Source organism: Arachis hypogaea, chromosome 6, assembly GCF_003086295.3.
Source record: "Arachis hypogaea cultivar Tifrunner chromosome 6, arahy.Tifrunner.gnm2.J5K5, whole genome shotgun sequence".
NCBI classification, from domain to species: Eukaryota; Viridiplantae; Streptophyta; class Magnoliopsida; order Fabales; family Fabaceae; genus Arachis; species Arachis hypogaea.
The window spans coordinates 84,271,857-84,380,751 of NC_092041.1; the positions used below are offsets into that span (position 1 = coordinate 84,271,857).

General features: G+C 39.3%; 3 non-coding genes across 3 annotated transcripts; 2 read left to right on the forward strand and 1 right to left on the reverse strand.

Annotated features, from left to right (window-relative positions):
• Positions 1-43,060: 43,060 nt before the first annotated feature.
• Positions 43,061-43,164, forward strand: LOC112700393 (small nucleolar RNA R71). The gene has a single exon (XR_003153300.1). It is a non-coding gene; the product is annotated as a small nucleolar RNA R71 (small nucleolar RNA).
• A 20,029-nt stretch (positions 43,165-63,193) lies between these two features.
• On the reverse strand, positions 63,194-63,297 carry LOC112700488 (small nucleolar RNA R71). The gene has a single exon (XR_003153397.1). It is a non-coding gene; the product is annotated as a small nucleolar RNA R71 (small nucleolar RNA).
• A 37,685-nt stretch (positions 63,298-100,982) lies between these two features.
• LOC112699659 (small nucleolar RNA R71) lies at positions 100,983-101,086 on the forward strand. The gene has a single exon (XR_003152605.1). It is a non-coding gene; the product is annotated as a small nucleolar RNA R71 (small nucleolar RNA).
• The last annotated feature ends 7,809 nt before the right edge of the window (positions 101,087-108,895 follow it).

Here is a 108,895-nt window from a genome sequence, read left to right on the forward strand (position 1 = left end):
ATATACGTGGCCGTTACGAATAATACTTGGAGGAAGGAGATAAAAATTAAGAGATAGATAGGTCTTACAGGTCAAAACGTAACATCTCATGTAAACATCTCATGTTTATTATCCCTAGTATCCGGATAGTTATTCTGAATAGTATGGGTGAGATGATCTCATGTCATAAAATTAATCATCCCAAAAAATTAAGTTGATTTTGGAGTTCACCAAGGATCGAATCCTTGACCTTTTGAATCTAGAACTCTAATACCATGTCATAAACCCACTCATCTCAAAAGCACAACTTGATAGGACAATGTAACACTAATGGTCATATCTCTAATACTTCCTAAATCTCCATTATACACATTATGCGCTTAGGTCATTGGCTCCCTATACTTTCTCTTTCAGTAATTTAACCTGCACAACCACAACAATATATAACACCAAACCTAAGCAATCAATAACATTAAACATAAGCATGATAAATGTATGGACAAAATATTATGCATAATCAGAATTACATCTAGTCAAAACATAAGAGCAATGCTAGGGGGTCAGTAATTTTTGTGATTGTTAGCCATCAACTAGCCATCAATGATAATTTGATGGTGTAAGATTGATGTAAGATTTCATCCAATAGCTCATCTTTCTCTGTTGGTTACATGCTGGCCAAAATTTATTAAAATTGCTTGTCTCTAGACTTTTTCAAAACATAAGCATAATCACAATACACACTCAAATTATTTTAAACATAAGCATGATTACAAGCTCACTCAGTCAATCAGTTACATGATTGATGATAACATCTAAACTAGGCATAATAACTAACACATACTTTCAAGTTATAATTGCACCTAAGCACAAGCTGACAATCACAATGACTCACACTCATAACACCTAATCTAAGCTTAATAACCTACACAATCTTCAAAATTACACCTAAACTAAACCAGATAACCAACGTCACATCTAAGTTCAAATCAAATAACAAGAAAAGGGAGACACCCGTGACATAGCCTCTTCCAAAAATTATCGAAGACCAAGTGCGAAACTGCTTTGAGTATTTAAGCTCTTCGCAAACAAGGTAGTTATTAGAAAGCAGATCCTTTTGGATTGCTTTTATGATGAGGAGGATGAGGTCGTGGTCATCAGAGAAGAAAAGCGTGATGACAAAATAACTTGTGCATATGAGAGGTAAGGCGTGGGGTGAGTCATCTTAACGGTGTGAATGTAATCGAAGGAGGCGTCGTCATCAGAATTCTTTTGCCTTGGATCAGGCTTCTTCGATAGATTTTACCAGATTCAAGAACGCCTTTGAATGATCGAATCCACCTTATGAACTCATTGCTAGCTCGCAATCAATTGTTTTCAGCTTCTCCATTTGAGTATGGAATCATCTGAAGGGAGAGAGAGAAGAGTGATAGAGAGTGAGGAGTGACAAAGTGAAAAAGGTGGCGTTAGTGCTGTGTGGTGGTGGAAATTGGAAGGAAGAAAGATATGGTTAACAAACAATCAGGGCTCTCTCAAACGACACCGTTTTAAGTTAGGGACCCTCTTGACTTTTATCTCCTTTTATAACAGTCACGTATACATAACTCCTTCCATGTCACTAAATTTTGTTGCATTTTATAGACTTAGATGAACGGAAAGATCTAAATGTCCTACATTTAAAGAAGTGAAGGACTATAATGTATTTTTAATTTGTTAAGGACTTAGATGTCTACAAGATAAAAAGTTTAAGATTTTTTTTTGTTGACTAAATATCTATTTATCTTTTATTCTATATATTAATACAATTAAGTATCTTTTAATTAGTCTTTTATTATATTAATTTAAAAAATTAAAACAAACACTTTTAAATAAATTTAGTGTTTTTTTTAAATTTAAAATACAAATTCAAAAAACAATTTAAATAAGATTAAAATTCAAAAAGGAGGGGGTGAAGATTCAAATTATTCTTTCAAGTCAGTTCTTTATTGCTGCCGGAATTAAAGATTCAGGTAATAATAAAGTTTGAAGAGTTATAGGGATGTATTTAAGTACATCAGATCAGACACGGACCACTCAATTTGAAGAATTATCATCACTTTTTCAGCAACTGCAGAATCATTTTCTTGTCCTTTAAAATTTTAATGTTATTATAAGTCTCCAAGTGAATGATGGCAGGGGAGTTAAATCTACTGCTTCCATGGCTGTCTTTTCTGGATTCATTAATGAGCATGGCTTGGTAGACATGGGTATGGTTGGGAGACCATTTACTTGGTCTAATAAGAGAAAAGGGCAAGAGTTAATCAAAGAACGTTTAGATCGCATCATGGCTGATGATGTGTGGATCAATTTTTATCCGACAACAGTAGTCACTAGATTGTCTGAAAATAGATATGATCATGCTCCATTATTGATGTACTCAAATCCCCTACTGAAAAAATCTAAAAGGTTCAAGTTTTAGAAACATTGGTGTGGTATGGAGGGAGTTAGACAGCTGATAGCAGAAATTTGGAAGTTACGGGTTCACCAATGTTTAGATTGGCTAAAAAATTGAAGCTTTGTTGACACTATTTGGTTCAATGGCAGCAGGAAAATCGCAAGCTGAATGCTAGTATTGAGGAGTTGAACATCCGTTTTCAAGAAAGAATTGAAGTTGAACATCTGTTTCCAAAACGGCATATTGATGTAGGCCTAGAAATTTCGTTGGAGAGCTCTTCACCCACTCAATTCTATTGAGCACAATTGCCTTCATCTCTTGGCAGTTGAAATCTTTCTCAACCTCTTTTGAATCTTCCTCATCATTACTCAAGTCAAAATTTGGAGGTTGTATGAAATCCACATCAGCATCTCCTTCTAAATCTACTAGTGGAGACTCATGAAGGTTATCGAAGGAATTACCCAAGTTGGACAAAAAATCTTGGATGATGGAATCCTCTTGATCAATTTCTACCAACTCTTCATTTGACCTCTTTTTCACTTCATCTTGTAACTTGACATATTCTTCTTGGCTTTGTCACTTGGTTCCATACATTCATCCACTTGAGTTTCTTACTTGTGACATGAACGCAATGAAGCTAAATGATCCAAAGCCTTTGTTAAGGTGGACATGGCGAGCTCTTGCTTCTTCCGAAACTCTTATTGTCCTTGAATGAGCATGAGAAGTACGTCTTGTGTGGCTTGATCCGTATACGCAGATGAAGATTGAGATGATGAAGGTTGACAATCAAACTTGTGAGGGTGGCGGTTTTGGCTTTATATGTAGTGGGGTGATGGTGTGTAAGATTGGTGACTATAAAGGTAAGTGTTTGGGTTCTATTGGGGTGCATTGTGGTGATGGTGTGAAAAAGTCATCAAGAAAACATAAACAAAAACCTACTAACAAAATCAAACAAACAACCAAAAAGTGCTATTTACACTATCAACATATTCACAACAACCAAAAGATTTAACACCAATTGCAAGGTTCCCCAGCAACGGCGCCAAGTGCTATAAATTCAATAAAGAGCCTTGACTTGGGAATGAGGATCCAAGGAATCCTATTATCGCCTTAACCACAACTATGGTAATTATCATGAGTCAGTCTCGCCTAGTTAACCCCAACCATCGAGAAGTAAGTCTGATGATTGGATTTTTGATGGTTTAGAATTTCACAAATGAAATCTCGTTGTAAAGTATAGTTTCTAAACCAAGCAATAATCCTTTCATACAAAAGATTGTTTGTCACTAAAACAAACCCCTAAATTTATAAATCGAAGTATTGAACCTCGGGTCATTCTCCCTAGGAATTGTATTGAAGTGTCTTGTTATTGGTTATGAGTTATTTTGGGGTTTTTGAGGTTTTAGACAAGAAATATAAATGGCAAAGAAAATAAACTAACAACTAACAAAGCTCTTGGCAAGATATGAGAACTAGAAGTCCTATCCTAGTTATCCTCCAAAAATTGTGATAAAAAATTGTTCATTGCTACCACTTAGTTAACCTCTAACCATGGAGGAAAGTCAAGTGGATGAATCAATTTGATTTCTCAAGTCCTAATCAACTCCTAAAGGAAAGACTAGCTTTAGAGGCATTCAAATCAATTAGCAACTTCTAATTATCAATCAACAAAGGAATTAGATAACTCAAAAGTCACTAATTACTCTACCTAGGCCAAGAGGAACAAAATCTATACTAAAATCCAACCAAGCATTTCATCAAATACTTGGAAGGTACAAAAGAAAAGCAAAGCAAATTGACAACTAGAATGAAATCTAAAAACAATTATTGAAAGGAATTAACAACAACAATCAAAAGAAACACAATTATTATGAATTACCTTGAATTGAATGGAAAGAAAATGGAAGGAACAAGAGTAGATCTACAACAAAATATAGAAGCAACATAAAGGAGATTACAACAAAAGAATGGAAGAAGAATGAATGTAACAAAAAGGAATTGAAAGGTAGAAGTAGAAGAAAGCATAAATCTAAATCTAGATCTAAGAACTAAACCTAATCCTAATCCTAATCCTAGAGAGAAATGAGAGCTTCTCTCTCTAAAACTAACTCTAAACTAATCCTAATGAGTGTGAATGATTAAAAGTTCCTTTGCTCTTCAATCTTTGGTTTTAAATAGCAGTTTAGGTGCCAAAGTTTGTTGAGATTGGGCCCCACAACACTTGAGAATTTGTTGGGTGCGAATTCACTTAAAAATCAAGTATCAGCATCGACGCGTACACGCACAGCACGCGTACGTGTCCATGGGGTAATTCGCAAGGTGCGCGTAAGCGCCTGGTGCGCGCGCGCGTCCATGGGCGAGTTCAACTCTTTGGCTTTTCATGATTTCTCCACTTTGCATGCTTTCCTCTTCACTTCTTTGATCCATTCCTAGCCTTTTCAATCTGAAATCACTAACAAACACATCAAGGCATCTAGTGGAATCAAAGGGAGATTAAAATCATCAAGTTAAAGGCTTAAAAAACATGTTTTCACATCTAAGCACAAATGAGGAGACAATCACAAAATTATTCTAATTCATTGAATAAATGTGGGTAAAAGGTATTAAAATCTCCTAAAATCAATACAAGATAAACCCTACAAATGGGGTTTATCAACCTCCCCACACTTAAACCAAGCATGTCCTCATACTTAAACCAAGAATGAAGTAAGGGTATGGCATTTATTCAATGGAAACTAGACTATGTGCAACCTATCTAAATGCAACTATCTAAATGAATGCAATTGCTTGGTCAAAATAAATCAATTCCCAAGAAGCATATATGCACAAGGGCTAAAGACTAGCAAGTCTAATCCACAATTGGATTGAGTTATTAAATATTTTTACAAACTTGTATGAAAGTTGATTGTAGGTGGAAACATGTAATTGAGCATCGAACCCTTACCGGATGTGTTTGCACTCTATTCGCTCAAGTGTTTAGGGTTGATTCTCTCAATTCTCCTCTATTTCATGCTTTCTAAGATTTGTTCTTCTTCTAACAATCAACATATATTTCATGCATGCATACAATTATCATGAGGTCTTTTCATTGGTTGTAATGGGGTTAGGGTCAAGGTAGGATGCATATATGGTTAAGTGAGCTTGGAATTTGAATCTTTGATAAGATTAAACTTCCCACCTAACCTAGGACATCCTACACAATTAAGTTCTAACCTAACTACCCATTTTTCACTTTTTCACATACTCATGCATTTCCTTTTCATTTCACAACTCTTATACGTTGACTCTTATTGGACTTCACTTTGGGGCATTTTGTCTCTTTTTATTGTTTTTCTTCTTTTTCTTTATTTTTCTATTATTTTTCTTTTTTTCTTTTCTCTTCTTTTTTCACATTTATTTTTTTTCTTTTTCTCATTTTTTTTCTTTCTTTTAAGCTATATACAAGAATATCAATGCATAAGGTCTATACATTTAATCAATACATGAGTATGCACCCAATTCTCAACATTTTTAATAACAATACAAAACTACCTTTTTATTCATCCAATGTCCCAAGATTCCCACAATTGAATGATACACACACTCTAGCCTAAGCTAATCGAAGATCCAAATAAGGACATTTATTGTTTTCCACTTCAAGGCTTGTAATGTGCTAAAATAAGAACAAGTGGGTTAAGCGTAGGCTCAAAGTTGGCTAACAATGGAAGATAAAAGGTAGGCTATTTGGGCAAGTGAGCTAAATGAAATGATGGCCTCAATCATATAAATGCATGAATACACAAAATAATGGACATAAAGAATCAAACAAATCAAAGATTACAATCATAGAAAGAGAATAATGCACACAAGAAGGAAAATAAGTGGTTATAAGATGTAACCACACCATTAGGCTCAAAACTCACTTGCTTATGTTCTTAGCTCAAAAACATGGTCCACAATATATATAATTCAAGCAAGTTTAATGAAAAGTTTCACTCAAATCAATTGGTGCCCTATAGATAAAAATCCTTGAAAATTTTCATTATTTTGACTAAAATAAAAATCCTAAAAACCTAAAATGAAATGCAAAAGTGTTGAGACTAGAAATTTGTCATCCAAAATCGCCAAACGGTCGGACGACCTCCCCATACATAAAAGTTTGCACCGTCCTCGGTGCACTCAAAGATGAGCAAGTGGGTACGACGAATCTTCGGATTGCTACCTTCAGCTGGTAGGTCAACCGGTGCTGCGTGTTCTTTGTCTTGCTTCCATTATTTTGCTTACGGTGCATCATTGGTGGGCGAAATTGTGACCTCTAATAATGGCTTCAACTTGGTATGCGCGTTTATAACTTAGCACTTTCTTCACAGCCTCGCACAAGTAACCAGCAAGTGCATTGGATCGTCCAAGTAATAAACCTTACGTGAGTAAGGGTCGATCCCACGGCGATTGTTGGTATGAAGCAAGCTATGGTCATCTTGTAAATCTTAGTTAGGCGGATAATAAATGGTTATGGAGTTTTTGAATAATAATAATAAATAAACAGAAAATAAAATAGAGATACTTATGTAATTCAATAGTGAGAATTTCAGATAGGCGTATGAAGATGCTATGCTCCTTTTGAATCTCTGCTTTCCTACTGCCTTATTCCAATCCTTCTTACTCCTTTCCATGGCAAGCTGTATGTAGGGCATCACCGTTGTCAATGGCTACATCCCATCCTCTCAGTGAAAATGGTCCAAATGCTCTGTCACAGCACGGCTAATCATCTGTTGGTTCTCGATCATGTCGGAATAGAATCCATTGATTCTTTTGCGCTTGTCATCACGCCCAACAATCGCGAGTTTGAAGCTCGTCACAGTCATTCAATCCCTGAATCTTACTCAGAATACCACAGAAAAGGTTTAGACTTTTCGAATTCTCATGAATGCCGCCAACAATTCTAGCTTATACCACGAAGATTCTGATTAAGGAATCCAAGAGATATGCGCCCGGTCTAAGGTAGAACGGAAGTGGTTGTCAGTCACGCGTTCATAGGTGAGAATGATTATGAGTGTCACGGATCATCACATTCATCATGTTGAAGTGCAACGAATATATTAGAATAAGAATAAGCGGAATTGAATAAAAAATAGTAGTAATTGCATTAAAACTCGAGGTACAGCAGAGCTCCACACCCTTAATCTATGGTGTGTAGAAACTCCACCGTTGAGAATACATAAGTGATGGTGGTCCAGGCATGGCCGAATGGCCAGTCCCCATGAATGATCAATAGTCTCCTAAGATGAATAATGGAATAAAACTGAGACCAAAGATGTCTAATACAATAGTAAAATATCCTATTTATACTAGACTAGCTACTAGGGTTTACAGAAGTAAGTAATTGATGCAGAAATCCACTTCCGGGGCCCACTTGGTGTGTGCTTGGGCTGAGCTTGAGCTTTACACGTGCAGAGGCTTCTTTTGGAGTTGAATGCCAAGTTGTAATGTGTTTTTGGCGTTCAACTCTGGTTCGTGATGTGTTTCTGGCGTTTGACTCCAGAATGCAGCATGGAACTGGCGTTGAGCGCCAGTTTACATCATCTAATCTCGAATAAAGTATGGACTATTATATATTGCTGGAAAGATCTGGATGTCTACTTTCCAACTCCGTTGAGAGCGCGCAATTTAGAGTTCTGTAGCTCCAAAAAATCCATTTTGAGTGCAGGGAGTTCAGAATCCAACAGCATCAGCAGTCCTTTGTCAGCCTTTTATCAGAGTTTTGCTCAGGTCCCTCAATTTCAGCCAGAAATTACCTGAAATCACAGAAAAATAAAAAAAAACTCATAGTAGAGTCCAGAAATGTGAATTTAGCATAAAAGCTAATGAAAACATCCCTAAAAGTAGCTAGATCCTACTAAAAACTACCTAAAAACAATGCCAAAAAGCGTATAAATTATCCGCTCATCACAACACCAAACTTAAATTGTTGCTTGTCCCCAAGCAACTGAAAATCAATTAGAATAAAAAGAAGAGAATATACTATAAATCTCAAACTATCAATGAATATTAGTTCTAATTAGATGAGCGGGACTAGTAGCTTTTTGCTTCTGAACAGTTTTGGCATCTCACTTTATCCTTTAAAGTTTAGAATGATTGGCATCTATAGGAACTTAGAATTTCAGATAGTTTTATTGATTCTCCTAGTTAATTATGTTGATTCTTGAACACAGCTACTTTTATGAGTCTTGGCCGTGGCCCTAAGCACTTTGTCTTCCAATATTACCACCAGATATATAAATGCCACAGACACATAACTGGGTGAACCTTTTCAGATTGTGACTCAGCTTTGCTAAAGTCCCCAGTTAGAGGTGTTCAGGGTTCTTAAGCACACTCTTTTTGCTTTGGATCACGACTTTAACCACTCAGTCTCAAGCTTTTCACTTGGACCTGCATGCCACAAGCACATGGTTAGGGACAGCTTGATTTAGCCGCTTAGGCCTGGATTTTAGCTCCTTGGGCCCTCCTCTCCATTGATGCTCAAAGCCTTGGATCCTTTTTACCCTTGCCTTTTGGTTTTAAGGGCTATTGGCTTTTTCTTCTTGCTTTTTCTTTTTCTTTCTATTTTTTTTCACAAGCTTTTGCTATTTACTGCTTTTTTTTTGCTTCAAGAATCAATTTCATGATTTTTCAGATTATAAATAGCATTTCTCTTTGTTCATCATTCTTTCAAGAGCCAACAATTTTAACATTCATAAACAACAAGATCAAAAATATGCACTGTTCAAACATTCATTCAGAAAACAAAAAGTATTGTCACCACATCAATATAATTAAACTAAATTCAAGGATAAATTCGAAATTCATGTACTTCTTGTTCTTTTGAATTAAAACATTTTTCATTTAAGAGAGGTGAAGGATTTATGGAATTATTCATAGCCTTAAGATATAGTTACTAAATACTAATGATCATGTAGGAAAGACACAAACATAAATAACATAAAGCTTAGAAATCGAAAAAAAGAGAAATAAAACAAGGAATGAGTCCACCTTAGTGGCATCTTCTTCTTGAAGGACCAATAATGTCCTTGAACTCATCTATGTCTCTTCCTTGCCTTTGTTGCTCCTCCCTCATTGCTCTTTGATCTTCTCTAATTTCATGGAGAATGATGGAGTGCTCTTGATGTTCCACCCTTAATTGATCCATATTATAACTCAAGTCTTCTAGAGAAGTGTTGAGTTGTTCCCAATAATTGTTGGGAGGAAAGTGCATCCCTTGAGGCATTTCCAGGATTTCTTGGTGATGAGCTTCCTCATGCGTCTCTTGGGATCCATGAGTGGGATCTCTTGTTTGCTCCATCCTCTTCTTAGTGATGGGCTTATCCTCCTCAATAGGGATGTCTCCTTCTATGATAACTCCAGCTGAGTAACATAGATGGCAAATAAGATGAGGAAAAGCTAGCCTTGCCATGGTGGTGGACTTTTCGGCTATTATGTAGAATTCAAGAGAGATGACTTCATGAACTTCTACTTCCTCGCCAATCATGATGCTATGGATCATGATGGCCCGATCAATAGTAACTTCAGATCGGTTGCTAGTGGGGATGATGAAGCGTTGGATGAACTCCAACCATTCTCTAGCCACAGGCTTGAGGTCCAGTATTCTTAATTGAACCGGCTTGCCTTTGGAGTCTCTTTTCCATTGAGCTCCTTCAACACATATGTCCATAAGGACTTGGTCCAACCTTTGATCAAAGTTGACCCTTCTAGTGTAGGGGCGTGCATCTCCTTGCATCATAGGCAAGTTAAACGCCAACCTTACATTTTTCGGACTAAAATCTAAGTATTTCCCCCGAACCATTGTAAGATAATTCTTTGGATTTGGGTTCACACTTTGATCATGGTTCCTAGTGATCCATGTATTGGCATAGAACTCTTGAACCATTAAGATTCTGACTTGTTGAATGGCGTTGGTCAGAACTTCCCAACTTCTTCTTTGGATCTCATGTCGGATCTCCGGATACTCATTTTTCTTGAGTTTGAAAGGGATTTCAGGGATCACCTTCTTCTTGGCCACAACATCATAGAAGTGGTCTTGATGTGCTTTAGAGATGAATCTCTCCATCTTCCAAGACTCGGAGGTGGAAGCTTTTGTCTTCCCTTTCCCTTTTCTAGAGGTTTCTCCGGTCTTAGGTGCCATAGGTGGTTATGGAAAAACAAAAAGTTATGCTTTTACCACACCAAACTTAGAATGTTGCTCGCCCTCGAGCAAGAGAAGAAAGAAAAGAAGAAGAAGAGAAAATATAGAGGAGAGTGGGGGGGAGGTGTATTCGGCCAAGGTATAGAAGAGGGGGTTGTATTGTGTGAAAATGAGTAAGGATGGAGGGGTTTATATAGTGAGGGGAGAGGGAGTAGGTTCGGCTATTTAGGGTGGGTTTGGGTGGGAAAGAAATTTTGAATTTTGAAGGTAGGTGGGGTTTATGGGAAAGAGTGGATGGATGTGAGTGGTGAAGGGGGGTAATTGGGAAGAGAGATTGAGGTGATTGGTGAAGGGTTTTTGGAGAAGAGTGTTTATAGGGAAGAGAGTTTATGGGGAAGAGAGGATGAATGTGAAGAAGAGAAGATAAGGTGAGTTGAGGTAGGTAGGGATCCTGTGGGATCCACAGACCTTGGGATGATCCTGTGGGGTCTATAGATCTTGAGGTGTCAAGGATTTACATCCTTGCACCAATTAGGCATGTAAAACACCTTTGCATACAATTCTGGCGTTTAAACGCCGAAGTGATGCTTATTTTGGGTGTTCAATGCCCAATTGCAGCATGTTTCTGGCGTTGAACGCCAGTTCCATGCTTGTTTCTGTCGTTCAGCGCCAGCTCTCCTCAGGGTATATTTCTGGCGTTCAAACACCAGGATGCTGCTTGTTTCTGGCGTTCAACGCCAGATCCATACTCTGTTCTGGCATTGAACACCAGCCAGATGCTCCTTATTGGTGTTTAAACGCCAGTAAGTCCTTCCTCCAGGGTGTGCTTTTTCGTCTGCTGGTTTTGATTCTGTTTTTAATTTTAGTATTTATTTTGTGACTCCACATGATCATGAACCTAATAAAACATAAAAGAACAGTAAAAATAAAAATAAAATTAGATAAATAAAAATTGGGTTGCCTCCCAATAAGCGCTTCTTTAATGTCACTAGCTTGACAGTGGGCTCTCATGGAGCATCACAGGTGATCAGGTCAATGTTGTAAACTCCCAACACCAAACTTAGAGTTTGGATGTGGGGATTCAACACCAAACTTAGAGTTTGGCTGTGGCCTCTCAATACCAAACTTAGAGTTTGATTGTTGGGGCTTTGTTTGACTCTGTATTGAGAGAAGCTTTTCATGCTTCCTCTCTATTGTTACAGAAGAACACCCATGGGTTTTAAACACAAGGTAGTCCCCATTCAATTGAAGGACTAATTCTCCTCTATTAACATCTATCACAGCTCCTGCTGTGGCTAGGAAAGGTCTTCCAAGGATGATGTATTCATCTTCCTCCTTCTTAGTGTCTAAGATTATGAAATCAGCAGGGATGTAAAGGCCATTAACCTTTACTAACACGTCCTCTACCAATCCATACGCCTGTCTTACTGACTTATCTGCCATTTGTAATGAAAATATGGCAGGCTGTACCTCAATGATCCTCAGCTTCTCCATTACATATAGTGGCATAAGATTTATGCTTGACCCCAGGTCACACAGAGCCTTTTCAAAGGTCATGGTGCCTATGGTACAGGGTATTAAGAATTTGTCAGGATCTTGTCTCTTTTGAGGTAAGGTTTGCTGAACTCATGTATCCAGTTCACTGATGAGCAAGGGAGGTTCACCTTCCCAAGTTTCACTACCAAATAATTTGGCAATCAGCTTCATGATGGCTCCTAGATATTGAGCAACTTGCTCTCCAGTTACATTTTCATTCTCTTCAGAGGAAGAATAGTCTTCAGAGCTCATGAATGGTAGAAGGAGGTTTAATGGAATCTCTAAGGTCTCTATATGAGCCTCGGATTCCTTTAGGTCCTCAATAGGAGACTCCTTCTTGACTGAGAGATGTCCTATGAGGTCTTCTCATTGGGATTCATGTCCTCTCTTTCCTTCCTAGGTTCGGCCATGTTGATTATGTCTATGGCCTTGCACTCTCTTTTTGGATTCTCTTCAGTATTGCTTCGGAGAGTATTAGGAGGAGTTTCAGTTACTTTCTTACTCAGCTGGCCCACTTGTGCCTCTGAATTTCTGATGGAGGACCTTGTCTCACTCATGAAACTTAAAGTGGCCTTAGACAGATCAGAGACAAAATTTGCTAAATTAGAGGTGCTCTGCTCAAAATTCTCTGTCTGTTGTTGAGAAGATGATGGATAAGGCTTGATATTGCTGAGCCTATTTCTTCCACCATTATTAAAGCCTTGTTGAGGCTTTTGTTGATCCTTCCATGAGAAATTTGGATGATTTCTCCATGATGAATTATAGATGTTTCCATAAAGTTCACCCATGTAATTTACCTCTACTATTGCAGGGTTCTCAGGATCATAAGCTTATTCTTCAGAAGATGCCTCTTTAGTACTGTTGGATGCATTTTGCCATTCAGACTTTGAGAAATCATGTTGACTTGCTGAGTCAACATTTTGTTCTGAGCCAAAATGGCATTCAGAGCATCAATTTCAAGAACGCCCTTCCTCTGAGGCATCCCATTATTCACGAAATTCCTCTCAGAAGTATACATGAACTGGTTATTTGCAACCATGTCAATAAGTTCTTAAGCCTCTGCAGGCATTTTCTTTAGGTGAATGGATCCACCTGCAGAATGGTCCAATGACATCTTAGAGAACTCAGATAGACCATAATAGAATATATCTATCATGGTCCATTCTGAAAATATGTCAGCAGGATATCTTTTAGTCATCTGCTTGTATCTTTCCCAAGCTTCATAGAGGGATTCACCATCTTTTTGCTTGAAGGTCTGAACATCCACTCTAAGCTTGCTTAGCTTTTAAGGAGGAAAGAACTTAGCCAAGAAGGCCGTGACCAACTTATCCCAGGAGTCCAGGCTATCTTTAGGTTGAGAGTCCAACCATGTTCTAGCTCTGTCTCTTACATCAAAAGGGAAAAGCATGAGCCTGTAGACTTCAGGATCTACTCCATTAGTCTTAACAGTCTCACAGATCTGCAAGAACTCAGTTAAAAACTGGTAGGGATCTTCTGATGGAAGTCCATGAAACTTGCAGTTCTGTTGCATTAAAGCAACTAATTGAGGTTTCAGCTCAAAATTGTTTGCTCCAATGACAGGAATTGAGATGCTTCTTCCATCAAACTTGGACGTAGGTGTAGTATAATCACCAAGCATCCTCCTTGCATTATTGTTGTTGGGTTCGGCTGCCATCTCCTTTTCTTGTTCGAAAATTTCAGCAAGGTTGTCTCTGGATTGTTGTAATTTAGCTTCTCTTAGTTTCCTCTTCAGAGTCCTTTCAGGTTTCGGATCAGCTTCAACAAGAATGCCTTTTTCCTTGTTCCTGCTCATATGAGAAAGAAGAGAACAGAAAAGGAAGAGGAATCTTCTATGTCACAGTATAGAGATTCCTTTATGTTAGTAGAAGAAGAAAGGGAATAAGAGTGAAGAAGAATGAATAATCCAAACACAAGGGTGAGGATAGGGGCAGAGATTTGAGATGAAGAGAAGTGTTAGTAAATGAATAAATAAATAGAATAAGATGAGAGAGAGAAGTTTTCGAAAATAATTTTTGAAAAGGAGTTAATGATTTTCGAAAATTAAAGGTGAAATAAATTTAAAATTAAAATTTAAAATAATTAATTAATTAAAAGAATTTTGAGAAGGAAGGAGAAATTTTCGAAAATTAGAGAGGAAAAAGTAGTTAGGTGGTTTTGAAAAAGATAAGAGACAAACAAAAAGTCAATTAGTTAGTTGAAAAAGATTTGAAAATCAAATTTGAAAAGATAAGAAGATAAGAAGATATTTTGAAATCAAATTTTTGAAAAAGATATGATAAAAAGATATGATTAAAAAGATATGGTTGGAAAAGATTTTATTTTTAAAATTAAAATTAATTACTTGACTAACAAGAAACTAATAGATAAGATTCTAGAATTTAAAGATTGAACCTTTCTTAACAAGAAAGTAACAAACTTCAAATTTTTGAATCAATCATATTAATTGTTAGTATAGTTTTCGAAAATAAAGATAAAATTAGAAAAAGATTTTGAAAAATTAAATTAAAATTTTCAAAGAATAGTAAGAAAAAATGAAAAAGAATTGATTTTTGAAAAAGTTTTGAAAAGATAAGATTTTTAAAATTGAAAATTTGACTTGACTTATAAGAAATAGCTAAGTTTTAAAAATTTTTGACTAAGTCAACTCAAATTTTCGAAATTTTAGAAAAATAAGGAAAAGATATTTTTTGATTTTTGAATTTTTAATGATGAGAGAGAAGAACAACAAAAATGACTCACAACATGAAAATTATGAATCAAAACACATGATGCATGCAAGAATACTATGAATGTCAAGATGAACACCAAGAACACCTTGAAGATCAAGATGAACATCAAGACTTATTTTTGAAAAATTTTCAAGAAAGAAAACATGCAAGACACCAAACTTAGAAATTTTTTAATGCTTAGACACTATGAATGCAAAAATGCACATGAAAAACAACAAAAGACACAAAACAAGAAAACATCAAGATCAAACAAGAAGACTTACCAAGAACAACTTGAAGATCATGAAGAACACTATGAATGCATGAATTTTCAAAAAATGCAAGAACAAGATGAATATGCAATTGACACCAAACTTAAAACATGGCACAAGACTCAAACAAGAAATACAAAATATTTTTGGTTTTTATGATTTTATGATTTTTTGTATTTTCTTTATATTTTTTTCGAAAAACATATAGGAAAAAGAAAATAAGAAATTCAAAATTTCTAATAAGAATTCCAGGAATCTTTCAATGTTAGCCTAAAACTCCAATCCAAGGGTTGGACATGGCTTAATAGCCAGCCAGCTTTAGGATATAAATCAGACAACAACAGCTGATATTTCAATTAACTTGCCTCTATGCTGATGATTGGAAGCCTAAGTCCAAAAGAATTAAACATGGCTTTACAGCCAGCTAGGCTTCAACATGTTAGCATGAAACTCTAGAATTCATTCTTAAAAATTCTGAAGCCAAGGGATGATTTATTTTTAATTAATTTTTTTTTTTGAAAATAGGGATGAATTCTTTTTTGAAAATTTTTTGAAAACAAAACAAAAAGAAAATTACCTAATCTGAGCAACAAGATGAACCGTCAGTTGTCCAAACTCGAACAATCCCCGGCAACAGCGCCAAAACTTGGTGTTATTGCCGGATCAGAAAAACTTGGCGCTGTTGTTGCACGTAATTGTGATTCGAACAATCCCCGGCAACGGTGCCAAAAACTTGGTGGGCGAAATTGTGATCTCTAATAATGGCTTCAACTTGGTATGTGCGTGTATAACTTAGCACTTTCTTCACAGCCTCGCACAAGTAACCAGCAAGTGCACTGGGTCGTCCAAGCAATAAACCTTACGTGAGTAAGGGTCGATCCCACGGAGATTGTTGGTATGAAGCAAGCTATGGTCATCTTGTAAATCTCAGTTAGGCGGATAATAAATGGTTATGGAATTTTCGAATAATAATAATAAATAAACAAAAAATAAAATAGAGATACTTATGTAATTCAATAGTGGGAATTTCAAATAGGCGTATAAAGATGCTATGCTTCTTTTGAATCTCTGCTTTCCTACTGCCTTCTTCCAATCCTTCTTACTCCTTTCCATGGCAAGCTGTATGTAGGGCATCACCGTTGTCAATGGCTACATCCCATCCTCTTAGTGAAAATGGTCCAAATGCTCTGTCACAGCACAACTAATCATCTGTCGGTTCTCGATCATGTCGGAATAGAATCCATTGATTCTTTTGCGCTTGTCATCACGCCCAACAATCGCGAGTTTGAAGCTCGTCACAGTCATTCAATCCCTGAATCCTACTCGGAATGCCATAGACAAGGTTTAGACTTTTCGGATTCTCATGAATGCCGCCAACAATTCTAGCTTATACCACGAAGATTCTGATTAAGGAATCCAAGAGATATGCGCCCGGTCTAAAGTAGAACGGAAGTGGTTGTCAGTCACGCGTTCATAGGTGAGAATGATGATGAGTGTCACGGATCATCAGATTCATCATGTTGAAGTGCAACGAAAATCTTAGAATAAGAATAAGCGGAATTGAATAAAAAATAGTAGTAATTGCATTAAAACTCGAGGTACAGCAGAGCTCCACACCCTTAATCTATGGTGTGTAGAAACTCCACCGTTGAGAATACATAAGTGATGGTGGTCCAGGCATGGCCGAATGGCCAGCCCCCATGAATGATCAATAGTCTCCTAAGATGAATAATGGAATAAAATTGAGACCAAAGATGTCTAATACAATAGTAAAATGTCCTATTTATACTAGACTAGCTACTAGGGTTTACAGAAGTAAGTAATTGATGTAGAAATCCACTTCCGGGGCCCACTTGGTGTGTGCTTGGGCTGAGCTTGAGCTTTACACGTGCAGAGGCTTCTTTTGGAGTTGAATGCCAAGTTGTAACGTGTTTTTGGCGTTCAACTCTGGTTCGTGACGTGTTTCTGGCGTTTGACTCCAGAATGCAGCATGGAACTGGCGTTGAGCGCCAGTTTACGTCATCTAATCTCGAATAAAGTATGGACTATTATATATTGCTGGAAAGCTCTGGATGTCTACTTTCCAACTCCGTTGAGAGCGCGCCATTTAAAGTTTTGTAGCTCAAAAATATCCATTTTGAGTGTAGGGAGTTCAGAATCCAACAGCATCAGCAGTCCTTTGTCAGCATTTTATCAAAGTTTTGCTCAGGTCCCTCAGTTTCAGCCAGAAATTACCTGAAATCACAGAAAAATACACAAACTCATAGTAAAGTCCAAAAATGTGAATTTAGCATAAAAGCTAATGAAAACATCCCTAAAAGTAGCTAGATCCTACTAAAAACTACCTAAAAACAATGCCAAAAAGCGTATAAATTATCCGCTCATCACAACACCAAACTTAAATTGTTGCTTGTCCCCAAGCAACTGAAAATCAATTAGAATAAAAAGAAGAGAATATACTATAAATCTCAAAGTATCAATGAATATTAGTTCTAATTAGATGAGCGGGACTAGTAGCTTTTTGCTTCTGAACAGTTTTGGCATCTCACTTTATCCTTTGAAGTGTAGAATGATTGGCATCTATAGGAACTTAGAATTTCAGATAGTGTTATTAATTCTCCTAATTAAGTATGTTGATTCTTGAACACAGCTACTTTTATGAGTCTTGGTCGTGGCCGTAAGCACTTTGTCTTCCAGTATTACCACCAGATACATAAATGCCACAGACACATAACTGGGTGAACCTTTTTAGATTGTGACTCAGCTTTGCTAAAGTCCCCAGTTAGAGGTGTCCAGGGTTCTTAAGCACACTCCTTTTGCTTTGGATCACGATTTTAACCACTCAGTCTCATGCTTTTTACTTGGACCTGCATGCCACAAGCACATGGTTAGGGATAGCTTGATTTAGCCGCTTACGCCTGGATTTTAGCTCCTTGGGTCCTCCTCTCCATTGATGCTCAAAGCCTTGGATCATTTTTACCCTTGCCTTTTGGTTTTAAGGGCTATTGGATTTTTCTGCTTGCTTTTTCTTTTTCTTTCTATTTTTTTTTCACAAGCTTTTGCTATTCACGGCTTTTTTTTTTGCTTCAAGAATCAATTTCATGATTTTTCAAATTATTAATAGTGTTTCTCTTTGTTCATCATTCTTTCAAGAGCCTACAATTTTAACATTCATAAACAACAAGATCAAAAATATGCATTGTTCAAACATTCATTCAGAAAACAAAAAGTATTGTCACCACATCAATATAATTAAACTAAATTCAAGGATAAATTCGAAATTCATGTACTTCTTGTTCTTTTGAATTAAAACATTTTTATTTAAGAGAGGTGAAGGATTCATGGAATTATTCATAGCCTTAAGACATAGTTACTAAATACTAATGATCATGTAGGAAAGACACAAACATAAATAACATAAAGCTTAGAAATCGAAAAAAAGTGAAATAGAACAAGGAATGAGTCCACCTTAGTGGCATCTTCTTCTTGAAGGACCAATAATGTCCTTGAACTCATCTATGTCTCTTCCTTGCCTTTGTTGCTCCTCCCTCATTGCTCTTTGATCTTCTCTAATTTCATGGAGAATGATGGAGTGCTCTTGATGTTCCACCCTTAATTGATCCATATTATAACTCAAGTCTTCTAGAAAAGTGTTGAGTTGTTCCAAATAATTGTTGGGAGGAAAGTGCATCCCTTGAGGCATTTTCAGGATTTCTTGGTGATGAGCTTCCTCATGCGACTCTTGGGATCCATGAGTGGGCTCTCTTGTTTGCTCCATCCTCTTCTTAGTGATGGGCTTATCCTCCTGATAAACCCATATTTTATGATATATTTTATGCTTAATCTGAGTGATTTATTCAATCCTTCATCCACTTATTCATATTAATTGTATGGTTTTACTTCTCCTTCCTTATTATGTGATGTATGTAAAAAATATATTTCCTATGCTTTAAAATTAATTATTTTAATTACCTTTATTTCCATTTGATGCCGTGATTAGTGTGTTGAGTAGTTTCAGATCTTCTAAGGCAGAATGACTTAAAGGATGGAAAATGAAACGTACAAAATGGAAGGAAAGTGCAAAACGGAGTTTTGAAGAAACTGGCATCCACGCGATCGCATGAACGACGTGATCGCGTGCCGGACAACGAAGAGGCAACGACGCGGCCGCATGACTGACACGACCGCGCGACTTGAGCAAATCGCATACGACGCGGAAGCAAGAACGACGCGACCGCGTGACATGGAGAACTCTAAATGACGCGACCGCGTGACCCACGCAGACGCGTGACAGAGGCCATGCACTAGAAATTGCAGAAAACGCTCATAGCGGATTCTGAAGCCTTTTTGGCCCAAATCCAAGTCCAAAAGTCATAGACCAGAAGTTATGAAGTGGAAGAAGGCATCCATTGAGAGACGGCGAATTTTCTGTTACTTTCCATGATTTAGATTTAGTTTGGAGAGAGGTTGTCTCTCTCTTAGGATTAGGATTTAGGACTTCTCTTAGTTTTAGGAGTGACTCTCAATTCCAGGTTCTTTATTTTTATTTATCCCAATTTAATTTATGAATTGTTCCATGTTATAGATTACTCTTTTAAATTAATGTTATTTAAGATATTTCAGTTTAATATTGCTTCCTTTTATTTATGTTATTGTTGTTCTCAATCTGAAGACATTCTTATTCCAGTAGATACAATTTTCTTTCCTTTTGGCTTTGGTTAAATAATTGGTGACTCTAGAGTTATCAAACTCATTATTGATTGAAAATTGGATTTCTTCATTTCATTAATTCATATTCCAATAACTCTAACCTTTCCCAAGGAAAGATTAGGACTTGAGGATTCGAATTAATTCATCCACTTAACTTACCTTCATAGTTAGAGGTTAACAAAGTGGGAGAAAAATCTAATTCTCATCATAATTGATAAAGATAACTAGGATAGGACTTCCAGTTCTTATACCTTGCCAAGAGATTTTATTAGTATTATTTTATTTTACTTGTCATATAACATATTCCCACCTTACTTCCAAAATCCCAATTTTACCTTTTTCATAGCCAATAATAAGAACATACCTCCCTGCAATTCATTGAGAAGACGACCCGAGGTTTAAATACTCGGTTATCAATTTTAAAGGGGTTTGTTACGTGTGACAACCAAAACGTTTGTACGAAGGGATTTCTGTCGGTTTAGAGACTATATCTACAATGCGAATATTTTTAATAATTCTTTACTGGCAAAAATCCCAACGTCAAAATGGCACCGTTGCCAGGAAATTGCAAACGTGTGCCTTATTATTGGTTATTGTAAATATTTTTCTTAAAAAAATATTTTTCTTTCACTTGTTTATTTGTTTTCTCTTTTTCCCCCTTATTTCTGATAACTATTATGAATTCTCACCCTTTTCACTTTGAGTTTAGTTCTAACTTTGTTGAAGGAAACAGAAACCACAGCAGGAATATGCATCAAGGTCAGACCAATCAAGGATGGATGGAGTCAAGAGGATCTAATCAACCCTTTAGGCAATAACACCCTTCAAGATATCATGGACAACGACCATTCTATAATGCATACCCAGCTGAGAGATATGGTGGACAACCTTGTAACTACCAACAAGCCCCACCCCGTGCCTATAGACTATCCTCTCAACATGACCTCGAACCACCACACTCACAAGCTTCTTTTCGCCATTCGCCACCATACGATCCTTATCCGCCCCAATACCAATCCCATTACTCCCAAGAACCACCACTCCCCCATACACATTACCCATATCCATCAAAGTCAGAATCACGGGTTAGCCTCGAACAATCAATGAAACAATGTACCGCACCCCTTCATCAACTGGAGCAAGCAATGGTGGAGAAGTTAAAACAATTATCTTCCAGACACTCAACCCCTCAACAGACCCCCATGGCCTTATGTGGAGAATCTAATGAAGAACGTGTTGTGAAGAAGACACAAGAAACTCCAGTGAACAGCATAGAGCATAACCTCGTACCAGAACAAGTAGAGAAAGCTGTCATTGCAGAAGAAGAAGAGTCGGTTGTTGTGGAGAACTCCATCAAGGATGTTACAATTGACGCTGAGGAGGATTTTGCACCGCCTCCACTGCAAATATCTTATGATGATCACGAGTCCTATTCTCTTAGCGGCAAACTTGCATTCACAAGTGATTTCTTTGAGACAGAAGAATCTTCCCCGAGTGAATATGAAGATGATGCTAAGGTAGATCTTTCTCAACCTCCAATATATGACTTGAGCGATGATGAGGGAGAAATTAAAGACTCTGATCAAGAGATGGTTGAAGTAGAAGAATTCACAGAAGATTATTGATGAGCAGATAATTATACGCTTTTTGGCATTGTTTTTAGTATGTTTTTAGTATGTTTTAGTTAGTTTTTAGTATATTTTTATTAGTTTTTAGTTAAAATTAACTTTTCTGGACTTTACTATGAGTTTGTGTGTTTTTTTGTGATTTCAGATATTTTCTGGCTGAAATTGAGGGACCTGAGCAAAAATCTGATTCAGAGGCTGAAAAGGACTGCAGATGCTGTTGGATTCTGACCTCCCTGCACTCGAAGTGGATTCTCTGGAGCTATAGAAGCCCAATTGGCGCGCTCTCAACAGCGTTGGAAAGTAGACATCCTGGGCTTTCCAGAAATATATAATAGTTCATACTTTGCCCGAGATTTGATGGCCCAAACTGGCATTTCAAATCAGCTCAAAACTGCCCGACGTTAAACGCCGGAACTGGCACAAGAATGGGAGTTAAACGCCCAAACTGGCACAAAAGCTGGCGTTTAACTCCAAGAGAAGTCTCTACACGAAAATGCTTCAATGCTCAGCCCAAGCACACACCAAGTGGGCCCGAAAGTGGATTTTTATGTCATTTACTCATCTCTGTAAACCCTAGGCTACTAGTTCTCTACAAATAGGACCTTTTGCTATTGTATTTTCATCTTTTGATCACTTTTTAGATCTTAGATCAGATCTTGGTTCTTCTGGTTCCCTCTCTGGGGCCGAAGCCAATGATCACTTTTGTTCTTATGTATTTTCAACGGTGGAGTTTCTACACACCATAGATTAAGGTGTGGAGCTCTGCTGTACCTCGAGTATCAATGCAATTACTATTGTTCTTCTATTCAATTCAGCTTATTCTTGTTCTAAGATATTCATTTGCACCCAAGAACATGATGAATGTGATGATTATGTGACACTCATCATCATTCTCACTTATGAACGAGTGCCTGACAACCACTTCTGTTCCACAAGCAAACAAGGCTTGAATGTTTATCTCTTGGATCCCTTGATCGGAATCTTCGTGGTATAAGCTAGAATTGATGGCGGCATTCAAGAGAATCCGGAAGGTCTAAACCTTGTCTGTGGTATTCTGAGTAGGATTCAATGATTGAATGACTGTGACGAGCTTCAAACTCCTGAAGGCTGGGCGTTAGTGACAGACGCAAAAGAATCAATAGATTCTATTCCAACCTGATTGAGAACTGACAGATGATTAGCCGTGCCGTGACAGGGTGCGTTGAACATTTTCACTGAGAGGATGGGAGGTAGCCACTGACAACGGTGAAACCCTACATACAGCTTGCCATGGAAAGGAGTAAGAAGGATTGGATGAAGACAGTAGGAAAGTAGAGAGACAGAAGGGACAAAGCATCTCCATACGCTTATCTGAAATTCTTACCAATGAATTACATAGGTATCTCTATCTTTATCTTTATGTTTTATTCACCATCCATAACCATTTGAATCTGCCTGACTGAGATTTACAAGGTGACCATAGCTTGCTTCATACCAACAATCTCCGTGGGATCGACCCTTACTCGCGTAAGGTTTATTACTTGGACGACCCAGTACACTTGCTGGTTAGTTGTGCGAAGTTGTGATAAAGAGTTGGGATTACAATTGTGCGTACCATGTTGATGGCGCCATTGATGATCACAATTTCGTGCACCAATTATACGGGAGTAGAACTTACAGAACCACTGGAAACACCTATCCCAAGGCCGTTACCGCCCACCACAAACTACAAGTGGGTAAAATCCTTGACTTTTATCTTCAATATTCCACTTGAATATGGTTTTCTTGAAACAGATGGCCAGCTTAGAGCTTTATGCGGCTTTAAGAGTAAAAGGGAAATGGCTCATACTCAGAGCCGGTGCACACGGTTCAATAAGATTCCACGCTTCAACACGAAGTGCAAGGATTGATATCATGCTCAATTGAGTGGATCACGGAGAACGTTTGGTCATCGTGGTGAGAATCTAATTTCCAAACCGCCCAAATGGAAAAGTATAGATCAAAACGAAAGCGGATTTGGAACCAAAGTTTGGGATCCTGGAAAATATTCTGACATTCATCACCCCGGGAGCATTAAAATCTGTTTGAAGCTGGTCAGAAGCTTCACATGCCTAGTTTGGGACCCCGGAGGCTATTGGCATTCCAAGCATTGGTGGAGATTTCTGAATGAATTTAAACACAAACCGCCATAACAGAAGCTCAACCAACGTCCAACTTAAGGACTTTAACCAAAAGTGCTAGGTGGGAGACAACCCACCATGGTATGATCGTTTCTTTTTCATTTTTATTTAGTTTTAGTTGTTTTCAAGTTTTATTTTATTTTTCATTGAACCTGGAATTACTCATAACATTCATATCATTTTGTATTCTACATACTGCATAATTACATATCTGCAAAAAAAAGTGGCGTACGACGCGACCGCATCAATCATGCGATCGCGTCAATTGCGATAAAACACCCCTATGCGTCCGCGTCCATCACGCGGTCGCGTGCCCTGGAGATCGGCGTATAATACCAACGCCCAGAAAGTTGGGCTGGAATCGTGCCGCCCTTATGCTTTTCGCGCAAGGACGCGATCGCGTCACATGTGCCTAACCAATTCCACGCGACCGCGTGAGCGACGCGACCGCGTGAGCGACGCGACCGCGTCGCGTGGACTGCACAACACCCTTGAAGGAGACAGAAAGTTGCACTGAAACGACGCTGGAATCGTGTGTCTAGCACAAATTCTAGCGACGCGATCGCGTGACCCACGCGATCGCATCCACCCCTTTCCTACCCCTTCCATGTGATCGCGCGATCCACGCGATCGCGCCCACCCATTTTTCACCCCTACCACGCGACCGCGTGCCCGCCGCGGCCGCGTGGATTTCAACATATAACCCCCCCAGCCACGCGAACCCTATCAGTCGCGCGCCCAAACCCCCACCCTCTTCCCCCTCTCTCCTCTCTCCTTCCTCTCTCCGCCGCCGCAACCTCCCAGCCACCACCGACACCACCCAGATGCCGCCGACCACCCAGACGCCGCCGCCACCTTCAACCAGCAACACCACCCCCATCCCTCCCTTTTCCCCTAACCGAACTTCCCCTCTACGCCGCCGCGCCCTCCACCGCGCCGGACGCCGCCACCGCCACCACCCAGCCATTTTCTACCCGTTCTACTTCTTTCGCCCTTTCAGGTTCCGCAACACGCAGCCCCTTTTATCCGTTCGTAGTTTTTCTTAATTTTTCCGTTTTATATTCATGTTTAGGCTAGTTAGATATGCATGTTGTAGTGAATTTTAGGTTGTTAGGTAGCCTAGGATTTGGTTAGTGGATTTAGGTCTGTTTACTTGCACTGTTCATGTTTTTGTTTTATCATATCTACAATTCTGCTGTTGTTGTGCCCTTATTCATATGCTGTGATTTCCTACATTTACTGCTTATTACTCTGAATTTTCATGTTTATATTCATTATCTGTAACTGCAGCTTAATTTTTAATTCATATGCACTGCTTTGATTGCTGTTTAATTTCTGGGATACTCCATATTTAGCCGGAATGCTGCCCAAATTTCTATAAAATATTTTCATTCATGTTTTGGTTTGGCATTTTGAACTCTGTTTTACTCTGCTTTACCCAAACCATTTCATGAATGCCAGGGCATGCTTTATTATCCTCTTTGATTTCCTAGTTTATAAACTGCATCTGTGATGCTTTGATTCCAATTCTTCTTTATATCTCTTTGAATCAGCATCCAATTGTTTTCCTTGTTTGGTTATGAGTTACTTCTGTTCCTACCTGTGAATCCTTGTTACATGGAATATTTCCTTTATGCCACTTACTTTACCCACATTTTACTGACTCCCTAACTTTACTTTACTAACTCTTTTTCAAATTCTAACCATCCTAACTTTTTATAATCTCTTTTTTGACTTTTCACTTTCCTCTAACTTTTTAACCATGGCATAATGACAATTTTTCTATTTAACTTGAATTCTACTACATTTTGGATTGTAAATTATTCCTTTCAAACTTTTAAACTGCTATACAATCCTTAATGCTCATTTACCTAACTCATTTGCCTCATTCTCATTCTCCTTTGCCGCTTTGAGTTTTCTTTGTTTAATTGCCTATCTATTTTCCTATTTTTATATTTCCTGGTTTTCTGTTTTTCAGGATGTCTACCTCACAGAGAAAAGGAAAAGGCAAGACTACTGGCAAGAACAAAAGAGGAGACCCCTCCCAGTCCATCATAGATCTAATGCATGATTCCTCATGGCGGGAGAAGAACTTTACCCAGCAGGAAAAAGCTGACCAGCTGCTCCCTGCAAATGATTCCATCAAATTTGCAAACCGGTACTGTGAGCTGAAGTATCCGACATTTGCAGACTCTAGAAACCTATACTTGGAGAGGACTCTGAGGATCCCAGGAGAACTCCAGCAATACACCACTGAGCAAATCAAACAAAGAGGCTGGTTCTCTCTGGAAAGAGCACTGACAGAGGTCAATGCATCTTGGGTTAGGGAATTCTACTGCAACTTCTATATCATTACCCTAGATGCAGTGTACCTGCGAGGCAAGTAGATTCTGGTCACTGAAGAGGCCATAGAGGACATCCTACAACTCCTACCTAAGTCCGATCAGCCTGATGATTACAAAAAGGCTGAGGAGGACATGCGTTTCTTGAGGTTTGATTGGGATGCTGTCAAAGCAAGGATAGCTCTGGACCTGACTATTACTTGGGAGATGGGTCAGGACACCACCTTGCCCAAGGGTATTAAGCGGGCGTACCTAAATGATGAGGCTCAGTTATGGCATCAGATCCTGAGTAATTATGTGATGTCGAGTACTCATGAGACAGAGATTCCAACTGCCATGATCACCCTCCTATGGTGTGTGATGGAGGGTAAGGACCTGTACTTGCCACGCTTTATCCGGCATTATATGGCCAGGGTCCACGTCCGAGGCACTCTTCCCTTTCCTTATCTGGTTACACAGCTAGGCCGTCGAGCTGACGTGCCATGGGAGGATGCCGATGAGAGACCACCAGCTGTAGACTGCAGGAAGATCATTCCTCACAGTAGGAACTTCCTTGCTTTGGGCTACAGACCACCACCTTTCACTGCTACTGATGAGACAGCCCCACCGTCTGCCGGACCCTCTTCTTCCACAGCTGCCCCTGCTGCCACCACTGTACCTCCACCTACCTCAGAGCCAGTCTATCACCTCGTTCACCGCTTATTTTGCCAGCTTGATCAGATGGAGCGCCGTAACCGGCGCCGGTATGAGCATCTGAAGCTGATGATCTGACAGGGCAGTGACATCCCCTCCGAGCCTGACTCACCATCCGAGCCATCAGAGGAGGAGGCGGATGACGACCAGGAGGAGACCCATTCGCAGGCAGGCACAGAGCAGGCTGCTCCCCAAGCAGAGGTTCCACATCAGATTGAGGCCGCAGATCTTGAGATCCCGATCCAGTCAGCACCTCCTCTACAGCAGCCAATCTCAAAATCTTAAGGTGATTTCGTACCACTAACCAGCAAGTGCACTACGTCGTCCAAGTAATACCTTACGTGAGTAAGGGTCGATCCCACGGAGATTATTGATTTGAAGCAAGCTATGTTTATATTATTATTCTTAGTCAGGATTCCAATTAAAATGATCAGTTGGAATTATTAGAAAAATAAAAGAGCGTGAAATAAATAACTGTTACTTTAATAATGGAGAATATGTTGGAGTTTTGGAGATGCTTTGTCTTCTGAATTCCTGTAATGTAATATTCAACTCAATTCCAAAGTGCAAAGTTCCTTCCATGGCAAGCTGTATGTAGGGTGTCACTATTGTCATTGGCTACCTCCCATCTTCTTAGTGAAAACAGTCCAGATGCTCTGTCACAGCACGGCTAATCAGCTGTTGGTTCTCGATCATGTTGGAATAGGATCCATTGATCCTTTTGCGTTTGTCATCACGCCCAGCAATCACGAGTTTGAAGCTCGTCACAACCATTCAATTCTTCAATCCTACTCGGAATACCACAGACAAGGTTTAGACTTTCCGGATCCTCAAGAGTGGGCGCCATCAATTCTAGCTTATACCATGAAGATTCTGATTAAGGAATCTAAGAGAAGCTCATTCAATCTGATGTAGAACGGAGGTGGTTGTCAGGCACACGTTCATGGATTGAGAAAGGTGATGAGTGTCACTGATCATCACCTTCTTCATAATTAAGCGCGAATGAACATCTTAGATAGGAACACACACGTTTGAATGGAGTAATAGAAACAATTGCATTAATTCATCGAGACGCTACAGAGCTCCTCACCCCCAACAATGGAGTTTAGAGACTCATGCTGTCAAAGTGTATAAAATTCAGATCTGAAAATGTCATGAGGTACAAAATAATTCTCTAAAAGTTGTTTAAATAGTAAACTAGTAACCTAGGTTTACAGAATATGAGTAAACTAAGATAATTGGTGCAGAAATCCACTTCTGGGGCCCACTTGGTGTGTGCTGGGGCTGAGACTTAAGCCTCTCACGTGCTTGGGCTGTTTCTGGAGTTGAACGCCAGGTTGTAACGTGTTTTGGGCGTTGAACTCCAACTTGTAACCTGTTTCTGGCGCTGGACGCCAGACAGCAGCATGGAACTGGCGTTAAACGACAGTTTACGTCATCTATCTTCGCGCAAAGTATGGACTATTATATATTACTGGAAAGCCCTGGATGTCTACTTTCCATCCCAATTCAGAGTGCGCCAATTGGACTCCTGTAGCTCCAAAAAATTTATTCCGAGTGCAAGGAGGTCAGGATCCAACAGCATCAGCAGTCCTTTTTCAGCCTAACTCAGATTTTTGCTCAGCTCCCTCAATTTCAGCCAGAAAATACCTGAAATCACAGAAAATTACACAAACTCCTAGAAAAGTCTAGAAATATGATTTTTGCCTAAAAACTAATAAAATTCTGTTAAGAACTAATTAAAACATACTAAAATCTACATGAAATTACCTCCAAAAAGCGTATAAAATATCCGCTCATCACAACACCAAACTTAAACCGTTGCTTGTCCCCAAGCAACTAGATAAATAAAAGAGGATAAAAAGAAGTCAAGAAGCAATAATATCTCAGAGTTTTAAGTGAAGCCCAGATTCTAATTAGATGAGCGGGACTAGTAGCTTTTTGCCTCTGAACAGTTTTGACATCTCACTTTATCCTTTGAAATTCAGAATGGTTGGCATCCATTGGAACTTAAAATTTAGATAGTGTGATTGATTCTCCTAGTTTAGCATGTTGATTCTTGAACACAGCTACTTTTATGAGTCTTGGCCGTGACCCTAAGCATTTTGTTTTCCAGTATTACCACCGGATACATAAATGCCACAGACACATGACTAGGTGAACCTTTTCAGATTGTGACTCAGCTTTGCTAAAGTCCCCAGTTAGAGGTGTCCAGAGCTCTTAAGCACACTCTTTTTGCTTTGAATCACGACTTTAACCACTCAGTCTCAAGCTTTTCACTTGGACCTGCATGCCACAAGCACATGGTTAGGGACAGCTTGATTTAGCCCCTTAGGCCTGGATTTATTTCCTTGGGCTCTCCTATCCATTGATGCTCAAAGCCTTGGATCCTTTTTACCCCTGCCTTTTAGTTTTAAGGGCTATTGGCTTTTTCTGCTTGCTTTTTCATTTTCTTTCTATTTTTTTCACACAAGCTTTTGCTTTTTCACTGCTTTTTCTTACTTCAAGAATCAATTTTTTTTTATTTTTCAGATCATCAATAACATTTCTCTTTTTCATCATTCTTTCAAGAGCCAACAATTTTAACATTCATAAACAACAAGATCAAAAATATGCACTGTTCAAGCATTTATTCAGAAGACAAAAAGTATTGCCACCACATATAAATAATTAGAATTTTTCTTATTAAGAACTCAAAAAAAATATTGCCTCTTTATTCTAAAAATCTACTATTTTATTCATGTTTGATGATGATGAGAAAAATAATTTATAACTTAATTGGAATTAAAATCAAAGTAGAGATACTAATTACTACTACTAATATATAACTTCTAAGGTAAATTCCTAATAAGAACAGTTATCACAGAGTTAAGGCAAAGATTAGAACTCAACGACCTTTATTTTGGGAAGTGAATGTTCCTCTAGTCTGTGGGGTGCTTCGTCCTTCAAGAGATAATTTCTGACGCTTCAGTTCCTTTAAGTCACATCCTTGCTCTTCCTGTTCCCTTAGGTGCCATGATCTTGATGAGTTTTAGCCCAGTGATCATGGCGAATCACACCAAACTTAGTAGGAGAGGCAAATTCGAAATTCAAAAGATATGATGAGAAAAAAGATTTGAAAAGAGTTCAAAAAGATAGATGAGTTTTGAAAAAGTTTTGAAAAGAAATTAAAGAAAAACTAAGAAATATGTTTAGGATTAAAAAAAATTTTTGAAATTGAAGTTGAAAGATGAGAGTTTGTAACATGTTTATGCAAGAAATCATGAATTGAAATGTGAAAATTGGAAAAAATTTGAATTGAAAACGAAATTACCTCCTCCCCACAATCCTGGCATTAAACGCCCAAACGCTGCATGTTTTGGGCGTTTAACGCCCAATTGCTGCTTCTCCTGGGCGTTCAACGCCCAGCTGTTGCTTCTTTCTGGCGTTGAACGCCAGGAAGACCTTTGTCACTGGGCGTTTTTCTGAATGCCCAGGACGCTGTCAATCTGGCGTTAAACGCCCAGAAGGTACTTCTTTCAGGCGTTCAACGCCCAGAAGATGCTCCTTTCTGGTGTTTAACGCCCAGATGGCTACCCTTACTAGCGTTGAACGCCCAGTGGGTGCTTCTTTTGGGCGTTCAACGCCCAAAATGTTTCTTACTGGCTTTTTCACGCCAGTGAGCTTCCAAATTCCCTTGTAACTTTGTGAATTCAAGCAATTGCTATTTTACCTTGAAGATACTTTGACATATACCTGTAAAAATTAATTAATTAACAAATAAACTTTGTAAATGGCTGGGTTGCCTCCCAGCAAGCGCTTCTTTATTGTCATTAGCCGGACTATTACTGAGCTTTAATCAAGCCTCAGTTTTGAGCATTCTTGCTCAAAATTGCCTTCAAGATAATGTTTGACTCTCTGTCCATTAACAATGAACTTTTTATTAGAATCATTATCCTGAAGCTCTACGTATCCATATGGTGATACGCTTGTGATCAAGTTGAAGAGATATGGTTCATCCCAAAGATAGTACTTTGCATCTGTGATCAACTTCTTTGATTGCTGCCTACTATACTCTTTGGGTATGAACCTTACTGCCTTGTAGTTTGCAATGTCTGCAAACCATGGCACTTCCTGGATGGCAAAGAGTTGCTCATCTGGAAAGGTTTCAGAGATCTCAGTAAGAGGGAGGGACGCCCCTTCTACTGGTTTTATTCGGGACAGGTGATCTGCTACCTGATTCTCTGTCCCTTTTCTGTCTCTTATTTCTATATCAAACTCTTGCAGAAGCAACACCCATCTTATGAGTCTGGGTTTTGAATCCTGCTTTGTGAGTAGATATTTAAGAGCAGCATGGTCAGTGTACACAATCACTTTTGATCATACTAAATAGGATCTAAACTTGTCAATAGCGTAAACCACTGCAAGCAGCTCTTTTTCTGTGGTTGTGTAATTCTTCTGTGCGTCATTTAAAACACGACTGGCATAGTAAATGACGTGCAGAAGCTTGTCATGTCTCTGTCCCAACACTGCACCAATGGCATGGTCACTGGCATCACACATTAATTCAAATGGTAATGTCCAGTCTGGTGCAGAGATGACTGGTGCTGTGACTAGCTTAGCTTTCAGAGTCTCAAACACCCGCAGACACTCCTTATCAAAGATAAATAGCATGTCAGCAGCTAGCAGATTACTTAGAGGTTTGGCGATTTTTGAAAAATCCTTTATAAACCTCCTATAGAATCCTGTATGCCCCAGAAAGCTTCTGATTGCCTTAACATTGGCTGGTGGTGGTAATTTTTCAATTACCTCTACCTTAGCTTGATCCACCTCTATTCCTCTATTCGAGATTTTGTGCCCAAGGACAATTCCTTCAGTCACCATAAAGTGACATTTCTCCCAGTTTAAAACTAGGTTGGTCTCTTGGCATCTCTTTAGAACAAGTGCAAGATGGTCAAGACAGGAGCTGAATGAGTCTCCAAATACTGAAAAGTCATCCATGAAGACTTCCAGAAATTTTTCCACCATATCAGAGAAAATTGAGAGCATGCACCTTTGAAAGGTTGCAGGTGCATTGCACAAGCTAAATGGCATCCTTCTGTATGCAAATACTCCAGATGGGCATGTGAATGCCGTTTTCTCTTGATCTTTTGGATCTACTGCAATTTGATTATAACCTGAATATCCATCCAGGAAGCAGTAGTATTCATGACCTGCTAGTCTTTCTAGCATCTGGTCTATGAATGGTAAAGGAAAATGATCCTTTCTGGTAACTGTATTGAGCCTTCTATAATAAATACACATACGCCACCCTGTAACTGTTCTTGTAGGAACCAGTTCATTTTTTTCATTATGAACCACTGTCATGCCTCCCTTCTTAGGGACGACTTGGACAGGGCTTACCCAGGGGCTATCAGAAATAGGATAAATAATCCCAGCCTCTAGTAATTTAGTGATCTCCTTCTGCACCACTTCCTTCATGGCTGGATTCAGCCGCCTTTGTGGTTGAACCACTGGCTTGGTGTCACCCTCCAGTAAGATCTTGTGCATGCATCTGGCTGGGCTAATGCCCTTGAGATCACTGATGGACCACCCAAGAGCTGTCTTGTGTGTCCTTAGCACTTGAATTAGTGCTTCCTCTTCCTATGGCTCTAAGGTAGAGCTTATGATTACAGGAAAGGTATCACCTTCTCCTAGAAATGCATATTTTAGGGATGGTGGTAATGGTTTGAGCTCGGGTTTGGGAGGTTTCTCCTCTTCCTGAGGGATTTTCAGAGGTTCTATTATTCTCTCTGATTCCTCCAAATCAGGCTGAACATCTTTAAAGATGTTCTCTAGCTCTGATTCGAGACTCTCAGCCATATTGACCTCTCTTACCAGAGAGTCAATGATATCAACACTCATGCAGTCATTTGGGGTGTCTGGATGTTGCATAGCTTTGACAACATTCAACTTGAACTCCTCCTCATTGACTCTCAGGGTCACTTTCCCTTTTTGGACGTCAATGAGGGTTCGGCCAGTTGTTAGGAAAGGTCTTCCTAGAATGAGAGTTGCACTCTTGTGATCCTCCATTTCCAGCATCACAAAGTCAGTAGGAAAGGCAAATGGCCCAACCTTGACAATCATATCTTCAATCACGCCTGATGGGTATTTAATGGAGCCATCAGCAAGTTGAAGACATATCCGAGTTGGTTTGACTTCTTCAGTCAAACCAAGCTTTGTGATAATAGATGCAGGTATTAGGTTGATACTTGCCCCAAGATCACATAGAGCTTGCTTGGTACAATTACCCTCTAATGTGCATGGTATCATAAAGCTTCCGGGATCCTTAAGCTTCTCAGGTAAGCTTTTCAGGATGACTGCACTGCATTCTTCAGTGAGGTAAACTTTTTCAGTTTCCCTCCAATCCTTCTTATGACTTAAGATCTCTTTCATGAACTTAGCATAAGATGGTATTTGCTCAAGTGCCTCTACAAACGGAATCTTTATTTCAAGAGTCCTGAGATAGTCTGCAAAGCGGGCAAATTGCTTATCCTGTTCTGCTTGACGGAGTTTTTGAGGATAAGGCATTTTGGCTTTGTATTCCTTAACCTTAGTTGCTGTAGGTTTATTACCTACAGAAGTGAGTTGGGAAGCCTTTTTAGAAGGGTTGTTATCAGCACTTGTATGTGTCTGATCCCCCACTGGCATTTGAATGCCAGGGGTGGAAGCTGGAGCGGTGTTAGACGCCAGCTCCTTGCCTGTTCCTGGCGTCTGAACGCCAGAACTGTGCTTCCTTTGGGCGTTCAACGCCGATTCATTGATTATTTCTGGCGTGCCAGAACTGAGCATGGTCTGGGCGTTCAGCGCCAGCTTTCCACCCATTTTCTGGCGTTTGAGCGCCAGAAGTATTCCTCTCTGGGCTCTGACTGTCCTCAGGTAGATTTTGGGTGGTTTGCTCATTTCTTGGCTTCCTGCTACCTTGAAGTGAAGTATTTAATATTTTCCCACTTCTTAATTGAACTGCTTGACATTCTTCTGTTATTTGTTTTGATAGCTATTGTTCTGTTTGCTTCAACTGTACTTCCATATTTTTATTAGCCATTCTTGTTTCTTGTATCTCCTTGAATTTGGCTAACTGTTTTGTTAGAAAATCTAATTTCTGATTGAATTCAGCAGCTTGATCTGCAGGTCTGAGTTCAGCAGTTACCGTTTTAGCCTCTTCCTTCTTAGGAAGTTCACTGCTTAGATACAAGCGCTGATTCCTGGAAACTGTATCAATGAGCTCTTGAGCTTCTTCAATTGTCTTTCTCATGTGAATAGATCCACCAGCTGAGTGGTCTAGAGAAGTCTGAGCCCTTTCTGTAAGCCCATAGTAGAAGATGTCTAACTGCACCCACTCTGAAAACATTTCAGAGGGGCATTTTCTTAGCATCTCTCTGTATCTCTCCCAGGCATCATAAAGGGATTCATTATCTCCTTGTTTGAAGCCTTGGATGCTTATCCTTAGCTGTGTCATCCGTTTTGGAGGAAAATAGTGATTAAGGAATTTTTCTGACAGCTGTTTCCATGTCTTTATGCTGTCCTTAGGTTGGTTATTTAACCACCTCTTAGCTTGATCTTTTACAGCGAATGGAAACAGTAGTAATCTGTAGACATCCTGATCTACTTCTTTATCATGTACTGTGTCAGCAATTTGTAAAAATTGTGCCAGAAACTCTGTAGGTTCTTCATGTGGAAGACCGGAATACTGGCAGCTTTGCTGCACCATGATAATGAGCTGAGGATTCAACTCAAAGCTACTAACTCCAATGGATGGTATACAGATACTATTCCCATATGAAGCAGTAGTGGGGTTAGCATATGACCCCAGAGTCCTCCTGGACTGTTCATTTCCACTTAGTTCCATGATGGAGCAAGGGAGATGGTATGGATGTTGATATTGTTTATTTTATTTAATTTATTATATAAAGAAAATTGATTTTTGAAATAATAAAATAAAAATAAAAGTAAAATAAATAAAGAAATAAAATTAACAATTAAAATAAATATTTGAAAAATTTTGAAATTGAAATCTGAAAAAAAAATTTCGAAAATATAGTTTAAAACCAGTTAGAAAAGATTTTTTTTTGAATTTTGAATTTTATGATGAAAGAGAAAAACACATAAAAGACACAAGAATTAAAATTTTTAGATCTAATGCTCCTTATTTTCGAAAATTTTGGAGGGAAAACACCAAGGAACACCAAACTTAAAAATTTTAAGATCAAAACACAAAGAAGACTCAAGAACACTTTGAAGACTCACAAGAACACCAAGAACAAAAGAAAGAACACTAAACTTAAAAATTTTTAGAAATCAAAATAATTTTCGAAAATTATATCAAAATTAGCAAGAAAACACCAAACTTAAAGTTTGGCACATGATTAAATCAAGAAAAGTTATTTTTGAAAAAGATTTTAAAAAGAAGATACCCAATTGCCAAGAACATAAGCCAACGCTCTAACCAACTGAGTTATAAATGTAACACTTGTTTTGAATAGGTATATTTGGATTATTCCTTTTGTAAGACTAATGCTTTGGAAAAGAACAAGAAAAACAAGAAAAGGCACAGAACAAGAAAAACTAAAAATCAAACAAGAAAAATAAACAAGAACAACTTAAAGATCAAAGAAAAGAAATTCGAAAATTTAAAAGAAAAATATAAAATATGCAATTAACACCAAACTTATAACAAGACACTAGACTCAAAGAAAAATTAAAAATTAATAAAGAAAAATAATATTTTTGAAAAGAAAATAAAAGACCCTGACCCAATTGCCAAAATCTTCCTAATCTAAGAAATAAAATAAACCTTTAGTTGTTCAAACTTGAACAATCCCGACAACGGCACCAAACACTTGGTGCACGAAATTCTAATCCCAATCTCAAAATCTTAAGGTGATTTCGTACCACTAACCAGCAAGTGCACTGGGTCGTCCAAGTAATACCTTACGTGAGTAAGGGTCGATCCCACGGAGATTATTGGTTTGAAGCAAGCTATGTTTATATTATTATTCTTAGTCAGGATTCCAATTAAAATTATCAGTTGGAATTATTAGAAAAATAAAAGAGCGTGAAATAAATAACTGTTACTTTAATAATGGAGAATATGTTGGAGTTTTGGAGATGCTTTGTCTTCTGAATTCCTGTAATGTAATATTCAACTCAATTCCAAAGTGCAAAGTTCCTTCCATGGCAAGCTGTATGTAGAGTGTCACCATTGTCATTGGCTACCTCCCATCCTCTTAGTGAAAACGGTCCAGATGCTCTGTCACAGCACGGCTAATCAGCTGTTGGTTCTCGATCATGTTGGAATAGGATCCATTGATCCTTTTGCGTTTGTCATCATGCCCAGCAGTCGCGAGTTTGAAGCTCGTCACAGCCATTCAATACTTGAATCCTACTCGGAATACCACAGACAAGGTTTAGACTTTCCGGATCCTCAAGAGTGGGCGCCATCAATTCTAGCTTATACCATGAAGATTCTGATTAAGGAATCTAAGAGAAGCTCATTCAATCTGATGTAGAACGGAGGTGGTTGTCAGGCACACGTTCATGGATTGAGGAAGGTGATGAGTGTCACGGATCATCACCTTCTTCATAATTAAGCGCGAATAAACATCTTAGATAGGAACACACATGTTTGAAAGGAGTAATAGAAACAATTGCATTAATTCATCGAGACGCTGCAGAGCTCCTCACCCCCAACAATGGAGTTTAGAGACTCATGCTATCAAAGTGTATAAAATTCAGATCTAAAAATGTCATGAGGTGCAAAATAATTCTCTAAAAGTTGTTTAAATAGTAAACTAGTAACCTAGGTTTACAGAATATGAGTAAACTAAGATAATTGGTACAGAAATCCACTTTTGGGGCCCACTTGGTGTGTGCTAGGGCTGAGACTTAAGCCTCTCACGTGCTTGGGCTATTTCTGGAGTTGAACGCCAGGTTGTAACGTGTTTTGGGCGTTAAACTCCAACTTGTAACCTGTTTCTGGCGCTGGACGCCAGACAGCAGCATGGAACTGGCGTTGAACGCCAGTTTACGTCGTCTATCTTCGCGCAAAGTATAGACTATTATATATTGCTGGAAAGCGCTGGATGTCTACTTTCCATCCCAATTGAGAGCGGGCCAATTGAACTCCTGTAGCTCCAACAAATTCATTCCGAGTGCAAGGAGGTCAGGATCCAACAGCATCAGCAGTCCTTTTTCAGCCTAACTCAGATTTTTGCTCAGCTCCCTCAATTTCAGCCAAAAAATACCTGAAATCACAGAAAATTACACAAACTCATAGTAAAGTCCAGAAATATGATTTTTACCTAAAAACTAATAAAATTCTATTAAAAACTAATTAAAACATACTAAAATCTACATGAAATTACCCCCAAAAAGCGTATAAAATATCCGCTCATCACATACCAAGAGAGTGATTGAGGCCTTGTTTGATTTTAACTCACTATCCCAAATAAAGCCTACCTTTTATGCCATCCTTGTTAGCCCCTTTGAACCTTTTAATCCCCTTTTATTCTATTTAGCCACACTACTAGCCTTAAGCAGAAAAACAAAATAAAATCCCAAGTTGAATCCTTGGTTAGCTTAAGATAGAAATTGTGTAATTAATTAAGTGTGGGGAAACTTTATGGGAACATGGATGACAAAAACAAGGGTAGAAAAGTTGAAAAGAAATTAAGAATTTTTGAGAAACACGCTCATGTGGAATTAAAATAATTAATTACCATGTGCATCAAAAAAAAATTTGCAAAATCAAAGCAAATGCACGTGGTATAAGAACAAAATATGGGCATGTAACAACAAGTGAGAAAATATGGGAAACTGAGTAAAGAAGCTTTATTTTAGAAATTATGTATGTTAGGTGAGATCTTAGACTAATTAAGGATTCGGTTATTAGCTCACTTAGCCTTATACATATACCCTTACCTTTACCTTGGCCCCATTACAACCTTAATTAAAAGACCTCATGATTTTTGGTATGTCTACATTTTATAATTGTTGATGGGCTAGATGAAAAACAAAGTTATAGAAAGTAAGGATAAAAAGAAGAATAGAGTGATTAACCCAATAAACACTGAGTGATTAGAGAGTAAAACACAAAATCCAGTGAGGGTTCACTAACTCATTAACATATATCTCTGTTTAAATTACTAATTGTCTTGCAAGTTTATTAAATGTTTTTTCTCTCCCATCTCAATTGTAAAAGTGCTTTATCATTATCTAAGGTTGGCTATATATATATGAATCCTTGAAAATGTGAATTGATTTAACTACATGTAAGCTTTATATATGGGTGAATAAAATTAGAATTGCATCATGCATTTAGTTAGTTGCATTTAGATTAGAATTGCATTGCATGGTATTCAACCACTTCAAAACTTTACTTTTTACCTTGGACATAGCATGAGGACATGCTATTACTTAAGTGTGGGGAGGTTGATAAACCCATATTTTATGATATATTTTATGCTTAATCTGAGTGATTTATTCAATCCTTCATCCACTTATTCATATTAATTGTATGGTTTTACTTCTCCTTCCTTATTGATGTATGTGAAAAACATGTTTCCTATGCTTTAAAATTAATTATTTTAATTACCTTTATTTCAATTTGATGCCGTGATTAGTGTGTTGAGTAGTTTCAGATCTTCTAAGGCAGAATGACTTAAAGGATGGAAAAGGAAACGTACAAAATGGAAGGAAAGTGCAAAACGGAGTTTTGAAGAAACTGGCATCCACGTGATCGCATGGATGACGCGATCGCGTGCCAGAAGCGAAGAGGCAACGACGCGGCCGCATGACTGACACGACCGCGCGACTTGAGCAAATTGCATACGACATGGACGCGAGAACGACGCGACCGCGTGACAAGGAGTACTCCGAATGACGCGACCGCGTGACCCACGCGGACGCGTGACAGAGGCCACGCACCAGAAATTACAGAAAACGCTCATAGCGGATTCTGAAGCCTTTTTGGCCCAAATCCAAGTCCAGAAGTCATAGACCAGAGGTTATGAAGTGGAGGAAGGCATCCATTTAGAGACGGTGAATTTTCTGTTACTTTCCATGATTTAGATTTAGTTTGGAGAGAGGTTCTCTCTCTCTCTTAGGATTAGGATTTAGGACTTCTCTTAGTTTTAGGAGTGACTCTCAATCCCAGGTTCTTTATTTTTATTTATCCCAATTTAATTTATGAACTGTTCCATGTTACAGATTACTCTTTTAAATTAATGTTATTTAAGATATTTCAGTTTAATATTACTTCCTTTTATTTATGTTATTGTTGTTTTCAATCTGAAGACATTCTTATTCCAGTAGATATAATTTTCTTTCCTTTTGGCTTTGGTTAAATAATTGGTGACTCTAGAGTTATCAAACTCATTATTGATTGAAAATTGGATTTCTTCATTTCATTAATTCATATTCTAATAAGTCTAACCTTTCCCAAGGAAAGATTACGACTTGAGGATTCGAATTAATTCATCCACTTAACTTACCTTCATAGTTAGAGGTTAACAAAGTGGGAGAAAAATCCAATTCTCATCATAATTGATAAAGATAACTAGGATAGGACTTCCAGTTCTTATACCTTGCCAAGAGATTTTATTAGTATTATTTTATTTTACTTGTCATATAACATATTCCCACCTTACTTCCAAAACCCCAATTTTACCTTTTTTATATCCAATAATAAGAACATACCTCCCTGCAATTCCTTGAGAAGACGACCCGAGGTTTAAATACTCGGTTATCAATTTTAAAGGGGTTTGTTACTTGTGACAACCAAAACGTTTGTACGAAGGGATTTCTGTCGGTTTAGAGACTATATCTACAACGCGAATATTTTTAATAATTCTTTACTGGCAAAAATCCCAACGTCACCTCCTCAATAGGGATGTCTCCTTCTATGATAACTCCAGCTGAGTAACATAGATGGCAAATAAGACGAGGAAAAGCTAGCCTTGCCATGGTGGAGGACTTTTCGGCTATTTTGTAGAATTCAAGAGAGATGACTTCATGAACTTCTACTTCCTCTCCAATCATGATGCTATGGATCATGATGGCCCGATCCACAGTAACTTCAGATCGGTTGCTAGTGGGGATGATGGAGCGTTGGATGAACTCCAACCATTCTCTAGCCACAGGCTTGAGGTCCATACTTCTTAATTGAACCGGCTTACTTTTGGAGTCTCTTTTCCATTGAGCTCCTTCAACACATATGTCCATAAGGACTTGGTCCAACCTTTGATCAAAGTTGACCCTTCTAGTGTAGGGGCATGCATCTCCTTGCATCATAGGCAAGTTAAACGCCAACCTTACATTTTTCGGACTGAAATCTAAGTATTTTCCCCGAACCATTGTAAGATAATTCTTTGGATTCGGGTTCACACTTTGATCATGGTTCCTAGTGATCCATGCACTGGCATAGAACTCTTGAACCATTAAGATTCCGACTTGTTAAATGGGGTTGGTCAGAACTTCCCAACTTCTTCTTTGGATCTCATGTCGGATCTCCGGATACTCATTTTTCTTGAGTTTGAAAGGGACCTCAGGGATCACCTTCTTCTTGGCCACAACATCATAGAAGTGGTCTTGATGGGCTTTAGAGATGAATCTCTCTATCTTCTATGACTCGGAGGTGGAAGCTTTTGTCTTCCCTTTCCCTTTTCTAGAGGTTTCTCCGGTCTTAGGTGCCATAGGTGGTTATCAAAAAACAAAAAGCTATGCTTTTACCACACCAAACTTAGAATGTTGCTCGCCCTCGAGCAAGAGAAGAAAGAAAAGAAGAAGAAGAAGAGAAAATATGGAGGAGAGTGGGGGGGGAGGTGTATTCGGCCAAGGTATAGAAGAGGGGGTTGTGTTGTGTGAAAATGAATAAGGATGGAGGGGTTTATATAGTGAGGGGAGAGGGAGTAGGTTCGGCTATTTAGGGTGGGTTTGGGTGGGAAAAAAATTTTGAATTTTGAAGGTAGGTGGGGTTTATGGGAAAGAGTGGATGGATGTGAGTGGTGAAGGGGGGTAATTGGGAAGAGAGATTGAGGTGATTGGTGAAGGGTTTTTGGAGAAGAGTGTTTATAGGGAAGAGAGTTTATGAGGAAGAAAGGATGAATGTGAAGAAGAGGAGAGAAGGTGAGTTGAGTTAGGTGGGGATCCTGTGGGATCCACAGACCTTGGGATGATCCTGTGGTGTCCACAGATCCTGAGGTGTCAAGGATTTACATCCCTGCACCAATTAGGCATGTAAAACGCCTTTGCATACAATTCTGGCATTTAAACGCCGAAGTGATGCTTATTTTGGGCGTTCAACGCCCAATTACAACATGTTTCTGGCGTTGAACGCCAGTTCCATGCTTGTTTCTGGCGTTCAGCGCCAGCTCTCCTCAGGGTATATTTCTTGCATTCAAATGCCAGGATGCTGCTTGTTTCTGGCATTCAACGCCAGATCCATGCTCTGTTCTGGCGTTGAACGCCAGCCAGATGCTCCTTACAGGCGTTTAAACGCCAGTAAGTCCTTCCTCCAGGGTGTGCTTTTTCTTCTGCTGGTTTTGATTCTATTTTTAATTTTAGTATTTATTTTGTGACTCCACATGATCATGAACCTAATAAAACATAAAAGAACAGTAAAAATAAAAATAAAATTAGATAAATAAAAATTGGGTTCCTTCCAAATAAGCACTTCTTTAATGTCACTAGCTTAACAGTGGGCTCTCATGGAGCCTCACAGGTGATCAGGTCAATGTTGTAAACTCCCAATCCCAAACTTAGAGTTTGGATGTGGGGATTCAACACCAAACTTAGACTTTGGCTGTGGCCTCTCAAAACTAAACTTAGAGTTTGATTGTGGGGGCTTTGTTTGACTCTGTATTGAGAGAAGCTTTTCATGCTTCCTCTCCATTGTTACAGAAGAACACCCTTGGGTTTTAAACACAAGATAGTCCCCATTCAATTGAAGGACTAATTCTCCTCTGTTAACATCTATCACAGCTCCTGCTGTGGCTAGGAAAGGTCTTCCAAGGATGATGCATTCATCCTCCTCTTTCCTAGTGTCTAAGATTATGAAATCAGCAGGGATGTAAAGGCCCTCAACCTTTACTAACACGTCCTCTACCAATCCATACGCCTGTCTTACTGACTTATCTGCCATTTGTAATAAAAATATGGCAGGCTATGCCTCAATGATCCCCAGCTTCGCCATTACAGAGAGTGGCATAAGATTAATGCTTGACCCCAGGTCACACAGAGCCTTTTCAAAGGTCATGGTGCCTACGGTACAGGATATTAAGAATTTGCCAGGATCTTGTCTCTTTTGAGGTAAGGTTTGCTGAACCCATGTATCCAGTTCACTGATGAGCAAGGGAGGTTCACCTTCCCAAGTCTCATTACCAAATAATTTAGCATTCAGCTTTATGATGGCTCCTAGATATTGAGTAACTTGCTCTCCAGTTACATTTTCATCCTCTTCAAAGGAAGAATAGTCTTCAAAGCTCATGAATGGTAGAAGGAGGTTTAATGGAATCTCTATGGTCTCTATATGAGCCTTAGATTCCTTTAGGTCCTCAATAGGAGACTCCTTCTTGCCTGAGAGATGTCCCATGAGGTCTTTCTCATTGGGATTCACATCCTCTCCTTCCTTCCTAGGTTCGGCCATGTTGATTATGTCTATTGCCTTGCACTCTCTTTTTGGATTCTCTTCAGTATTGCTTGGGAGAGTATTAGGAGGAGTTTCAGTTACTTTCTTACTCAGCTAGCCCACTTGTGCCTCCGAATTTCTGATGGAGGACCTTGTCTCACTCATGAAACTTAAAGTGGCCTTAGACAGATCAGAGACAAAGTTTTCTAAATTAGAGGTGATCTGCTCAAAATTCTCTGTCTGTTGCTGAGAAGATGATGGATAAGGCTTGATATCGCTGAGCCTATTTCTTCCACCATTATTAAAGCCTTGTTGAGGCTTTTATTGATCCTTCCATAAGAAATTTGGATGATTTTTCCAAGATGAATTATAGGTGTTTCCATAAGGTTCACCCATGTAATTTACCTCTGCTATTGCAGGGTTCTCAGGATCATAAGCTTATTCTTCAGAAGATGCCTCTTTAGTACTGTTGGATGCATTTTGCCATTCAAACTTTGAGAAATCATGTTGACTTGCTGAGTCAACATTTTGTTCTGAGCCAAAATGGCATTCAGAGCATTAATTTCAAGAACTCCCTTCCTCTGAGGTGTCCCATTATTCACGAAATTCCTCTCAGAAGTGTACATGAACTGGTTATTTGTAACCATGTCAATAAGTTCTTGAGCCTCTACAGGCATTTTCTTTAGGTGAATGGATCCACCTGTAGAATGGTCCAATGACATATTAGAGAACTCAGATAGACCATAGTAGAATATATCTATAATTGTCCATTCTGAAAATATGTCAGAAGGACATCTTTTGGTCATCTGCTTGTATCTTTCCCAAGCTTCGTAGAGGGATTCACCATCTTTTTGCTTGAAGGTCTGAATATCCACTCTAAGCTTACTCAGCTTTTGAGGGGGAAAGAACTTAGCCAAGAAGGCCGTGACCAGCTTATCCCAAGAGTCCATGCTATCTTTAGGTTTAGAGTCCAACCATGTTCTAGCTCTGTCTCTTATAGCAAAAGGGAAAAGTATGAGCCTGTAGACTTCAGGATCTACTCCATTAGTCTTAACAGTCTCACAGATCTGCAAGAACTCAGTTAAAAACTGGTAGGGATCTTCTGATGAAAGTCCATGAAACTTGCAGTTCTGTTGCATTAAAGAAACTAATTGAGGTTTTAGCTCAAAATTGTTTGCTCCAATGGCAGGAATTGAGATGCTTTTTCCATCAAACTTGGACGTAGGTGTAGTATAATCACCAAGCATCCTCCTTGCATTATTGTTGTTGGGTTCGGCAGCCATCTCCTTTTCTTGTTTGAAAATTTCAGCAAGGTTGTCTCTGGATTGTTGTAATTTAGCTTCTCTTAGTTTCCTCTTCAGAGTCTGGTGCACGAAATTGCAATCACACTTTTGCAACCCCGCACAACTAACCAGCAAGTGCACTGGGTCATCTAAGTAATACCTTACATGAGTAAGGGTCGATCCCACGAAGATTGTCGGCTTGAAGCAAGCTATGGTTATCTTGTAAATCTTAGTCGGGATATCAATAATTATCAGGGTTGATTGTGAAAAGTAAAAGAACATGAAATAAGTACTTGTTTTGCAGTAATGGAGAACAGGTTGAGGTTTTGGAGATGCTCCATCTTCTGAATCTCTGCTTTCCTACTGTCTTCTTCTTCAAACACGCAAGGCTCCTTCCATGGCAAGCTGTATGCAAGGGTTTTACCGTTGTCAGTGGCTACCTCCCATCCTCTCAGTGGAAATGTTCAACGCACCCTGTCACGGCACGGCTATCCATCTGTCGGTTCTCAATCAAGCCGGAATAGAATCCAGTGATTCTTTTGCGTCTGTCACTAACGCTCCGCCCTCAGGAGTTTGAAGCTCGTCACAGTCATTCAATCATTGAATCCTACTCAGAATACCACAGACAAGGTTTAAACCTTCCGGATTCTCTTGAATGCCGCCATCAGTTCTAGCTTATACCACGAAGATTCTGGTTAAGGAATCCAAGAGATATCTACTCAATCTAAGATAGAACGGAGGTGGTTGTCAGGCACACGTTCATAGTTGAGAATATGATGAGTGTCACGGATCATCACATTCATCCGGGTTAAGAACAAGTGATATCTTAGAATGGAAGCAAGCATGATTGAATGAAAAACAGTAGTAATTGCATTAATCCATCAAGACACAGCAGAGCTCCTCACCCCCAACCATGGGGTTTTGAGACTCATGCCGTGAGAAGTACACCAAGAAACGTGTAAAGTGTCATGAGGTACAGATACAATGTCAAAAGATCCTATTAATAGTAAGCTAGTAACCTAGGGTATACAGAAATGAGTAAATGACGTAAAAATCCACTTCTGGGTCCACTTAGTGTGTGCTTGGGCTGAGCATTGAAGCTTTCATGTGTAGAGACTTTTTCTGGAGTTAAACGCCAGCTTTCATGCCAGTTTGGGCGTTTAACTCCAATTTTTATGCCAGTTCCAGCGTTAAACGTTAGGAATTCTGAGGCTGATTTGCAACGCCGGTTTGGGCCATCAAATCTCGGGAAACGTATGGACTATTATACATTGCTGGAAAGCCCAGGATGTCTACTTTCCAATGCCGTTGAGAGCGCGCCAATTGGGCTTATGTAGCTCCAGAAAATCCACTTCGAGTGCAGGGAGGTCAGAATCCAACAGCATCTGCAATCCTTTTCAGTCTCTGAATCAGATTTTTACTCAGGACCCTCAATTTCAGCCAGAAAATACCTGAAATCACAGAAAAACACACAAACTCATAGTAAAGTCCAGAAAAGTGAATTTTAACTAAAAACTAATAAAAATATACTAAAAACTAGTTAAAATATACTAAAAACATACTAAAAACAATGCCAAAAAGCGTACAAATTATCCGCTCATCACAACACCATACTTAAATTGTTGCTTGTCCTCAAGCAACTGAAAATCAAATAAGATAAAAAGAAGAGAATATACTATAGACTCCATAATATCAAGGAAACTCAGCTCCAATTAGATGAGCGGAACTAGTAGCTTTTTTACTTCCGAACAGTTTTGGCATCTCACTTTATCCTTTGAAGTTCAGAATGATTGGCATCTATAGGAACTCAGAACTCAGATAGTGTTATTGATTCTCCTAGTTAAGTATAATGATTCTTGAACATAGCTAGTGTATGAGTCTTGGCTGTGGCCCAAAGCACTCTGTCTTCTAGTATTACCACCGGATACATACATGCCACAGACACATACTTGGGTGAACCTTTTCAGATTATGACCCAGCTTTGCTAGAGTCCCCAATTAGAGGTGTCCAGGGTTCTTAAGCACACTCTTTTTGCCTTGGATCACAACTTTATTTCTTTTTTTTCTTCTCTCTTTTTTTTCGTTTTTTTTGAATCACTGCTTTTTCTTGCTTCAAGAATCAATCTAATGATTTTTCAGATCCTCAATAACAGTTCTCTTTTTCCCTCATTCTTTCAAGAGCCAACAATTTTAACATTCTCACAACAACAAATTCAAAAGACATATGCACTGTTCAAGCATTCATTCGGAAAACAAAAAAATATTGTCACCTCATCAAACTAATTCAACTAGTTTCCAAGATAAATTCGAAATCCTGTACTTCTTGTTCTTTTGTGATTAAAGCATTTTTTATTTAAGAGAGGTGATGGATTCATAAGACATTCATAGCTTTAAGACATGAATTTTAAATTTTATTAATTATGAATTAAGAACAAGACTCAAAAATAGATATAAGATGAGACAAAAAAATAGAAAACAAAAATTTAAATAGGCTCCTAATGATAGAGGTTTTCACAGAGTTAGGACTCAACAACCTTGATTTTGAGAAGTGGATGCTCCCTCAAATTGAGGGGAGAATTTTTTTGCGTTTCAGTTCTTGAAGTTCACGCCCCTGCTTCTCTTGTTCCTTCAGCAATTTGCAGAGCATGCAGTTCTGATTCTGCTGTTCTTCCTTAAGTTGCTCCATAGTTTCTTGCAATTTGGTGATAGATGCTTCTAGGCTGGCCCAGTAGCCAATTTCAGGAAATTCAGGGAGGAACTCCTGCGCCCTCCTTTTGATAGAGTTGTCTTGCATTTGTCCTTCCATTGACTTCTTGGTGATTAGATGTTCAATGGGTATGAATTCATCTACTCCCATCTTTACCCCAGCCTCTTTACAGAGCAAGGAGATCAAGCTTGGGTAAGCCAGTTTGGCCTCAGTGGAATTCTTATTTGCAATTGTGTAGATCTCACAAGCAATCAGATGATGAACCTCCACTTCTTTTCCAAGCATGATGCAATGAATCATCACTGCTCTCTTGATAGTGACCTCAGAACGGTTGCTAGTGGCCAAGATGGAACGCCCAATAAAGTCTAGCCAACCTCTTGCAATTGGTTTGAGGTCTCCCCTCTTGAGTTGGTTTGGGATACCCTTTGAATTGGTTATCCACTTAGTTCCAAGAAGGCATATGTCCTCTAGAACTTGATCCAACCCTTTATCTGCTCTCACCATTCTCCTATTAAAGGATTCAGGATCATCTTGCAGTTGAGGCAATTTGAAGATTTCTCTTATTTTGTCCAGATGGAAGTATATAACTTTTCCTCTGACCATGGTTCTGTAAGTATGGTAAGCAGTTCCAGTCATTCTCTGTTTATCTGTCAGCCACAGATTTGAGTAGAATTCCTGAACCATATTTCTTCCAACCTTTATCTCAGGATTGGAAAGAACTTCCCATCCTCTGTTTTGAATTTGCTCTTGGATCCCCGGATATTCATCTTCTTTTAGATCAAATTTAACTTCCAGGATCACTGACCTCAGACCCATTATTTTGTGATAATGGTCTTCGTGTTCTTTGGTTGAGAACTTCTCTTGATTCCAAAGATTCTTTGGATTATTCTCTTTCTTTCCTCTTAAATTGGTTTGTTTTCCCTTAGGAGCCATGATCTTGATGAAACTTGGCTTAGTGATCACGGAAAAGCACACCAAACTTAGAGGTTTGCTTGTCCTCAAGCAAAAGAAAGGAAGGAAGAGAGAGAGGAGAAGAGCAAATTCGAATGGTGTGGGGGAATGAGGAGGCCGAACGTGTTTTTATAAGGGGGGAGAAGAGATTTCGAAAAATTGGAAGGAGATTTGAGAAGATGTGGAGAGATTTTGAGAGAAGGGTGAGTTTTTGAACAAGATTTGGGATTGATTTGAGAGAGATTTGAAGAATGATTTTGATTTTTGAAGATTTGAAGGTGAATGATGAAAGGTTGAAATGTGTTTATGTAGAAAAGTATGGGTCAAAAAAAAGAAAGTTTGAAAAAATTTGATCGGAAAGCAAATTCTTGGTCCCCCACCTTTCTGGCATTAAACGCCCAGAATGGCATCCATTCTGGCGTTTAACGCCCATTTGCTAGCCAATGTGGGCGTTTAACGCCCAGCCAGGTACCCTGGCTGGCGTTAAACGCCAGAATTCCCTTTGTCACTGGGCGTTTTGCTAAACGCCCAGGATGCTGCACACCTGGCGTTAAACGCCCAGAATGGTGCCCATTCTGGCGTTTAACGCCCAAAATGCCCCTTACTGGCTTTTTTTGCCAGTAAGCTCTTTTTCTCTGCTTTTTGCACTGAATCCTTCTGTAACTCTGTGAATTCCTTCAATTTTGATAATTGCCTCTGTAGAAATAAAACATATAACCTGCTAATGACTGGGTTGCCTCCCAGCAAGCGCTTCTTTACTGTCTTTAGCTGGACCTTCACTGAGAATCACTCAAGTCTCAGTTTTGAGCATTCTTGCTCAAAATTATTTTCAAGATAATGCTTGATCCTCTGTCCATTAACAATGAACTTTTTGTCAGACTCAGCATCCTGGAGCTCAACATATCCATATGGTGATACTCCTGTAATCACATACGGACCCCTCCAACGAGATTTAAGCTTTCCTGGGAACAATCTGAGCCTAGAGTTGAATAGCAGAACTTTTTGTCCTGGCTCAAAAACTCTGGATGACAACTTTTTGTCATGCCACTTCTTTGCCTTTTCCTTATAAATTTTTGCATTTTCAAAGGCATTGAGTCTGAACTCCTCTAGCTCATTTAGTTGGAGCAATCTTTTTTCACCAGCTAACTGAGCATCCATGTTTAGGAACCTGGTTGCCCAGTAGGCTTTATGTTCCAGTTCCACAGGCAGATGACAGGCCTTCCCATACACCAGTTGGTATGGGGAGGTTCCTATAGGAGTCTTGAATGCTGTTCTGTATGCCCACAGAGCATCATCCAAACTCTTTGCCTAATCCTTTCTTCGGGCTATCACAGTCCGTTCTAGGATTCTTTTTAGCTCTCTGTTAGAGACTTCAGCTTGTCCATTTGTCTGTGGATGATATGGAGTTGCCACTTTGTGGCTAATTCCATATCTGACCATAGCAGAGTATAGCTGTCTATTGCAGAAATGAGTGCCCCCATCACTGATTAGTACTCTGGGAACACCAAACCTGCTGAAGATGTGTTTCTGGAGGAATTTCAGCACGGTCTTGGTAATGAGTTGAGGATTTAGCTCAAAGCTGCTTGCTTTGATGGGAGGTGTACAAATGCTACTCCCGTATGTAGCTGCAATGGGGTTAGCATATGACCCCAAAGTCCTTCTGGACTGCTCAATTCCACTTAGGTCCATGATGGAGAAAGGGAATATGATATGAATTCACAAGCAAAGTATTTTTTTTTTGAATTAACCGAAAAACAGAATAAAAAAAACAAAAGGAGAATAAAAATAAAAAAATTCGAAAATTAAAAGAAAATAAGATCAAAACAAATTGAAAACTGGATCAATTAGTTAATTAAAAAGATTTTGAGATTAGCAATTAAAAAGATATGATTGAAAATTATTTTGAAAAAAAAGATTTGATCTTTGAAATAAGGAAAGAGAAAAACACAAATTGACACCAAACTTAAAATTTTTAGAAAATCAAACACTAATTTTCAAAAATTTTAAAGGAAAAACACAAGGAGGACACCAAACTTAGAATTTTTAAGGATCAAAAAGGGACTAAAGACATGCAAATTCGAAAATTAAAAGAAAAACAAAAGCATGCAATTGACACCAAACTTAAAATGTGAAACTAGACTCAACTAAAAGACTCTAAACCAACAAAAATAAAGCAGTCCTAATCTAAGCAACAAGATAAGCCGTCAGTTGTCCAAACTCGAACAATCCCCGGCAACGGCGCCAAAAACTTGGTGCACGAAATTGCAATCACACTTTTGCAACCCCGCACAACTAACCAGCAAGTGCACTGGGTCGTCCAAGTAATACCTTACATGAGTAAGGGTCGATCCCACGAAGATTGTCGGCTTGAAGCAAGCTATGGTTATCTTGTAAATCTTAGTCGGGATATCAATAATTATCAGGGTTGATTGTGAAAAGTAAAAGAACATGAAATAAGTACTTGTTTTGCAGTAATGGAGAACAGGTTGAGGTTTTGGAGATGCTCCATCTTCTGAATCTCTGCTTTCCTACTGTCTTCTTCTTCAAACACGCAAGGCTCCTTCCATGGCAAGCTGTATGCAAGGGTTTCACCGTTGTCAGTGGCTACCTCCCATCCTCTTAGTGGAAATGTTCAACGCACCCTGTCACGGCACGGCTATCCATCTGTCGGTTCTCAATCAGACCGGAATAGAATCCAGTGATTCTTTTGCGTCTGTCACTAACGCCCCGCCCTCAGGAGTTTGAAGCTCGTCACAGTCATTCAACCATTGAATCCTACTCAGAATACCACAGACAAGGTTTAGACCTTCTGGATTCTCTTGAATGCCGCCATCAGTTCTAGCTTATACCACGAAGATTCTGGTTAAGGAATCCAAGAGATATCTACTAAATCTAAGATAGAACGGAGGTGGTTGTCAGGCACACGTTCATAGTTGAGAATATGATGAGTGTCACGGATCATCACATTCATCCGGGTTAAGAACAAGTGATATCTTAGAATGGAAGCAAGCATGATTGAATGAAAAACAGTAGTAATTGCATTAATCCATCAAGACACAGCAGAGCTCCTCACCCCCAACCATGGGGTTTAGAGACTCATGCCGTGAGAAGTACACCAAGAAATGTGTAAAGTGTCATGAGGTACAGATACAATGTCAAAAGATCCTATTAATAGTAAGCTAGTAACCTAGGGTATACAGAAATGAGTAAATGACGTAAAAATCCACTTCTGGGTCCACTTAGTGTGTGCTTGGGCTGAGCATTGAAGCTTTCATGTGTAGAGACTTTTTCTGGAGTTAAACGCCAGCTTTCATGCCAGTTTGGGCGTTTAACTCCAATTTTTATGCCAGTTCCAGCGTTAAACGCTGGGAATTCTGAGGCTGATTTGCAACGCCGGTTTGGGCCATCAAATCTCGGGAAAAGTATGGACTATTATATATTGCTGGAAAGCCCAGGATGTCTACTTTCCAATGCCGTTGAGAGCGCGCCAATTGGGCTTCTTTAGCTCCAGAAAATCTACTTCGAGTGCAAGGAGGTCAGAATCCAACAGCATCTGCAGTCCTTTTCAGTCTCTGAATCAGATTTTTGCTCAGGACCCTCAATTTCAGCCAGAAAATACCTGAAATCACAGAAAAATACACAAACTCATAGTAAAGTCTAGAAAAGTGAATTTTAACTAAAAACTAATAAAAATATACTAAAAACTAGTTAAAATATACTAAAAATATACTAAAAATAATGCCAAAAAGCGTACAAATTATCCGCTCATCAGAGTCCTTTCAGGTTTCGGATCAGCTTCAACAAGAATGCCTTTTTCCTTGTTCCTGCTCATATGAGAAAGAAGAGAACAGAAAAGGAAGAGGAATCTTCTATGTCACAGTATAGAGATTCCTTTATGTTAGTAGAAGAAGAAAGGGAATAAGAGTGAAGAAGAATGAATAATCCAAACACAAGGGTGAGGATAGGGGCAGAGATTTGAAATGAAGAGAAGTGTTAGTAAATGAATAAATAAATAGAATAAGATGAGAGAGAGAAGTTTTCGAAAATAATTTTTGAAAAGGAGTTAATGATTTTCGAAAATTAAAGGTGAAATAAATTTAAAATTAAAATTTAAAACAATTAATTAATTAAAAGAATTTTGAAAAGGAAGGAGAAATTTTCGAAAATTAGAGACGGAAAAGTAGTTAGGTGGTTTTGAAAAAGATAAGAGACAAACAAAAAGTCAATTAGTTAGTTGAAAAAGATTTGAAAATCAAATTTGAAAAGATAAGAAGATAAGAAGATATTTTGAAATCAAATTTTTGAAAAAGATAAAAATTTGAAAAAGATATGATAAAAAGATATGATTAAAAAGATATGGTTGGAAAAGATTTAATTTTTAAAATTAAAATTAATTACTTGACTAACAAGAAACTAATAGATAAGATTCTAGAATTTAAAGATTGAACCTTTCTTAACAAGAAAGTAACAAACTTCAAATTTTTTAATCAATCATATTAATTGTTAGTATAGCTTTCAAAAATAAAGATAAAATTAGAAAAAGATTTTGAAAAATTAAATTAAAATTTTCGAAGAATAGTAAGAAAAAATGAAAAAGAATTGATTTTTGAAAAAGTTTTGAAAAGATAAGATTTTAAAAATTGAAAATTTGACTTGACTTATAAGAAATAGCAAAGTTTTAAAAATTTTTGACTAAGTCAACTCAAATTTTCGAAATTTTGAGAAAAATAAGGAAAAGATATTTTTTGATTTTTGAATTTTTAATGATGAGAGAGAAGAACAACAAAAATGACTCACAACATGAAAATTATGAATCAAAACACATGATGCATGCAAGAACACTATGAATGTCAAGATGAACACCAAGAACACCTTGAAGATCAAGATGAACATCAAGACTTATTTTTGAAAAATTTTCAAGAAAGAAAACATGCAAGACACCAAACTTAGAAAATTTTTAATGTTTAGACACTATGAATGCAAAAATGCACATGAAAAATAACAAAAGACACAAAACAAGAAAACATCAAGATCAAACAAGAAGACTTACCAAGAACAACTTGAAGATCATGAAGAACACTATGAATGCATGAATTTCAAAAAATGCAAGAACAAGATGAATATGCAATTGACACCAAACTTAAAACATGGCACAAGACTCAAACAAGAAACACAAAATATTTTTGGTTTTTATGATTTTATGATTTTTTGTATTTTCTTTATATTTTTTTCGAAAAACATATAGGAAAAAGAAAATAAGAATTCCAAGAATCTTTCAATGTTAGCCTAAAGCTCCAATCCAAGGGTTGGACATGGCTTAATAGCCAGCCAGCTTTAGGATATAAATCAGACATACAACAACTGATATTTCAATTAACTTGCCTCTATGCTGATGATTGGAAGCCTCAGTCCAAAAGAATTAAACATGGCTTTAAAGCCAGCCAGGCTTCAACATGTTAGCATGAAACTCTAGAATTCATTCTTAAAAATTCTGAAGCCAAGGGATGATTTATTTTTAATTAAAATTTTTTTTTGAAAATAGGGATGAATTTTTTTTTGAAAAATTTTTGAAAACAAAACAAAAAGAAAATTACCTAATCTGAGCAACAAGATGAACCGTCAGTTGTCGAAACTCAAACAATCCCTAGCAACGGCGCCAAAAACTTGGTGTTGTTGCCGGATCAGATAAACTTGGTGCTGTTGTTGCACGTAATTGTGATTCGAACAATCCCCGGCAACGGTGCCAAAAACTTGGTGGGCGAAATTGTGATCTCTAATAATGGCTTCAACTTGGTATGCACGTTTATAACTTAGCACTTTCTTCACAGCCTCGCACAACTAACCAGCAAGTGCACTGGGTCGTCCAAGTAATAAACCTTACGTGAGTAAGGGTCGATCCCACGGAGATTGTTGGTATGAAGCAAGCTATGGTCATCTTGTAAATCTCAGTTAGGCGGATAATAAATTGTTATGGAGTTTTCGAATAATAATAATAATAATAATAAATAGAAAATAAAATAGAGATACTTATGTAATTCAATAGTGGGAATTTCAGATAGGCGTATGAAGATGCTATGCTCCTTTTGAATCTCTGCTTTCCTACTACCTTCTTCCAATCCTTTTTACTCCTTTCCATGGCAAGCTATATGTAGGGCATCACCGTTGTCAATGGCTACATCCTATCCTCTCAGTGAAAATGGTCCAAATGCTCTGTCACAGCATGGCTAATCATCTGTCGGTTCTCGATCATGTTGGAATAGAATCCATTGATTCTTTTGCGCTTGTCATCACGCCCAACAATCGCGAGTTTGAAGCTCGTCACTGTCATTCAATCCCTGAATCCTACTCGGAATACCACAGACAAGGTTTAGACTTTCCGGATTCTCATGAATGCCGCCAACAATCTTAGCTTATACCACGAAGATTCTGATTAAGGAATCCAAGAGATATGCGCCCGGTCTAAGGTAGAACGGAAGTGGTTGTCAGTCACGCGTTCATAGGTGAGAATGATGATGAGTGTCACAGATCATCACATTCATCATGTTGAAGTGCAACGAATATCTTAGAATAAGAATAACCGGAATTGAATAAAAAATAGTAGTAATTGCTTTAAAACTCGAGGTATAGCAGAGCTCCACACCCTTAATCTATAGTGTGTAGAAACTTCACCGTTGAGAATACATAAGTGATGGTGGTCCAGGCATGGCCGAATGGCCAGCCCCCATGAATGATCAATAGTCTCCTAAGATGAATAATGGAATAAAACTGAGACCAAAGATGTCTAATAAGTAAAATGTCCTATTTATACTAGACTAACTACTAGGGTTTACAGAAGTAAGTAATTGATGCAGAAATCCACCTCCCGGGCCCACTTGGTGTGTGCTTGGGCTGAGCTTGAGCTTTACACGTGCAGAGGCTTCTTTTGGAGTTGAACGCCAAGTTGTAACGTGTTTTTGGCGTTCAACTCTGGTTCGTGACGTGTTTCTGGCGTTTGACTCCAGAATGCAGCATGGAACTGGCGTTGAGTGCCAGTTTACGTCATCTAATCTCGAATAAAGTATGGACTATTATATATTGCTGGAAAGCTATGGATGTCTACCTTCCAACGCCGTTGAGAGCGCGCTATTTGGAGTTCTGTAGCTCCAGAAAATTCATTTTGAGTTCAGGGAGGTCAGATTCCAACAACATCAGCAGTCCTTTGTCAGCCTTTTATCAGAGTTTTGCTTAGGTCCCTCAATTTCAGCCAGAAATTACCTGAAATCATAGAAAAACACACAAACTCATAGTAAAGTCTAGAAATGTGAATTTAGCATAAAATCTAATGAAAACATCCCTAAAAGTAGCTAGATCCTACTAAAAACTACCTAAAAACAATGCCAAAAAGCGTATAAATTATCCGCTCATCAATCATTCATGGAAAATAGAAAATAACTCCATAAGATGAGAAGATATAAATGCAAGGAAGCATACATTGATGGAATGAGGTAATAATCACTAGAATTGAGTGAGTGAATTAGTGTGACATTAGGAAATATTAGGTATGTGAATTCTAAATTGCGCGGTTTAGAACACACACTAACATAAAAGTTATGTCACAAAAGAAGCATGCATTTCACTTATCCTAGTGTGCTTGAGATGCTCTAAGTAAACTTGTAAAGTAAAACAAGCATTAAGGAAGCATGAAAGAATTCAAGCTGAAACCTATGGATGCATATGATCATAAAATACAATACATTAAAGTAAATGCACAACATCATCCATCAAGAGGTTGCCTAATCACATAATAAGGCTCAAATCACATGGTGGCCAAATCATGTAATTCAAGAAGAGTTACAAGCTCGAAGGCAATTCTCATCACTTGGTATTCTTAAAAGGTGAACATGAAAAACTCAAAACCAAGTAGCAAAATATAACCTCAACAATAGAATCCAACAAAGATTATAAACATAATGATGTTAAGATAACATCCCTTTTTAATACTCAACAGCAATTAATGGTAAACAAGAATAACAATCCAACACTTACAATGAAAAAGAGAAAACTAAATGAAAATTAAACTAACTAACTAATCAACTAACTACTAACTAATTAGTTAACTAAAATAAATGGTTATTAATGGTGTTTGGGAGTGTTGAATGAGGGGTAGAAGAAGGGAAGAAGAAAGGAGAAGAAAAGAAATGTAGTGGAGGAAGGACATCCGCGCGCACGCACATATGGCGCACGCGCGTGAATGGTAGTGTACTGGGTGCGACGCAGACGCGTATAGGGTGCGTCCGCATCGATGGATTACTCCGAGAGTAGCGCGTAAGCAGCATATGCGAGTACGCGCGAGTGGTTTTGTGCCAGAGGCACAACGTTAGCGCAGCGTGGGCATAACTCTGGAAAATGTACCAGGAGGGCAGGTGGCACTATCGGAACGCGCGCGCACGGTGCGCTTGCGCGTCAATCTGCAAGTTGCCAAATGGGCGCGTATGCGCCAGGTGTGTGTATGCGCAAATTGGTTTGTGCCTTAGGCCCAAATTTCGCATAGTGCAGGCGTAACTCTCGGGTTTTTTCGGCTGGGGGTGGAACTTCTGCATCCACGCATGCGCGCACGTGGCACGTCTGTGTAGGTTTGCAAAAATTCTTGATGCACATGTACGCGTGCAGTGCACGTACGTGTGGATGGTGCTCTGTTTTTCAAAATTTTTCTATGTTTTTGCACCAATCCAAGCATTCCAAACTTCCAAACACCTACCCAAAACACCCTCAAACCTTATTTAACATATTATACTACCAATTATACGCAACAAACTAATCAAAACATGACTTTAAACTAATTCTATCAATATGTACAAAAGAGAAAAATGAAAAGAATTTACCATGGTGGGGTGTCTCCCACCTAGCACTTTTGTTTATTGTCCTTAAGTTGTACTTATGGGGAGCTCCTCTCAAGGTGGCTTGTACTTGTATTCGTCTTGGAACTCCCACCAATGCTTGGTTCTCCATTGTGTCCCAAGATTTCTTATGGATTGAGCCAAGTGTTGATGGAGTTCTTCACAAGCTTGGGGCTCCCAAAGTTGATTCTCCTTGTGCGATCCGGGATCCCACACTTTATTTTCACACTCGTCTTGGAGTTGATCATCATTAATCCATCCGGGTGGTAAGCAAGAGGAATTCTCAAGGTGATACCAAACTCTCCTTTTAGACCCATTCAATTGAGCACTAGCCCAACCCTTGCATCTAAGCCTTGAAGTATCAACCAAAACGAGCCTTGATTTACAACGCCATCCACTAAATATTCTTCTCTTATGATTTATCCCACAAATCATCATAAGTTGGTCATCCATTTCGAGCAAACCATACTCAAGTGGGACAATAAAGCTAATAGAAATGAGTTTTACCCACTCAAGTGAAGGAATATATGACAACCTAGGCAAAGAAGCTTCCAAGGATCTTGATAAAGCGTACTCAACTCCCGTCCTTCTTTTTCTAAGGACTTCTACCTCTTCACAAGATTTTTCAAATCCAATCCATTGTTTGTCAATTTCATCTAGCTCTTCTCCCTCACTCAAATCATAAATGGGAGGACGAGAGAAATCTACCTCCACATCACTTTCTATCTCATCAAGAGAAAATTCTTCAAGTTCAAAGGATTCACCACCACTAAGATTTGATGCTTGATCTTCATCACCAAGCGAACTCAATTCTTGCTCCATTCCTTCCAAGTCTTCATTTGGGATATGCCTTGGAGGTTGTGCACGTTCCTCCTCAACATCACCTTCAATCTTCTTGGAGGGGTTTTCTATAACTCTAGGTTCCCATGGAGGTTCTACATCTCCTAAGTCTTCAACCACTTCTTCCTCTTCTTCAATAATCATAGGCTCCTCCAATTATTCTAACACAAAGTAGCATTCCTCCTTTTCCATCGGAGTTTCCAATCTCTCCTTCATGCTATGCTTTTCTTTTGCTTCTCCACATGTAGCCATGGGAGTTCCTTGAGTGTCCAAAAGTTGGGATGCTAGCCGGTTTACCACCTCGTCCAAGGTGGTCATGAATTGTTATACATCCCTTTTCATCTCTTCTTGCCCTTGAACAAGAACACTAAGGATGTCATCCATTGGAGGTTGGGGTGGATGGGAAGGTTCATTGTTTTGGAGGAGGGGTTCATAATAAGAAGGTAGTTCATTATAATTAGGGTGTGGTGGTTCAACATTCTCCACTTTTTCCACTTGTTGCACAACATGCTCCATGGTTGCTTGAAATTGATCCAATGCTTCCTTGAGACGATCCCTTGACTCTTGTTCCACTTGGATATCATGATTGGGATCATATGGTTCTTGGATCGGTGGACATGAATATTCTTTCATGTGAGGTTGTGGTGGAAGGTAGAATTTATCTTGTGGTTGAAAATTTGTGTGCATTGGAGGTGGTTCATCTTGGTCATGGTATGGAGTTAGCTCTTGAAAGTGGTGATATTGGGATGGTTCCATGTATGGTTCATATGGCTCCAAAAGTGGTTGGTATAAAGGATATGGATTAGGGTCATATGGAGGTGTTTGGTAAGAAGGAGCTTGTGAGTATGGTTGAGGGTTATGTTGAGGATATGGCTCATAGGCATATGGTGGTGGTTCTTGAAAGTCACAAGGAGATTCACCATAGCCCTTGGATTGGTATGCATCATAGAATGACTCTTCTTCATAATGCATTGGTGGAGGTTGTTGCCATGAGGATTGGTCATATGCATATGGCACCTCCCACCTTTGATTGTCCCATCCTTGATACACATCTTCATTGTAGCTCCCATCACCTACAACATAGTTGTAATCACACTCATAGCCAAAATGAGAATTCATGGTGAAAAGAGAAAATAAAAACAAAAGCTACTAAGAAATAATGAAACAAAATCCTAAACTAGCAAGCAATCCAAAAATCAAGCTATTCACACTATTCATAAATATACAATAACTAATAACATAACACCATTGCAATTCTCTGGCAACGGCGCCATTTTGATGATTGGATTTTTGATGGTTTAGAATTTCACAAATGAAATCTCGTTGTAAAGTATAGTTTCTAAACCAAGCAATAATCCTTTCATACAAAAGATTGTTTGTCACTAAAACAAACCCCTAAAATTTATAAACCGAAGTATTGAACCTCGGGTCGTTCTCCCTAGGAATTGTAATGAAGTGTCTTGTTATTGGTTATGAGTTATTTTGGGGTTTTGAGGTTTTAGACAAGAAATATAAATGGCAAAGAAAATAAACTAACAACTAACAAAGCTCTTGGCAAGATATGAGAACTAGAAGTCCTATCCTAGTTATCCTCCTCAATTGTGACCACAAATTGTTCATTGCTACCACTTAGTTAACCTCTAACCATGGAGGAAAGTCAAGTGGATGAATCAATTTGATTTCTCAAGTCCTAATCAACTCCTAAAGGAAAGACTAGCTTTAGAGGCATTCAAATCAATTAGCAACTTCTAATTATCAATCAACAAAGGAATTAGATAACTCAAGAGTCACTAATTACTCTACCTAGGCCAAGAGGAACAAAATCTATACTAAAATCCAACCAAGCATTTCATCAAACACTTGGAAGGTACAAAAGAAAAACAAAGAAAATTGACAATTAGAATGAAATCTAACAACAATTATTGAAAGGAATTATCAACAACAATCAAAAGAAACACAATTATTATGAATTACCTTGAATTGAATGGAAAGAAAATGGAAGGAACAAGAGTAGATCTACAACAAAATATAGAAGCAACATAAAGGAGATTACAACAAAAGAATGGAAGAAGAATGAATGTAACAAAAAGGAATTAAAAGGTAGAAGTAGAAGAAAGCATAAATCTAAATCTAGATCTAAGAACTAAACCTAATCCTAATCCTAATCCTAGAGAGAAGTGAGAGCTTCTCTCTCTAAAACTAACTCTAAACTAATCCTAATGAGTGTGAATGGTTAAAAGTCCCTTTGCTCTTCAATCCTTGGCTTTAAATAGCAGTTTAGGCGCCAAAGTTGGTTGAGACTGGGCTCCACAACCCTTGAGAATTCATTGGGTGCGAATTCACTTAAAAATCAAGTATCAGCATGGATGCGTACGTGATGAGCGGATAATTTATACGCTTTTTGGCATTGTTTTTATATAGTTTTTAGTAAGTTTAAGCTACTTTTAGGGATGTTTTCATTAGTTTTTATGTTAAATTCATATTTCTGGACTTTACTATGAGTTTGTGTGTTTTTCTGTGATTTCAGGTAAATTCTGACTGAAATTGAGGGATTTGAGCAAAACTCTGAAGAAGGCTGACAAAAGGACTGCTGATGCTGTTGGAATCTGACCTTCCTGCACACGAAATGGATTTTCGGGAGCTACAGAACTCCAATTGGCGCGCTCTCAACGGCGTTGGAAAGTAGACATCCAGGGCTTTCCAGCAATATATAATAGTTTATACTTTATTCGAAGAATGACGACGTAACTTGGCGTTGAACGCCAAGTACACGCTGCTGTCTGGAGTTAAACGCCAGAAAAACATCATTATTCGGAGTTGAACGCCCAAAACACGTCATAACTCAGAGTTCAACTCCAAGAGATGCCTCAGCTCGTGAATTAATCAAGCTCAGCCCAAGCATACACCAAGTGGGCCCCGGAAGTGGATTTATGCATCAATTACTTACTCATGTAAACCCTAGTAGCTAGTCTAGTATATATAGGACATTTATCTATTGTATTAGACATCCCGGATTGTAAATTGAATCCTGTGATCACGTTAGAGAAGGCTGGCCATTCGGCCATGCCTGAACTCTTTGCTTATGTATTTTCAACGGTGGAGTTTCTGCACACCATAGATAAAGGGTGTGGAGCTCTGCTGTACCTCAAGTATCAATGCAATTCTATTTTCTCTTATTCGGTTTCTATCTTATTCCTATTCCAAGATATTCATTCGTACCCAAGAACATGATGAATGTTATGAGTCAGATTACCCTCATTATCATTCTCACTTATGAATGTACGTGATTGACAACCACTTCCGTTCTACATGCAACAGAGCTTGAATGCATATCTCTTAGATTCCTCAACAGAATCTTCGTGGTATAAGCTAGATAGATGGCGGCATTTATGAGGATCCGGAAAGTCTCACCTTGTCTGTGGTATTCCGAGTAGGATCCTGGGAATCCGGAAAGTCTCACCTTGTCTGTGGTATTCCGAGTAGGATTCCGTTAATGAATGACTGTGACGTGCTTCAAACCTGTAACCTGCTGGGCGTTAGTGACAGACGCAAAAGAGGGATTCTATTCCAGTAGGGGAGGGAACCAACCGGTGATTAGCCGTACTGTGACAGAGTGCGTGAGCATTAGTTTTCACTGCGAGGATGGGATGTAGCCATCAGCCATGGGTGATGCCTCCAGACTGGTTAGCTGTGCGAGTGACAGCCGCACAGGATATTTCCCCGAGAGGAAGAAAGTAGCCACAGTTGATGGTGAACCCCTATACAAAGCTTGCCATGGAAAGGAGTAAGAAGGATTGAGTAGAAGCAATAGGAGAGCAGGCGTCCTTGGGCTCTACAGCATCTCCATCCGCTTATCTGAAATTCCCACCAATGAATCTGCATAAGTATTCTATCCCTTTTATTATTCCTTTTTATTAATTATTCCAAAAAATCATAAACCAATTTTAATCTGCCTGACTGAGACTTACAAGGTGACCATAGCTTGCTTCATACCAACAATCTCTGTGGATTCGACCCTTACTCACGTAAGGATTATTACTTGGACGACCCAGTACACTTGCTGGTTAGTTGAACGGAGTTGTGAGAATAAACAGTGCTCTAAGAGTCAATATATGCTAAAGCTCAAAAAGATAGAAATCACAATTTCGTCCACCAAGTTTTTGGCGCCGTTGCCGGGGATTGTTCGAGTATGGACAACTGACAGTTCATCTTGTTGCTCAGATTAGGTAATTTTCTTTTCAAAAATCTTTTTCAAAAAATTTTTCTTTTTATTTTTTTTTTATTTTTCGTTTTTCCAAACTATATTTTTGAAAAAAATTAATAAAAATACAAAAAAATTAGAAAATCATAAAAATCAAAAATATTTTGTGTTTCTTGTTTGAGTCTTGTGTCAATTTTTAAGTTTGGTGTCAATTGCATGTTTTTAAAATTTTTCTTGCATTTTTCGAAAATCTCATGCATTCATAGTGTTCTTCATGATCTTCAAGTTGTTCTTGACAAGTCTTCTTGTTTGATCTTGATGAATTCTTGTTTAGTGTTGTTTGTTGTTTTTCATGTGCATTTTTGCATTCATATTTTTCATGCATTAAAGATTTTTAAGTTTGGTGTCTTGCATGTTTTCTTTGCATCAAAACTTTTTTAAAATTATGTTCTTGATGTTCATCATGATCTTCAAAGTGTTCTTGGTGTTCATCTTGACATTCATAGCATTCTTGCATGCATTCATTGTTTTGATCTAAAAATTTCATGCATTGAGTATTTTTGTTGTTTTTCTCTTTCATAATTCAATATTCAAAAATCAAAAAAATATCTTTCCCTTATTTTCCTCCAAAATTTCGAAATTTTGGGTTGACTTGGTCAAAAATTTTTAAAATTAGTTGTTTCTTACAAGTCAAGTCAAAATTTCAATTTTAAAAATCTTATCTTTTCAAAATCTTTTTTCAAAAATCATATCTTTTTCATTTTTTTTATATAATTTTCGAAAATTTCAAAAATTATATTTCAAAATATTTTCAAAAATCTTTTTCTTATCTTTTTATCAAATTTTCAAAAATTAACTAACAAGTAATGTGATTGGTTCAAAAATTTGAATTTTGTTACTTTCTTGTTAAGAAAGGTTCAATCTTTAAGTTCTAGAATCTTATCTTGTAGTTTCTTGTTAGTTAAGTAATTTTAAAAATTAAATCTTTTTCAATTATCTTTTTCAAATATATCTTTTTATCTTTTATCTTATCTTTTTCAAAAATTTTATCTTTTTCAAAATTTGATTTCAAAATATCTTATCTTTTTCTTATCTTCTTATCTTTTTCAAAATTCGATTTCAAATCTTTTTCAATCAACTAACTAACTCTTTGTTTGTTTCTTATCTTTTTCAAAACCATCTAACTACTTTTCCCTCTCTAATTTTCGAAAATTCTCCCTCCCTTTTTCAAAAATTCTTTTTGTTTTAAATTTTTATTTTTAATTATATTTTGTCTTTGATTTTCGAAAATTACTAACCCTTTTTTTCAAAATTATTTTCGAAAATCCTCTACCTCTCTTCTCTTCTTCTATTTAATTAATTAATTACTAACACTTCTCTTCACCTCTCTTCATCCACAAATCCGAATCTCCCTCTTCATTCTTCTACCCCTTTCTTCTTCTACTAACATAAGGGAATCTCTATACTGTGACATAGAGGATTCCTCTTTCTTTTCTTGTTTTCTTCTCTCTTTCTTATGAGCAGGAACAAGGATAAAGGCACTCTTGTTGAAGCTGATCCAGAACCTGAAAGGACTCTGAAGAGAAAATTAAGAGAAGCTAAATTACAACAATCCAGAAGCAACCTTTCAGAAATTTTCGAACAAGAGAAGGAGATGGCAGCCGAAAATAATAATAATAATAATGCAAGGAGAATGCTTGGTGACTTCACAAAGACAACGTCCAAGTTTGATGGAAGAAGCATCTCCATTCCTGCCATTGGAGCCAATAACTTTGAGCTGAAGCCTCAACTAGTTGCATTAATGCAACAAAACTGCAAGTTTTATGGACTTCCATCTGAAGATCCTTATCAGTTCTTAACTGAGTTCTTGCAAATCTGTGAGACTGTAAAGACTAATGGAGTTGATCCTGAAGTCTACAGACTCATGCTTTTCCCTTTTGCTGTAAGAGACAGAGCTAGAATATGGTTGGATTCACAACCTAAGGATAGCCTGGACTCCTGGGATAAGCTGGTCACTGCTTTCTTAGATAAGTTCTTTCCTCCTCAAAAGCTGAGCAAGCTAAGAGTGGATGTTCAAACCTTCTAGCAAAAAGATGGTGAATCCCTCTATGAAGCTTGGGAAAGATACAAGCAGTTGACCAAAAGATGTCCATCTGACATGTTTTCAGAATGGACCATGTTAGATATATTCTATTATGGTCTCTCTGAATTTTCGAAAATGTCATTGGACCATTCTGCAGGTGGATCTATTCACCTGAAGAAAACGCCTGAAGAGGCTCAAGAACTCATTGACATGGTTGCAAACAACCAGTTCATGTACACCTCTGAGAGGAATTCTGTGAATAATGGGATACCTCAGAAGAAAGGAGTTCTTGAAATTGATGCTCTGAATGCCATATTGGCTCAGAACAAAATGTTGACTCAACAGGTCAACATAATCTCTCAAAATCTGAATGGATTGCAACATGCATCCAACAGTACTAGAGAGGCAGCTTCTGAAGAAGCTTATGATCCTGAGAACCCTGCCATGGCAGAGGTTAATTACATGGGTGAACCATATGGAAATACCTATAACCCATCATGGAGAAATCATCCAAATTTCTCCTGGAAGGATCAACAAACTCCTCCTAGTATTCTCCCAAGTAATACAGAAGAGAATCCAAAAGGAGAGTGCAAGGCCATTGATTTGATCAAAGTGGCCGAATGCACAAAGGAGGAGGAGGACGAAAATCCTAGTGAGGAAGACCTCCTGGGACGTTCCTCAAGCAAGAAGGAGTTTCCTATTAAGGATCCTGAGGAATCTGAGGCTCACCTAGAGACCATAGAGATTTCATTAAATCTCCTTCTGCCATTCATGAGCTCTGAAGAATATTCATCCTCTGAAGAGGATGAAGATGTGACTAGAGAGCAAGTTGCTCAATATTTAGGAGCTATCATGAAGCTGAATGCCAAGCTATTTGGTAATGAGACTTGGGAAAGTGAACCTCCCTTGCTCATTAGTGAATTAGACACTTGGATTCAGAAAACTCTACCTCAAAAGAAACAAGATCCTGGCAAGTTCTTAATACCTTGCACCATTGGCACCATGAGCTTTGAAAAAGCTCTATGTGATCTTGGGTCAGGAATAAATCTTATGCCACTCTCTGTAATGGAGAAGCTGGGGATCATTGAGGTACAACCTGCCTTGTTCCCATTACAATTGACAGACAAGTCAATGAGACAAGCTTATGGAATAGTAGAGGACGTGCTAGTAAAGGTTGAAGGCCTTTACATCCCTACTGATTTCATAATCCTAGACACTAGGAAGGAAGATGATGAATGCATCATCCTAAGAAGACCTTTCCTAGCCACAGCAGAAGCTGTGATAAATGTCAACAGAGGAGAGTTAGTCCTTCAATTGAATGGGGACTACCTTGTGTTTAAGGCACATGGCCATCCCTCTGTGACAAAAGAGAGTAAGCATGAAGAGCTTCTCTCAGTTCAGAGTCAAGAAGAGCCCACACAGTCAACTTCTAAATTTGGTGTTGTGAGGCCACAACCAAACTCTAAGTTTGGTGTTCAAACCCCATATCCAAACTCTAAGTTTGGTGTTGGGACTATACAACATTGACCTGATCACCTTTTGGCTCCATGAGAGCCACTGTCAAGCTATTGACATTAAAGAAGCGCTTGTTGGGAGGCAACCCAATTTTATTTATCTAATTTTATTTTATTTTGTTTTTTTGTTATTTTTGTGTTTAATTAGGTACATGATCATGAGGAGTCACGAAAAAATCAAAAAAATTAAAAACAGAGTCAAAAACAGAAGAAAAAAATTTTTCACCCTGGAGGACGCACGGGCTGGCGTTCAACGCCCAGAAGGTGCATCTGGCCGGCGTTCAACGCCAGAACAGAGCACCATTCTGGCGCTGAACGCCCAAAACAAGCACCAACCTGGCGTTAAATGCCAGGATGGTGCACAGAGAGGACAAACTGGCGCTGAACGCCAGAAACAAGCATAAAACTGGCGTTCAACGCCAGAAACATGCATCACATGGGCGTTGAACGCCCAGAACATGCACCAATGGGCGTTTAAACGCCAGAATAGTGTGCCAAGGCATTTTACATGCCTATTTGGTGCAGGGATGGAATTCCTTGACACCTCAGGATCTGTGGACCTCACAGGATCCCCACCTACCTCGCCCTCTCTCTTTCCATTCATGATCATCCCTTCTGTTTTTCATTCACCACCTGCTGCTACCCATTCTACCCCATACACCCCACCTACCTTTACAATTTAACTTCTCTTCCCCACCCAATCCCACCCATATAGCCGAATCCATCTCCCCCCACTCACCTCCATTATCTTCTTCTTCTTCTTCTCTTCTTTCTTTTCTTGCTCGAGGGCGAGCAATATTTTAAGTTTAGTGTGGTAAAAGCATAGCTTTTTTTGCTTTTCTATTACCATTAATGGCACCCAAGGCCAGAGAAACCTCAAAGGGAAGACAAAAGCTTCCACCTCTGAGTCTTGGGAGATGGAAAATATAAGCCGTCATAGCTCAGTGGTATAACATGTGGCTGCAAATCAAGAGATCCCTGAGATACCTCAGGGGATAAGTTGTCCTCCACACAACTATTGGGAGCAAATAATGTTAAAAACACCAAAATCACTAGGGATCATGCAACAGAAGCAAGGAAAAGACATAAAGAAGCTCAAAAAGCACCATTGGACCTTCAAGAAGGTGCCACCCTCACTCAGGTGGATTCATTCCTTGCTCTTTATTTCTTTCTGTTTTCGTTTTTAATATTGTGTTTATCTATGTTTTGTGTCTTTACTTCATGATCATTAGTATGTAACCATGCCTTAAAGATTATGAATAATTCCATTAGTCCTTCACCTCTCTTAAATGAAAAATGTTTTAATTCAAAAGAACAAGAAGTACATAATTTTCGAAATTATTAGTGAATTTAATTTAATTATATTGATGTGGTGGCAATAATTTTTGTTTTCTGAATGAATGAATGAACAGTGCATATGTCTTTTGATATTGTTGTTTATGAGTGTTAAAATTGTTGGCTCTTGAAAGAATGATGAACAAAGAGAAATGTTATTGATGATCTGAAAAACATCATGAAATTGATTCTTGAAGCAAGAAAAAGCAGTGAAAAAGCAAAAGCATGTGAAAAAAAAATGGCGAAAAATTGAGAAAGAAAAAGAAAAAGCAAGCAGAAAAAGCCAATAGCCCTTAAAACCAAAAGGCAAGGGTAGCAAGGATCCAAGGCTTTGAGCATCAATGGATAGGAGGGCCCAAGGAAATAAAATCCAGGCCTAAGCGGCTAAATCAAGCTGTCCATAACCATGTGCTTGTGTCATGAAGGTCCAAGTGAAAAGCTTGAGACTGAGTGGTTAAAGTCGTGATCCAAAGCAAAAGAGTGTGCTTAAGAGCTCTGGACACCACTAATTGGGGACTCTAGCAAAGCTGAGTCACAATCTGAAAAGGTTCACCCAGTTATGTGTCTGTGGCATTTGTGTATCCGGTGGTAATACTGGAAAACAAAGTGCTTAGGGCCACGACCAAGACTCATAAAGTAGCTGTGTTCAAGAATCAACATGCTTAACTAGGAAAGTCAATAACACTATCCGAAATTCTAAGTTCCTAGAGAAGCCAACCATTCTAAACTACAAAGGAAAAAGTGAGATGCCAAAACTGTTCAGAAGCAAAAAGCTACAAGTCCCGCTCATGTAATTAAATTAACATTCATTGATATTTTGGACTTTATAGTATATTCTCTTCTTTTTATCCTACTTGATTTTCAGTTGCTTGGGGACAAGCAATAATTTAAGTTTGGTGTTGTGATGAGCGGATAATTTATACGCTTTTTGGCATTGTTTTTATATAGTTTTTAGTAAGTTTAAGCTACTTTTAGGGATGTTTTCATTAGTTTTTATGTTAAATTCATATTTCTGGACTTTACTATGAGTTTGTGTGTTTTTCTGTGATTTCAGGTAAATTCTGACTGAAATTGAGGGATTTGAGCAAAACTCTGAAGAAGGCTGACAAAAGGACTGCTGATGCTGTTGGAATCTGACCTTCCTGCACACGAAATGGATTTTTTGGAGCTACAGAACTCCAATTGGCGCGCTCTCAACGGCGTTGGAAAGTAGACATACAGGGCTTTCCAGCAATATATAATAGTCCATACTTTATTCGAAGAATGACGACGTAACTTGGCGTTGAACGCCAAGTACACGCTGTTGTCTGGAGTTAAACGCCAGAAAAACATCATTATTCGGAGTTGAACGCCCAAAACACGTCATAACTCAGAGTTCAACTCCAAGAGATGCCTCAGCTCGTGAATTAATCAAGCTCAGCCCAAGCATACACCAAGTGGGCCCCGGAAGTGGATTTATGCATCAATTACTTACTCATGTAAACCCTAGTAGCTAGTCTAGTATATATAGGACATTTATCTATTGTATTAGACATCCCGGATTGTAAATTGAATCCTGTGATCACGTTAGAGAAGGCTGGCCATTCGGCCATGCCTGAACTCTTTGCTTATGTATTTTCAACGGTGGAGTTTCTGCACACCATAGATAAAGGGTGTGGAGCTCTGCTGTACCTCAAGTATCAATGCAATTCTATTTTCTCTTATTCGGTTTCTATCTTATTCCTATTCCAAGATATTCATTCGTACCCAAGAACATGATGAATGTTATGAGTCAGATTACCCTCATTATCATTCTCACTTATGAATGTACGTGATTGACAACCACTTCCGTTCTACATGCAACAGAGCTTGAATGCGTATCTCTTAGATTCCTCAACAGAATCTTCGTGGTATAAGCTAGATAGATGGCGGCATTTATGAGGATCCGGAAAGTCTCACCTTGTCTGTGGTATTCCGAGTAGGATCCTGGGAATCCGGAAAGTCTCACCTTGTCTGTGGTATTCCGAGTAGGATTCCGTTAATGAATGACTGTGACGTGCTTCAAACCTGTAACCTGCTGGGCGTTAGTGACAGACGCAAAAGAGGGATTCTATTCCAGTAGGGGAGGGAACCAACCGGTGATTAGCCGTACTGTGACAGAGTGTGTGAGCATTAGTTTTCACTGCGAGGATGGGATGTAGCCATCAGCCATGGGTGATGCCTCCAGACTGGTTAGCTGTGCGAGTGACAGCCGCACAGGATATTTCCCCGAGAGGAAGAAAGTAGCCACAGTTGATGGTGAACCCCTATACAAAGCTTGCCATGGAAAGGAGTAAGAAGGATTGAGTAGAAGCAATAGGAGAGCAGGCGTCCTTGGGCTCTACAGCATCTCCATCCGCTTATCTGAAATTCCCACCAATGAATCTGCATAAGTATTCTATCCCTTTTATTATTCCTTTTTATTAATTATTCCAAAAAATCATAAACCAATTTTAATCTGCCTGACTGAGACTTACAAGGTGACCATAGCTTGCTTCATACCAACAATCTCTGTGGATTCGACCCTTACTCACGTAAGGATTATTACTTGGACGACCCAGTACACTTGCTGGTTAGTTGAACGGAGTTGTGAGAATAAACAGTGCTCTAAGAGTCAATATATGCTAAAGCTCAAAAAGATAGAAATCACAATTTCGTCCACCAGTACGCGCACTGCACACGTACGCGTCCATGGGGTAATTCGCAAGGTGCGCGCGCGCGTCCATGGGCGAGTTCAACTCTTTGGCTTTTCATGATTTCTCCACTTTGCATGCTTTCCTCTTCACTCCTTTGATCCATTCCTAGCCTTTTCAATCTGAAATCACTAACAAACACATCAAGGCATCTAGTGGAATCAAAGGGAGATTAAAATCATCAAGTTAAAGGCCTAAAAAGCATGTTTTCACATCTAAGCATAAATAAGGAGACAATCACAAAATCATGCTAATTCATTGAATAAATGTGGGTAAAAGGTATTAAAATATCCTAAAATCAATACAAGATAAACCCTACAAATGGGGTTTATCAAAGTCAAGCAAACATAATTGACCTTAATCCATAAGTCCCAACCCACTTATCAAACTAGTTGATAAAAGGCTAGCGTCAATGGAAATAAGAGTCAACTAACTATCCAAGAATTACCACTAAATGTCACACATTATGACTCTAGTATCCTAGGAACTCAAACCACAAGCCAAGGTATGAAAATCTACTCAATATTACCAAGTGGCATTTTCACAAACACTTGGTGTGCATAAAACTAAAGCATGGGAAATTGCAAAGTAAAATAGAAAACTATAACCAACTATCAACAAAACTAAGTAAAAACAAGTAATCAAGCCTAAGGAGAGCATAAAATACTAAATTCATCAATCAAAATTCCAAGAACTCAAAATTGCAATTATAAAAAAAGTGCTTGAACCAAGAAGGAAATGAAAATAAAGACAATGTAATTAAAGAGGAAACTAAGAGTACTTACAAAAGAGTTTATCAACATCCAAAATTAAAGCTTGCTATAAAATGCTACAATGGAGATGAGAATTAAAATAAACCCTAAGAGACCAATGCTACACTACTCCTACTCCTGCTCCTAATTACTCCCTAAAAATTATCTAAGTGAGCTCTCCTTACTAAGTGTTGAATCCCCCTTATATAGCACTCCAAATTCAGCTCCAAGCCTTCAAAATTTGGGCCAAAACCCTCAGAAAAAGCATAGCACGTGTCTCATTAACACAATCACATGCAGAGACCTGTGCGGACACACAGATGTGTGCGTCCACACACTCGGCTGAAAATCGACCTGTGCGTACGCATGGGTACTTGTGTTCACATAGCTTAGAATTTCCTCCTGTGCGTACGCACGCTTGCTTGTGCGCACGAACACCTTGCTGTGTGTATTTTTCCTTGTTTTCTTTATGTTTTCTCCCTCGTACATGATTTCTTCCACTTTTGGCCATCCATTCTTGCCTTCAAGGCCTGAAATCACTCATAAACCATATCACGGCATCGAATAACATAAAAGTGAAATTAATTCACTCTATCAAAGCACAAAATTGCATGTTTCCATATTTAGGTTCAAATTAGGGATCAAACACAAAAGTATGCTATTTGAGTGCTTAAGTGTGAGTTCATGTGCTAGAATCCATCCAAATCAAGGCAAAATATATCAAAAATATGGACTCATCAATTCCCCCACACTTAAACAATAGCATGTCCTCATGCTAAACCAACAGGGAAAATGATCAAGAGGGGTAATCAACTTATTAAATGCAACTATCCATATACATGCAAGTATCTATATACTATCTATACCTATACGTCTATCTATAGTATCTATATAAAATTGGTGAAAGCAAACAATCAAATTTCCAAGCAAGTATAGACAATTAGGACTGAGCAGGGAGATAATCCAATGCATCCAAAATCTAAAGAATTGATTTAACTCAACAGAATGAAGTAGCTTGCAAGAAAGCATGATAAGAAGCATGGAAACATAGAGTTGAGTAATTGAACCCTCACCAGGTGTATATACACTCTAATCACTCGGTGTTTAGGGTTTCAATCGCTCAAGTCTCTTCCTAATCATGCTTTCAAAGATTTGCTTTTCGTCTAACAATTGACAAGTAATTGATGCATGAATGCAATTATCATGAGGACTTCATATGGTTGTAATGGGGTTAGGGTAAGGTGGGACAGACATGGCCAAGTGGACTAATGCAGTTGTATCCTTGGTTAGTTTAAGTATCCATCTTAACCTTTCTCAATCCAATGACAAGAATATGCAACCTAACCTTTCATCATTTCTTTTTTTTTTCACAAACACTCATGTATGACTTATCATTCATATCACATATGCATTTCTTATCCATTTCTTTTCTCTTTGGGGTAACGTTGTCCCTTTTTTTTTGAAAATGACAATGCATATGATTCAATTAATTCATACATGAATGTTCCCATTTTTCAAAATTTTCAATGAATACCCAAATTGAACATTTTTCTTTTACTACCAATGTTTCACAAAAGATTTCCGCACACTTAAATGCAACACACACCTCAACCTAAGCTAATCAAGGATACAATCCAAGGTTAATCATGGTTTTCCACTTAAGGTTGTGATGTGGTGATATAAAGAACAATGGGGTAAATAAAGCTCAAAAGGGGTTAACAATGGTATATACAAAGGGTAGGCTATATGGAAAAAGTAAGCTTTTAAACAAAGATGGCATCAATCATGCTCAATGCAATTCAAGATATCAATCATTGAAAATAAAGAATCAAGCAAAACCAAGATCACAATCATAGAAGAGATATAACACACAATGAACAAAATTAGTGGTTAAAATGTGTAACCACTCAATATAGCTCAAAAACTCACAAGGTATTTGTTCTTTACTCATCTATGTTCCAAAATAATCACTCAAGCAAGCTTAAAAACAGTTTTCTAATCAATTCAATAGAATATCCTTGAAACAAAATTCTTGAAAATTTTTGTTATTTTTCACCAAAATTATTTCCTATATGTATGTATGTTGTGGTGGATGCAAAATTTTTCAAAATTTCCTAGCTCTTTCCCTAATTTTCAACAAGCAGAAATTAACATGAACAATTAGGATTGAAATGGGCTAGGCACAAGCTATTCACATCATCCAATCACAATCCATATCTATACTATGTATCATGCAATATCAAATGCAACACATATATATATATATATATACCAAAATAAAAGTGCAATAGTCAAAGTACTATAGATATCCACAAAAGCATAATAAAAACTAAAAATGACTAAATGGCAAGTGTTTGGAAGAGAATATTTACACCCACAAATAGAAGATCTCCCCCACACTTAGATGAAGCACGGTCCTCCGTGCTAAGAATGGACCGAGGGTGATCAACTCAATGAAGCTCCACCATCTGGCGGTGGTGGGTGGTGGTGACGCTGGTAGACAATGATATCGGTGGACAGCCGTGGTGCGGGATCTGCTCTAGGCTCAGCTGCAATTGTCTCCACTGCTCTCTCATCACTCAGCTCGGGCTCAGCTACCGGCTCCTCAATCATCTCACCTGTAGGCTCCTCAACTATGGCCTCTGCTGCTGCCTGTGCAATGGGCTCATCTTCCTGGCAAGCTTCAGCTGCTGGCTCCTCCTCTGTTGGCTCCTCATGCTGGGGCTCAAGCTCTGGTGTGTTCGGAGGAGGTGGTCCAAGATCCTACCCGTCAAACTTTGCCATTATCCACTAGAAGTGGCGAGCGTTGTGGCGCTCGATACGATGCAGGGTCTCCAAAATCTCCCGACCCAGCTCATAAGGCGTCTGTAATCAGGGTACGGGCACAGGAGGTGCTGGTGGTGCTGATGGCTCTGCTTCTGCTGATGTAGGCTCAGAGGTCTTCTTCTTTTTCGGAGGCGATCCTTCAAAGTCTCTGTATGGCAAAAAGGACTGCTTACTGATGTAGGCAGACATCCGGTCTGTCGGACGTGTCTCTACACCAGATAAGGCTGCAAATCTGGTGATCAATGATGGAAAGTGTTCCGGGGGTTACCTGAAACGTGCAACTCGGTCGTCTTAGAGAGGCCCGAGGTGGGGGGATTGATGACCCGAGCTTGATGTGCAGAGTGGTTGGTGGTTGTACCTGCAATGACACTCCGATGCTTAAGTTAGCATGGGTCCAAGCAGATATTTGAGTGGAATTAGAGTGTGTGTTATACCTGGGTGCTCCAGTGTATTTATAATAGTTGGCCGTGATCTTCCCTGGATAAGATATTCTTATCTTATCTTATCTTTTGGGAGTTTTATCCCTATCTTTGTGGAACCGCCTTTCCTAGGCCTTTTCGGCCTTTAGGTTTTGGGCTGCGTTCCTTCTGATGGGCCTTCTTAGCTTTGTTTTTCCGAGGTCCGACCTCAGGCGTGGGCTTTTGGGACGAGGTCGGACCCATCATGGATTTTGCCGAGTTTGGAGGAGCTCGGTCAGGGTATGAACAGTGCCCCTGCCCGAGTTCGTCCTTTTTGAGAGGTCGAGCTCGGGCATAGTAGTTTTTCAAAATTTCAAAAATGGCCGTTCCTGCATTTATTGCATTTTACCGTTTCTCCTCGATTTCCGTTCGGGCTCTGTGAAGGCATTATTTATTTGCCCCTTTCCCCCTTTTCTTCGTTTATTCTGTTCCCTTCCTTTTTTCTGAGTTTTCGCCATTCTCCTTTTTTGAGCATCGCTTCCTTTTTCTTTGTTCTTCTTCCCTGAATCTTTCCGCGTGTCTTTCCGGGGTTTTCTCTGCGCCGCCGTTCCGTTCTCCTTGCTTCGGAGCTCGTCGTCCTCGTTTCTTTCTTTCCAGGTTTGTTCCCATCTCTTTTCTTGCGCACATATGTTTCTGTTTCTTTTTCTCTATGCCTGGGTTGCCCCGAAAAGAGGCGCCGCCATTGCTTTGTCGTTTGTACATGGGGGGGCTCTTTTTTTGTTCTCTGGTATTTTGCTCCGGGCTGCTGTATTTTTGTCTTTAAAAGATCTTTGTTTCTTGTTTTGCTGAATGGGTTTTCGCTGTCTGCTTTTATGTGATTTTTGCTTGCTGTTGTATTCTTCTTTGTAGGCAAGAATTTTTATGTCTCGAAAGGTTCTTCAAGCGATGTCGGCCAAGATTCCAAGTGGTCTTGGTTGGGTAGATCCTGTTCCTCTAAGAGTCCCTTCTGTGGTAGATTCTGAGTATTTAGCTAGGTTTCGTAGGCAATGTAGCATATGTGAAGATAGAGAGTCTGAGAGGGATTATGAATTAGTAGCCCCAGATTCCGAGGAGAGAGTTTGCTTCCCGCCCTTAGATAGTTCCGAGAAGCTCTTCTTTTACGCTTATGATTGTTTTTTCTCTAAGCTGAGTGTCCGACTTCCTTTTACCGACCTGGAGTCCGAGGTGTTATGGTCTTGTAACCTTGCCCCTACCCAGCTCCATCCAAATTCTTGGGCATTTTTAAAGCTGTTTCAACTTTTGTGTCAGTTTTTGGGTGTTGCTCCCTCTATTTCTCTTTTTTCCTATTTGTTTGTGTTGACGAAGCCGGGGTCTGGTGGAGGGAAGGTATCTTGGGTCTCTTTTAGGGCTAACCAGGGAAGAAAGTTTTGTACCCTGTATGATGAGTCCTTTCACGATTTTAAGAACTTTTATTTTAAGGTCCGGGCTACTGGAGACGTCCGACCTTTCTTTCTAGATGAGAGTGGGGAGCCTTCTTTTCCTCTTTGTTGGCAGGAGAATGTAGTGTCTGTTAAGTATACCTTTGAGAGTCTAGATGAGGTGGAGCAGGCTTTTGTGGGTGTGGTGAGCAGTTTATGGGGTCGGGCGCCTCACTTGGACACGAAGAAAATGTTGGGGGATCCAAGCCTTCTCCGTTCCGAGTTAGGTAGTTCCCGACCTCTTCCGAGATTCGTTGGTTTTGCTTGTTTTTGGTGGAATTTCTGTTGTGGTAATCCCTTTCTTTATTTCTTGCAGAGATGTCTTCTCAGGCGGATTCCATGAAGTTCCTTCGTCGGACGAAGAAATCTGTGGCTGCTCGGAATATCGAGGCCGGGGAGGCTTCTGCCCGATCTTCTCCACAAAAGACTACTGTGGGTGTTCAGACTCGGTCAAAGACTATTCCGACTCCCCAGTTCCGAGCTATAAGTCAGGATCCTCCGACCTCTGGGCCTGCTACTTCTTCTCCTCCTCCGTTTTCGGGTCCTCCTCCCAAGAAGCAGAAGACCTCTCAAGAGCTTGCCGGTTTCAATGATAAGGACTTTGACGCTCTTGGTTGGATTGAGCAGCATATTCTCCCTCAGACCTTTATTTCCACTGATGATGTATCTATGGAGCATCATTTTCAGTATATGGCGCGGAGCTGTGTCCGGATGGCTAGTCTCCATGCCGCTATTGCCCGGGAGTTCAAGAAATCCCCCCTTGGGGCGACCAGCTCCCGACTTGAGAAAGCTCAGTCCGAGCTTGATAGGATTAGTCAACTGAAGGCTGCCAGGATTACTGAGTTGGAGGCCTCTTTGGAGAAAGAGAAAACTAAAGCTACCGTGGCTGTGGCGGCAGCAAAGACATCTGAGGAGATGGCGAAGGCGGCTACAGAGAATTATACTCGGCTATATACCGAGCTTGTGGAGACAAAGGAGAAGTTGCAATCCGCGCAGGACGATTTTTACGAGCTGGAAGGTCATGTGGCCAAGGGTATGGATGCTATGTTTGAAAATTTGAAGGCTCAGGTCCGGGTTCTTGCTCCCGACCTGGATCTGAGTTTATTCAGTACGGACAACGTTGTTGTGGAGGGAAAGATTGTTCCTGCTCCTACCGAGGATGAGGTTCCGATGTCCGACCCTAAAGTTCCGGTTGAGAACCCGACTTCACCTTTGGTCGGGGATGGTTCTGGCGTGGAGGTTTCAAACCGGGATGACGTTGCTTTTGATGCAGTCCCACTATCTATGTTTCCTCCGCAGCCTTCTGTTGCTGTGGAGTCTGGAAAGGATCTTGATCCTCTGTAATCTTTTTTGGTGTTTTGCCCGGCCTGTGGGCTTTTTGGATGGTTTCTGTAAACGCTTTGGACACCTTTTGCTTATTTAGCTACTTGTAGTAACTTTATTATGCGGTGTTTTTGTTCGCGTTTTGACTTTTTGTTTCCGCTTTTGTGCTTTTTAGTTTGTTTTTGGATAACAACTTTTTAGCTAGCGTTTCGAAACTTCCTTTGCTTTCGTGCTTGTACTTTTTAGCCGCTTTTGTAAAGCAACTTTTTAGTAAGCGTTTTCGAGATTTCCTTTGATTTCGTTCTTTCGCTTGTACTTTTTAGCTGCTTTTTGTAAAGCAACTTTTTAGTAAGCGTTTTTCGAAATCTTGGTTCTCGCCGTTTTAAGGCTTCTTTCTTGGATCCGAGTTTTTCTCGGACCTCGGGCGCCCGAGTACCTCCTTTTTGTTGGGTCCGACTTTGTCGTTGGTCGGCTTTTTTAAGTTATTTTTGTAATCTCTTTTTATTTGGCTTTTTTGAGCCATTTCAGAGTTACTTTATAACTTTCCCTTTGTTGGGTCCGACCTTGTCGTTTGTCGGCCTTTTAAGTTATTTTTGTAATCTCTTTTTATTTGGCCCTTTGAGCCTTTTCAGAGTTACTTTATAACTTCTCACATTAATTTGAACCTCGTCGCTTTTATCTTTGCCGACCTTGTGTGGTCTCTTGGCAAATGATTTTTTGCGTTTTGCCGAGCATAAATTAATGCGCCTTGGTGGGGTACTTTCCAGGATTTGTTTCATCATGAGGAAGAAGAAAAGAAAATAGAGAAATTCGATTAGTATTAAAAAAAAGAAAGAATATTTACAGAGTGTTTACCCTTTGACTAGGTCGGGTGTCTTACTTTAACCGGGTGTCTCATTAAAAAACCCTTGTAGGGAAAAAGAGTACACCTCGGGTTAAGTTTTTCTAGCTGTAGTACCGTCTTAGGTTACAGGCGTGCCAGGCCCTGGGCAGCTCATTGCCTTCTAGGTCGGATACTTTGTAGTAGCCTGTCCCTAAGACTTCTGTTACCTTGTAGGGTCCTTTCCAATTTGCAGCTAGCTTTCCTTCTCCCGACTTTTGTGTTCCGATGTCATTTCGGATTAGAATCAGGTCGTGAATGGAGAAGCTTCGCTTTATTACTTTCTGATTGTATCTGAGGGCCGTTCGTCGTTTTAAGGCTTCTTCTCGGATTCGGGCTCTTTCTCGGACCTCGGGAAGGAGGTCGAGTTCTTCCCTTTGTGCCTGTGGGTTGCCTCCTTTGTTGTAGAAGATGACTCTGGGTGACCCTTCATCTATTTCGATAGGAATCATTGCCTCCATCCCGTAAGCTAGTCGGAATGGGGATTCTCCCGTTGTAGAGTGTGGGGTTGTCCGATATGCCCATAGTACCTGGGGGAGTTCCTCGGCCCATGCCCCTTTGGCCTCTTGGAGTCTTCGTTTTAACCCTGCCAAGATGACTTTATTTGCAGCTTCTGCTTGTCCATTGGCTTGTGGGTGCTCGACTGATGTGAATTGCTGTTTGATTTTTAGTTCGGCCACCAAGTTCTGAAAACTTGTGTCCGTGAACTGTGTTCCATTGTCTGTTGTGATGGAGTAGGGGACTCCCCCGAACCTTGTGACAATGTTTTTGTATAGGAATTTGCGACTTTTCTGAGCCGTAATGGTGGCTAAGGGTTCAGCTTCGATCCATTTTGTGAAGTAGTCGACCCCTACTATGAGGTATTTGACTTGCCCCGGTCCTTGGGGGAATGGGCCGAGTAGGTCTAGTCCCCATTTTGCGAAGGGCCATGGTGCGGTGATGCTGATAAGGTCTTCGGGTGGTGCTTTGTGAAAATTTGCGTGTTTTTGACAGGGGGGGCATATTTTCACAAATTCCGTTGCGTCTCTTTGCAAGGTCGGCCAGTAGAACCCGGCCCGGACTACTTTCTTGGATAATGCCCGAGCTCCGAGATGGTTCCCACACATGCCTCCGTGGACTTCTTCGAGGACGCTCTTTGTTTCTGAGATCGGGACGCACCTAAGGAGGGGGTTTGAGAATCCTCTTCTGTATAATACGTCGTGAATTAGTGTATAATTCTGGGCGTCTTTCGTGAGTCTTTTAGCTTCCTTTCTTTCGGTGGGGAGAGTTCCCGACTTCAGGTAGTTGAGTATGGGGTCATCCATCCTTGCTGTTGGTTGGATATGTTTAGCGTTTCTTCCTCTTTTATCACGGAGGGGGATTGTAAGGTTTCCTGGAGGAGACTTCTGTTGTTGCCTCCGGGCTTGGTGCTGGCGAGTTTTGAGAGGGCGTCCGCCCGGGCGTTTTTGCTCCCGAGGTATATGCTGGATCTGTATTTCTGAAAAGTGGCGTAATTGTGTCTGTGTTTGGTCTAGGTATTTTTTCATAGTTGGGTCTTTGGCCTGGTAGCTTCCATTTACTTGTGATGTGACGACCTGGGAGTCGCTGAAGATCGTGATTCTCTGGGCTCCGACCTCTTCGACTAGTTTTAGACCTGCTAGTAGGGCCTCGTATTCGGCTTGGTTGTTCGAAGCTTGGAACTCGAATTTTAGGGATAGTTCTATCCGTGTTCCTTGGTCGCTTTCGAGTATAACCCCGGCTCCGCTTCCTGTTTTGTTTGAGGACCCGTCGACATACAGGTTCCATGAGAGTGGGGTTCCAGGGGTCTCAGTGTATTCTGCGATGAAGTCGGCTAGGTACTGAGATTTTATGGCAGTCCGGGCTTCATAGTGGAGGTCGAACTCGGACAGTTCCACCGCCCATTGTAATATTCGTCCTGCCAAGTCCGTTTTTTGTAGGATGTGTCTCATGGGTTGATTTGTCCGGACTTTGATGGTGTGGGCTTGAAAGTAGGGACGGAGCCTCCGAGCTGTGAACACTAGGGCGTAGGCGAATTTTTCTATTTTCTGATAGTTTAATTCGGCCCTTTGTAGTGCCTTGCTTACAAAGTATATAGGGTGTTGTCCTTGGTCGTTTTCTCGTATTAATGCTGAAGCGACTGCTCGATGTCCGACCGAGAGGTATAGTACGAGCTCTTCCCCTTTTAAAGGTCGGGTTAGGATTGGTGGCTGCCCGAGGAATTCCTTGAACTCTTGAAAGGCTTTTTCGCACTCCGGGGTCCACGAGAAGGGTTTCCCTTTCTTTAGGAGTGAGTAGAGAGGTAGTGATTTTATCGCTGATCCTGCCAAGAATCTTGATAGGGCGGCCAGCCTTCCCTTCAGCTGTTGTACTTCTTTGATACACGTCGGGCTCTTCATATTGAGTATCGCTTGGCATTTGTCCGGGTTTGCTTCGATGCCCCTTTGAGTCAATATGAAGCCTAAGAATTTTCCGGCTTCTGCGGCGAAGGTGCACTTCGTCGGGTTGAGTCTCATGTTGTGTTTTCTGAGGGTGCCGAAGACACTGGTGAGGTCGGTCAGCAAGTTTCCGTCTTCTTGTGTCTTTACCAGCATGTCGTCGACGTACACCTCTAGTTGTAGTCCGATGTGCTCTGAGAACACTTTGTTCATTAGCCTCTGGTAGGTTGCCCCTGCGTTCTTCAGCCCGAAGGGCATTACTATGTAGCAGTAGTTTGCCCTTGGGGTTATGAACGAGGTCTTTTCTTGGTCGGGTCCGTACATCGGGATTTGATTGTATCCCGAGTATGCGTCCATGAAGGAGAGATATCTATAGCCTGAGGCTGCGTCTACTAAGGCGTCGATGTTTGGTAGTGGATATGGGTCTTTGGGGCAGGCTTTGTTGAGATCCGTGTAATCGACGCACATCCTCCATTTTCCGTTGGGCTTTTTTACCAGGACCACGTTTGCGAGCCATAGGGGGTATTTTACTTCCCGAATGAACCCTGCATCTAGTAATGCTTGTACTTGTTCTTCTATTGCTTGTATGCGCTCAGGTCCGAGCTTCCGGCGTCTTTGTTGGACAGGTCTGGACCCCGGGTATACTGATAGCTTATGGCACATCAGGTCGGGGCTTATGCCTGGCATGTCGGAGGCTTTCCAGGCGAAGAGGTCGGAATTCTCCCTTAAGAGGGTTATGAGTTCCTCCTTTAGGCCTGCTTCGAGGTTTGCTCCTACGTTTGTTATTTTTTCAGGTGTGTTCCCGATTTGGATTTTTTCGGTTTCTCCCTCTGGTTGTGGCCGAAGGTCTTCTCGGGCTTGAACTCGTCCGAGTTCTATTGTATTGACCTCTTTCCCTTTTAGGCTCAGGCTTTCGTTATAGCATCGCCGTGCTAGTTTTTGGTCGCCTTTTAGGGTAGCGATTCCTTTTGTGGTAGGGAACTTCATACAGAGGTGTGGGGTTGAGACTATAGCTGCTAGTCTGTTTAGGGTTGGTCGCCCAATGAGGGCATTGTATGCTGAAGTGACGTCGACTATAATGTAGTCGATGCTTAATGTTCTAGATTGCTCGCCTCTTCCAAAGGTAGTATGTAGCGAGATGTATCCTAAGGGACGGATCGGGATGTCCCCTAGTCCAAATAAGTCGGTGGGATAGGCCTTTAGTTCTTTTTCTTCAAGTCCGAGTTTGTCGAAGGCCGTTTTGAACAGGATATCTGCTGAGCTTCCCTGGTCAACCAGGGTTCGATGTAGGTTGGCGTTTGCTAGGATGATGGTGATTACCATTGGATCGTCGTGCCCGGGTATTACCCCTTGAGCATCTTCTCGGGTAAACGAGATAGTAGGTAATTCGGGCAGGGGGCTGTCTTCTCGGACATGATAGACTTCTTTGAGGTGTCTTTTGCGCGAGGATCTGGATGTTCCTCCGCCTGCGAAGCCTCCATTTATCATGTGAACATGTCTTTCAGGGGTTCGCGGGGTTTGTTCGGCCCGATCTTCGTTATCTCCTCGCCTTCTCTTCCTGGTCTCTTCTCCTTTCTCTGCTATGTATCTGTCGAGTTTTCCTTCTCTGGCTAGCTTTTCTATAACATTTTTTAGGTCGTAGCAGTCGTTAGTAGAATGACCATAGAGCTTGTGATATTCACAGTATTCGGACCGATCTCTCCCTGCTCTCTTGTGTTTTAGTGGTCGAGGTGGTGGGATCTTTTCGGTGTGGCATACTTCTCTGTAGATGTCTACCAAGGAGACTCGGAGGGGGGTGTAACTGTGGTACTTCCGTGGCTTGTCCGAGTTGGTTTCTTTCCTCTGTTCCCGATCTCGATCTCAGAGTGGGTAGGTTGATTCCTTCCTAGAAGAGTCTCTTAACTGGGATGTTTCCTCCATGTTGATATATTTCTCTGCTCGCTCCTGCACCTCGTATAGGGAGGTCGGGTATCGTTTGGATAGGGATTGGCTAAACGGTCCCTCTTTTAGGCCGTTTGCTAGTCCCATGATGGCTGCTTCAGTGGGCAAGTGTTGTATGTCCAGGCAGGCTCTGTTGAATCGCTCCATGTACTCTCGGAGAGTTTCTTGGTTACCTTGTTTGATTCCGAGTAGACTGGGGGCATGTTTCGTTTTGTCCTTTTGAATAGAGAACCTCGTCAGGAATTTTTTGGTTAGGTCTTCGAAGCTGGTGATTGATCTTGGTGGCAGGTTGTCGAACCACTTCATGGCCGACTTGGTGAGAGTGGTGGGGAAGGCTTTGCATCGAATCGCGTCGGAGGCGTCGACTAGGTACATTCTGCTTCTGAAGTTGCTGAGGTGGTGACTTGGATCGGTGGTGCCGTCGTAGAGATCCATATCGGGTGGTTTGAAGTTTCGCGGTACCTTCTCCTTCATGATCTCTTGCGTGAAGGGATCATGGTTGTCTTCGGGGGTGGGGCCGCGTTCTGTCCGATCTTTCAGGTTGGCCTCTATTTTCCGCAGTTTTTCTTCTAATTCTCTGCGCTTGCGAGCTTCCCTTCTCAGATCTCGTTCAGTTTCTTTTTGCTTCTTTATATCCTCTTCGAGTTGTTTCAGTCGGTTTTGTTGTGCCCGGACTGCTTCTAGAATTTCCGAGCTCTTTTCTTTTTCGGGATTTTGTGGATCTTTGTTTGGGAGTGATGTCTTTGGGCGATTCTGTTTGTTTCCTCCTTGAGTGTGTGGTGATAGAGGGCTGTCCGGTCGTTCTCCGGTGTCAACTTCCTCCTCTTGTTCTGATGCCGCGCGGTCATTGTTGGAGGGGTCGTCCGCCATGGTAGAGGGATGACTTCCAGGTCCCCGGCAACGGCGCCAATGTTCCGGGGGTTACCTGAAACGTGCAACTCGGTCGTCTTAGAGAGGCCCGAGGTGGGGGGATTGATGACCCGAGCTTGATGTGCAGAGTGGTTGGTGGTTGTACCTGCAATGACACTCCGATGCTTAAGTTAGCATGGGTCCAAGCAGATATTTGAGTGGAATTAGAGTGTGTGTTATACCTGGGTGCTCCAGTGTATTTATAATAGTTGGCCGTGATCTTCCCTGGATAAGATATTCTTATCTTATCTTATCTTTTGGGAGTTTTATCCCTATCTTTGTGGAACCGCCTTTCCTAGGCCTTTTCGGCCTTTAGGTTTTGGGCTGCGTTCCTTCTGATGGGCCTTCTTAGCTTTGTTTTTCCGAGGTCCGACCTCAGGCGTGGGCTTTTGGGACGAGGTCGGACCCATCATGGATTTTGCCGAGTTTGGAGGAGCTCGGTCAGGGTATGAACAGAAAGAAAACGTTGAATTTCAGTTGTAGGTTCACCTTCATCATCGACTCTCTGATGAGGGGAAGAACATAGATCCTCTTCCCTTCCAGAATAGGACATAGTATTACTACCACCTGGACACTGATATGTGTGGCATGCGTGGTCGGGAGAATGTAGTCGGTGATGATCTGCTGCCAGATCCTCACCTCTGGGTTGAGGTCAGTGCACGCAATGCTCAATGAAACGGCATTGTCCCCTTTACTGTACTCCCATCTAGCTTCAGGCTGGCCTATCTTTTCCAGGACCATATCCAAGGAAATCTTGCCTGATGAGACGTCCTTCATTACTTGAGTGTAAGCGTCACGAGCCAGAGAAATATGCGGAATATCTAAGAGGGCCTCTAAAGCAGTGTCAGAGGTGTCCAATGTGACACCCCTTAGGAAAATAGTTTTGGCATCCCTCTTTAGAAGATTTGCGTAAAATTCCTTGACCAGGTGGTCATTTACTTCCACCGGGTCATATTTTATGAATCCCCAATGATAGAAATCAAGTCAATTTAAGATCACATCCGCATATTTCTCAGGCAGGTTTAGCTTTCTCTCATAATGAAAGGCACATTTTTCTAATTTTTTATATTGCTCCTGGGCTTCAGTATTAATGAATGTGTCTGGTTGGTCACTTGAGAGCACGGGAGGAGGGCAAGCCAAAGGGTTGGCTTTCTCCTTCCCTTTACGAGCCATCCCGAAAAAGAAGAAAAAGACAGAATACAACTCAGGGGAAACAAATAATATTCCCAGAAAGAAGAAGGATATAATCAAACAAGTCAAATAATAGCCATCAGAACAAACAAACACTCAATCCAAGAAAAACATGTGTAAACAATCCATGGTTCAAAAAGAGAATTGTTTTCCCAAGATCAAGTAACCTAAGTGACAAATCAAAGAATGAACAATAATTAAGGCATATGTGTGATTTAGGTGCTTTATGTAAGTGAATTGAAGTTTGAAGAAATTGATTATTGCAACCGTGCTTGAAAAGTGAAGAGAATTTACAAAAATCAGCACAGAAGGCAAAAGATCAAAATCATAGTCGAAGCATGGCATATTCATGTTAAGAAAATAGAAAATGACCACATGTACAAAGCCTCTTGTCCAAAGCAGTGGTCGCTTGCAAAACAAAGTGCATTGCTCAAAAACATAAAGAAACAACTTGCTATGTATAGGGTCAGGGATGTTCAAGAAGCATGAATATGAAATTGGTCAATTCACAAAGAAAGCAGTGTATGTACTGCTGCAAAAGGTACCAAACAGGTTTCACAAATTCACTTTTAATGCATGTTTGGTGTCAAAACAGAGAAGTATAGCAGTCAGCACATAGTGCAGTAATTTAGCATGGTGTGCACTTAGAAGTACCAACATAAAGATGAAGATTATTCAATGCAATCCAAATTGGTTTGAAAAACAAAATCAGCAAGCGAGTGCATAGTTTGCATGCTAGTCAGCAAAGAAGGTGATGCACAATAAAAGCAATATCAAACAAGATAATCATGAAGCGAAATGAAGTTCAGTTTGATATTTCAGCATGAATTCATAGTGCATTAAACCAATCATCTCAGGCATCATTCCCAATCAGCTGAAAATGCGCCATTATGAAACAGATAAGTGCACAATGATGAAGTAACAATGCCAAAGGGAAGAAAATGCAAAATCTATGTTGATCAGACACAGAGATTGGTTTAAAAATCCATTCAGGCATTTTATCAGGCAAGACATGTGCAAAATTTAAAGAGCAGAAATCACAGTTCAATAAACATGGTAGCAGTCACAGTTTGATAACACGGCACTCAGTCTCAGCAAGGTTGTTCAGCAAAGTCAACTAGCATCACATATCCAATTCAAAAATCACAAGTCATCTAGTCCTAAAACTACCTAAATTCTAAAGCAGAAATTAAAAGCAGAAATGAATATAGCAGTAAAAAACAGAAGAGAAGGGGGGAAACAGGGTAAAAGTGAAACCTGGAATGCAGAGGAGCAAGGGAGCAGACGAAGGAGAGGGGAGGAACGAAAAGTCACGGCGGCACAGAGGTTCGCCGCCGCTGGTCCTGTCGCTGGAACTGGGAGGCGCGTTTAGGGCTGGCGCTAGAGGAGATGCGGCAAAGACAGGGACAAGAGAGAAGAAGGGCGAAATGCAGGTGAGAGAGAGAGAGAGAGAGAGAAAAGGAAGAGAAAAAGAGAGAGAGGTAGGTTAAGAGAGAAGAAAAGAAAAGGGTTGGGGTGGTGGGAGGAAATTGAAGCGTGAGTCCCTTTTCTTTTCGAATTAACGTTCGAAAAATGACCTGTGCAGATGCACAAGGTCGTGTGCGGACGCACACAGGGAAAAAGGTAGGTATGCGTGCGCACAAGCTCATGTGAACGCTAAGAACAGAAGGTGGAACGCAACCTGTGCAAACGCACAAGGTACGTGCGCTCGCACAAAGGACGAAAAAGGGGCTGCTGTGCGATCGCACAAGGAGTGCGTTCGCTGCGACCAAAGAGATGTGCTTAGGTTGTGCGGGAGCACACCATGTGTGCTCGCACGCGTGGTTTTTTTTTAAAGGGGTTTGTGTGCAGACGCACATATTGGTGTGCGGTCGCACAAGAGAAGAAGGAAGGTGTTCCCACGCACACCTCGTGCGTGCGCTGGGAACAGAGGGGTGTTTAAGGGTGTGCATGTGCACGTTGCTGTGCGTATGCACGGGAACTGAAAAACAGGGGGCCGTGCGGACGCACAAGGCTGTGCGCACTCACAGGTCCCTGATCCTGCAACAGAAAATATGCCTCTAGGGCATCAAACTTGACATCCAAAACAGGTTTTCAAGTTTCAAAACGTCACAAAACTCCCAAAAACACATTATTTACAAAAATTAACTAACAACCATCAAAATAAAGCTAACCAACTAAGCAACTTAACAAACTTATTCATGAAACAAAAGTTAAAAGAGAGAAAGCTAGAATGATATTACCATGGTGGGGTGTCTCCCACCTAGCACTTTGGTTTATAGTCCTAAGTTGGACTTGGCAAGGAGATCCTTGTTAGGGTGGCTTATGCTTCCACTCCTCCCTGAATCTCCAACCAAGTTTGCTATCGATTTGACCTCCGGAGTCCCAAATGAATTGCGTCAAACTTAGAGAAGCTTCAAGCTAGTAACTAGGATCCTTAATTGTTGATTCTTAAGACAAATGCCCGGATCCCGTACTCGAATTCCTCTATCACCATCGACATGTTTGTGCACTCCCCGGAATCCACAAAGTTGACTCTTGCACCAAATTTGAGCTCTAAATGTTAGATTGGTCCTTTTGATGTACTCACCATTCCATTGCCAATCAACATTGTTCTCTTCACCATCCACTACTCCAAGAAAGAATTGAAGTTGAACATCCGTTTCTCATATGGCATATTGATGTGGGCCTAGAAATCTCGTTGGAGAGCTCTTCACCCACTCAATTCTACTGAGCACAATTGCCTTCATCTCTTGGCAGTTGAAATCTTTCTCAACCTCTTTTAAATCTTCCTCATCATCACTCAAGTCAAAATTTGGAGGTTGTGTGAAATCCACATCAGCATCTCCTTCCAAATCTACTAGTGGAGACTCATGAAGGTTATCAAAGAAATTACCCAAGTTGGACAAAAAATCTTGGATGATGAAATTCTCTTGATCAATTCCTACCAACTCTTCATTTGACCCCTTTTTCACTTCATCTTGTAACTTAACATCTTCTTCTTGATTTTGCACTATTTCTTTCACTCCACACTTGTCACTTGGTTCCATACATTCATCCACTTGAGTTTCTTGCTTGTGACATGAACGTAATGAAGCTAAATGATCCAAAGCCTTTGCTAAGGGGGACATGGCGAGCTCTTGCTTCTTCTGGAACTCTTGTTGTCCTTGAATGAGCATGAGAAGTACGTCTTGTGTGGATTAATCCATATACGTAGATGAAGATTGAGATGATGAAGATTGACAATCAAGCTTGTGAGGGTGAAGGTTTTGGCTTTGTATGTAGTGGGGTGATGGTGTGTAAGATTGGTGACTATAAAGGTAAGTGTTTGGGTTCTATTGGGGTGCATTGTGGTGATGGTGTGAAAAAGTCATCAAGAAAACATAAACAAAAACCTACTAACAAAAGTAAACAAACAACCAAAAAGTGCTATTTACACTATCAACATATTCACAACAACCAAAAGATTTAACACCAATTGCAAGGTTCCCCGGCAACGGCGCCAAATTTGACGACGGGCCGATTTGCATAGGTTAGAAATTTGATTATCAAAATAGAATTTACGTTGTAAGTATAGTCCTAACCCAAAAAATTGGCCATCAATCAAATAATAAATTCAATACAAAATAACGGAGAGTACTTAAATCTCGGGTCGTTCTCCCTAGGAACGCAATTGAGGTATTACTTCTTTGGTTGTTACGGCCAAAAAGGGATTTTCAAGCGAGAAATCAACGATTAAAAGAACTAAGAAATCAAAGAACTAAGCAATGATCAAAATTGTAATTAATGCAAGTAAAAAGGGAACAAGATCAAAATTAATGAAAATGCTATAAATGCAATAAAGAGCCTTGACTTGGGAATGAGGATCCAAGGAATCATATCATCGCCTTAACCACAACTATGGTAATTATGATGAGTCAGTCTAGCCTAATTAACCCCAACCATCGAGGAGTGAGTCAAGCAAGCATAATTGACCTTAATCCATAAGTCACAACCCACTTATCAAACTAATTGATAAAAGGCTAGCGTTAATGGAAATAAGAGTCAACTAACTACCCAAGAATTACCACTAAATGTCGGACATTATGACTCTAGTATCCTGGGAACTCAAACCACAAGCCAAGGTATGAAAATCTACTCAAGATTACCAAGTGGCATTTTCACAAATACTTGGTGTGCATAAAAGTAAAACATAGGAAATTACAAAGTAAAATGGAAAACTAGAATCTTCGTGGTATAAGCTAGAATTGATGGCGGCATTCATGAGAATCCGGAAAGTCTAAAACTTGTCTGTGGTATTCCAAGTAGGATTCAGGGATTTAATGACTGTGACGAGCTTCAAACTCGCGATTGTTGGGCGTGATGACAAACGCAAAAGAATCAATGGATTCTATTCCGACATGATCGAGAACCGACAAATGATTAGCCGTGCTGTGACTGAGCATTTGGACCATTTTCACTAAGAGGATGGGATGTAGCCATTGACAATAGTGATGCCCTACATACAACTTGTTATGGAAAGGAGTAAGAAGGATTGGAAGTATGAAAGCAGTATGTTGCAGAGATCCAAAAGGAACACAACATCTCCATATACTTATCTGAAATTCTTACCAATGAGTTACATAAGTATTTTTATCTTTATTTTCTGTTTATTTATTATTATTATTCAAAAACTCCATAACCATTTATTATCCGCCTAACTGAGATTTACAAGATGACCATAGCTTGCTTCATACGAACAATCTCCGTGGAATCGACCATTACTCACGTAAGGTTTATTACTTGGATGACCCAGTGCACTTGCTGGTTAGTTGTATGAAGTTGTGAAGAAAGTGCTGAGTTAGTAGATGCGCATACCAAGTTGAATGCCATTATTAGAGATCACAATTTCATTCACCAAGTTTTTGGCGCCGTTGCCAGGGATTGTTCGAGTTTGGACAACTGACGGTTCATCTTGTTGCTCAGATTAGGTAATTTTCTTTTTGTTTTATTTTCAAAAAATTTTTCAAACAATTTTCAAAAAATTTTTACTTCTGTTTTCGAAAAATTATTCTAAATTTTTAAGAATGAATTCTAGCTTGGCTGGCTGTAAAGCCATGTCTAACTCAATTAGATTGAGGCTTCCCCTTATCAGTATATGAAGTTGGATGAAGTATCAGCTATTGTATGTCTGATTTATATGCTAAAGCTTGGCTGGCCATTGGCCATGTCTAATTCCTGGACCGGAGCTTTAGACTAACATTGCAAAGATTCCTGGAATTCTTATTAAAAATTTTGAATTTCTTATTTTATTTTTCCTATATGTTTTCGAAAAAAAAATCAAAAAAATATTTTGTGTTTCTTGTTTGAGTTAATTTTTAAGTTTGGTGTCAATTGCATGTTTTTAAAATCTATGCATTTTTCAAAAATTTATGCATGTGTTCTTCATGATCTTCAAGTTGTTCTTGATAAGTCTTCTTGTTTGATCTTGATATTTTCTTGTTTGGTGTTTTTTTTTTGTTGTTGTTTCTCATATGCATTTTTGAATTCTTAGTGGCTAAGCATGAAAAAATTTCTAAGTTTGGTGTCTTGCATGTTTTCTTTTCTTGAAAATCTTTCAAAAATAAGTCTTGATGTTCATCTTGACATTCAAAGTGTTCTTGGTGTTCATCTTGACATTCATAGTATTCTTACATGCATCAAGTGTTTTGATCCAAAATTTTCATGCTTTGGATCATATTTGTGTTTTTCTCTCTCTTCATTAAAAAAAATTTCAAAAATCAAAAAATATCTTTTCCTTTTTTCTCTCATAATTTTCAAAAATTTGAGTTGACTTAGTCAAAAAAATTTAAAACTTAGCTATTTCTTATAAGTCAAGTCAAATTTTCAGTTTTAAAAATCTTATCTTTTCAAAACTTTTTCAAAAATCAAATCTTTTTCATTTTTCTTTTATGATTTTTGAAAATTTGAAAATATTTTTCCAAAATCTTTTCTTATCTTTATTTCATGATTTTCAAAAACTTTACTAACAATTAATGTGATTGATTCAAAAATTTGAAGTTTGTTACTTTCTTGTTAAGAAAGGTTCAATCTTTAAATTCTAGAATCATATCTTTTAGTTTCTTGTTAATCAAGTAATTAATTTTAATTTTAAAAACCATATCTTTTCAATCATATCTTTTTATCATATCTTCTTAAATCATATCTTTTTCAAAATCAATTTCAAAATCTTTTCTAACTTCTTATCTTTTCAAAATTGATTTTCAAATCTTTTTCAACTAACTAATTAACTTTTTGTTTGTTTCTTATCTTTTTCAAAACCACCTAACTACTTTTCTCTCTCTAATTTTTGAAAATTACCTCCATCTTTTTCAAAATTCTTTTAATTAACTAATTGTTTCAAATTTTAATTTTAATTTTATTTCTTATCTTAATTTTCGAAAATCACTAACCCTTTTTCAAAATTTATTTTCGAAAATCCTCTCTCTCACCTTCTTCTATTTATTTATTTATCCACTAACACTTCTCTTCATCTCAAGAATTCGAACCTATCTTCCCCCTTGTGTTTGGATTCTTAACTCTTTTCCTTCTTCTATTCCTTTCTTCTTCTATTAACATAAAGGAATCTCTATATTGTGATATAGAGGATTCCTCTTCTTTTTCTGTTCTCTTCTCTTTCATATGAGCAAGAACAAGGAAAAAGGCATTCTTATTGAAGTTGATCCTGAACTTGAAAGGACTCTGAAGAGGAAACTAAGAGAAGCTAAAATACAACAATCCAGAGACAACCTTACTGAAATTTTTGAACAAGAAAAGGATATGGCAGCCGAACCTAACAACAATAATGCAAGGAGAATGCTTGGTGATTATACTACACCTACTTCCAAGTTTGATGGAAGAAGCATCTCAATTCCTACCATTGGAGCAAACAATTTTGAGCTGAAACCTCAACTAGTTACTCTAATGCAACAGAACTGCAAGTTTCATGGACTTCCATCAGAATATCCCTATCAGTTTTTAACTGAGTTTTTGCAGATTTGTGAGACTGTTAAGATTAATGGAGTGGATCCTGAAGTCTACAGGCTCATGCTTTTCCCTTTTGCTGTAAGAGACATAGCTATAACATGGTTGGACTCACAACCTAAAGATAGCATGGACTCTTGGGATAAGCTGATCACGACCTTCTTGGCTAAGTTCTTTCCTCCTCAAAAGCTGAGCAAGCTTAGAGTGGATGTTCAGACCTTCAAACAAAAAGATGGTGAATCCCTCTATGAAGCTTGGAAAAGATACAAGCAGATGACCAAAAGGTGTCCTTCTGACATGCTTTCAGAATGGACCATTCTGGATATATTCTATTATGGTCTATCTGAATTCTCTAAGATGTCATTGGACCATTCTGCAGGTGGATCCATTCACCTAAAGAAAATGCCTGCAGAAGCTCAAGAACTTATTGACATGGTTGCAAATAATCAATTCATGTACACTTCTGAGAGGAATTCTGTGAATAATGGGATGCCTCAGAGGAAGGGAGTTCTTGAGATTGATGCTCCGAATGCCATATTGGCTCAGAACAAAATGTTGACTCAGCAAATCAACATGATTTCTCAAAGTCTGAATGGATGGCAAAATGCATCCAACAGTACTAATGAGGCATCTTCTGAAGAAGAAGCTTATGATCCTAAGAACCCTACAATGGCAGAGGTAAATTACATGGGTGAACCTTATGGAAACACCTATAATTCATCATGGAGATATCATCCAAATTTCTCATGGAAGGATCAACAAAAGCCTCAACAAGGCTTTAATAATGGTGGAAGAAACAGGCTCAGCAATAGCAAGCTTTTTCCGTCATCTTCTCAGCAACATACAGAAAATTTTAAGCAGAGTACCTCTAGCTTAGCAAACATAGTCTCTGATCTGTCTAAGGCCACTTTAAGTTTCATGAGTGAAACAAGGTCCGCCATTAGAAATTTGGAGGCACAAGTGGGCCAGCTGAGTAAGAAAATCACTGAAACTCCTCCTAGTACTCTCCCAAGAAATACTAAAGAGAATCCAAAAAAAGAGTGCAAGGCCATTGACATAATCAAAATGGCCGAATCTAGAGAGGAAGGGGAGGACGTGAATCCCAATGAGGAAGACCTCATGGGACGTCTCTCAAGCAAGAAGGAGTTTCCTATTGAGGACCTAAAGGAATTTGAGGCTCATATAGAGACCATAGAGATCTCATTAAACCTCCTTCTGCCATTCATGAGCTCTAAAGACTATTCTTCCTCTGAAGAGGATGAAGATGTAACTGGAGAGCAAGTTGCTCAATATCTAGGAGCAATCATGAAGTTGAATGCCAAGTTATTTGATAATGAGACTTGGGGAGATGAACCTCCCTTGCTCATTAGTGAACTAGATACATGGGTTCAGCAAACTTTACCTTAAAAGAAACAAGATCCTGGTAAATTCTTAATATCTTGTACCATAGGCACCATGACCTTTAACAAGGCTCTTTGTGACCTGGGGTCAGGGATAAATCTTATGCCACTCTCTGTAATGGAGAAGTTGGGGATCATTGAGGTACAGCCTGTCACATTCTCATTACAGATGGCAGACAAGTCAGTAAGACAAGCTTATGGATTGGTAGAGGACGTGTTAGTAAAGGTTAAAGGCCTTTACATCCCTGCTGATTTCATAATCTTAGACAATAGGAAAGAGGAGGATGAATACATCATCCTTGGAAGACCCTTCCTAGCCACAGTAGGGGCTGTGATTGATGTTGACAGAGGAGAGCTAGTCCTTCAATTGAATGGGGACTACCTTGTGTTTAAAGCTCAAGGATACTCCTCTACAACCATGGAGAGGAAGCATGAAAAGCTTCTCTCAATACAGAGTCAAACAAAGCCCCCACAATCAAACTCTAAGTTTGATGTTGGGAGGCCACAACCAAACTCTAAGTTTGGTGTTGAATCCCCACATTAAAACTCTAAGTTTGGTGTTGGGAGTCTACAACATTGACCTGATCACCTGTGAGGCTCCATGAGAGCCCATTGTCAAGCTAGTGACATTAAAGAAATGCTTATTGGGAGGCAACCCAATTTTTTATTTATCTAATTCTATTTTTATTTTTATTGTTCTTTTATATTTTATTAGGTTCATGATCATGTGGAGTCACAAAACAAATACAAAAATTAAAAATAGAATAAAAAACAGCAGAAGAAATAGCACACCTTGGAGGAAGAGCTTACTGGTGTTTAAATGCCAGTAAGGAGCATCTTTCTGGCGTTCAACGCCATAACAGAGCATCTTTCTGGCGTTCAACGCCAGAAACAAGCAGCATTGTGGCATTCAGACGCCAGGATTGCACCCTGAGGAAAGCTGGCGTTTAACGCCAGAAACAAGCATCAGGCTGGCGTTAAACGCCAGAAACATGCTACATCTAGGCGTTTAATGCCAGAAACAAGCATCAATCTAGCGTTAAATGCCAGGATTGCATGCAGATGGCATTTTACACGCCTAATTGGTGCAGGGATGATATATCCTTGACACCTCAGGATCTGTGGACCCCACAGGATCCCCACCTACCTCAACTTACCTTCTCTGTTCATCACCAATTACCTCAATCTCTCTTCCCCATCACCTCTTCACCACTCACATCCATCCTTCCCACTCAAACCCACCCTAAATGGCCGAAACACAAACATCTCTCCCTCTCCTCCATATCTTCTTCCTCTTCATCTATTCTTTCTTCTTTTGCTCGAGGACGAGCAACATTCTAAGTTTGGTGTGGTAAAAGTATAGCTTTTTGTTTTTCCATAACCATTTATGGCACCTAAGGCCGGAGAAACCTCTAGAAAGAGGAAAGGGAAGACAAAAGCTTCCACCTCTGTTTATCTAACTAAGCCAATCACTTAACCATTGTTTGATTGCTTAGATTAGGCATTTTAATTTTAATTTTATTTAAATTTTATTTTATTATTTTCGAAAAATTATTTTAAATAAATAAATAGCACTAATATTTTTCTTAATTTCTAAAATTAAGTTTGGTGTTACCTAGTTATTTTTATTTTAACTTTTTTCTATTTATTTATTTATTTTATTTAGTATTTTTTATTTCTTTACACAGGTTACCTCACTGGGAATTCTCTACACTCTGACATAGAGATTCCCATTCTTTCTTATTTTCTGTTTGTTTATGTGCAGGAACAGAGACAAAGAACATCTCTTAGAGGTTGATCCTGAACCTGAAAGGACTTTCAGGTGGCGTTTACAACAAGCAAGACTTTACAAGGCTGCAGAATCCACTATGGATCTGAATAATACTGATAATGCCAATGTGACAAACCCGAATGGAAATGAACAACAAAGGAGAGTACTTGACTCTTTCTCCGCTCCTACAGCAAATCTGTATGGAAAAAGCATTGTGGTGCCTCTTATAGCTGCGAACAACTTTGAGTTGAAGCCACAATTAGTCACCTTGGTACAACAAAATTGCCGGTATCACGGTCTTCCCCACGAAGATCCAAATTAATTTATTTCTAATTTTTTGCAAATATGTGATACTGTGAAGGCAAATGGAGTGAACCCAGAGATGTACAAACTCATGATCTTCCCGTTTACTCTGAGGGATGGAGCAAAGCTATGGCTAGATTCTCAACCCAAGGAGAGTTTGAATACTTGGAACAAGGTGGTTACTGAGTTTCTCACTAAATTTTTTCCACCAAAGAAGCTGACTAAGCTTAGGGTGGAGGTTCAGACCTTCAAGCAGAAGGATGGTTAAACTCTGTATGAAGCTTGGGAGAGATACAGGCTGCTGACTAGGCAATGTCCTCCAGACATGTTCTCCAAATGGACTCAACTAGATATCTTTTATGAAGTCTTGGGCGAAATGTCCAAGATGTGCTTAGATAATTCTGCAGGAGGTTCATTGCACAAGAAGAAGACACCAAAGGAGACTATTGAGCTTATTGAATTGGTTGCTAGCAACCAATATTTATACTCATCTAACAGGAATCCTGTGAACTCTAAGACCCCTCAGAAGAGATGCGTGTTGGAAGTAGAAACTGTTAATGCTCTTCTTGCTCAGAACAAGCTGATGTCTCAGCAAATAAATCTACTTACTCAACAGATGGGTGGCATGCAAGTCTCAGCTATTAACACACAAAATTCACCACAAGAAATCTTCTATGACATGGCATGTAATTTTGTGCAAAATGATAATTATGATTATGCTCAACCTTCTTTTGAACAGGTGAATTACATGGGGAGTGGTCCTAGGAATCCCAACAATGATCCATATTCTAAGACATACAACCAGGGATGGAGAAATCACCCAAATTTTGGATGGAAGGACCAACCTCAGAGACCTCAGAACTTCAACAATAGTTCTCAGGGCGATATCCAACAGAACAATGATTTGGAAGCAATATTGACAGGTTTTAAACAGGAAACCAGAGCGTCCATCAAGAACCTGGAGATTCAAATGGGTCAAATAGCCAGCAAAGTTAATGAAATTGATCAGAGGACCACTAATAGCCTCCCTGGTAACACAATTTCAAATCCAAGAGAGGAATGCAAGGCTATCACCTTGATAAGTGGACAAGTGGCAAGTACGGAAGCATAAGTTATGCAGGAAACCAGAGCCTCCATTAGAAATTTAGAGGTGCTAGTGGGCCAACTGAGCAAGCAAATACTTGAGAGGTCTGCAAGTACATTTCAAGGTGATACAGTGGTGAACCCAGAAGAAGATTGCAAGGTTATTCAATTGAGAAGTGGTAAAGTAGCTGGCTCTGAGACCAAGGTCAATGAAGAGTTAGTTGAAAAAGAAGCTTCAGAGGAGAAGAAGGAAGAAGTAGAGCACGCCCCTCCAAAGCGTGCAGACAACCCATTCCCAGATTCTCTTGACATTTATCCTACACTGCCAAAGGCTCCTGAGTACAAGCCTAAGATGCTGTATCCTCAGAGACTTCAAAAGGAGACCAAGGACAAGCAGTTTTCAAAGTTCTTGGAAGTCTTCCGAAAGTTACAAATCAATATTCCTTTTGCTGAGGTTTTGGAGCAAATGCCTATCTATGTAAAATTCATGAAGGAGCTGTTGTCAAAGAAAAAGTGTTTAAAGGGAGATGAGACAGTAGTCTTGACTAAGGAATGTAGTGCTGTAATTCAGAATAACTTGCCAAAGAAGATGCCAGACCCAGGGAGCTTTCAAATTCCATGCACCATTGGGAGCGCAACCTTTGAGAAAGCCCTATGTGATATAGGGGCAAGCATAAATCTAATGCTCTTATCTGTGATGAAGAAACTGCAAATCCAAGAGGCACAACCCACAAAGATAGCATTACAGATGGCAGACAAATCTATGAAGCCTGCATACGGATTAGTGGAGAATATCTTAGTCAAAGTGGGTAAGTTCTTCCTCCCAGTAGACTTTGTGATTCTTGAAATAGGGGAAGATGAGAATGCCTCTATAATTCTAAGAAGACCATTCCTAGCCACGGGAAGAGCTCTGATTGATGTAGAAGTGGGTGAATTAGTGCTTAGAGTGCATAATGAGCAACTAGTCTTCCATGTTTTCAAAGATGTACATTCAGCAGGTGAAGAAGAGAGGTGCATACAGAGTAAGCTTATTGATCCAACCCTTCAAAAACCCTCTGATGATACACAGCAGAATCTGCAGCTCAAACCTCCCTTGGTAACAATCAATAAATTTTCTCCTGATATCAAACCTAAGTTTGGTGTTGAGAATGCATTATCTACCAAGGAAGAGGTTCCCAAAAAGAAGAAAGTACCCAGAGGATGGAGAAACAAAAAGATTCCCACTGAAGATTTCTCTCCAGGAATGAAGGTGGTGTTGACTAGCAATCCAAAGTGGATTTATACAGTAACCAAAATTCTCTTTCTGGAGCATATTGAGCTACGTTATGGAGACTGGTGCACCAAATTATGATCTCAATTACGCCAACAACTTGGTACGCACAATTGTAATATCACTCTTTTTCACAACTTCGCACAACTAACCAGCAAGTGCACTAGGTCGTCCAAGTAATAAACCTTACGTGAGTAAGGGTCGATCCCACGGAGATTGTCGGCTTGAAGCAAGCTATGGTCGTCTTGTAAATCTCAGTCAGGCGGATTCAAATGGTTATAGAGTTTTGATAATTGAAATATAAATAGAACGTAAAGTAAAGATAGAGATACTTATGTAATTCATTGGTGGGAATTTCAGATAAGCTTATGGAGATGCGTTGTTCCTTCTGAATCTCTGCTTTCATACTGCCTTCATCCAATCCTTCATACTCCTTTCTATGGCAAGCTGTATGTAGGGCGTCACCGTTGTCAATGGCTACTTCCAATCCTTTCAGTGAAAAAGGTCCTCTACGGTTTCCCGCATGGCTAATCAGCTGTTGGTTCTCGATCATGTAGGAATAGGATTTACTATCCTTTTGCGTCTGTCACCACGCCCTACAGTCGCGAGTTTGAAGCTCGTCACAGTCATCCCATCCCAGATCCTACTCGGAATACCACAGACAAGGTTTAGACTTTCCGGATTTCAAGAATGCTGCCAATGGATTCTAGCTTATACCACGAAGACTCTGATCTCACGGAATGGAAGGCTCTATTGTAAGGAGAGGCAACCATGCGTCATGGACCAGGAATCCAAGAGATACATACTCTAGCTTTCGCAGGTAGAATAGAAGTGTTTGTCAGGCACGCGTTCATTAGTGAGAACAGTGATGAGTGTCACGGATCATCACATTCATCAGGTTGAAGTGCGAATGAATATCTTAGAATAATAATAAGCATGAATTGAATAGAGAACAGTAGTAATTGCATTAATACTCGAGGAAAAGCAGAGCTCCACACCCTTAATCTATGGTGTGTAGAAACTCCATCGTTAAAAATACATAAGTGATGAAGGTTCAGGCATGGCCGAGAGGCATAGGCCTGGATTTTATTTCCTTGGGCCTTCCTATCCATTCATGCTCAAAGCCTTGGATCCTTTTTACCCTTACCTTTTGGTTTAAAGGGCTATTGGCTTTTTCTGCTTGCTTTTTCTTTCTCTTTCTCTTTTTTTTTCGCAAGCTTTCTTATTTACTGCTTTTTCTTGCTTCAAGAATCAATTTTCATGATTTTTCAGATTATCAACAACATTTCTCTTTGTTCATCATTCTTTCAAGATCTAACAATTTTAACATTCACAAACTTCACTATCAAAAATATGCACTGTTCAAGCATTCATTCAGAGAACAAAAAGTATTTGCCACCACATCAAAATAATTAAACTAATTTCAAGATAAAATTTGAAATCCAAGTACTTCTTGTTCTTTTGTAATTATGCACATTTTTCATTTAAGAGATGTGAAGGATTCATGGAATTATTCATAACTTTAAGACATAGACACTAGACACTAATGATCATGTAATGAAGACACAAACATGGATGACACAATAAGCATAAAAATCGAAAATAGAAAAATAAATAGACAAGGAGATTAAGGAATGAGTCCTCCTTAGTGAGGGTGGCGTCTTCCTCTTGAAGAACCAATGGTGCTCTTGAGCTCCTCTATGTCTCTTCCTTGCTTCTGTTGCTCCTCCCTCATAGCTCTTTGATCTTCTCTAATCTCATGGAGAATGATGGAGTGCTCTTGGTGCCCCACCCTTAGTTGGTCCATGTTGTAACTCAAGTCTTCCAAGGAGGTGTTGAGTTGTTCCCAATAGTTGTGTGGAGAAAATTGCATCCCTTGAGGCATCTCAGGGATTTCTTGATGAGGATCTTCCTCATGCTCTTGTTGAGGTCCATGAATGGGCTCTCTTGTTTGCTCCATCCTTTTCTTGGTGATGGGCTTATCCTCTTCAATGAGGATGTCCCCGTCTATGTCAATCCCAGCTAAATTGCAGAGATGACAAATGAGATGAGGAAAGGCTAATCTTGCCAAGGTGGAGGACTTGTCAGCCACCTTGTAGATTTCTAGAGGTATGATCTCATGAACTTCCACTTCCTCCCCAATCATGATACTATGGATCATGATGGCCCGATTCACAGTCACTTCAAATCAATTGCTAGTAGGAATGATGGAACGTTGGATGAACTCCAACCATCCTCTAGCTACAGGCTTAAGGTCTGGTCTTCTCAATTGAACTGGATTGCCTCTTGAGTCTCTTTTCCATTGAGCTCCTTCCACACATATGTCCATGAGGACTTGGTCCAACCTTTGATCAAAGTTGACCCTTCTAGTGTAGGGGCATGCGTTTTCTTACATTAGTGGCAAGTGGAATCCCAACCTTACATTTTTTGGACTGAAATCTAAGTATTTCCCCCGAACCATTGTAAGCCAATTCTTTGGATTCGGGTTCATACTTTGATCATGGTTCCTAGTGATCCATGCATTGGCATAGAACTCTTGAACCATTAAGATTCTAACTTGTTGAATGGGATTGGTAAGAACTTCCCAACCTCTTCTTTGGATCTCATGTCGGATCTCCGGATACTCATTTTTCTCCTTTTTCTTGGCCACAACTTCATAGAAGTGGTCTTGATGGACCTTTGAGATGAATCTCTCCATCTCCCATGACTCGGAGGTGGAAGCTTTTGTCTTCCCTTTCCTCTTTCTAGAGGTTTCTCTGGCCTTAGGTGCCATAAATGGTTATGGAAAAATAAAAAGCAATGCTTTTACCACACCAAACTTAAAAGGCTTTCTCGTCCTAGAGCAAAAGAAGAAAGAAAGAAGGGGAAGAAGAAGAAAAATGAAGGAGATGGAGGGAGAAGTGAATTCGGCCAAGAGGGGGGAAAGGTGTGTGTGTTGTGTGAAAATGAAGGAGTAGTGAGGGGTTTATATAGGGGTGAGGGAAGGGTTGGGCTTCGGCCATTAGGGTTGGGTTTGGGAGGAAAAAGTGTTTGAATTTAAAAGTGGGGTAGGTGGGGTTTTTGGAGAAGAGATATGGATGTGATTGGCGAAGAGAATATAGGGAAGAGGATATGATTTGATTGGTGGGTGAGATAGAGAGAGGAGTAAGGTAGGTGGGGATCCTGTGGGGTCCACAGATCCTGAAGGGTCAAGGATTGCATCCCTGCTCCTATTAGGCGTAGAAAATGCCCTTGTTGTGCAATCCTGGAGTTTAACGCCAGACTGCAACCTGTTTCTGGCGTTTAACGCCAGATTGTTGCTTTTTCTGGTATTTAACACCCAGAATGGTGCCAGACTAAACGCCAGTAAGTTTCTCCTCCAGGGTGTGCTGTTTTTAATGCTATTTTTTATTTTTCTTAAATTTTTGCAGTTATTTTTGTGACTCCACATGATCATCAACCTAAAAAAAAGAAAATAACATGAAATAACATAGATAAATAAAATTGGGTTGCCTCCCAATAAACGCTTCTTTAATGTCAATAGCTTGACAGTGGGCTCTCATGGAGCCTCACAGATGTTTAGAGCATTGTTGGGACCTCCTAACACCAAACTTAGAGTTTGAATGTGGGGGTTCAACACCAAACTTAGAGTTTAGTTGTGGCCTCCCAACACCAAACTTAGAGTTTGACTGTAGGGGCTTTGGTTGACTCTGCAGTGAGAGAAGCTTTTCTTGCTTCCTCTCCATGGTTACAAAGGGAGATCCTTGAGTTTTAAACATAAGGTAATCCTCATTCAGTTGAAGGACCAACTCTCCTCTGTCCACATCAATCACAGCTTTTGTTGTGGCTAGGAAGGGTCTTCCAAGGATGATGGATTCATCCTCATCCTTCCCAGTGTCTAGGATTATGAAATCAGCAGGGATGTAAAGGCCTTTGACCTTTACTAGCACGTCCTCTACCTGTCCATAAGACTTTTTCATGAATTTGTCTGCCATCTCTAATGAGAATTTGGCAGCCTGTACCTCAAAGATTCCCAATTTTTCCATTACAGAGAGTGGCATTAAGTTTATGCCTAACCCCAGGTCACACAGAGCCTTCTCAAAGGTCATGGTGTCTATGGTACACGAAATTAAGAATTTACCAGGATCCTGTTTCTTTTGAGGTAATGTCTGCCTAATCAAGTCATTCAGTTCATTGGTGAGTAAGAGGGGTTCATCCACCCAAGTCTCATTACCAAATAACTTGGCATTCAGCTTTATGATTGCACCTAAATACTGGGCAACTTTCCCTTCAACAATGTCTTCATCTTCTTCAGATGAATAGTCATCATAGCTCATGAATGACAGAAGTAGGTTCAATGGAATTTCTATGGTCTCTAGATGAGTCTCAGATTCCTTAGGTTCCTCAAATGGGAACTCCTTTTTGTCCAGAGGACGTTCCAAGAGATTTTCCTCACTGGGATTCACGTCCTCCTCCTCCTCTGTGCATTCGGCCACACCAAGTAAGGTTATGGCCTTACACTCTCTTTTTGGGTTCTCTTCTGTATTGCTTGGGAGAGTACTAGGAGGAGTTTCAGTGATTCTTTTACTCAGCTGGCCCACTTGTGCCTCCAAATTCCTAATGGATGACCTTGTTTCATTGATGAAACTTAGAGTGACCTTAGATAGATCAGAGACTATGTTTGCTAAGTTAGAGGGGTTCTGCTCAGAATTCTCTGTCTGTTACTGAGATGATGATGGAAAAGGCTTGCTATTACTAAACTTTTTTCTTCCACCATTATTAAAGCCTTGTTGGGGCTTTTGTTGATCCTTCCATGAGAAATTTGGATGATTTCTCCATAAGGGATTATAGGTGTTTCCATAGGCTTCACCCATGTAATTCACCTCTACCATTGTAGGGTTCTCAGGATCATAGGCTTCTTCTTCAGAAGATGCCTCTTTAGTACTGTTGGATGTATTTTGCAATCCATTCAAACTCTGAGAAATCATATTGACTTGCTGAGTCAACATTTTGTTCTGAACCAATATGGCATTCAGAGCATTAATTTCAAGAACTCCCTTCCTCTGAGGCGTCCCATTATTCACAGGATTCCTTTCAGAAGTGTACATGAACTGGTTATTTGCAACCATGTCAATGAGTTCCTGAGCTTCTGCAGGCATTTTCTTCATGTGAATAGATCCTCTGCAGAATGGTCCAATGACATCTTAGATAATTCAGACAGACCATCATAGAATATATCCAAGATGGTCCATTCTGAAAGCATGCCAGAAGGACACTTTTTGGTTAGTTGCTTGTATCTCTCCCAAGCTTCATAGAGGGATTCACCTTCTTTCTGTCTGAAGGTTTGAACATCCACTCTAAGCTTACTTAGCTTTTGAGGAGGAAAGAACTTGGCTAAGAAAGCCATGACCAGCTTATCCCAAGAGTTCAGGCTATCTTTAGGTTGAGAGTCCAATCATACTCTAGCTCTGTCTCTTATAGCAAAAGAGAAAAGCATAAGCCTGTAGACCTCGGGATCAACCCCATTGGTCTTAACAGTATCACAGATGTGCAAGAATTCAGTTAAGAATTGAAAAGGATCTTCTGATGGAAGTCCATAAAACTTGCAATTATGTTGCATCAGAGAAACTAATTGAGGATTTAGCTCAAAATTGTTTGCTCCAATGATAGGGATTGAGATGCTTCTTCCATGTAAGTTGGAATTTGGTACAGTAAAGTCACCAAGCATCTTTCTTGCGCCTCCACCATTGTTATTGGGTTCGGCCATGTCTCTTTCTTTTTCAAGATTCTCTTTAAGGTTTTCTCTGGATTGTTGTGCTTTAGCTTCTCTTAGTTTCTTCTTCAGAGTCCTTTCAGGTTCCGGATCAGCTTCAACAAGAATGTTCTTATCCTTGCTCCTGCTCATGTGAAAAAGAAGAGAACAGAAAAGAAGAGGAATCCTCTATGTCACAGTATAAAAATTCCTTTATGTGAGTAGAAGAAAAAAAGAATAGAAGAAGGAGAAGAGAAAAATTCGAATACAAAGGAGAAGAGAGGGTTCGAATTTTAAGATGAAGAGAAGTGTTAGTAAATGAATAAATAAATAAAAAAAGATGAGAGAGAGAGAGAGGGAATTTGAATAATAACTAAAAGAGAGGAAAAATATTTTTGTTTTTATTTTAATTATTAGTTAAAATTCAAAAATTAAGAGAAGAAATAAAATTAAAATCTAAATTTGAAATAATTAGTTAATTAAAAATAATTTTGAAAAAGGGTGAGGAATTTTCAAAAATTAGAGAGAGAAAAGTAGTTAGGTGGTTTTGAAAAAGATAAGAAACAAACAAAAAGTCAATTAGTTAGTTGAAAAATATTTGAAAATCAATTTTGGAAAGATAAGAAGTTAGAAAAGATTTTGAAATTGGTTTTGAAAAAGATATGTTTGAAAAGATATGATTAAAATTTATTTTGAAAAAGAAATTTAGAAAGATTTGATTTTTAAAATTAAAATTAATGACTTGACTAACAAGAAATTACAAGATATGATTCTAGAATTTAAAGATTGAATCTTTCTTAACAAGAAAGTAACAAACTTCAAATTTTTGAATCAATCACATTAATTGTTAGTAAAGTTTTCGAAAATTATGAAATAAAATTAAGAAAAAGATTTTGAAATTAATTTTTAAAATTTTCGAAAATAATAAAAAATGAAAAAGATTTGATTTTTGAAAAAGATTTTGAAAAGATAGGATTTTTGAAATTGAAATCTTGACTTGACTAACAAGAAACAACTTATTTTAAAAATTTTTGACTAAGTCAACCCAAAGATTTCAAAAATTATGAGTAAAATGAAAAAAAGAAGAAAAAAATTTTTATTTTTAAGATTTTATAATTTTTTTGGATTTTTTCGAAAATTATTTTTAGAAAAACGAAAAAAAGAAGAAAAATTTTGAAAGATTTTTGAAAACTTTTTGAAAATAAAATAAAGGAAAATTACCTAATCTGAGTAACAAGATGAACCGTCAGTTGTCCAAACTCGAACAATCCCTGGCAACGATGCCAAAAACTTGGTGCATGAAATTGTGATCTCAATGGCGCCAACAACTTGGTACGCACAATTGTAATATCACTCTTTTTCACAACTTCGCACAACTAACCAGCAAGTGCACTAGGTCGTCCAAGTAATAAACCTTACGTGAGTAAGGGTCGATCCCACGGAGATTGTCGGCTTGAAGCAAGCTATGGTCGTCTTGTAAATCTCAGTCAGGCGGATTCAAATGGTTATGGAGTTTTGATAATTGAAATATAAATAGAACGTAAAGTAAAGATAGAGATACTTATGTAATTCATTAGTGGGAATTTTATATAAGCGTATGGAGATGCATTATTCCTTCTGAATCTCTGCTTTCCTACTGCCTTCATCCAATCCTTCATACTTCTTTCTATGGCAAGCTGTCTGTAGGGCGTTGATGAGCGGATATTTTATACGCTTGTTGGGGGAAATTTCATGTAGATTTTAGCATGTTTTAATTAGTTTTTAATAGAATTTTATTAGTTTTTAAGCAATAATCATATTTCTGGACTTTACTATGAGTTTGTGTGTTTTTCTGTGATTTCAGGTATTTTCTCGCTGAAATTGAGGGAGCTGAGCAAAAATCTGATTTAGGCTGAAAAAGGACTGCTGATACTATTGGATTTTGACCTCCCTGCACTCGGAATGGATTTTTGGAGTTACAGGAGCCCAATTGGTGCACTCTCAATTGGGTTGGAAAGTAGACATCCAGGACTTTCCAGCAATATATAATAGTCCATGCTTTGCATGAAGATAGACGACGTAAACTGGCGTTCAACGCCAGTTCCATGTTGTAGTCTAGCGTCCAGCGCCAGAAACAGGTTACAAGTTGGAGTTCAACGTCAAAAACATGTTACAACCTGGCGTTCAACTCCAGAAACAGCCCATGCACGTGAGAAGCTTAAGTCTCAGCCCCATCACATACCAAGTGGGCCCCAGAAGTGGATTTCTGCACCAATTATCTTAGTTTACTCATTTTCTGTAAACCTAGGTTACTAGTTTAGTATTTAAACAACTTTTAGAGACTTATTTTCTGAAATTTGTACCTTTTGGTAGCATGAGTCTCTAAACCCCATTGTTGGGGGTGAGGAGCTCTGCAGCGTCTCGATGAATTAATGCAATTATTTTTGTTTTCCATTCAAACACGCTTGTTCCTATCTAAGATGTTCATTCGCGCCTAACCATGAAGAAGGTGATGTTCCGTGACACTCATCACCTTCCTCAATCTATGAACGTGTGCCTAACAACCACCTCCGTTCTACATCAGATTGAATGAGTATCTCTTAGATTCCTTAATCAGAATCTTCGTGGTATAAGCTAGAATTGATGGCGGCATTCATGAGAATCCGGAAAGTCTAAACCTTGTCTGTGGTATTCCGAGTAGGATTCAAGGATTGAATGACTGTGATGAGCTTCAAACTCGCAATTGTTGGGCGTGATGACAAACGCAAAAGAATCAATGGATTCTATTCCGACATGATCGAGAACCAACAGATGATTAGCCGTGCTGTGATAGAGCATTTGGACCATTTTCACTGAGAGTATGGGAAGTAGCCATTGACAATGGTGATGCCCTACATACAGCTTGCCATGGAAGGAGCCTTGCAATTTCTGAAAGTAAGAAAGTAGTATGTTACAGAGATTCAGAAGACAAAGCATCTCCAAAACTCCAACATATTCTCCATTATTGCACAATAAGTAATTATTTCACGCTCTTTTATTTTTTAGCAATTCAAACTGATAATTATAATTGATCTCTTGACTAAGAATAATAAAATAACCATAGCTTGCTTCAAGCCAACAATCTCCGTGGGATCGACCCTTACTCACGTAAGGTATTACTTGGACGACCCAGTGCACTTGCTGGTTAGTTGTGCGGATTGCAAAAGTGTGATTGCAATTTCGTGCACCAGGCGTCACCGTTGTCAATGGCTACTTCCCATCCTCTCAGTGAAAAAGTTCCTCTACGGTTTCTCGCATGGCTAATCAGCTGTTGGTTCTTGATCATGTAGGAATAGGATTTACTATCCTTTTGAATCAGATTTTTGCTCAGGTCCCTCAATTTCAGCCAGAAAATACCTGAAATCACAGAAAAATACACAAACTCATAGTAAAGTCTAGAAATGTGAATTTTTCTTAAAAACGAATAAAAATATTCTAAAAACTAACTAAATCATACTAAAAACTTTCTAAAAACAATGTCAAAAAGCGTATAAATTATCCGCTCATCAGAGACACAGGAAAGAAGTTCAAAGTAAGGGGTGAAGAGCTGAGCCCCTATAATCCTCCTCCTTAGAGGAGCTGACCGTCAAGCTAGTGACGATAAAGAAGCACTTGTTGGGAGGCAACCCGATAATTTCGTATCCTTAGTTATTTTTCATAGTAGTAGTTTTCTTACTTATTTGATTTTTATTGAGTTCTTACTAATTTTCTGATCATGCAGCTATTTTAGAACAGGAACCGGATAAAAAAAAGAGAGAGAAAAGGGCACACGACGCGCAAGCATCGCTGACGCATACGCGTCAGATGGGTGTACGTGAAAAATAAATTTGAATAGAGAGTTGCGCGGGAGTGGTGCAAGAATGATGCCTCTAGCACAAACAAATCCACGCGTACGCGTACCCCACGTGTGCGCGTCATTTGTGATTTTCACCATTTACGCGAGCGCGTCAGCGACGCGTACGCGTGACCTGAAAAATCAACGTAAAAGAGTGTTTGGGCAGAAAGTTATGCTGGCTTGGGGTAGGAAGTATGATAGAAGCACAAATTTGGTCACGCGGATGCGTCGCTGACGCGTGCGCATCATTTGACCAAACGGCCATCCACGCGTGTGCGTGCATGACACGAACGCGTCGTATGCCAATATTGGTTCCCTAGCCACGCGAATAGAGAGTTGTGCATGCGCACGGCTGGCTTCGTGCGAATCGCGTAAAACCCATGGCACGCGGATGCGTTCCTGACGCCCACGCGTCATTACGGAAAACTTGCGACCCACGCGTACGCGTCGCCTTCGCCGCACAACTACACTAGTTCGTCGCCCAGTTTTTTTTCTTTCTCTCTCTCCCAATCCTAATTCTCTCTTGTTCTTTTTTCTTTATATTTTTCTTTCCTCTCACTATTTGTTTTTATTTTCATTTCTTCTTTGCTTGAGGACAAGCAAACCTTTAAGTTTGGTGTTGACACTTCGCTTAAGGGTTTTTCTGTTTATTTTTATGGCACTAAGGGAGGTGAATCATCTTCACAAAGGAGCACAACCTGAAGAATAAAACGACCGCTCGGATAGTAAGGTGGTTGAGTTCCTTTTATTTTTTATTCCCTCCCGCTTTTATTATGTTATGTTCCAGTTTCCTGCTACTTTATTTTATTTAATGCATGATCCTTTATTAGTAGAGTCATAGGTTCTAGTTTAGTTCTCTGTTAAGTGCTTTAATTCTGAAAGATGTCTCATGTATTGCCCACTGAGCTTGAAATCAAAAATAAAGAAGAACAAATGTAGTGCATGAGAATTTAATTTTAATTTTTAGAGTGGTCTTATTTAATTAAATGTGGTGGTATTTTCTGTGATTTCTGAATGCATGATATGAACAGTGCATATTTGAATTTGAATCAAGGGATGTTAATGTATAAGGAACAGGAATTTAGAGAATTATTATGACTTCTCTGAAATAAACAAAAATTTAATCCTTAAAGCAAAAGAAACAGCAAAAGAAAAAAATAAATAACTAAATAAATAATAAAAGCAAGGTCAAAGGCTTTGAGCATCAATGATTAGGGAGGTCAGACATGATTAAAAGTTCAAAGAGTTGTTTCCCTAGTCATATGCTTGTGGTGTGATTGTGTCAAGTAATCCTTGAGACAGAACACTTAGAGTCAAGACCAAGTGCGTTTAACAGAGTATGCCAAAGGCTTTGAGCACCACTGTCTGGGAGTAACTGAAAGAAAAATCAGGACTCAAAGAGAGTCCCCCAGTTAAGTGCTTGTGGTGTTTCTGTGTCAAGTAATCCTTGAGACAACATTTAAAGTCACGGCTAGGCTCAAGGTGCAAAGCACCAAAGAAAAATAAATTAAAGAAAATTTTTCTGTGTTTAAGGATTAAACTGAAATATAAAAGATCAGAGAATTCATAATATTATCCGAATTCTAATTCCGAATGACAATGACATCCTTCTGATTCAAAGGAAAGTGAGATGCCAAACCCATTCAGGATTATAGTTATAAACCCCACTATAAAAAGAGACATGAGCTTAATCGAACTCTCAATCTCATGTAAATTCACATCCTAAGCTTATATTAGTTTTGGTTGCTTGAGGACAAGCAACAGTTCAAGTTTGGTGTTGTGATGCGTGAGCATCTTTTCTATCTTTTTCTAGTAAATTTGCATCTAATTTGTTGAGTTTAATCAAGAATTAATTATATTTTAGCCACTATGGATGCTATTTTGAGTTTTGTGCAATACTGTTTATTTTAGGTAGCGTTCGGCTGGATTTGGTGGAGTTTCTGCAGCACAAGAATCGAAAGAGATGGCAGCGAGGAGCGACGTGTACTCGTGACTGACGCGTACGCGTGATTTGGAGCTTTCCACCGCGTGACTGACGCATACGCGTGATTTGAAGATTTGCTCAGCGACGCGTACGCGTGATCGACGCGTCTGCGTAACTCGCAGAAAAGACCATCGACGCGTACGCGTGACATGCGCCACGTGTAGAAAATGCAGAAAAATGTTGGGGCGATTTCTGGGCTGTTTTGACCCAGTTTTCAGCCCAGAAAACACATATTAGAAGCTGCAGAATGGACAAAACAAGTGGTCCCCACCCATGAGCTGAAGACTTGTTAAATAATTCGAATTTAAATTCAAATCTTATTTTTAGGAAAAGATATTATTTTAGTTTTAGATAGATTTTAAATTAATTAGGATTAATTATAAAAGGAATGCCAATAGGGTTATTCCAACACAACATTATTCCATTCCAATTTACAATCCTAGTTTTCTTCTCTGAACCTTGAGCAACTAATCCTTCATTGTTAATGTTAGGAGCTCTGTCTATTTGTATGGATTGATTCGTTTGCTCTTTCTAATTTAATTCATATTTTGATTTATATTTCAATAATTATTTTTGTTCTTTATTCTATGAATTTGGGTGGAACGGAAGTATGACCCATGTTCTCATTGAGTTCTTGTATAACTTGGAAAAGCTCTATACTTGAACAATAGCTTGAAAACATATTATCCTGAATTTCTAATTGTTTGTATTTAACGGGATACGTGATATATAATCCCCTTATTTTTGGATAATTAGGATTCTTGTGGCATATAAACTAGAATTTGATCATCACCTTCTAATTGGAATTAATTGACCAAGGAATTGGCAGTTAATGAATTTTAGAGGAGACTAGGAAGGTCTAAAGAATTAGGGTCTAGTCACATATAGTTTGCCATGAATTAAATCTTGCATGATTAAAATAGTTAGTAAGAAAATCAATCCGGAAAATAGATAACTCTAAAGCCTTAACTGTTTTCTCCCTATTTTATTCCCAACTCATTGCTGCTTGCTTTCTGAAATTCTTAATTTATTGTTTAATGCTCTTTGAATATCAAAACACTCTTTTCTGTTTGTCTAACTAATCCAATCACTTAACCATTATTGATTAGTCCATCAATCCTCGTGGGATGGACCCTTACTCACGTAAGGTATTACTTGGTACGACCCGTGCACTTGTCGGTTAGTTTGTGGGTTATAAAATACCGCACCATTAATCTGACTAAATCGGCGGTATTTTTTTAGTAATAATACTTCTTCCCTATTGCGGCAAACCTTGGCAGGCACACTTCATATTTGTAATATAGGGGCGCAGGATAAATATTTAGAACTACCTTCTGTAGTGCAGAGATCTAAAAAGGTCACTTTTGGGATTATTAAAGATAAAGTTAGAAAGAGGGTGGAAGCAAAAACTACTCTCATTTGGGGGTAGATGATGAGCGGATAATTTATACGCTTTTTGGCATTGTTTTTAGTATGTTTTTAGTATGTTTTAGTTAGTTTTTAGTATATTTTTATTAGTTTTTAGTTAAAATTCACTTCTTTGGACTTTACTATGAGTTTGTGTGTTTTTCTGTGATTTTAGGTA